This window comes from Phacochoerus africanus, chromosome 3 (genome assembly GCF_016906955.1).
Source record: "Phacochoerus africanus isolate WHEZ1 chromosome 3, ROS_Pafr_v1, whole genome shotgun sequence".
Classification (NCBI taxonomy): Eukaryota; Metazoa; Chordata; class Mammalia; order Artiodactyla; family Suidae; genus Phacochoerus; species Phacochoerus africanus.
The window spans coordinates 14842862-14983714 of NC_062546.1; the positions used below are offsets into that span (position 1 = coordinate 14842862).

The window sequence follows — 140853 nt, forward strand, 5'->3', positions numbered from 1 at the left end:
TTGCTAACACTTGTTATTGTCTTTTTCATTTTAGCCATCCTCGTAGCTAAATCTAATGGGCTTGAAATGGAACCTCGTTGTGGTTTGGATTTGCATTTCCGTAACGGCGAGTGATGTCGAGCATCTATTCATGTGCTTATGGGCCCTCTGTATGTGACCTTTGGAGAAATAGCTAGTCAAATCCTTTGCCCGTTTTTAATTGTGTTATTTGTCCTTTTATTCTTGAGTTGTAAGAGTTCTTTATAGAGCCTGGATATGAGTCTCTTAAAAGATCTTTTGTTTGTTTGTTTTGCTTTATTCTTCAAAGGAAAGCTTTTTTAATTGAAGTATATTTGATTTACAATGCTGTGTTAGTTTCCAGTGTACAGCAAAGTGATTCAGCACATATATACATTCTTTTCCATTATGGTTCATTGCGGGATATTGACTGTAGTTAACTCTGTTATGTAAAAGGATCTTGGGTTTTTGCTGTTTCCATTTTTAGGGCCATAGTTGTGGCATATGGAATTTCCCAGGCTAGGGGTCAAATTAGAGCTGTAGCTGCCAGCCTACGCTACAGCCATAGCAACACAGGATCTGAGCTATGTCTGCAACCTGTGCCACACACAGCTCACGGCAACACCGGATCCTTAACCCACTGAGTGAAGCCAGAGATCGAACCCCATCCTCATGGATACTAGTTGGGTTCACAACCTGCTGATCCACAACAGAAACTCCCTGTTTATTTATTCTATCTAGAATAGTTTGTATCTGCTAATCCCAAACTCCTAATTTATCCCACTCTCACCCCGGTTCCCCTTTGGTAACCATAGGTTTGTTTTCTAGGTCTGTGAGTCTGTTTTGTACATATGTTTATTTGGGTCATATTTTAGATTCCATGAATAGGTGATTTCATATATTTATCTTTCTCTTTTTGACTTACTTCATTTAGTATGATAATCTCGTTGCTGCAAATGGCATTATTTCTTTCTTTTTAATGGCTAATGTTCCATTATTATATATATCTCTCTCTCACGTCTTCTTTATCCATTCATCTGTTGATAGACATTTAGTATTTAGTTTACTTCCATGTCTTGGCTACTGTGAATAGTGTTGCTATGAACATTGGGATGCATGTATCCTTTCAAAGTAGAGTTTCCTCTGGATACAAGCCTAGGAGTGGGATTGCTGGATCATATGGCAATTCTATTTCTAGTGTTTTGAGGAACCTCCATACTATTTTCCATAGTGCCTGCACCAATTCACATTCCCACCAACAGTGTAGGAGGCTTCCCTTTAAAAGGAAAGTTTATATCACTATCTCAAGCGGACAAAACAGTAACAGCTGTCATCAATCAAAGGTGATTATAAAAATAAGGACAAGTCATTAATCCAAGAAACAAATACTTAATAATCATCTCCAATGACCCAGGTACCATTCTTGGTCCCGGGGCTATGGCAATGATCCAGACAGCCTCCCACTAATGCTCCTACCAAACATTTTAGTAACCAAAGTTCTTGGTTTATGATTTCCATGGGGAAAAGCAAAAGCCAAACAAAGGAAAATTAAAATGTCGTGCTCTGCTGTGCTTGAGGCAGATGCAGCCTTGACTTGGCTGTTGGATGGTCAGGGAGGGTCTCTCTGAGGAGGGGCCCCCCAAAGGGACAGTTAAAAGGAAGATATTGAACATGCCAAGGTCAAGGAGGAGAAGACCTTGAACAGAGAGAATAAGGTGGAACAGAGCTGGGTGTGACTGGAACGGAGTGGGCAAGGGGGAGAGTCATATGGGAATGAAGTAAGAGAAACAGACAGAAAAAGCCCCTGGTTTCACAGGGCCTTGTAAACCGGAGCGAAGGGCTTGGATCTTTACAAGTATACGAGAATTTTCTTTGAGACCTTTTGCAGTGGAGTGACATCATCTGATTAATATTTTTTAAAGCCCTTCTGAGAGTCCCCTGGTGGCTCAGCGGGTTAAGGATCCAGTGTTGTCATTGCTGTGGCTCTGGTTATAGCTGTGGCATGGGTTCGATCCCTGGCCCAGGAACTTCTGCATGCCTGGGAGTGGCCAAAAGAACCCCTTCTGCTGCTGTGCAGTGGATAGTGGGGGTGCAGGGAAGAGGCAGCAAGACCAGGGCAGAGGCTACTGTAACATGCAGGCGAGAGATCATGATACTTTGCACCCGAATAAGAAGGAACAAGAAGTGATGGAGGGAAGTAGCAGTTTCAGAATATGTTTTGCAGGGAAAGATGACAGGCGTGGCTGATGGATTGGACAGGGCAGGCAAGGAAGACAGAGGAACCAAGAATAACTCCTAGATGTTTAAGCATCTCCTGCAACAAGGCAGGCAAGAGGGGAGGCAGAGGTGTGGGGTGACTCAAGCTCCATTTTGGACTTTTAGGTGGAGACCCCTGTTGGACATCCAAGTGGGGATGTCAAGAGGCAGCTGGAGGAGTGCCCACAGTGGCTCAGCGGTAAGGAACCGGACTAGCATCCGTAAGGATGTGGGTTTGATCCCTGGCCTCGCTCAGTGGGTTAAGGATCTGGCATTGCCATGCAGATGAGGCACGCATCCTACATTGCTGTGACTGTGGCATAGGCCGGCAGCTGCAGCTCTGATTTGACCCCTAGCCTGGGAACTTCCATATGCCACAGATGTGGCCCTAAAAATATCCAAAAAAAAAAAAGAGGCAGGACTTTTCTCTCTGGAGAAAATGGAGAGAGGTCTTTGGGGATCACTGATGGTGTTGAAGTCCATGGACTGGTTAGAGTCCCAGATAGGAAGGGATCTGATGGCAAGGCAGCTTTAAAGGAGAATCCAAAACTAGCCTGGGCAGAAACAGCCAGTGAAGATGATACAGAGAAGAAAGCATGCAGTTGAGGAGCTAAGAGGAAAGGTGTTTTGAGAATAAGGAAATGGTTGGGGAAAGCCAGTTTGAAAACAACGCCGGTGGTATCAAGTTCTAACAGAGGCAGTTGCTTGCTGATGGCTCTGAGCTTGATCTCCCTTTGGTAAAACGTGTGAAAGACAAACCACCACCAAACCAGAAACTAGAAAGTCCCCAAGGAACCCAAGATCACATACTGCCTAAGGTCTTCCCCCAGCTCCCTGGGTTCTCCTGGTGCACATGGAGAACCACTTCCATGGGCAGAGGAGAGTCATCAAGTGCTGTGGATGAGGGGGTGATGTGATCAAATTAACGAGGATGGAACATGTCAACATCCCTGCTTATTAGAGAAATGCAAATCAAAACTACCACGAGATACCACCTCACACCAGTCAGAATGGCCATCATTAGTAAGTCCACAAATAACAAATGCTGGAGAGCGTGTGGAGAAAAGGGAACCCTCCTGTGCTTCTGGTGGGAATGTAAGCTGGTATGACCACTATGGAGAACAGTATGGAGGTACCTTAGAAATCTATACCTAGAACTACCATATGACCCAGCAGTCCCACTCTTGGGCATATATCCAGACAAAGCTTTCCTTAAAAATGACACATGCTCCCACATATTCATTGCAGCACTATTCACAGAAGCCAAGACATGGAAACAACCCAAATGTCTATTAACAGATGATTGGATTAGGAAGATGTGGTGTATATATATATATATGTATATATAATGGAATACTACTCAGCCATAAAAAAGAATGACAATGCCATTTGCAGCAACATGGATGGAACTAGAGACTCATACTGAGTGAACTAAGAAAGAGAAAGACAAATACCATATGATATCACTCATATCTGGAATCTAATATACAGCACAAATGAACCTTTTCACAAAAAAGAAAATCATGGTCTTGGAGAATAGACTTGTGGTTTCCAAGGGGGAGGAGGAGGGAGCAGGGTGGATTGGGAGCTTGGGGTTAATAAATGCAAACTATTGCCTTAGGAATGGATAAGCAATGAGATCCTGCTGTGTAGCACTGGGAACTATGTCTAGTCACTTATGATGGAGCATGATAATGTGAGAAAATAGAATGTTTGTATGTGTGTGTAACTGGGTCACCATGCTGTACAGTAGAAGAAAAAATTGTATTGGGGAAATAATTTTAAATAAATAAAATTGAAAAAAAAGAATTCAACAGGGGAAAAAAAAAAAAAAAACCAAGGATGGAGCATGGACTAGAGAAAGAGAGAATGTGCAAGAAAAACAGGGAGAGAGGGAGGAGTAACAGCCCTGAAAAGAGATGCTGAAGTCTGGACTGAAGCAGAGGAGCCTAGGTGTTTTCAAGTCCTCACCTGAACCCCTGCTTACCTCTTGAGTCTCAGAACCAACCCCTGAATTTCCACCTTCCTTTCCGTCCAGCCCAAATCCCTCCTCCTCCCCAGCTTTCTCTCTGACCGCCCCCTCCCCGCCATCCATTCCCATTCTGCCCCACACCTAAGGTGCAATGTTAGGATTTATTGGGTGCTTACTATGTGCCATTCAGTCCTCCATCCCCTTCATTTCACAGATGAGAAAACTGAAGCACAGAGAGAGCTAGCAAGTTGCCCAAGACCACACAGTGAGGATTCCACCTCAGGGGCTATGACTCAAGTCCACAGTACAGTGATGGAGAAAATGGAACCCAACCTCCTGGTCCTCAAGGAAGCCCTTCATCAGTGAGCTGCCTCTTGCATACCTTCCAGTGACGGGCATTTCACTACCTCCAAGGTCAGTCTGCTTTCTTTGCTGATCAAGTTGATTCGTAAATTCCTCTTTTTCTGTCCCTACCATCTGTCTCCCTATAACTTCTCTCCATGGGTGATGCAGCAGGGGGCTGGGGACTGGCATGGATTGTGACATGAAGGTAAAAGGCATGCACTGAGGTCAGGCCAACCTGGATTGGTGGCTGTGCTGGGGGCCTGTTTCCTCATTTGGGGCCTGGCTGATGACAGAACTGCCACTGTGGTGTGAGAACTGCATGGCAGATGCCTTGCCATCACCAGGCCCTCCAAGAGCTCTGGGTAGGTGTGAGCTGCTAGGGTCACAGCGACATCTGTTCTTTAGAGTCTATCCCCACCATCCCCAGGGATTTGGGTTCATCAGTCCAGGTCCTCAGCCTGCACAGTTTGTCCCTGGCTCATCCCCGGGGTCCCCACTCTGCCCTGGGCTGCCTCCCTGCAGCTCAGGTGAACCTGGCTGCACCTGCTCTCTCATCAGGATCCCAGGGCCTCCTGCCCCTGCCGGACCCCTGGGGGCTCCCTGCTCATTCCTCTTCCTCAATCAGCCAGGGCCCTCATGGCCTCTCAACTGATTGTACCCTTGTTCCCTGCCAGGCCAGTGGCACCTCCAGGGCCCAGCTCTTCCCAGACCACCCTCTGGGGCCCCCCACTCCACCCACCACCACCCCTTAGGCTGTTTCTGGGTCCACAGGCTGCTGAGGGGGCTGGGGCCTGTACAGACAAAACCACCAGGAGTGTGTGATTGTGAGCACGCACGCGCACACACACACACACACACACACACGAGAAATATCAACACATGAGCGGGAATCAGAACATTTCCACACACATCCTCTTAAAGGACACCCCATTAAGCAGGAAGATACACACACATACTCTGGGAGACAAAAAGGCACAAATACAAATCCCCCCAGGGACACAACACACACACACACACACACACTCCTGCAGGTGCTCCAGCCACTCCCCCCAGGGTTTCTGTTCCCACCACCCCTTTGCTTCCAGGACCCTCTCCACTTCTTAACTCCGTGGATAGATTAGTTAATGCCCAAGGCCCTCGGCCTGAGCGAGCACAGATAACACCACAAATCTCATTTCCAGAGCCGTCTAGCCGGCCGTGTCTGGCTCCCACCCCCGCCCAGCTCCCCGGAACTGTGCTCACACACCAGGCCCTCCACCCAGCCTGAAACACCGATAGGTGTGCCGATGGTCTATCTGGCTGGCTTTTATCATCCCCCAAAGGCACCGAGCGCCTTCCTGGAAAGAGGGGAATCCCAGGGGGGGTCAGGGGAGGGCCCATCCTGCCCAGTGACCCCCACAGAGCCTCGTCTCACCCATTTCCAATGGTGAGAGCTGGCCTTGCTCAGAAGGCCGGATGACCGCTTCCCCCTGCCAGCTGGCTGCGTCCACTTCGGGCTCACTGCTCAGGGTGTGCAGGGTCCCCTGAGAGCGGGCTGAGGTCAGTGGGGGAGGCAGGAAGGCTCTGGCACTCTGGGCTTGGCTAGTCCCTTCAGCCCTTGGCTCATCCTGCGACTCAGTGTCCTAAAGGCCAGTGGCCACACAGGGTCTTTGGGAAGGGGACCCAGACACCCCTAGCCAGAGCAGGGAGAGAGGGGGCTCAGGGCTTTGGGGACCTGCTGACTCAAACCCTTGCCCTGCTCCAAGACGCATTCAGCTGGAACACACCATCCTGCTCTAGGGGATGTGAAAACACTGAACTGCACTTGACCCTTGAACAACAGGGGTTTGAACTGCATGGCTCCAATTACACAAGTTTTGTTCAATAAATGTGTACTACGGTACTACACAGTCCACAGCTGGTTGAATCTTTGAAGGCAGAACCACACTTGCGGAGGGTCAGCTGGAGTTATATGTGGATTTTCCACTGCCTAGAGTGTGGGCTCACCAATGCCTACGTTGTTCAAGGGTCAACTATACTTCTAAACATGTTGGTAACGAGGTGCTGACCAAAACTCTCCAAGTAGCTCTGCCCACACAGTCCCTTCCCTGGTGCTCTCCTCCCAGAAATTAGAGTTAACATCTGGCACAGTAGGGGCCCTCCATGGGCCCTGCCCCCTCATGGGCCCCGCCCCTCCAAGGCCCCTCCCCTCCAAGGGCCCTTCTGATTGGTCCCTTCCCATGATTAACAGGTGCGCAGCCAAAGATGTGGAGCATCACCCAGGACCCTGGTCCTGATTCTGTTGCCCCCACCCTCCACCTCTCCCTGGACCAGATCCCCCCCATCCAGCTGCCCCCCAGAGTTTGCCCTGCCCCCCCTCTGGGATTGGACCACAGGTGCCTCAGGACCTCATCACAGCAGCAGGGCCCTGCATCCAGCCCTGTGGGTAAGAGTCTTATTGGGCAGAGGGCTTCAAAGGAGAGTTGGAGGCAGAGGTGGAACAGAGCTGCTCCACCCTGACCAAAGACCTCCAAGTCAGCAGAGTCCTCTCCCCGGGTCTTAGCCAAGGAGGAGTGGCAATGGCCCTCCCACCTGAGTCTCAGCTGCTTCTGCCACTCTCACCCTTGCTGCCCACCCCCCAGACCTGCTGGTCCCTCCATCATCTGTAGATTTATTTCATGATAATTTCACTTCATCCCCAACTCCAAAAAGATGGACTGGCAAGCCAAGTGATTGGGGAATCTGTGTTGGGCTCATAAATTTACTGCCCCAGTCCGAAGCCCCGATGAAGTCCTGTGCACTTGAGGAGGATGGATGGAGGGGGGCTGAGTGTGTGCCAGACTGTCATCTGTCTCTCCCTGCCATCCTCGCTGGGGGCAGGCGAGGGGGCAGCACTTTCATGGCAAAGGGGGAATTGACCTACCCTGAAACTACAGAAGCTTCTCCCTCCACATTTGTTACAAATGAGGCTGATTGTCACTTGGCTGGCAGGATGACTGGCCTTCACCTGCCCCCCAGGCACAAGGGGAAGCCATCTCCTGAGTGGGGACAGGAGATGGCTGGGGGGAAAGGGGACAAGAAGCGGGGCCGGTGCCCCCTCCTCTTTCCTCCCACTGGTCAGGAGGAGGCTTTGTGTCGGGCAGGAGTGGGAGGCTTGTGAAGAGCTAGCCCCTTTCAGGAGGGAGAAGTACACACACACACACACACACACACACACACACACACACACACACGCACACACGTAGTCCGCCCACACTAACACCTGCTAGGAAAGAGATCGCAAACACAATAGCAGAATCAAAGCCACAAAGGAGAAAGGAGCATGGAATTTGGGATCCAGGAGAGCCAGAAATAGCATACTGGCTATGCTGTGTTTCCTTGGGCCACTTATTCAACTTCTCTGAGCCTTACCTTGTTCACTTGCAAGAATGACTGTCTCCCCTCAAAGGGATATTGTCAGGATCAAATGAGATTGTGTGTGAGAAGTGCCTGGCACATACATGGCAGAGTCATGATTACTGCGTGTGCACACACACCCCCACACACCCATTCACTCTCCTTTCTGCATCTCCCGTAGCCTCACCTCTGGCCTCCAGGAGCTGCCCAGAATGATGCAACTCAGAGCCCCCTGGGGCTAATTCAGGTCTTCTTCCTTCACCTCCTGCCCCCTTGAACCAGCCCACCTCCCCACCCCCAACCCCGCCAGTCCACCTCCCCAGATCAGAGACTCATAGGGAACTAGTCTAAACCAGTGGTATTCAGATAGCTGTTCACAGGAGAAAGGAGCCTGGAATTTGGGAAGACAGGTTCCTTGGGGGTGGGAGGGGAGGCGCGTTCCCTCTGGGGGGCACTGCCTGCCCTCCTGCCTCTCCCTGTGTTAAACCTTACCCCCTGATTTCCTCAGGCCGAAGCCTCCGAGGTTCATTTCCCCTGCCCCATCCCCCATATCAACCCTTCTCAGGGTCCAGGGCCTGCAATTAGCTTCCCACCAGGTTTCATTTCTCCTCCGGACCCTGGCTTCTCTGATGGGAGGGGCCCACGAGCGGAGGCTCTGTTCCTGGTTTTATCCAGGCACTCCGACCTAATTAGTATTCCAAGGAGAGCTGGCTCCACAGGCCCCAGGATTTGTTTGCCAGCCGGCCAGTTCCCTGTCTCCCCAGTTCAGAGTGAGTAATTCTGTCCCTCCCAGGCCCATTTAAGGGAGTGAATAATTAGTTACATTCAATTAGGCCTCTTGCTGCCACTGTGGCTCCTGCCTGCCTCACTTGGGGGGACAGGCACACTAATGAGATGGCACACGTCTGACACGGGGCGGGGGGGGGGGAGCTGATGTTAAATACCAGCCACCACCACCCCCCAGCCCTCCACAGGGGGCCGAAGGCTTGGAGGGAATGGGGGGGGGCGGGGTGCTGGACACTAGGGATGAAGGCGGGAGAGGAGAGGGAAAGACGAAGGGGGGAGAGGCGCCGTGGAAGCAGGAAGGGACCCAAGAGGACAAGGAGAGAGAAGCCACCTAAACATCCATCCATATGGAGCCCTCACCTGAATCAGGCTCCAGCTGGGCAGTGGAATCCTATGCGGCAATTAAAAAGCGTGTGGTCCATCTATATTTATTGGCATGGAGAGATGTCTGCTGTATATACGGCTAAGCAAAGAAGGCTGCTTACCAAACAGTGTGTGTAATAATAGCCCAAGTTTAAAAAATATTTTTGGCACAGAAAACAAGCCTGGAAGGACCCGTAACTTGTGGCTGGTGGGGATGGTGGGGAGGCTTACAGGTGGCCTGATTTTCCTGTTTCTTGCTTGGATGGTGGAGGGGGCATGCACCGCACAGGTAGGACTGATTAGCCAAAACAAGAACTCACTTGCTCAGAAGAGAACTAGGCTGAGATGGAAGGGCTGGGAGAAGGTGGTTGGTCGGTGCACGCGCGCGGCAGGATGCAGGCATGGGGGAGGGGCAGAGACCGCAGAGGGTGGGAGGGAGTCGTGGAGGAAGGAGGAAGCAGGGAACTGGGAACTAGCTGGGCGCCAAGGCCCAGCGGGAGGTGCCAGTCGTCAAGGAGGGAGGCGGAGAGCCCCAGGGACTGGGGGGGGGGCCGGTTTGCAATAGAGAGGCAGGGGCCCCCTTCACCACCACCCACTGGCCCAGTCTGTCTGGGTGAAAGCTGCTCATTGACTTTACTGAACCCCCCCAGGAGCTCCCCCCCCACCCCCGGCAGCAATGCTGCCACCTCCCAGAGGAGCCCCCCATGAGTTTCCCCCACCCCCCCAGACTCCAAGACCACAGCGTGGGTTTTTTTTTTTCTTTTTTTACAAATTAAAACTGTATCTCCCCACCCCTGCAGGTGGGTTTGTAATTTTCTGTGCCAGAATCACTCTAGGGGAGAGAAATCCTTCAGGACAGAGTCTTTAATAACTTCTGCTGCCCAAGGAATCGACTCCAGGGCCCTGAAGGCTTAAGAGGGGAGTGCGGGAGAGCATAACTTGGGGGTGTGTCATAGAATTAAGAGGCCATCTACATCCAGCTCAGCCCCAGCCCCTCAGTCCTAGAGCTTCAGCAGTTTCAACCCTCTTACCCAGGGTTGCAGGGTGGAGCCCCCACCTGTCCCAGGCAGGCTGTCTCCTTTCTCTGCACCCCCACTCTCTCTAGCCTCGGCATGGGGTGCAGAGAAAGGAGACAGCCTGCCTGAGACATGTCGCCTAACTTGGCTCAGGAGCCTCCCTGGGCTTCAGTTTCCCCACATAGGAAAAAAAAAAATGTCAGACATAATGAAATTCCCACCTCTTTCAATTCCAGCCCTCTGTGACATGCTTTCTTGGACTCCCGCATCGGTTTTGAGCTCTAGGGACTGGTAACATTTAAACATTGGGAGATTTGGGGGAGTTCCTGTTGTGGCTCAGCCTTAACAAACACAACTAGTATCCATGAGGATGCAGGTTCAGTTCCTGGCCTCGCTCAGTGGGTTAAGAGTCTGGCGTTACCGTGAACTATGGTATAGGTTGCAGACGTGGCTTGGATCTGGTGCGGCTGTGGCATAGGCTGGCAGCTACAGCTCCGATATGACCCCTAGCCTGGGAACCTCCATGTGCCGCAGGCGTGGCCCTAAAAAGACAAAGAAATAAAAAAATAAACATTGGGGGATTTCACATAGATACCTGGATCCCCAACAATATTTCACTCTCATTCCTGGAGGGCAACCATGGTGAGGAATCCACAGGTGCTGCCGCCCCCCCCCCCAGCTGGGCGGAGTCTGTGACATCCTGACCCCTCCTGAGCCAGCCTGCCTTGCTTTCCAGCTCAAGTGCCTGCCCATGGGTTTGCAATCCCTGCCCTTGCAGTTAGCTGCTCCCATCTGGGCTTGCCCTCCATCCTGAGCAGTCACACTGTCTTTTAACAGCCAGATAACATGTGCCTCTTTTTTTTTTTTCTGAAACTCTCCGAGTGGGTAAGAACTACAGGCTCTTGGATCAACCTATGTAGGGTCCAGATCCCAGCTCTAATTCTTTAGACCTTGGCAAGTCATTCAGCCTCTGAGCCCCATCTGTAAAATGGGTGTTGAAAGAAAGACACTGTGTCTTATGCAGGTTGTCCTATCGACTTAAGACAATGCAGTTTTTTGGTTTTGTTTTTTTGTTTGTTTTTTGTTTTGCTTTTTTTAGGACCACACCTGTGGCATGTGAGATTCCCAGGCTAGGGGACAAATCTGAGCAGCAGCCACCAGCATCCAAGCTGGGTCTGTGACCTACACCACAGCTCACGGCAACACCAGATCCTTAACCCACTGAGTAAGACCAGGAATCAAACCCACATCTTCATGGATACTGGTTGGGTTCATTACTGCTGAGCCACAGTGGGAACTCCGTCAATGCCCTTCTTAGCACTATGCCTAGCAGGTGCTGAGCACTCAGTCCGTGTGTATTCTTAATGGTATCTTGCACAACCCGAGCTCAGGGAGAGGCCACAGCACAAATGCAGCTGATGTTTGTTAAATGAAAAAGCAATGGAGAGGGAGACCTGGGGAAACAAATGGAGTTGTAGAGTAAAGGTTGCAGGTGGCTGAGGGAGGAAATGCAAGTCCCTAAAAGCCAACCGCGAGGGTCTTCAGACATTGCCTTGGCGCCACCTTCTGGCTAATGTGAGCCTCACACCCACCCATTGATCCACAGGCTAGAGCAGACGCTACAGAGGGCTGATGCTTTTCAGAATTGGCAAGACCCTTAGAACTCATAGAACCCTATCCCTTCATCACATGGGGTGGGGGGAGCCCAGAACCAGAGAGAAGCTTTCACAAGGTCACACAGAAAGTTCCTTGCTGAGCTCTATTTAGAACTCAGAACTTCCTACAGCTGCCAAGAATAACAACGCCTTCCCTTTGTCAGGGATGCTAAGATGTACAAAATTGGACCTTATCATGCCTGACCTCTGCTGACTCTTGGGTGGTGGCGGGGGCGGGAGGAGGAGACCTTCTCCAAAAGCAGACTCTGCAACAAGGAATTTAAGCAGGTAGTTTACTTTAGAATTAAACCCAGAAAGCACCAGTGGAGGGGGCAGGCAGTGGGGAGTGAGACAGAGAAGGGGAAGAAGCTCATGCAGAGAATGTCTGTGACTTGACCATTCTCAGGGACCTAGGAGGCGGTATAGAACACACTATTTGTCCCTCCCAAGGGCAAGGAAGCAGGGGCGTTTATCTTCCAACTTCCACTCCTACTTGGATGGGTATTCTGGGGCTCTAGCTCTCTCAGGTGTGTCTCACCTGCCCCACACCTACACCAAGTGCATCTTCAAAACCAAGGAAGGCCCCAAGGTAAGGGATTCAAAGTGCTTGCAATAGGAAACCAACTATATATCTAGAAATGCCAGTGCCAAGGGCAGTAGTTCTCAAAGTGCGATCCCTGGACCAGCAGCACCACCTGCGACTCTTGTAGAAATGCAAAGTCTTAGGCTCCATCCCAGACCTGCTAAATCCTTCTGGAGGGGGGGCCCCAGCAATCTGTCTTTTAACAAGTCTCAGGTGCTTCTGATACACGCTCAACATCGAGAACCAGTGACCTAGGAGGGAACAGAGGAAGCATCCAGAGCATCTGCTACGGGGATTGTCTCCATTTGCCGGATGAGCACACTGAGATGCTAAAAGGTCAACATGACCTACCCCAGGTCACACAGATAAGAGGTGGCAGAGGTGGGTCTTTTGTCTCTCTCCACCACACTGTCTTGTACAGAAGTCACGCTAGCATTTAGACTCTAGGTAGGGGGCAAAAGCGAGCTCCCCTCCCCCCACCTCTCCTCCACCTGTTTGCCCTGCTTTCTAAATCAAACATCTCCCTCTGGTGCATCCAAATGGTTCTTGAAGCTCTTCTGGGAAGCCTGCCAAGCCAGGTGCCCCTCTTGTGGCTCCCAGCTGCCCTCATAGCCACCACTGGGGACAAGCCCTCTCCTCCTCCACCCTCTAGGCAGCAGGAGACACTGGGAAATCCAAAGCAACTTGGCACAGGCAGAAAGGGTGAGATCCCTGGGTTCAATCAGCCCGGCTTCCTCCTCCCCATGCATCTTCGTGCTGGGGCTTTGCACTGCTCTTCCTTCCCCTCCTTGTCCTACAACCTTCCTCGCCTCCCCTCTCCCCCCCTCCCCTCTGCTCCCACTCCATCTGCTGCTCCTCCTGGCTAGGCTCCCCCTCAGTTGGCACAGCAGGAAAAGAGAACAGGACGGTTTATTTTTATCCTGAGATACTGCTTGGGAGGAAGGGGGCACCATCTGACTGAGAAGCAGCAGCTCCTGGAGCAGTTGGGAGGTCAAAAGGAGGTGGGACGCCCAGGGGCTCCCCAGGACAGCAGGGGCTGCAGATAGAGGCTCCAGAGAACAAGCAGGGCTGGGAAAAGTAGCAAAGGACCAGGAGTAAGGAGCTTGTGTGACACCATTCTGAACTGCTGTGTGACCATAAGTTAGTGACTTCACCTCTCTGGGCCTCCATTTCCACCTCCGTTAAACAAGGAGGGAGGGGCAGAGGGAGGGCAGGATGCTGGCCCAGCCTGCTCCAAAGGCTGCTGTTATTACTGTGAATCAAATAGGGAGAACCCTTTGCAAACACGATGCAAATGTGAGTGCATACGGAAACTGCCCTGGAGGGGCAGCCGCCTGGGGACATTCTTATTCACCCTCAGAGAGTGCCCTAATTCTGTGAGCCTGACAGCATGCGAAACAGCTCATGTCACCCAGCATGTCCACCCCCATTTTTCTTTTTACATGTTTGATGACTTTTTAATTACATAAGCAGTGTGTGAATTCACCCTCCTTTTAGGGGAAAAAAAATGAAGCATTATGGGAAAGTCAGATCTTTCTTTAACCAACCCTCCCCCGGACCCGTCTTCCTCATCCAAGATGTTACAATTCTTTGAGCTGTGCGTGTTCTGTGCATTCTCCCAGAAACCCCGCCAGCACCCCATCATACCTACATCTATAAATGTACTATGTTTATACACACATCCGTAAAGGATGTATTATTTGGGGTTACGTGTTTTAAAAGAAAGTTTCTGTGCCCACCATTCCGAAACCTGCTTTTTCCCCCATGACAGTGTTATTGAGATCCTGTTGCATAAACATGTTACAATTTTATTTAGCCAGTCCCCCTGCTGATGGACAGTTAAGCAGTTTCCAGTCACTCACTGTCACGAACAATGCAGTAGTGGACAGTCATATATATGCCTCCTGGGCTCCTAGACGCCATCCACTGCATCTGCAGGTACTGAACCTCTGGGTTGGAAGCTCTGGTGGTTATTACTGTGGCTGTGACTCCCCAAAGTTTTGTCTCCATCTTTAAAAGCAAACTGAGATTGAATGGGCTCCAGGGCTGGGGTGAGAAGCTCCTCGAGGTGGACTGTATCTGGACTGCAGGGGTGCAGGCAGAGGGGGCTGTGCCCAGCACCACCCTCTCACCACCGCCACAGCAGCAGCAGCTGCCCCGGGCTCTCCAGTCACATGCCCCTGTGCCCGTGCCTCCACGCTCCTGGCCATGCACAGCCTCACTCTCGCTCCTGCACGGAGATGCGGCTCTCTTTGCCATCCTCCTGGGTGACGGGCTGGCACCAATGTAAGGTCTCCTGCACCGGAGCGGTGGAGTCGGGAAAATCTTCCAGATCAATCGTCTCCACGGGATCCTGCCTTTCAGTCTTAGGGTGCAGGGCCTGGGGAGACAAGGCTGGGGGTTACCTCTAGCAACATCTCTGAGCCCTTCCCTGGAAGCGATCCCACCCCTGGCCCCAAGCCCCTTCCCCTTTCACAAAAGGAGGGTCAGTGCCAGTCGATTAAACGGGTACCTCCTGCCCCCTGCTGGCCATACCGAGGGTGTCAGGAAGCTTTGGTAGCCAGAGCCAGTGGGTTCAAGGAGCTGTCCGTCCAGCACCCACCTATGGACCCCACAGCAAGGCCCCAAAGATGAGGTTCTCACATGTATCGAATGGGGGAACAGCACATGTCAGACTTTGCCAGTGGGGCAGGGACAGCCCCGTGGGAAGGTGAGCTGGGGAGATGACAAAGCTGGTGCTGAGGGAGTGCAAGGGAGGAGCCCTGGAGCAGCGGGGAGGGGATGAGTAGTCAATTCTGCTGCCACCCGACTGGCTGCAGGAACAGACCCTGAATCAGTTTCGCTGCCATACAGACAACAAGGAGTCAGTCTTTCTTTCCGGTGTGCCCAAACCAAGCCCGTTCCCTGGGGTGACTTACCTTAGTCTCCTGCTCCTTGGTCACCTTTCCTAGAGAGAAGGGGGTGGGGAGAGAGAAAGTGGAGTGGGGAGTCTGTGAGGCCAGATCAGGAAACAGGTGGCCGGTTCTACGGTACCTTCTGCTCCCTCCTCCCCCAGCACCTGCCCGCCTGGGGACTCACTGATACAGAGAAATACCAACAGGACGGCAAACAGGATCCCCAGCGTGATGGGGATAACCACCAGGGCTCTCATCCGATTCTGGAAACCTGGAGAAATGGAGACTTCAGCAATGGCTCCCCACCCCCTGCCCAAAGCCGCTGCGCCCTGCTGGACTCTCAAGTCCTTCCGTGTCTAAGCTCATCTATATCACAGGGTTCAAACAGGTGGCCCCTGGCAAAACGTAGACAGTAGATGTCTTTAGTGTGACTGGCATGCTGTTTTTTCTTAATATTTGCCAACATTTTTTTTGTCTTTTTTTTTTGTCTTTTTGTTGTTGTTGTTGTTGTTGCTATTTCTTGGGCCGCTCCCGCGGCATATGGAGGTTCCCAGGCCAGGGGTTGAATCGGAGCTGTAGCCACCGGCCTACGCCAGAGCCACAGCAACGCGGGATCCGAGCCGCATCTGCAACCTACACCACAGCTCACGGCAACGCCGGATCGTTAACCCACTGAGCAAGGGCAGGGACCGAACCCGCAACCTCATGGTTCCTAGTCGGATTCGTTAACCACTGCGCCACGACAGGAACTCCTTTTTTTTGTCTTTTTAGGGCCACACCCGTGGCATATGGAGGTTTCCAGGCTAGGGGTTGAATCAGAGCTATAGCCTCCGGCCTACGCCAGAGCCACAGCAATGTGAGAGCCGAGCCGCGTCTGCAACCTACACCACAGCTTATGGCAATGCCGGATTCTTAACCCACTGAGCGAGGCCAGGGATCGAACCCGCGTCTTCCTGGATGCTAGTCGGATTTGTTAACCATGAAGCCACGACAGGAACTCCTGCCAACATTTTTTCATTGGGAGACTGCATATTTAAAACCTGGATATCTGATTTCTCTTAGAAATTTGGAAGATGCAGCCCCAGGGGGCACCCCTGGCACCCACTGGCCAGACCTGAGTGAGAGCACACTCCCCACCCCCCACCCCAGCTCTTTTCCTAACACCGAGGTGCAGCATCACTTAGGTCCGCACCATTGCCTTGATAGAGAAGAATGCAGGGAAATGGAAAGCATTTCTTGTACCCGACCTCTATTCTAAATGGGAAAATGAAAGAACGACCAAGAGGCAGGGTGGGGACTAGGACTAAGGCAAGTGATGTACTCGTATTGGGACAAAATTTAAGGGGACACTAAACAAACTCAGTAATTATGATAATGATTTGGGGGGCCACACTTGCAGCATGTGGAAGTTCCTGGGCCAGGGAGTGAACCTGCATCACAGCAGCGAGCCGAGCCACTGCAGTGACAATGCTGGATCCTTAACCTGCTGAGCCACAAGAGAACTAGATAATACTTTAGTGTCGTGTTTCGAAAAATCATGTCCATGAACTCTGGCCCACAGGTCAGCTGCCTGTTTTTTAAATAAAGTTTTATTGGAACCAGGGCCAGGATTAGGGTGAGGCAGGTGAGGCAAGGTTGAACAAGTGTAGAGTTGCATGTTGTCTTTATTTACAGTGTTGCTACTTTGTTCATTATGGATTTTGCATTAACTTTGATTTTTTAAAAAATATTGAAGCGTTCCCTTGTGGTGCAGTGGTTTAAGGATCTGGCATTGTCAATGCCGCAGCTCAGGCCACTGCTAATGGCACAGGTTTGGTCCCTGGCCTGGGAACTTTCACATGTCACAGGCATGGCCAAAAGAGTATATATTGCATTTTGTCTTAATTACTGCATTTTTCTGGCAAGCCCCTAAATACTGTGACCAAGGTGAGTGCCTCTCTTCACTCTAGTCCCAGGCCCATGGAGAGAAAAGCGAATTTTACGAAAAAGCGCAGAGGGTGTATTCTTTCTGCCCTGACCTTTTTCACTCATGAACATGATCCTGACTAATCCCTGTAGTTTTTTTTTTCCCCCTGTAGTGCTTTGAGTCTGCGATCAGTGCTACAGGCCAGCTTCCTCACTCAAAAATCAAAACAGAGGCCCCGAGGAATTCCCGTCATGGTGCAGCCAAAATGAATCCAACTAGTATCTATGAGGTTGCAGGTTTGATCCCTGGCCTCACTCAGTGGGTCAGGGACCGGGCATTGCCAGGAGCTGTGGTGTAGGTCGCAGATGCGTCTCAGATCCCTCGTTGATGTGGCTGTGGCTGTGGCATAGGTGGGCAGCTGCAGCTCCGATTAGACCTCTAGCCTAGGAACCTCCATATGCCACGGGTGCGGCCCTAAAAAACAAAACAAAACAAACAAAAAAAGGCCCCAAGAGGGAACAGTGTTATACCATACTGGTCCTCACTATGCAGGGCGGCAGAAGAGTGATGAGAGGGCAAGAACCCACGCTAGACTGTTGCACCAACCCTTAAGGGAGGTGGTAGTATCCCATTTTACAGATGAAGAAACTGAGGTGCAGAGAGGGAAGGTGACTTGCCCAGGCTCCACAGATAAAGTGGCAGAGCTGGGCCACCACAATTCCAAACCGCCTCCTCCACTCGCTTCACCTCCCCTCCCTCTTTCCCTACCAGTGCTTCCAGGGGACCCCCCCCTCATCACCCCCTCAGTTCCCCATCCTCCTAGCCTGCTGCTAGGGCCCATTCTCTGGGACTTACCACAGACAACATCGGTCTTGTTAGTCCCCGCACGTTGTTCCACCAGGCCTTTGCTCTCGCAGCTGTGTACAGACACGGGCACACACACACAGAAAGGGAGATTAAGTTTCCCCAGTCATGAGATTTCCATCCCCAGAGGGAGACAGTCAGCAACCAGCAAGTCCAGGCCCACTGAGCACATATTATGCATACCCTCCCGGGCTAGTTATTACAGGAAAGACACCGACTCTGTTCTTAGGGACTTGAGAGTGCAGAGAAGAGATTATTGCACATCTTAAAGGCGTAATCATAGGCGAATCTCTGGTGTGTGCCAAGCTTTGTGATATAGGCTAACGTGAACTGGGAAGCATTCAGAGGAATCAGAATCCATAGTGACTGGAATAGAGAGATGGTGGGGGTGTCTCGAGCTCGGCGCTTCTGACATTTTGAGGCCACATGATTCTTCTCCTCTGGTGGGGAAATGCCCTGAATGCTGTAGGATGTTTAGCAGCTCCCCTGGCCTCTACCCACTAGATGCTAGTAGCATTCCCCCTCCCCCTTCCCCCCCCACCCCCCGCCGCCGCAAGTCGTGACAACCCAGATGTCTCCAGATATTGTCAAATGTCCCTGGGGGAACAAAACTACTTGGTTGAGAATTTCTGGTTTAAGGGTCATCCAGAAAGACTCCCCTGCAGAAGTATGGCCTGAGGGATATACAGTTTAGAGCATCAGTATATTCTGTTTAAGCAGGACAACACAACACAAAGGATGGGTAGGTGGCGTGCCAGATGGCATAAGGAAACTATGGGAAACTGGGTCTTTGGAGCCAGATCACTGATCATCAGCCATGAAGATTTCAACTGGATTCAGCTGGTGGGTCACAGCAGCATCCAATCGGATGACTTAAGTTGGGAGGGGACTCAGTTGGTCAAAGAGCTACCAGGAGCTCTTTGATGAGTCTCTGATGTGTGCCAAGCTTTATAATAGAGGCTAATATGAATTAGCCTATATTAAAAAATCACAGGAAAATCGATCAGCTAGGAGGCCATGACTGGAGTCCAAACATGAGACGAAGACTAGGGTCAGGGTGGTCCCAGGAGGAATGGGAAGGGATGGACAGAGAAGGACATTGCAAAGAAAGAAACATCGAAAGCAGGAAAAAGAGAAAGAAGCTGCAGAGAAAGCACATACACAAGAAGCGTGCTTAAGAGTTTGCAAAGCATGTTTCCATATCTTCCTCGAGCCTTGTGACATGAAGGTCATTCCCATTTTCCAAATGAGGACACTAAGGCTCCAATGAGGGCCACATACTTCCACGGGGTTGCCCCCTTTCTAAGCTGAGTGAGTTTGGAACCCAGTGCTCTGAGTGCCCCGAGGTACCGCCCTGTCTCATTCAACATTCATCAGCGAAGATTTATTAAGCACCGACTATGCATCAGGCACTATTCGAGGCATAAGGGATACCTCCACGGAAGAAAAAAAGGTCAAGTCTCTATATTAAAGGAGTTTGCAATCTACTGGAGAAAGGCAGACAGTAAAGAAATAGCAAAGTATAATGGGAGGCTACCACTTGTGTGAAAAATATATTTGCATGTGTGAGCATTTATTTGTGCATAGAATTTCTGGAAGGATACACATGGTCCAGTGGCTGCTAGATGGCTGATGGACAGGGTGAAAGGGACCATATTACTATAGGCCCTTTTGTGCCTTCTGCCCTCACATCTGTCTTATTCATTTTTTTCAAATTAAATGCAAAAAGTTAATCAGGCATGTGTTGAAGAGTATGCCAGGCAGAAGAGTATGATAGAACAGAACAGACAGTGTGTTGAGGGGGTTGCCGGCATGATGTGGGAAGAGGTCAGGAAACGGAGCTGGAAGGTCAGAGGCCATGCACAGGAGTCTGAGTTTCACCCTAAAAGGCACAGGGAGCCATGAAGCATATTATATAGGGAGTGCCATGACCCGAACTTGGCACAAGGATGGGGGAGCAGCTGAGGAAGAGAGAGCAGAGGCAGGGAGGCAGGTAAGGAGGCATGCCAGCATGTTACACAGGGGGGAGGGGAGCTGGCACGTGCCTGTGGGTCACCTGCGTGGAGGTGTACCCTTGGCAGTTAGATACAACAGTCTGGGACCCAGGAGACAAACCTAGATGGACGTTGACTGGGAACCACCTGAGGGAGATGGTGGCTGAAGCCATGGATGTTGATGAGATGGCCCAGGGGAGGCGGGCAAAGGGATGGGCTGAAAGAGCCTAAAACAAAAGCCTAGAAAACCAGCTGAGGAGGAGGGATGGGGAGCAGAGGAGGGGGTACAAGGAAAGAGGAGGGATGTCACATGCCCCCAAGAAGGGAGCCTTTCACTGAAGATCAGCGATCTGCAGTATCTCTTCCCACCAAGAGAGAACAGGCAAGACCTGCTGAAAAGTGTTGGAGTTGCCGTTGTGGCTCAGTGGAAACAAATCTGACTAGTATCCATGAGAACACAGGTTCGATCCCTGACCTCACTTAGTGGGCTAAGGATTCAGCGTTGCCATCAGCTGTAGTGTAGGTCGCAGACATGGCTCGAATCTGGCATTGCTGTGGTATAGGGCAGCAGCTGCCGCTCCGATTTGACCCCAAGCCTAGGAACCTCCGTATACTGCAGGTGCAGCCCTAAAAAGACAGGGGGAAAAAAATAAATGCTGGAAAGGTGTCCGTTTGCTAGGCCAGGAGGTCACTCTAGAAGTTCTACAGGTGTATGAGTGTGCATGGCCATGGGGAGCAGAAAGGTGGCCAGATAGAATGGAGGTCCCTGGTGCCCCTTGGGGCAGGAAATACAAGGGATGTGTCCTTATACCTTGTCCAAGGCTGACACTTTTCTGAAGCAGATGATACATTGGAGAAGAAGCCAACTGGGCAGGGTTCACAGATAGTATCAGAAACCTCTGTCGCTGGGAGGGAAGAGGAAGCATTAAGCATCATGGTGGACCACCTGTCTGGCTCTCAAGGGAACCAATGGACAGGCAGGATAGGAAGAGCAGCCTGCTTGAAGCACCTTTCCCCCCATCAGGCAGTCCCCAGGAAGGCTTCTCCCACTGCCCTCCCGAGGCAGATCGCCATGGCAGGAGGTGGAAGGAAAAGGTTGCCGTTCCCACCCACTCTAGTGAAGCTACCCATGGGGACAGGTCCCTCCACCTCCAGGGCTGAGTGCCCACTGCCAAGCCCCTCTCCTTTGGCCCTTGCCTCCTCTCTGAGCCTGCCTCTACAGCTGATTCCCAGACAGGACACTTACCCATCTGCTTGACCCCGAGGCCAGGGAAGCACAAGCTGTGCAAGGTGCAACTTTCACAGGCGCTGTTGGTACAGTGATGGCCTTCACTGCACACACAAGTGGTGTCTGTTTTCGAGGTGCCCTCCCTCTGGACCTGGAGACCTAGGTCTGTGCAGAGATGGGCAGAAAGGATGGGAACCCCTTGCTGGCCATGCTTGGGGTGGCAGGGGGTCCCTGTTCCTCACACTTCCTGTTTGTTTTTCCTCTTAGACCCTTGCCAAGGGATGGCAATCAAATTAGGTACCAACCAGGACAACGCAGACTCCAACCCAATCAGAACAGACCCTGGCTATTCAAAACAAAACAAAACAGAAAGGCTGTGCTGTCAGGAATGAGCTGGAATATCAACCTGGCTCCCAAGTGCCCCTTCCCCAGCAGCCCACGCACTGGGGTCGCAGTATTTGTGCTGATGACAGTGTTTCTCTCTATTCCAGGTGGCTAGGAATTCGCTGGAACTGCAAGGAAGGCATTCTGTGTCGGTGACCTCTGTGCAGTGGTTCACCAGTTTCTGTCCTGGAAAAGAGCAGGAAGTGAGGTACCTCCACCCAACTCTATAAGTCAGACACTTATCGAAAAACAGTGAGGCTGGGCTTTAGGAAGGGGGACTCAAAGATGACAGTCTTGGACCCCTCCAGCCTTCGTAGTCTGGTGGGGGACATAAAAGAGACAGGAACCCTGGTGCTGGGTCTGAAAGAGAGGGCCCCAGAACATCCCATCCAGGGGTCATCGAGGACGCAAGTTGACAGTTGACACAGGGGGTCTGCATCTGCCAGCAGACCAAGGGGGGGGTCGCACTATGGGGCTAGAGGGTTAGCATCTCTCTCACCTGGCGGGCACAAATTACAGCACCGGCTGTTTGTTGGGTATTGGTTTTCTTTGCATGAAGTGGGTGGTTCTGGGTGGACCTAAAAGCAGAATCAGGGGCAATTTGAAGGGGTCTTGAGATCTCTGCAGTAGCCTCCTTGGCAGGAAGAGGCAAGAGGTTAGAACTGAAGTCCAAGTCACAGCAGGCAAGGGAGGCCTGCATATTATTTGGTGAGTTTTGTTTTTAACCACTCTGCCAACTGGTGTGATGGCAAAGGCACCCAGAGAGTCATTCTGGTATTTTACAAGGTAATTGCGCTGGAACCTCACACTATTCACTGAACTAAACAGATCTTCCTTTTGGCTTGACTCCTGGGTCTTTCCTCTACCCAAAGAGCCAAAAGCACATGAGGACTCCAGCCCCTCCCCTGGAGCTTGGCTGGCTCCAGCTGGTCCTAGTCCCGATTGGGGCTATATTTAGCACCTGGCCTCTTCCTTCTATTCTTTTGTTCCCCATCCCCTCCCCGTCTCCAAGCCACACCATGTTTTCTCCCTCCAACCCCTCATCATCTGATCATCTAACCCCTCCCTCATGAAGTACCAGGGCTGTGAAGGCAGAAGGACAAAATCCAACTCTCCCACTTTACTTAAGAGGAGAGGGAGTTCCCTGGTGGCCTCACAGTTAAGGATTCGGTGTTGTCACTGCTGTAGCTCTGGGTCGATCCCTGGCCCAGGAACTTCCCCATACTGTGGGCACGACCAGTAATAGTAATACTAGTAGTGGTAGTGGTAACGAAGGAGTTCCCGTCGTGGCACAGCAGAAACGAATCCGACTCGCCTCCACAAGGACGCAAGTTTGATCCCTGGCCTCACTCAGTGGGTTAAGGATCTGGTATTGCCGCGAGCTGTGGTGTAGGTCGAAGATGTGGCTCGGATCTGGTGTTGCTGTGGCTGTGGTGTAGGCAGCAGCTATAGCTCCAATTTGACCCCTAGCCTGGGAGCCTCCATGTGCCGCAGGTGCGGCCCTAAAAAGACCAAAATAATAATAATAATAATAATAATAAAGATGAGAATAAGGACCAGGGAGGCTGGGTCATTTGCCTGAGGTCGCACAGTGATAGAATCTGAATGAGAACTTGGGTCTCAATACTCCCTCTCTCCATCAACTCGGGTCTCACCTGCACTAATGTTTTTTACTATACCCTGGTACCACCCATGCTATTAATTACTTCTTGTTAAATTAAACACATTCCTTTTCTTTTTGTTTTTTGTCTTTTTAGGGCCACACCTGCGGCACATGGGGGTTCCAAGGCTAGGGGTCCAATCGGAGCTACAGCTGCCGGCCTACACCACAGCCACAGCAATGCGGGATCCGAGCTGCATCTGCGACCTACACCACAGCTGATGGCAACGCCGGATCCTTAACCCACTGAGTGAGGACAAGGATCAAACCTGCAACCTCATGGTTCCTAGTTGGATATGTTTCCACTGTGCCATGACAGGAACTCCCTAAATACATTTATTTTTAATGTAAACCTCATATCATTGCCACAAGAGAAAAACCAGTATCACTTCTCATAAGTAAAAGGCAACCCTAAAAATAAATTCAACAGAAACGAAACAATGCCATTAAACCCCCACTAGTTCCTTTGCCTGCTGACACCCTTCCACCTAGGCCTGCTCCTGATTTTTGTTTAAGAAGGAAGATTAGTAGGCATTTGAAAGGTATTAACCATATTCTAGCTCCAAAGACTTCCTCCTTGAAAAACTGAAAAGGATTTTAAACAGAACTGTAAAGTGAATCTGTGTTGTCAGTTCTCTGTCCACGTGCTCCCTAAAATCAGCCCAGGCTTTGGGAATAGCCAGTGAAAAGAGCAGTTGTAACAGTTAAGCAGCTTAAGGCTCCAATCATGACTTTGCAACATTTATTTTGCCTCTCTTGGCTTCAGTTTCTACATCTCTCAAATGGGAATAACACTACTCGCCCCAAAGATTGGTTTGTGAAAATGAGAAAGAATTGATATATATGGCCTGGCATAGGATCTGGAACACGATAATAGGTGTTCATTAAATGGCAGGTGTTTTTATTTTTTGTTTTTGTTTTTTACGGCCGACCCACAGCATGTGGAAGTTCCTGGGCAAGGGATTGAATCTGCCTCGCAGCTGCGACCTACTGCGCAGGACAGGGGATGGAACCCCCACCTCCCCAGTGACCTGAGCTGCTGCAGCTGGATCTCTAACCCACTGCACCACAGTGGGAACTCCTAAATGGCAGTTTTAATTAGCATACATATACCAGTATTCGCTTGGATGCCTAGCACCCTGGCTAACTGGCTGGTTGTACAGGATCCTGCCTCCTGGGTGGATGTCATTCAGCTGGGTGGGCAAATGACTTGAGGAAATACATCTTACCCCAAATGAGGAAGGAAACAGAAAAGGCTACTGCCCCCACCATCGCATCACAGCACGCTAGCCTATATATATTCTCTGTGCAACTCTGTGGACCTTCCCACCACGCTCCCAGAACCATGAAAGCCCTTTATGCCATGTTCAAACACATGAGAAATTTAGCTCCTCCTCTGAAAATCCGTCAATCCCCAGTTCCCACTTCACAGCTTCAGTCCTTCTGACACCAAGTAGCTCAGGACCAAGGTTTGGAGACTCTCACCATCTGAGAGGCAGGCTCAGGAATCAGGCAGATGAAGATTTACATGCAGGTTCCACCTAGCTATAAGAATTTGGGCAAGACACTGTCTCTCTCTGAGCCTCAGTGTACCCATCTGTATAATGGGGGAGTTGAAAGAAGTCAGACAGAGAGTAAAGCATTTTGCTCAGAGCCTGACACCCAGGAAACGCTCCATAAATAGCTCCAGCTATTGCTGAGCTTCATCTCAACCTGGAGCTATAACTGGGAGTTTGCTCTTGAGAAGCCCAGACCACGCTTCATCCTATCTCCCCCGGCGTTTCCTCCGCTTCTTCTCCATGAGCCCTCTTCCTGCCTCCTTTCTCCCTGAGAGCCATTGCTTAGAGTGAACATGAAAGCACTGAGACCAAAGCAGCCTCCCCTCTCTTCCCTGGCTGCCAACCCCCTACTTCATGGGTCATTCCTGTTCTGCCTTCATGCCAGAAACTACAGCCCTTGAAAGTTAGGGGGAGACCGAAGGGGCTGGAATGAGAGTGTCAGGTACTGGGGGGATTCCCGGCCTCCAGAATGAGGAACTACAAAAATACATTTAAACTAAAAGCGAGTCAAGTGTGGGCCTCTGAAAATTCCGGAGACATGCTTGGTTGGGCATATCCGAGCCTTTCTGGTGCATAGAGAAACCCCCACTGGGCTTCTAACCCTTCCGTGTTCCCATAAACTGTTCATTTCCCCCAGAGAGTGCCCTATTGCATCTTAAACTCAGGAGGCAGAAACACAGCCTTAGATATCCCTCCTAAGTCAGATCACTCAGGATTTGGGGCTGGAGGTGGGAGTGTTAAAAGCTCCTAGGCTTCTCAAAGAAGCACCTGGGCCTCTGCATTCATCCCTTGTTCCCACAAGATGTCCTAAAAGAAGGCAGCCCCAGCTGGCCAGGAGGTGATAACCACTCACAGAGGCTGGCATCTGTCCACAATGGGAAAGAGACAGGAAACTGGCCAGACCAATCCCTTCCCTTGGCTGGGCTCCCTCCCCACTTCGGAAACCCGTCCTGTGTCTCGTGTGGCGGTGTCGTGTCTCGTTGTGGCCAGCCCCCGGCAGACCCCTACTCCAGGACTCTAGTCTGACCAGATAAAGCTTCAGGTTCCCCAAACCGCAGCCCCATCGCCGCCGGCTAAGCAAGTTTCCTACAGTGACCCCACCATGCGCCCTCTGTGGGCTACCTGAGACCCCTCTGCCTGGGAGGAGAGAGAGGCAGCCCACCCCATTCAGCCAGGACCCCGTGTACCTTACCCAGCTTCCACCCAGCTGCCCCGCACGCCCCAAATCAGCTAGGAAGTTCCCCTCCGCAAAGTCTCGCTTCTCTTCCCATTCCCTACTCTCAAACCTCAAATTCCCGCCTCTGGTTGGAACAGAAATTCAACTTACGGCGGTCAAAAAGCAGCCCCAGAGGAGACACTTCAGAGGCAGACGAACCATGGCGAGGCGTAAACCAGGCAGCCGGAGCAGAGGCCGCGGGGACTGGGCCTCTACCAGTTCCCCCGTCCCAGCCCACGGACCTCCCAGGAAAGGGGCGGGGTCTCCGGGGACCAATCGCGGCCAGCCTCCCTGGCGGGGGGGCGGAGTTCCCGGCCTTGCCCCTCCCCGGGATTTCCCCTAGGACATTCCCAAGTGGTCTAATTCCCTTGGGAGTTTAGGGACGCGCTTTGGCGGGAGTTGAGGGGGAGAAGGGGGACGTATGGTCCAGGAAAAGCCCCTTCTTGGGGCTCCTCGCCCCCCTGGGACTACGAAGGCCAAGCTTAGATGAGCTAGGAGGCAGCCTGCTTCCTGGGCGGAGCTGGGGGGGGGGGGGTGCCGAGGGGAGGGAAGAGAGATCCCTCCGGGTGTTGGGAAAACTCCCCGCGGTTCTTCCCCGCCGCCTCTGGCAATCCCGACAGAACCGAAAAACGTCCCCCACGGCGTGGATGGAGAGGCCTGAGGAAGTTCCCAGAAAACGGGAAGGCCACAGCTGGGGCGTGGGAGGAGGACTGGGGAGGCATTTCAAGGAAAAGAGTTTCCCAGCTTACAGTTTCACTGTCTTTCAAAGGAAATTCCCTCGCGTGGGCTCAGCGTCCCAGCCTCCCCATCCATCCATCCATCCATCCATGCAATCCCTATCAGAGTCTATTCCCTCCCAGTTCCCATCTGCCGTCTGGAGACAGTCTCTTAGAGTAGACCAGCCTTCTGTAGGATGGTAGGACCCTTTGAGAATCTTAGAAGACTGAGGATCCCCTAGTTCTGCAGAAACACGTACACCCTTGTACCTGTTATTTCCCTGGTTCAGGCTTTCCAAGCCGTTTCTTGAACCAGTGTTAACTCACTCTGCTCTGCAGCAGGAAACACCTGGGTTCTGGTCTAGGCTCTGCCTCTGATGGGATGCAGTTCCTTGAGCCTCAGCTTTCTTCAATGAAACCTGAGGAGTTTGAACGAGATAGCATTTGGGGTGGTGGCCGTCCAAGCTTTGAATTTCTGGGCCGGGCCAAAAGAACACACTACACAGGACCAGAGAGGATGGAAGAGGAGAGGGCTGCTACTGCAAAGGGCACATTTGCAGATGTGTAGATTCTACCTCTGGAATCCATCCCTTCTTTTCTATCCCCTTTGCTATTACCAGAATTCTGAGGCAGCATCTTTCACCCCTGCTGTCCCAGCAGCCTCATTCATTCAGTAAGCATTTGTTCAGCTTCTACTATGTTCCAGACAGCTCTCCTCCCTCTCTTTCTACCTCTCCCTCCCTCTTCCCCCTTCTTGCCTGCCCCTCTCCCTCTCTCTCTCTCTCTCTCTCTCTCTCTCTCTCTCTCTCTCTCTCTCTCTCTCTCTCTCTCTCTGGTAGCACCGTTGCAGCCCTATTTGTAAGATCTGGTCTGATGAGGCACTTCAAACCTTAGAAACCTCTTTGCATTCTCCTATGCCCTCAGGATACTCCAAACTCCTCCTGACACAGTGTGGCCAGTCTCCACTCAGCCTCACCCTCTCTCCCCACACTCACACCCTGCCATGTCCTCCCATGCACACTGGCTTCAGCCATACTCTCCTTCTCCCCATTTTCCAAACACACAATTTTTTTTCTTACTGTGTCTTGCTGTTGCCTTCTTTCCTTCTCCCTTCCTGGAACCCCTTTAAATTTCACCTCCTCTTAACTCCCTGCCTGAGACAGAGGTAGATATTCTACCCCCGCTTAGCCCCTGCCCCCTACTGTGCACTCACAGCATTAGCCTGCTGGACTGTCACCCCATCTGCCTGGCCCCATTTGACTTCGAGCTCTTTGAGGGCAGGACAAAATCTATCCCAGTCCTGGGCACCAATACACATCTGCTGAATGAATAAATGAGTAGGTTCAGTAACTTCTCATTCTAGGCACAGACTCCATTGGGAAGCAGGTACAAAGCTAGTAGCCTCAACACAGACCTCACGTGGGTGATCAGACACCAGTAGTCTAGGAACACTTGAAATTAGGGACCAGGGGGCTTCGTGAAAGCCACATAAGCATGCCTGGGATGAAGAGAACCTTAAAATATCTTTTCCTTTTTTAACCCACTTTGAAAACACAAGCAGAGTTTTAATTCCTAGGGGGGAAGTGGGGGGCGTTACTCTCATAAATTCAGCCATTACTTATTCTTTATTTGCTTGATTCTAAAATTGGGCCCTTCACAAAACTGCCTTGGGAAGCAAGTACACAGAATTAAAACATTAATTATATTATATAAAACATATCATAGCAGCAATTAAAGCAGCTTAAATTAATGTGTGAAAGAATAAATAGTAGCCTTCGGGTTGCCCCATGGGGCGAAGACTGGATGAGATAAAGGGAAGATATTTTAGTATGTGAATATCCCGAGGAGACACACGGGCTGGCGGGCATAGGCCCAGAGAAGGCATTGCATCTCTTTGGGCCGGGGAGAGGATGCTGGAGGAGGAAAGGGAGGAGATGCTTATGGGGAGGGTGGCAACATGTCAGATACCATCAAAGGGTGGAACTGTGAACGGCTTAATCATGGGAATAGGGCAAAGGACATTCCAAAGAATGGGGACCCAGGATTTTGGAGTCACAGAAGAAAAGCCCTTTGGAGGAAGGTCACAGGGCCAGGTGAATGGGTGAGAAGTGTGCCTTGCAGGTCAAGTCTGCAGCACTGCCGGCATCCGGCTACCAGATGGTTCTAATATGCCAACCTGATTGTGCCACTCTCAGGTTTGAAGCAACTCCCCAGATCCCTCACTTCTTAAGCCCACAGGTCCTCTAACTGTCCTTCCTGCCTTCAACTTACTGCTCCAGATTGTGCTGTCATCTCTGCCTTTCCCAGCGTCCTTTCACTGAATCAACTCTTTCTCATCCTTCAAGGCTCAACTCAGCTGCCCCTTCTCTGGAAAGCCCTCGCCATCGGCCAACCTGGGACGTGCACAGCTACCTCCCCATGCCCTCTCAGGACCCAGGAGCTGCTTGCCTAAGCAAGCCTCCAGCCCTATCACACCACATTTCAATTATTCTGTTTACTCACACAACCAGTGTATTGAGGCGACTCAACTCAGTGAAACATAATAATGAAGCTCTTTTCCTCTAATCTCTGCCTTCAGCCCTGCTGTGTTGCATCTCCGTTTTCCATCTCTTAATGACATCTTGGGCAGATTGCATTACTTTTGGATCATTTTCTGTTGTTAAGCCTCCATTCTTGAAAGCTTTATTCTCAAACTCAATTTAAATCTCATTTTCTCTTCTCCCTTACTTATTCAAGGGTCGACTCAAGCCAGGACCCCACCTGTTTGGATAAGAAAGCGAAGTGGGAGCATGGTCTGGTTAGGAGACATAGCCTAGCACCCTCCCCCTTATTGAAATTGGGGGAAGGGAGTGGGAACAGCCCTCTGCAATGGCCCTCTCCCTGTTGGCTGACCCTGCTTCCCTGGCTAACCTAGGGAGGCAGGAGTCCATACGTGGTTTCTCATGAGGCACATGAGTAAGTTTTGTAGGGGCTTCTCCACTGTGTTGAGATGACTGACAGGGGGATCATCCAGCTCAGACTTCAGCTCTCCTCCACCAGGGCTGCTGCCGCTGTGGGACCCTCTTGCTCAGCAGTCAGCATGCTTGGGGGAGGCACCAAAAAGCCTGGCTAACTACTGCAGCCTCCACTTGACCCAGAGAAACTCACACATCTGGGTCAGCTCTTCCACCACCACCCCTACCTTTTTTCTCCTCTGCTCCGATAAGCATCAGCAGGAAGACATCGGCAGGTGCACTCCTTGACCCCCACTGGGGAACAGCATCCTGGCATCCCCTTCTTGACATCACCCCTTAACATCCCAATTCAAGGTCTGGGAGGTGGGAAGTGTCTTCTGCCATGAACACTATACTCCTCAATAAAATCAAGGGACCCCCTAGGTCCCCAGATTATTATATAGGCAAGTAAAGGGAAAGTGATGTTTTGGCCAGGGGATATAGGACCAGTTCTGTCCCTTTAGTAAACCTTGGAGGGAAAGTATCTGGCCCCTTTGGAATGCAGATTACACGCAGGGCCCGTGACTTTGGTACCAACTCCTAAGGAACAAGGAACTCCCACTCAATAATGTTTGCATTGGGCCATCCCTCACACCTAACTTGATTCTCCGAAAAGAGAATCTTCATAGCCTGAGGCCCACACAGAGCCCAGGGACATGCTGGATGTGGATGTTTGTTGAGTGCAAAGTAAGGAGAGAGAAGGAATCCATCAGAATCCACCTGCTCATTCCCACACTGTCCAGGGGAACTGCCCGTCTCCACCAGGTGGCCGGGCTCTCTAGCTGGGACTCCCAGACCCAACTGTAGACGAAAATCTTCCTGCTCAGCAGAGTTGGGTTGAGATTTATTGGAGGTAACTAAGAAATTCAGGAAAGAAACCAACCAGAAATTAAGGAAACTCAAGAGCCAGTAAAACAGACAGGGGGCTGACAAAGTATAGTTATTTATCATGACCTGATTAAAGCCATTCATTGACTTGACCGATCCTCAGGGAGATCTCAGGTCCTGTCCTCAGCCTTCTCGACTCTGATGTTTGGAATAAGAGATGGCTTTGGTTGGGGGAAGGATCCAAATTCTTTTATTTATTTATTTATCTATTTATTTATTTTTGGTCTTTTTAGGGCTGCACCCCTGGCATATGGAAGTTCCCAGGCTAGGGTCGAATTGCGGCTATAGCCACTGGCCTACACCACAGCCACAGCAACACCAGATCCGAGCTGCGTCTGTGACCACAGCCACAGCAACATGGATCCAAGCCACATCTGTGACCTACACCGCAGCTCATGGCAATGCCGGATCCTTAACCCACTGAGCGAGGCCAGGGATTGAACCGGCATCCTCATGGATACTAGTCAGATTCATTTCTGCTGAGCCACGACGGGAACTCCGGATCCAAATTCTTTACTATGGTTTCAAGAGCCTGTGTGATCTTATTTCTGACATCTCTGCCCACTCACCCACTTGCTTGCCACACCCCAACCATCCTGGCCTCTCAGGAGGGACCTCAGAGCCTTTGTTGTGCTGCTCCCTCTGCTTAAAATGCCTCTCCTCCCACTCTTGCTCTGCCAATTATCTTACCATTCAGCTCTCCAGATAAATGGCACCTCCTCGGAGAAGCCTTCCCTGATCACCTTATCTAAAGCGAGTTCCTCCACTACCAACCCGCTTTCCCCACTGCTGTCCTCTCTTAGAGTACATGTTCTAGTCAGAGTTGCCATTGCAAGCAAGAGAAGCAGAGATGGTGAGCTTAAATCAAAGGGAGTGTTTTTGGAAGGGTGTCAGGTGACTCGTGGAATGGACAGGAAGGCTGAACAACCAAACTCAGGCAGGAACTGCAGGAGGCAGGACATCATTAAGACTCTGCCACAGAACAGGTCTTACAAACCAGTTCTGTGCCAGCCAGGCTCCGAGAGCCCACAATGATCCTGCCTCCAGTTTTTCCCACCCCTGGCTTGTCCCTCCCACATTGCACCAGGGTTGGTCTGTGTGATGGATAGAAACCAGGAAAAGTGATGATATGTCACTTTCAAGGTTAGTTTATAAAACTACTGATGCTTCTGTTATATGCGCTCTGTTGCACGTCCTCCCTCTGCCTTTCCTCCCTCCCTCTCTTTCCTCTCTCCTCTTTCTATCTCTCGCTCTCTTTCCCATCAAGCCCCTGGGGAAGCCAGATGCCATGTCATGAGGATACTCAGGCAGTCTATGGAGAAACCCATGTGGATGGCGAGGAACTGAAGCGCCTGGTCACCAGCCACATAAGAGAGTTTAGATGTGGATCCTCCAGCCTCCGGCAAGCCTCAGATGACTGTAGCCCCAGCTGACACTTTGACTACAGTCTTGTGAGAGATCCTCTAATCAGAACCTCCTGCTAATAAGCCGCTCCTGATTTCCTGACCCTCAGAAACGGTGAGCTAATGAATGTTTGTTAAGTCACTTATTTTCTTCATATATATATATATATATATACACATACACATTTCTTTTTTCGATTTTTTTTAGGGCCACACCCACAGCATATGGAAGTTCCTAGGCTAAGGGTCGAATCAGAACTACACCTTTCAGCTTACACCACAGCTCACAGCAATGCCAGGTCCTTAACCCATTGAGCAAGGCCAGGGATCAAACCCGCGTCCTCATAGATGCTAGTCAGGTAGGTCACCGCTGAGCCCCGAAAGGAACTCCTTAAGTCACTCACTTTAGGGTAATTTCTAACACAGCGTAGATAACTCACACCATCTCAAAATGACCCTGAACTTGAGCATCATTTCCTCAGGGGCTCAAAGTCTTGGGAAGGGATATCGAGCGGCCGTCATGGTTTATACTCCATATTCTGGCCACTGGGAGGTAGGAGGGGCTATCTATGTCCTCTTGGCCTCCTTGGGGGGGTCCTGCCCACACCCCATTGTCCTCAAATAAAAAACATATTTAGATGCTGAGCCGCCAAAACCATCCATTTGCACTGCCATGATCCTTTAGAACACTTACCACAAGTTGTAGTTGTCCATGCAAATAGGCAACTTCTCCTTTCCCCTTCTTCCTTCTAAGTTTGGGCACACACCAGACCCCCCAAAAACAAAGGGATCAGATACTCTCTTGGCCCAATAACGTGGGGGAAATATCCTCAAAAGTCAAATGTCTGATTGCCTTCAAAAGCGCCAAACTGGAGTTCCCTTCATGGCTCAGCGGTTAACGAATCCAACTAGGATCTATGAGGATGTGGGTTCGATCCCTGGCCTCGCTCAGTGGGTTAAGGATCCAGCATTGCCACGAGCTGTGGTGTGGGTCACAGATGTGGCTTGAATCCTGCTTCTCTGTGGCTGTGGTGTACACCAGAAGCTACAGCCCCGATTCCACCCCTAGCCTGGGGACCTCTATATGCTGTGGGTGGGGCCCTAAAATAGCAAAAAAAAAAAAAAAGCAAACTAACTAACTGTATATATCCTTCACCCACTTTTCTACCAAATTATTTTTTCTTATCAATTTCATTCATGCATTTAGTCATTCAGCAAATATTCATTGAGTCCTTACTGTGTGTCACATGTTGGAGTTATACTACTGACTAGACAAACTCTCAGCCCTTCGATCCCTAATGAAGAGATCTTTGTATATCAATATTGATTCTTTTTTCTGTTGTTCATGTTGAAAATCAATTCAGATGTCTAATTGCACCTCCAGGCTTTCCCTGTAAACATTTTCTGGAAGACTGTTAATCATTATGGTTTCATATTTTATCATGTAAAATTACCTAATGCAAGAGTTCCCGTGGTGGTACTGTGGTAACGGAACTGGCTGATATCCTTGAGGACGTGGGTTCAATCTCTGGCCTCACTCAGTGGGTTAAGGATCCGGCGTTGCCATGAGCTGCAGTGTAGGTCACAGATGTGGCTTGGATCCATGTTGTTGTGGCTGTGGTGTAAGCCAATAGCTGCAGCTCCGATTTGACCCCTAGCCTGGGAACTTCCATATATCGCAGATGTGGCCCTAAAAAGACAAAAAAAGAAAAACAAAATAAAAAACCTAATGCCAAGCTCAACTAGCCATTCGTTTGAGTAGAAAGAGCTCTCCATCCAGTCTCCTCCGTAGCATCTTGTTGGTACCCTACTCACATGCCCTCCACGTACATGTACCTGTTCCTAGTTCAGGCACCTGTGGCCTCTACTTGGGAGGGCTATTATGGCTATAGAAACTCGTTTAGCCCTTGAGGAGGATGGAAGGGCCAGTTAATGCCCCTGGGAAGAGAAGTCTACCAATAACCAGGAGTTGGTGGATGAATACCCAAGCTCCCTCGTTCCTTAGGAGGGATAACTCCAAGACGGCTGTTCTACACCATCAAGATTAAGCTCCATTGCCCACAGTATAACCTGGTCTTTAACCCACCCTGTAGTGCCTTCCTTCCTGTCCCTGTTTCACTTCCCCATTCCCCTGTGGGTGCTTCCTGGGGCCACCTTCCAAATAAACTAGTTGCACCCAAGTCCTTATATCAGTTTCTGTTTCCGGGAGAATCCAACCAAGTCACCTTCATTTGCATATGAGGAAGGAGCAGCCGAAAGCGAAAGCAAGGTAGCTTGGTGTGTAGGAATGTGGACCTTGAAGTCAGAGGCCTGAGTCCAGAGACTGGTTCTGCCCCTAACTGTGGCTTTGAGCACATTTTTTTTTTTCAGGGCTGCATCTGTGGCATATGGAAGTTCAGTTCTCAGGCTAGGGATCAAATCAGAGCTGCAGCTGATGGCCACAGCCACAGCCACAGCAATGAGCCGCATCTGCGAACTACATCACAGCTCATGGCAACACCAGATCCTTAACCCACCGAACAAGGCTGGGGATCGATCCTGCATCCTCATGGATACTAGTTGGGTTTGTAACCTGCTGAGCCACAATGAGAACTCCCGAGCACATCCTTAATCTCTGGTTTTTCCTCTGTTAAAATGAGCCTAATAGCTCACATGGTTATCATAAGAATTAATTGTGTAATTTTCTCATAATATCCAGTATAAATTATATTAATCATTAATATCAGAAAACTGAGTCCTAGAGAGTATGTGTACCAGGTCACATAGGAACCTTCAGAAGTGGGACATACTCATCCGTCTTCCCAAGAACTGGGGACATTAAAGTCAGGGGTTCTGCTTGTCCTGGACTTTGAATCCTCCTAGACTTCTAGGTGGAATTGGGTGTTTCATCAGGGCTGTCCGATAGACCTTCCAATATGGTAGCCACTAACTACATGTGCCTATTAAATCCCCCTGGGGGTCCACCGAGGAAGTGGACTTTTTATTTCCTCATAACAAATGTAAATAGTCATGTATAGCTAGGAGCTACTGTATTAGCTCAGGTCTAGAAAATGAGGGTTGGGCGATGGCAGGAAGAATCTCTGAGTTTTTCTTCCCCTATTTTCTCTTTTTTCTTGTCACCTTTCCTAGCCCCAGCTATTCAGCCTCATCTTCATAGCACTCTCCGCCTTTGCCTCCTTTGTACATGCGTATGTTCCATGGAAGGAAGCAGTGGGGACTGTGACAACCATTATATTGTCATACACCCAGCAAGGTGAAACAAACTCCTTTGTGATCCCCGTGTTGAAAGACAAGACGAATACTTGCTATAAATAAAGCTGAATGAAGATTCTTTTCTAGATGGCTTCCATTGTTCCCTGTTCCCATACAGTATTCACACAGAGATAATTTCCAGCTTCTCAGATCTTCAATAGTTATAAAACATACCATTACCTCATTTTCATTTCATTAAATTTACAGGTCACAAGACAACTTTGATCTTTACCAAGTTCATCATTAATGGTTTCAAAACAATGGTTCTTTCCGTTTCAGCATGAGCCCAATACAGAACTTCCTCCTGGTGGATTCTTTTATCTCCTGCTTCCTACTTTTAACTCTGTCTGTCTAGACCACAGGGGCTGATGGAATTTTCCAAATGCCAGTGTGTATTTCACATCCATGAAGATGTTCTCCACATCTCCATAGCAAAGGCAGTAAAAGAAGTCATTTTTCCCCCAAACTATCTGATTGTGATGGATGGCCTGCAAAGGTCTGCCTGAGTCATTTATTTGATAAACCATTGGCGCCCCAAGGCTACATGTCCATGGTACCATTAATTGACTCTGCAGGGCACAGTGGGACACATGAGCTTTGGAGCCAGACAGACATGGGTTTGAATCCTGCATGTGTTGTTTAACTCTGAGAAAAAAAGAACTTATCCTCTTTTAGTCTCAGTTTCCTCATCTGTAAAATGGAGGAAGAAGTTACTTTGGGGAGTTCCCTCTGTGGCTTCTCAGGTTAAGAACCTGACATAGTGTCCATGTGGATGCAGGTTCAATCCCTAGACTTGCTCGGGGGTTAAGGATCTGATGTAGGCTGCAGGTGCAGCTTGAATCCAACATCACTGTGGCTGTGGTGTAGGCCAGCAGCTGCAGCTCCAATTTGACCCTTAGCCCCTGAATTTCCATATGCCGCAGATGCAGCCCTAAAAAAAGAAGGGAAAAAAAAGATACTTTGCAGCACAGTGGAAGGACTAAGAGAATTTATATGGGAAGCAAGATGTGGAAGTCATTAAAAACCTATACTTCAGGAGTTCCCGTCATGGTGCAGTGGAAATGAATCTGGCCAGGAACCATGAGGGTGCAGGTTCAATCCCTGGCCTCGCTCAGTGGGTTAAGGATCCAGCGTTGCTGTGAGCTGTGGTGTAGGTTGCAGACGAAGCTCAGATTTGGTGTTGCTGTGGCTGTGGCATAGGCCAGCAGCTACAGCTCTGATTGGACCCCTAGCCTGGGAACCTCTAGTATACTGTCCTATGACCTTGGATAATGTACTCATCTATATGAGCCTCAACTTTCCCATCTATAAAATAGGGATAGTAATATCTACCTAGCTATTCGGGTGCTGCAAGGATTAAATAAGGATATACGTGTGTATATATATAAAGTCCTCAGTGACTGACTCACCTTTAGTGTGCCCTGAGGAGCACTCCCCATCCTAGCTATTGACCCCTTTCTTTTTTTAAATGAAGTATAGTTGATGTACAATATTATATGTAACAGGTGTTCAACAGTGATTCATAATGTTTAAAGGTTATATTCCATTTCTAGTTATTATAAAATATTGGCTATATCCCCTGTGTTGTACAATGTATTCTTGTAGCTTGTTCTATACATAATGGTTTGTACCTCTTAATCTACCCCTGTAGTTCCCCTCCCCACTTCTCTCTCCCCATCAGTAACCACTCATTGGTTCTCTATATCTGCGAGTCTGCTTCTCTTGTGTTATATTCACTAGTTTGTTGAATCCCAAAGAGGAATTTTTTTTAGATTCCACATATAGGTAACATCATACAGTATTTGTCTTTCTCTCTGATTTATTTCACTTAGCATAATACCCTTCAAGTCCATCTATGTTGTTGCAAATGGTAAAATTTCATCCTTTTTAATGGCTGTGTAGTATTCCATTACATATGTAAATCACATCATCTTTATCCATTCATCTGTTGATGCACACTTAGCTTGCTTCTGTATCTTGGCAGTTGTAAATAATGCTGCTGTGAACATTGGAGTGCATGTATCTTAGAATTAGTGGTTTTGTTTTTTCAGATATATATCCAGGAGTGGAGTTGCTGGATCATATGGTAGTTCTAGTTTCAGTTTTTTAAGAAATCTCCCTACTGTTTTCCACAGTGGCTGTACCAGTTTACAATTCCCACCAACAGTCTACAAGGGTTCTCTTTTCTCCAGATCCTCGCCAACATTTATTGTGTTCTTTTTGATGGTGGCCATTCTGACAGGTGTGAGGTGATATCTCAACATGGTTTTGATTTGCATTTCCCTGATGATTAGCTGTGTTGAATACCTTTTCATGTGTTTATTGGCCATCTGTGGTTCCTCTTTGGAAAAATGTCCACTCAGGTTTTCTGCCCATTTTTAAATCAGGTTGTTTGTTTTTTAATGTTGAGTTGTATAAGCTGTGTATATATTTTGGATATTAACTCCTTATTGGTCATGACATGTGCAAATATCTTCTCCTATTCAGTAGGTTGTCTTTTCATTTTCTTGATGGTTTCCTTTGCCAAGCAAAAGCTTTCAAGTTTAATTAGGTCCCATTTGTTTATTTTTGCTTCTATTTCCTTTGTATTAGGAGACAGATTTGAAAAAGTATTGCTACTATGTATGTTGAAGGGTAATTGACTACTTTCTTTAGAGCAGGATTCTTAAGGTTTTGTTGTTGTTTTGGACCCCTCTGACCATCTGGAGAAACCTATGGCCCCTTCTCAGAAAAATGTTTGTAAATGCATAAAATTATGGAGTTACAAAGAAAACCAATTATACTGAAACACAGTCATCAAAATATTAAAAAGACAAATATGTGATATAGGACTGTATGTGCTTCTTTATTAATGGGTTAAATAATAAGAGTTAATGGCACATCTAAAATTTACATAATTTCAAAGTAATGAGTGCAATAATGCTGATAATTCTCAACATCTCTAATAACTGTAATGCAATGTGAAATATCTATGATTTCTATTGGAGACATCAGAGCAGGCTCTGCTAATACTATTGTTGACTGCCTTCCTAATTGAATGAAATGCTTACTTTCAGTTAGAGATAGATGAACACAAAGAAGTAGATTTTTCCCAGTTTGTGACCTCCAGGTTAAGGTCCTCTACTTTATAATATATTTAGCACCCCTTTACCCTCAGCTGTGTGATTAGAAGGTAACCCAGAATTTTTCCTCACATCCCATCACAGCCTCTGATGGGAAAAGTCATTTCAAAACAGAAGTGTGCAGTCCTATAAGAGTGTGCCATAGGCTGGCCAACTACGACCAGTTAAAGCTTATTGAGCAGGACCTAGCCGCAACATTCACGGTTTTCCTTTGAGATAGGTCTTATTACTATCTCTGTTTTATAAAAGGGGAAACTGAAGCACAGAGAGAGGTTAGGTAACACGCACAAGCTCGCACAGCTAGCAAATGGTAAAGCCAGATTTGGACTTAAGTAGTCTGAATCCGTAGTCTGCGCTCCTGCCTACCAGCTATACTATTCCTCTCCTCTGAATGGGGAGGGGGAGTGAGATTTAAACTAAAGCCCTCAGGATGAATAGGAGTTAATTAAAGAGGTGGCAGAGAAAGGAGGAGGGAGGATGAAGATGTAGGAAATGGGCTGGGGGAGTGTTTTAGGCAGAGGGAATGGAAGGTTCACATGTCCCCAGGGAGAAACAATGCAGTTCATCCAGAGCCTGAAAGAATACCACTGGGGCTGCAGGTTGGAAAGCAAGGGCAACAGTGGCATAAAATAAGGCTGGATGGCAGAAAGTTTCCAGGTCTTATAGGCCCTTGAAGGCAATTTTAACATTATCCTAAGGACAGGGGAGGAGTGACAGTCAGATGTGTTATGTATATATGTGCTCTAGTTGTAGAAGAGAAAGAATTGGGAGAAAAAGCAGAAGCAAGGAGCCTAGTTTGGAGGTAAGCGAGGAGTGAGGATAGTTTGGACTGGGTGGTGGCCAGAGGTACCTAGAGAAGTGGATAGATTTTAGAAAGTCTTGGGGTCTGATGCACTGGATGTGGGAACACAGGATAACTCTGGGGCAGACTGTATTTCTCAGAGATGGCCTCAGCTATAGCTCCCCTGCACACACTCTTCTTCCAGTGGGACCATACTCTCCTCTCATTGAGAGGTGGGCCTGTGTCTCCCCGCCCCCCGAATCTGGTCAACTGTATGAGGCTATATGACTCCCAAGGTTATGTCATAGAAGGCAATACAGCCCCTGCCTGGCTCTTGCAGCTGCTCTCTCCAAGCCCTGAGCGCTATTTAAGCAGCACAAGTGCTCTGAGACCGCCACGCTGTGAGGAAGCCCAGACTGGCCCGCGTGGAGAGACCAGGTGGAGGGGCCCTGAAACCATATGAAGAGAGGTGTCCAGCCAGGCAGCGTCTGCTCCCTCCCCCTGCTCTTCTAGCTGCAGCCATTGGCTGACTAACTCTGAGCCAGACTTCTCAACCAAGGCCTTCCCAAGTTTCTGATTCCCAGAAATTATGAACAAGAATAAAATGGTTGTTTTAAATCACTAAGTTTGAATCAGGAATCCTCATCCTCAGATGCTCTTTCTACTGACCTGGACAGTTAGCCAGGTCTAACCCTCATAAGAGAGACTTAACATTCTCATTTGGAGTTATTTGTGATGGACTCTGAAACATGGTAAATAGTTTTTAAGTATGTTATCTCTGAAATTTTAATTACCCAGCCCAGTGGTTTGCAAACCTGGGAGAGCTTTTTAAATAAAGATACGGATTCTCAAGTTCTGCCCTAGACTCACTGAATTATAATCTCCAGGAAAGAGTAAGCCTTTGGCTCAGCTGAACTGTCCTACTCTCTGACCCTATCCTTCAACTTTTTTTGTTATAATTATTATACTTATATTCTTTTTCTACACCCCAACCTAGTGGTAGGGAAATTAGGCAAATAAGGAGATGGATCCTTTTAGAATTTCAAGGGAAGGAGGCATTAACTAGATTCCCTGTTCACCTGAGCAGCACAAACAAGATTCACTTACCTACATCAAAGATAATTCTCTTTAAAGGTTTTTACAAGTATATTTCACAGGGCTCTGGAAATAAGATAACTAAATCTATTCTCTCTAGAGTGACAATAATTGAAATGGTATGGATTTCCCCCAAAAGGAACAGAGATATGATGGAAACAATGATTAGTCTTTAAGTTAATCCTCCTGTAGAAAAGAATGATATATAATAAAGAAGAGAGACAAAAATGGTATCTATTTATGACATCATACATCAAAATCATTCTCAACTGAAGTAAAGATTTAGCTACTAAAAAGGGAAAGTAGGAGTTCCCGTCGTGGCATAGTGGTTAATGAATCTGACTAGGAACCATGAGGTTGTGGGTTCGATCCCTGGCCTTGCTCAGTGGGTTAAGGATCCAGCATTGCTGTGAGCCGTGGTGTAGGTCACAGATGCGGCTCAGGATCCCGCGTTGCTGTGGCTCTGGCGTAGGCCGGCGGCTACAGCTCCGATTTGATCCCTAGCCTGGGAACCTCCATATGCCATGGGAGCGGCCCAAGAAAATGGCAAAAAGACAAAAAATAAATAAATAAAAATAAATAAAATAAAATAAAAGGGGAAAGTAAATCATGGTAAAATTAGCAAAGGAAAAAACATATATGTTAAGTTTCTAGAGAGAGGAAAGTCAAAAGTCAAAAATAAGTCAGCAAGGCTGTGTTCCTTCTGGAAGCTCTGGGGAAAAATCTGTCTTCTCACCTTTTCCAGATTCTAGAGGCCTCTTGCTTTCCTTGGCTTTTGGCTCCATCCTCCATCTTCAAAGCCAGCAGTGCCATAACATCTTCCAATCCCTCCTTGCTTCCCTCCCTCGTGCTATCTGTATCCATCTCCATCTCTCTCTCTCTCCCCTGCTCCTGCTTTTGTCATCACATCTCTTTCTCTGACTCTGGCCTTCCTACGTCTCTCTTATAAGGACTCTTCTCATGACATCGAGGATCGTCTCCCCACCTGAAGATCTTTAATCGAATGACCTCCGCAAATTCCTGTGCCACCTAAGCTGACGTATCCACAGGCTCCAGAGATTAGGATGTGGACATCTTTTGGAGGATGTTATTCTGGCCACCACAGTCGTATAGAGCTATCCTGACATGAATGGGTATATCACGGAGGCTGGGCTGGGAGGGACCTTAGGGTAACCGTTCTGCAGTTCTGGAGCCACCTCTTTCAATGTACAACAGCACTTTTCCAAGTGCGGGGGAGGGCAGACCCATTCCGACAAACTCTGCTGCCAGAATCTTGCTTTGAGGAGCTATTAGCTCCCTGGGGGCCCACCAGGAATTCAGAATCATCACAACAAAGTCCCCTCCACGCCCAGTCCAATGTCCTGGGGAACATGGGCTCCTTGATCAGTTTCCAGTTACATTTATTTCATTTTTCCACCTGTGAATGGAGTGGTCCGTGGAAATCCAAGGGCCTCTGTTTCTAGAGATGGTTTAACAACTGTTAGCACAAGCAAATCTATAAAAAGGCACATGGTGTCACAAAGTGCACCCAGATGAGAGCTGTGAGCTGGTGAGCCTGCACAGTGAGCCAGGCATGATTTTAAGAGCTTTTTGTATGATGTGTGCTACTGCACTGAACGTAATTTACTTCATACTAACCTTATGAGGTCGGTCCTATTATCATCTCCATTTTACAGATGAAGAAAATGAGACATAGGAGGTTAAAGAACAAGCTCAAATTTGCCCAGCTAGGAAGTGGTGAAGCAGAGTTGTAGACGTCAGATGTGGGATTCCACAGCCTGGGTTCTGATCCACCAAGTCTTCATAAATGGTAAATTCCACTAATAGGCAGGCAGGTCCATGGTGGGCTGGGGAGAGGGGTGTTGTGAAGCCTGTGACAGTAAGCTGCAGTCCTATCTGTCCCCACTCTCAATGCCTCTCTCCTCACCTGTCACAGCAGGTTTCACTGGCCAGGGGCTCCCACCAAGACTGACTTAGAGGAATGAAGAATTCCTTGGCCTTTATTAGTCATGTGAACCCTTTGAGATTTTGGAAATAGGAGATATTAATCCTTTTGCCTGAAAAAATGCATTTATGCACAGAATATTTTAGAGGGTTCTAGTCAAAAGAAAATCACTAGCCGAGAAGGACACAGCATCACTTCTGTGTATTCCTGTCAAAAGTGTATAACTAGAATCTAACAATGAAAAACCATAAGACAGGGTCTAATGAGGGATGGTCTACAAAATAAATGGCCTGCGAGCTCCCATTGGGGCTCAGTGGGTTAAGGACCCAACTAGTGTCCACGAGGATGCAGGTTTGATCCCTGGCCTTGCTCAGTGGCTTAAGAATCTGACATTGTTGCAAGCTGCAGCATAGGACACAGATGTGGCTTAGATCCATCATTGCCATGGCTGTGGCATAGGCCAGCAGCTGCAGCTCCAATTCGACCCCTAGCCTGGGAACGTCCATATGCCATGGGTGCGGCCCTAAAAAAATAAAATAAAATAAATAGCCTGGACTCTTAAAAAATGTCAAGGTCTCAAAAGACAAAGAAAGACTGAAGAAATGTTGCAAATTAAAGGAGATGGCAGAGACTTGAAAACCAAAGGCAGCATGTAACCCTAGACTGGATCCCAGACCAGAAAAAAGTTATTTTGCTCTAATGAACAGTAGTGGGACAATTGATGAAATCCAAATCATAAGTTTGATAAGGCAATGGAGTTCCCGTCGTGGCACAGTGGTTAACGAATCCGACTAGGAACCATGAGGTTGCGGGTTCGGTCCCTGCCCTTGCTCAGTGGGTTAACGATCCAATCCGGCGTTGCCGTGAGCTGTGGTGTAGGTTGCAGACGCGGCTCGGATCCCGAATTGCTGTGGCTCTGGTGTAGGCCGGTGGCTACAGCTCCGATTAGACCCCTAGCCTGGGAACCTCCATATGCCGCAGGAGCAGCCCAAGAAATAGCAAAAAGACAAAAAAAAAAATAATAAGTTTGATAAGGCAAAGATACTGCAGAAGTAATATAGAGATACTAATTATTGAATCAAACTGGATTAGATAATACGGAGATATTACAGACAAACAGCTGTATATGAAACAAGGCAAAATGCTCAGCATGTGGGGAATCTGGGTGAAGAACATTCAGGACTTCTTCATCCTACTTTTTGCCACTCCACTGTAAATCTGAAATCATTTGAAAAATTTCAAAATACTTTTAAGAATCATCAAGTCTAGAGCCAGAGGGTTTCACGATGTAGTAAATGAGAATTGCACTTAACCTGCCAGCCATCTGAGCTCTGCACATCTTCCAAGTCTACAGAAAAAAGCTTAGAAGCGCTTTCACGAGACAGCTAGTGGAACGAGGTGGCAAGAAGTTCCTCATCTGTGGAGTGGAGTGCAACCCAGGGGCACGAGCCCGTCACTCACCTCCAGTGCTCTGTGACTTTGGGCAAGTCACATAGGCTTCTCAGTGCCTCAACGGACTCATCTGAAAAACTGACATACTTTAGTATTTACCAAGGAGAATATCTATATGACATCAAGAGAGGGAAGGAATCTTTACACAAGACACAGAACGCCGCAAACCATAAAGGGAAAGATTGAAACATATGACTACATTAAAATTTTAAACTTTTGCATGATGAGACACCATGAACAAAGTAAATCGATGGTGTTCCCTTATGGTGCAGTGGGTTAAGGATCTGACATTGTCACTGCAGTGGCTCAGGATGCTACTGTGGCACAGGTTTGATTCCTGGCCCAGGAACATCCACAGGCCTTGGGTGCAGCCAAACAAACAAACAAACAAACAAAGTAAATCCATAAATCACAGACAAAAGACCTAACTAACACAAGATAAGAATCAATCAATAAATCAGAAAAACAAATAAACCCACCAGGAAAATGGTCAGGAAATATCAATAGGCAGATCAATAAGGAAGAAACCTGGATAGCCTGTGAGAAATGATGCTCAATATCACTAAATTTAGGAAAATTAAAATTAAAACAAAGATATCACTTCACACCTATTGTCATAAGAAAAGATAAATAGATGAATAAAGTCAAAATACTAAAAAGTTGGCAAGGATGTCTAGAAATGGTAGTTATTCATTGCTGGCAGGTGTATATATTAATGCTTCTTTGGAGAGAAATCTGGCTATAAACCTCCTAAAGTTTAAGATGTGATATACTACAAAGTCATCAATTCCACTCCTAAGTGTGTAGCCTAGAAAAGTCTGACATGTGTACATAAGGAGATACGTGCCAATGTGTTCAATGCAGCACCCCCTATAATAGAAATCTAACTATTCCTTGGAACGGATACATAAAATGTGACTGATTCATACAATAAAACACTATGCAGCAAATAAAACAAATAATTTAGAGAAGTAGTCCTCAAACTTTAGGATGTATCAGCATCACCAGAAGGGCTTGACAAAGAAGTTGCTGGATCCCATTCCTAGTGTTTCTGATTCAATAGATCTGGGTATGGCCAAGTTTTTGCCTTTCTGACAAGTTCTTAAAATTACTACTGCTGCAGGAGTTCCCATTGTGACTCAGCAGGTTAAGAACCCAAATAATACCCATGAGGATGCAGGTTCGATCCTTAGCCTTGTTCAGTGGGTTAAGGATCCAGTGTTGCTGTGAGCTGTGGTGTAGGTCGCAGACGTAGCTCGGATCCCATGTTGCTATGGCTGCGGTGTAGGCTGGCACCTGTAGTTCCAATTCGACCCCTAGCCTAGGAATTTCCATATGAGGTGGGTGTGACCCCCAAAAAAGCAAAAAAAAAAAAATTTACTACTGCTGATTGCTGGTTTAGGGACCACACGTTAAGAACCAGGAGTTCCCATTGTGGTGCAGCAGTTAATGAATCGACTAGGAACCATGAGGTTGCGGGTTCGATCCCTGCCCTTGCTCAGTGGGTTAAAGGATCCAGCGTTGCCGTGAGCTGTGGTGTAGGTCGAAGACAAGGCTCGGATCCGGTGTTGCTGTGGCTGTGGTGTAGGCCGGTGGCCACAGCTCCGATTAGACCCCTAGCCTGGGAACCTCCATATGCTGCAGGAGCGGCCCTAGAAAAGGCAAAAAGAAAAAACAAAAACAAACAAACAAACAAAAAAACAAAAAAAAGAACTACTATACCAGCTATATGTTTCAACACAATTATATCTTGAAAACTTAGTAGAGTTAAAAAAAAAAAAGCAAGTTGTGTAAGGATGCATAATATGTATCTAAACACATTAAACAATAGAATACAGATGATGGGTATATATATATTAAAATATACATATGCACCCCTTTATACTAAATGTACACAATATACGTGAAAATATATGTCATCAGGGTGATTATCTCTGGAAGAGAGGGGAAGAAAAGAGGAGGGTCTTAGTGGTGAGTAGAAAGATAGGTAGTATTGCATGTAGTTTAATGTGTTTGAAATGTTAAAGAATTTTTAAAGCTTAAGTTATATAGTGTCAGAACAGAATAGAGGGCCCAGAAATAAAGTTTAAAAAAATTATATAGTGGGGGGTGGGGGGGTGTGCTTGGGTTGTGGGATGGAAATCCTGTGAAATTGGATTGTGATGATCATTATACAACTACAGATGTGATAAATTCACTGAGTAATTAAAAAATAATTAAAAAATTATATAGTATCTATCACATAGGGCTGTTGCGAAGAATAAATGAAATAATGTGAAACTTCTGGATGGGTAAAGATAGCAAGTTGAATTGAGTCACAGAATCTCTGTCCCTGTATATCTAACCAAAAAGTAATAACATAAAATTAAAAGGTACCTCTCCAAAATTGAGAATTAATTCAACCAAACAATGAAAGCATACGTCTTTATGGTATAAGCCCCAAAAAGGAGTAACCAAGGAAAGAAACATGAGTCTGAACTGAATCAAGTGTAGCAGTTGTCTTTGCTTTTTTTATTGAAGTATAGTTGATTTACAATGTTGTGTTGGTTACTGGCATCTTTTTAGGGCTGCACCCACAGCATGTGGAGGTTCCCAGGCTGGGGGTCGAATCAGAGCTACAGCTGCCAGCTTGCACCACAGCCACAGCAACACAGAATCCGAGCCATGTCTGCAACCTACAACCACAGCTCACCCCAAGGCCAGATCCTTAACCCACTGAGAGAGGCCAGGGATCAAATTCACAACCTCATGGTTACTAGTCAGATTTGTTTCCACTGTGCCACAATGGGAACTCCTACAATGTTGTGTTGGATTGAGGGGTAGTGGAAAGTGATTCAGTTATACACACATGCATGCATGTATGTATATATATATTTTAAGATTCTTTTCTCATATAGGTTATTAAAAAATATTGAATATAGTTCCCTGTGCTATACAGTAGGTCTTTGTTGTTTGTCTATTTCATACATCAAGTGTGGTTTTTTGTTTGTTTGTTTTTTGTTTTTGTCTTTTCTAGGGCCACACACGCAGCATATGGAGGTTCCCAGGCTAGGGGTGGAATCGGAGCCATAGCCACTGGCCTACACCACAGCCACAGCAACATGGGATCCGAGCCATGTCTGCGACCTACACCACACATCATGGCAACACCAGATCCTTAATCCACTGAGTGAGGCCAGGGATCGAACCCGCAAACTGATGGTTCCTAGTTGGATTCGTTACCCACCGAGCCACGACGGGAACTCCTCAAGTGTGGTTTTTTAACCTGACCCACAAAAGGATATCAGGAAAGCAAGTGAATCCACAAAATCATGAGACTTCTCACCTAGAGCGAGCTAACAACTGGGATAAAGTAAAGGGAAAATCTCTGGGAGTAGGAATCCCTCTCTGCCTTCAGAACCTCTCAGCAGAGGTGGGAAACCAGACAGCTTCCATTTTCCCAGGTGCCGTGATGAATTATGAGGATCCGAAGGTCAAGCATATCTGCTGATAGGATCAGACACATCCTGCACTATTCACAAGGAGAAAAATTAGACAATAGAGTGCCTCCCAATTTCTCTCCCTCAGCTATTTTTGTTTGTACTCGAGTGTGATTATCCGCCTAACTCTATCTTTCTGCTAGACAGTAATCTCCAAGATAGCAGGGATGGGTCTGTATTTGCTCATGCTATTGCCTAGCAAATAGGTGTATAATAAATCATAGAGCCACCTAGGAGGTGTATAATAAACATTCAGATTGGAAATCAGTGAAGGAAAGAGCATATGAGTTAGTGTCAAAGAAATCTTATTTCTCATAGTGTTCATATTCCACAGCCACCATTTTTATTTTGCATGCACTCCTCACAAGGAGAAAAATGAAACCCCATGGGGTCTGGGACATTTCCTAACTAATAAAAATAAGTCTACCTGATTCATATAGCCATCACTGTGATTAATAGAGTGCATTTACAATTGGGTGAGCAAACTCCATTCCCTGTGACACATATATTCTACAGATTAAATAAACAATACAACATTTTATGTGCTTCACAGTCAACAACTACATTCTGGTAAATTTATTTTGACATTGAATGAATATTCCAGAAGGAAGTCAAGAAGAATATCACCAGAAGCTTTTTGCCTCATGTCAGTGAAACTAACAGGAAACACAGCCTACTTAAACGTTAACTTAAAACATTTTCTCTACCTTTCTGCTCCTTGTGATCCAGAAGTTACAGGAATGTATAAACTAGTCCCCAATACAAACATCTGTAGGTATTGAGGTTTATGTGAGACGACTCCAAAGTATTCTAGGATTCAAAGGATCTGTTTCTACAGTTAGGAAAGGCGGCACCCTGAATATAAAAGAAAGGCGAAGCCCTTTTGGATATAGGGAACCGGGCCTGGGACCCAGCGTCAGCCGGGGACGCCGTTACTAAGCAACCCCACGCTTCTCCAACTGCCGCCCAACCCACTTCCCCGCCCTCATTGCTAAGGAGATCGATGCTCCAGCCTTGCCGCAAACCCGAGCGCTCTTGCGACATTGCCGCGCCTGCCGCTGCGTGCGCGCCCTCTGCCCCCACTCTCCGCCCCGGCCGCCATTGCCTCGTGCCCGCGCCGGTCGGTTGGTGGCGCCTTTGTCCTACGGCGGGCAGGTGGGCTGAAGCGGAGGCGGCAGCGGCGGGCCTGAGGCGAAGGAGCGGCCGGGAGCCCGCCGCGCTGGTAGCGGTGAGTGCGGGGAAGCAGTAGCCGTCCGCCGAGGCGTGGGGCTGACGGGCAGGCGGTTGAGGGGGTCGGGGCCGGATGGGGACGCTGAGGCGGGAGGGCCCGCTCGACGCGCGGCCACGGTCTCGGCTCCTCTCCGGGTGCGCGCGGGGCTGCGCATGCCCTGTACGGGGCGCGGCCTCCTTTGGCTCCGGTCCGGCGCAGGCCCGGCCTGCCAGGGCGGCCGGTGGTGGACTCTGGGCCGTGGCGCCGCACCGCTGCCGCCAGTTTGTGCGCGACCCGCCGGTAATAGTCGTCCAGGCTCTTCTGTAGGCTAGGGCTGCACACTCCGCGCCACCTTCTCGAAATGCGAAGTCGTTCGCCTGCGGGTCGTCGGCGAGTCGGTGGCGCAGTCGGGATTCGAACCCGGGCCGAGGCGCCGGCCTCACCGGGCGTTCTCCGGGGCGCGCGGCGCGGGGCGGCGAACCGAGTGCTCCGTCCCCCATCGCCGCCGCCTCGCGGCCCCTTGACAGCATCCTCGACACGTCTCGTTGTTATGTGACCCCACCCACCCATTTTATAATACGGACCTGCGCCCAGAAAACGGGGAAAGAAATCGGGCCCGAGGTTACCCTGGCAACTAGCGACTGAGCCAGTGTCCCAGCTTGCTGACTCTCCGTCTCCGGACCCCGAGCACTTTCCGCACCCAGGCAACCCGCCGGGGGCTTTTTTTTTTTTTTTTTTTTTTTTTTATAGGACGGCGTTACCCCGATTTCAGTCTCTCGCGTTGCACTTTTATGTCCGTGTATTCATCTGTACTGCTATTTATTTACCAAATGTTACTTTTTTTCTTTAAGCTGACTTTTTTTTCCCCCTCCGTTTTAATGTGTTTGTTTAAGGTGGAAACGTAAATCACCAACCGTACAATGGTCATTGAAAAATAAATACTTATCTGTTAAAAATAAACGGTGCGTCCTTGTTCCTCCTGAAATTATTCTGCGTTCCACGCTTTGGGAAACGCTGTTCTAGGAGTATGGGGTTAATTATGAGCCTTCTGTCTAGCTTTGTGCACAGAATTTCTCCCTGAGGCATAGCAGATTTCATGAAATGTCTCAGGATCTGGGGGGGTAGTAATTAATATTCTAAGCCTTGTCGTTGTAAACTCTTCTCATTATTGACTTAAGGCGGGATAGTCCCAGAGAACTGCAGGAACTGTGCGCTCAAGGGCACCCTGATGTGCTTCCTCTGTTCTTGCAGCCTTGTGGTGTCATAGTTACCTGACAGTTGAAAAAGATGTGTCTGCAAACGCCGATGGAGCAGTTTGGGTTTTTGACAACTCTCGATTTAATGTTTTCTGTATGAGTCAGTCTGGGTGTGAAAACTAACTTTCACGTTGACTTTCTGAAACAGTAAAGCCCAAGCTTTGCGTTGGAGTGCTGGAGATCACTTGGTTATATGTTGACATCTGTTCCATCGTTCTGGTTTCTTTGCCTTTCTTTTAGTTCATCTGTCACCTTCCAGATAGTCTTTGAAACCTCTGACACAATCTTTTGACCTAAAGCATAGAAACAGTGATTTTTCCTTGTAGAATGTGTTGGAGAAGACCCAGTGGAAGACCCAGTGGTGCATGCCTGTGAACATCACACTTTGAAAAAGGCATTGACAGGTTATTCATCAGTTAACAGTCTGTTGTATTTAAGCTCTGTTGTATTTAAGCTCTGTTTTTGTGTGTGAGAGAGCAGATTTATGGCCGTGCCCACGGCAGATAGAACTTCCCCAGCCAGGGATAGAACCTGCACTACAGCAGCAACCCAGGCTACTTCAGTGACAACGACAGATCCTTAACCCTCTTCACCACAAGAGAACTCTTCCCCCCCCCCCCAGATTTACTTTAATTCATCGAGAGAAAAGTCAGAAGTCAGCTCAGGCCATTCAAGGGGTTTTTTTCTCCCCTCCAAGGCTGAGTAAAAAATCCCCTATTCCTTGGAGTTACTTTGTATGAACACAATGTAGAACTTAAAAAAGACTAAGGTAATTTTCCTCACAATTCTAAGCAGCAGGCCTGTGCAGAGAGTGAGAATTTTATTTTGCTCCAGTCAGTTTCAGAACTTTAGCAAATGGAGCCTTATCACCAGTGCTCAAAAGCTAAGGATAGGGAGTTCCCGTCGTGGCGCAGTGGTTAACGAATCCGACTAGAAACCATGAGGTTGCAGGTTCGATCCCTGCCCTTGCTCAGTGGGTTAACGATCCAGCATTGCTGTGAGCTGTGGCGTAGGTCACAGACGCGGCTCGGATCCCACGTTGCTGTGGCTCTGGTGTAGGCTGATGGCTACAGCTCCGATTCGACCCCTAGCCTGGGAACCTCCATGTGCTGCGGGAGCGGCCCAAGAAATGGCAAAAAGACAAAAAAAAAAAAATAGCTAAGAATAAACATTTTTTTGGAAAAATGTTGAGAAGGAGCACCTGATGGTTTGCAACTTAATTTTAAATAGTCATGGCAAGCATTCAGTCTCTCTGGCCTGCAGATGGCAGTGCCTTTGTACAGCTTATTACTATTGTGCACATTGTTGGAATTCACTGTGTTTAAGAATGGAAAACCTTTGAAGGAAGTATATTTAATATTTGATTCCATTCAGTTTACATTGTTTCTTTGTTTTTGTCTCTCCTGCTGAGGAATGAAACATCTATTCTTAAACTCACTTCCTTGCTCTCCTTCCAGGCTGGTAATGATAACATAAAACCAGCAGTGCCTCTGGTTCACAAATACCAAAGCGGGTTTACAAATACCAACTCATTTTCTCCCACTAATCATCTTGTTAGCTAAACCAGTCTTATTATATATTTTTTCATATGAGGGAGCAGTGGCTTAGAGGGGCTAGATTTCTTGCCCAAATCACGTATTAGTAGAACATATTCAAGATATTATTGAAAATAAAAGATTTTGTGGTCAAGCAAGATTGGGAAATGTTGAGGTAAAGCATTGTCCTTACTCCAGAACTTCTTAGAGGCTTTGTTGAACATGTGCGATATAGATGTCCAAGAGCGGAGGGTATCACAGTGCCTTCCTCTTGCTCTCCTCTGTGACACCTTAAGGTCGCGGTGTTCTTCCAAACTAACTGCTCTTCCTGCCACACTCGGTTTGCTCTCTGTACTTTGGGGTTAACTAATGATTACCATGTATCATAAGACAAGCGCTTTTAAAGCTCCATCAACTTTCTTGTGCCAAAAGAGTTGTGAGCAGCATACACACGTGTCTAGGCTATTCAGCTAAAGCAGAATTAAAAGTAAACTATGAAGAAGTTAAAAGGGCAGTGACCAACAGAAGATTACCCTCTATGTTATTCTCATTAATGGGAAGGGTTAATGAAAGGATTAGAGTAAGGCCACTGTCTGAAGCAGCAGCACATTAGGGAAATATGAAGTATACTGACAGCTAAATATGTAATACCAGCATGCCTGCTGCTTTTTAAATGGTGGTTTCATTACCACCAGATATGAATATTTATAGTGATAGTCATTTTCATTCTTTATCCTAGCACTAAAAAATAAAAGATAACGGGTCAACTGGACTAATTACTTTTATGTTCAGAAAATAATTCCCCTCAAAGAATCAAAACTGCTCTGGACCATAAGACTCTTTTCCTTTTATTTCACATTCAAACCCACATTATTGTTGACCTATGTAAAAACCAACAACTTTAGGCAAGGATCAGGAAAACTTAAGTTGCATTGGTGAACAGTTATAAAGCAGAATGTCTTATAACTTTCTTTAGCTATAAAACATATCTTGAGTGGTCCCCTGGTTTGGATCTGGAATGATTGAATTACTCAAGATTAGGTTGATCCTTCAGCTAGTGGGCAAGCTTTGAAGAACCTTGAATTATAAGTGATTTTGCTTTAAGTGAGTATACTTAATTATGCAATTGGAAATTGAGTTAGTAATAACAGATACTTAGGGTCAAAGAGGATACAAGAAATTTATTTTTAATCTTCAGAAATTCTGATAGTCAAGAGAAAAAATAGGAAAAACATGATTTTCATTCCATTTTAAAAATTAGGCTTATAGGAGTTCCCGTTGTGGCGCAGTGGTTAACGAATCCGACTAGGAACCGTGAGGTTGCGGGTTCGATCCCTGCCCTTGCTCAGTGGGTTAACGATCCAATCCGGCGTTGCCGTGAGCTGTGGTGTAGGTTGCAGACGCGGCTCGGATCCCGCGTTGCTGTGGCTCTGGCGTAGGCCAGTGGCTACAGCTCCGATTCAACCCCTAGCCTGGGAACCTCCATATGCCACGGGAGCGGCCCAAAGAAATGGCAAAAAGACAAAAAAAAAAAAAAATTAGGCTTATAAACATATGACTGAACTCTCTGCAGCCTTTGGGAAATTTATATTAGGACAGCGTCAGAGTCACTAGAACAGCTTGTTGGAAATACAGATCCTTGAATGGAGCTCCCTACCCCTATTCCCCTGACCAATCTTTGGAGGTGGGGACTAGAAAATCTGCCTCTCAAAAGCCATCCATGTAGTTCTTATGTACATTAAAGTTTTGAGAATCCGATTTAGGGCTTTAAGAAATGAGTTTTCAGTGGAAATGGAGGGTGGAAGCAGATTCTAGTACTAATCTATTTGTATACAGATTACTGATGGAAATTGACAGCTCTGGTTTATGGTTGGATTTACCTTAATGGATTTGTTTCGGGCAAGACCTTATTATTATTATTATTTTTGCAAGACCTTAATTTTAACTATGAAATGTTTTTTGACTTCATAGTTTGAACTAAATGTAATAGGAATAGTTAGAATGTCTGGAGTTTTTGATATTTTAATTCCTTCCATTCACATCAGTCACATGCTTTCACCTTATGAGAAGGAAGCAAACCTACTACAGTTCATGGTCTGCTTAACTTCAGGTTTGTTCCACTTTGCTTGTAGCGATGTGGATGTGAAATTCTATGTATGTGTGGCCATTTCTTTCTTTTTGTCAAGAGTTGCATTTAGATATGAAAACAAAATGCCTCAGAAGTTGTAGCCCCTACCAGCAAAACAATACTGACAGCTCTGGTTTACAGAATTTAGAGAGAACTTTAGTGGGTAGCTTGCCCTTTATTAGCCAAAAAAGTGGATAACATGCTATTAAAAAATTGGCAAGCTCGGTGGTTAATATTTTTCCTGCTAGTTTATAACTATATGGTTGGGAAAAGAAATTTTAACCTTTGGGGATTTAAGTGATCAGATGAAATTGAAGGGAAGTGGTGGACTGCCCACTCCTCCTTTTGGGGCAGGGGGCACTGACCTAATAATTGGATATTATTATTACCTTTAGCTCTACAGAAACTTAGGTTAATGATCCCATTTCCTTTGGAGATTGCTGTGTGAGTATACTTTCTAAACTGTTTTCAGGGACTATATACATATTTACAGATTTTAACCATTGTGATATATTCTCTGTAACAGGTTATGTTTCTGAGTTATTTCCTCTTATACAAGAGTTTAGAGGGATTTCTAAATAGACGACCTAAGCATATGCTATGTATACTCTAGAGAGATAAATAGCTAATAGAGTAGTACTGTAGTTCCTGAATACCTGCCCAGAATCACCGGAGAAACTTGTTAAAATATGGATTCCTAGGCTTCATCCTCAGATTCTAAAAGTTTAAGGTGGTGTCTGGGAATCTTGTTTTTAAACATCTTCTCAGGTGGTGCTGATGTATCTTCACTAAAGAAATGTGATATGAAGAATGAAAAGAAAATTGGGAGTTGTTTAATGGGTATAAGAGAGTTAGTTTTGCAAGATGATAAAGTTCTGGAGACCTGTTGCACAACAGCGTGAATATGCATAACACTACTAAACTGTAAGGTTATAAATGATTAAGATGGTAAGTGTATGTTACATGTTTTTTTATCACAATTAGTTTTTTAAAGATATTAGGGAAAAAAATAAGGAAAGGTAAGTTTGTTGTCTCTTTCTTCCCAAGCTGTGGATTGTTGGTTATTAAATACTGATTCTTCTGGCCATTAGTTCATTTTATCTCCCTTTATTGAAGGTAAAATCATAGTCTTTTTTGTCTTTTTTTTTATTGTTGTTGTTGTTGTTGCTATTTCTTGGGCCACTCCCGTGGCATATGGAGGTTCCCAGGCTAGGGGTCTAATCGGAGCCGCAGCCACCGGCCTACACCAGAGCCACAGCAACGCTGGATCCGAGCCGCGTCTGCAACCTACACCACAGCTCACGGCAACGCCGGATCGTTAACCCACTGAGCAAGGCCAGGGACCGAACCTGCAACCTCATGGTTCCTAGTCGGATTCGTTAACGACTGTGCCACGACGGGAACTCCTCATAGCCTTTTAAATATTTTTCTCCCACCTGTTCCCTTCAGTGTCAAACCAGTGATCCTTGAAGACCATTATTATAATGGGCAATAATTTTGAATGTCTTAGGTTTAAATACCTCCCTCCTTTTTTTGGATAATATACATGTAGTAAGCCTTCCTTAATTTAGCTTCACTGAAACTCTATGGTAGCTCAGTTCATAGCCTCCTGCAAGGCCCTCTTGACACTAGCTTCTTCCTTTTCCGTAGCAGTTTTTCATTTTCTGGCTTGCGTCTGCTAATTCCTCTCTTTTTCTCCCCTTATCCTCCCATTCCCTACATTAATCCTCCTATGGTATTTCTTATTATGTCCTTCATGCCATTCCTTTCCCGTTGCATGTTTTGGAATGATGTCTGTGTCTCTCTTTTCTGGTAAACTTCTGCATATTCTTCAGAACTCAGTTTAAATGTTACTTTTTAGGCCTTCCCCATCTTCTCACCTGTCCCTTCCCAGTCTTCTCTCTGCCCTGCTTCTCTCTCCTGCTCCACACAGACACAAAGTTAGGCCTTTATCTCTGCCATAATCCCACTTTAAATTATATTGTGACTATCTATATACATGTGCGTCTCTCTGTTATTAAACGGTGAACTTTAAGGCAGAGACTTTAGCCTTGATATTTCTGTATATCTAAGACCAAGTACAGAGTGTGACAGATAGTAGGTATGGAAGCTTTTGGTATACTGATTATAACTATACTTTTCAAGTTCATTAATTTAGTTCTCTAAGGATCTCTCTTGTGCAATTGAGTTGAAATTTTACCTGATTTAAATAAACCTGTATTTTGAATTTTTTTGTAGATCCAGCTTTTTTACTGGTTTATATTAGATCAGCCTTTGTCAGTCCAAATTCGTGAGCTTTTTCTCTTAGCTGATATTCTCCTTGAATCTCCATAACTAATATCACTTTATCAGGTTCAGAAAAATCAAATGACTTGACTAAATCCCACCCCCTCACTCCTGCACACAAAAGTAGGGCTAGAACTCAGATTTGCTGATCCTAGCCAAGTGTTCTTTCCTCAAAAGAAATAAAAAGGGCCGGAAATTAAATGTTGATGTCTGAGGGGTTGAAATGAATAGAATGTCAGTAGCAAAAGCCAGCAACATTGTGGTTTGAGGTGATAGAAATCAAAAGTGGTAATTGAATAAGTAGATCCTACTCTATTGGGTGTCTGGGGCACTTAAACATTGGAGCAACCAGCATACACTGGGCCTTTTCCAGGTCCCATCAACATTTGATCAGGGAGTCCTCACACAAGTGTTCAAAATGGTCTTTCCACTCCCTGTTAGAGGCAGCACAGCGTGTTAAGCACTTTGGTGTCAAGACAGACTTGGTTTTGACTTCTAGCGCTGCTTTCTGATCATCTTGTGACCTCCGATAAATCATTTAATTTCTCTAAATTTCAAATTTTCTCATTTGCAAAATAGAGATCATCATAGTACTTAACTCTGAGAGTTGTAGAAAGGATTGCATGAGATAAGGCACATAATGTTCTCAGTACAGGCTCTGGGGCAGAGTAAGCATTTTTCTGTAAGTATAAGTCACCGTTTCCCCCTTTCCTGTTCTCTGGAATAGTATTCTAATACAGTTAAAGATATAATAATTTTAATTAGAGAAAGAAGGAATGCATAGTTTGCAAAGTGAGCTTGGGGTTCATTTAGAAACAGCAGGCAGAACATTCTCTTATCCCTGACTCGTTACAGTATAACTTGTTATAATATCCCTGATGTATTAATATATCATCAGATATATTTAAATGAGAAATCCTGTCCTTTCCCTTCCCAATTTTGGGAGTTCTGTGTGACATCCACTATATTGTCAGTATGGTTTTCCAAGTAGCATTATCTTTCATCATGTATTTCCAATTTAATAATCCCTGATTGTCAGTTGGTTTTCAACTAGGCCTGTTGGCAAGCTTTATTTCATTTGTAATCACTTATTGCAATTGTATAGGCTTCTGGATTATTTCAGCAGCCAGTGGTGATACTGTCAAATATTACGGTTCATACTGCATTTGTTTAGAATAGTTCTTGTTTTGCATTGCTATAGCCCTTAAAGTGTAGAAATTGGTTTTAAGGTGGAAAGAGTTGTTTTATGATGGTACAATTAAAAATAGAGCAAAGCAGTTCTTAATAGTATGAATGAAACATACATTTTTATTTATAGCATTATCAAAGGACCATTGTGTTAACCCTGTCTGGCATGTTAGTCTAAAATAAAATTGTAGGAGTTCCCATCGTGGCGCGGTGGTTAACAAATCCGACTAGGAACCATGAGGGTGCAGGTTCAATCCCTGGCCTCGATCAGTGGGTTAAGGATCCGGCGTTGCTGTGAGCTGTGGTGTAGGTCACAGGCGCAGCTCGGATCCTGCGATGCTGTGGCTCTGGCGTAGGCCAGTGGCTACAGCTCTGATTAGACCCCCAGCCTGGGAATCTCCATATGCCTCGGGAAGCAGCCCTAGAAAAGGCAAAAAAAAAATAAAATAAAATTGTAGATTAAGCATTGTGTTTTCCTTTGGAAGTTTCTTTACCCCATTCTTTTGTGATTAAAACAGCTCTGCCACTTCCTGTATAACATCATGTTTTCTAGATTATTTTTCCCACTTTTTTTCCTTTTATGTAAATCCCTTCAGTTGGTGCTGGTTTTTTTTTTGTTTTTTTTTTTAATTTATTTTTTGTCTGAGAGGTACTTTTAACTGCTTTCACCACTTGGAAATTATATTCAGGCCAGGGTTATAGTGATGCAGATTTTGAATGGCATCCCCATTGCTAATATAATTGATAAAATATAGAACTACCAAGCTGAGGTAGAAGAGAAACTAAGAGGCTGACTTGGCCAGTATAAAGTATAGCAGGAGACTCCTAAGTTGCCACTGCCCTCTTGATTAAATTCGCTCCAATTTTGGTTCCTATCTAATATACAGATAGGTCCCCAAATAGTTCTTTCCATCTGTTTTCATTTCTTTATATTAACATCATTTCTATTTCCTTGGTTTAGGTTATGTTATCTCTGTAAGGATTTAAATACAGAGAAAATAATCTGGAAGAAAAATAATCTGATTCAACTAATTAATCCAAAAGCCCCCTTTACCAGTCCAAATGAACCTCCACTTGATTTACATTGTTCTGCCATTGTGTGACTATATGTATATGTGTGTGTGTGCGTGTATATATATATATATATATATACATATATATACGCACACACCCGCATGTTCTTTTTCTCACATTATCCTCTATCATGTTTCATCACAAGTGACTAAATATAATTCTCTGAAGGTTTTTTTTTTCCTGATTCTTTAAATCTTTGCTGTACCATGAACAGCTCCCTGAAGTTCATTTGTACTTTTGGTAGCTTCTTGGTTCTTCTTGTATTTCTGAACTCAGGTTTTCCAAAAGTTCTATGTGTATGTTTTTTGTGTATAGGAATTGGTGGTGATGGTAGTTTCTCCTAACTCACTGCAAACCCCTCTACTCTTACCCTAGCCTTAGCAGTCCTCTTAGGCAGCAATGAAACTATCAAAATTTTCTAAACAAACGCTTGACATACCACACTAAATGTTTGCTAACCCCTAAAATTAAGAAAATGGTCCAAGAGTTCTCTTTTTTTGTAGGAAAAAAATAGGCACCCCATTCAAATATAATTGATTTGGACTACTCCATGAAAATAGATATTAGGAAGGAAATTACAGTCAGAATGATTTAAAGATATAATCTGGAATTTTTAAATAATCTTTCAAGTGACTACAAAAAATTTCACCAGGGATTTCCTGTTTTGGCTCAGCGAGCTACAAACCCGACTGGTATCCATGAGGATACAGGCTCAATCCCTGCAGTGGGTTAAGGATCCTGTGTTGCTGTGAGCTGTGGTGTAGATGGCAGACCCAGTTCGGTTCCCAAGTGGCTGTGGCTGTGGCTGTGGCCAGCAGCTACAGCTCTGATTCCACCCTTAGCCTGGGAACTCCATGTACTGCAGGTATGGCACTAAAAAAAAAAAAAAAAGAAAATTTCACCTACTTCAAAGGAAAATATTTCTCTTTTTCATTCTAACTGGAACCAGTTTTGCCCCAGAGGTATATATAGTATATAACTACTTAGGTCTCCCCACTCCTATATGTAGGCACTCACAGAATTGGATATAATTATACAGTGTAGTAGTCCTTTTCATATGATATGGGCACATAATGTAGTATTTATAGACATAATTAGACCATAATATAGACCAATTAAAGTAGTACCATATATTCCACATAATCCATTCTCATCTAAATGTTTGCCAGGTCACGTCATTGTTTAGATAGGTTTTCTTTATTCACAGGACCATTTAATAATACATGGAATCTGCTGAGAAATGTGATACTTATTTAAAAGAAATCTGCACACCACTACCACCCCACCTCACCCCCATGTATTTCAGAGATACTTTACTTTGAAAACTTACTTAAATAATCAAAGACAGGAGTTCCCATTGTGGCAGCAGCTACAACTCCAATTCAGTCCCTAGCCTGGGAACTTCCATATGCTGCAAGTGCAGCCCTCAAAAGCAAAAAAAATAAGTAAATAAATAAAGACATTACATTTCATAGTCACCCTGTATTAGAAAACAGTACAGGAGTTCCCATTGTGGCTCAGTGGAAACAGATCTGACTAGCATCCATGAGAACACAGGTTTGATCCCTGGCCTTGCTCAATGTGTTAAGGATTTGGTGTTGCTGTGAGCTGTGGTGTAGGTTGCAGACGTGGCTCGGATCCCCCACGTGGCTGTGGCCGGCGGCTACAGCTCCAGTTGGACCCCTAGCCTAGGAACCTCCATATGCCGCAGGTACAGCCCTAAAAAGACCAAAAAAGGGGGGGGGCAGTACAAAGTGAGCAGACTAGGTCAGTAGACCCTTCTAAACCTGAACTGATACTCTTCATAATTACATACAAAAGAACTAGATATTCCCTGTAAGGCCTGTCATATACTATGTAATTCAGGCCTTAATAAACTTTAAGGGTTGGAAATTGTGACATGCAGTACCACAGCCGTGGTCAGATATTACTGGCCAGGCCCTGCGTAGAACAGATTTCCTGATTCTTTAAAAATAGAGGTATTAGGTGTTCCCATTGTGGCTCCACAGTTAACGAACCCGACTGGTATCCGTGAGGACATGGGTTCGATTCCTGGCCTCACTCAGTGGGTTAAGTATCCAGTGTTGCCATGAGCTGTGGTATAGGTCACAGTCGCAGCTTGGATCTCACATTGCTGTGGCTGTGGCGTAGGCCAGTGGCTAGAGTTCTGATTGGACCTTTAGCCTGAGAACCTCCATATGCCACTGATGCGGCCCTAAAAAGACCCTACCCCACCCCTCCGAAAAAAACAGAGGGGTTATAGCTTGTGTCTGCTCAATTAAAAAGGTAAGAGACATGTTAGGTGGAATATGCTTCTCTAACTGTTTAGATATGTTACCCTCAGTTTTGTCAGAAGCCATTCTCCTAAAGATAATAATAGACTTCTGACTTAAAATGAAGTAAGATCATTCTTACTTGAACAGGAACTCAAAGTTGACAACATAGCAAGGTAAAGAAACATAGCAAGTTTTGTTATTACTGTGGTCTTTCTTGTGATAGGACTCTGGTTAGAATTTTTCAAATACATAATTTACTATTTTAAAGCACTCTAATTATGTAAGTGCTTAATACCACTTACTGTCATTAGATACACTGTTAATTGTTTAATATGGAACAAGGGAAATAAAATTACAGTGGAAAGCAGTTTTGGTTCTCCACCTAAGTATGAAAATTTTAATGTACTTAAGTCATAAAAATTGTCAGGTGTGATCTTTCGGCATAGATTAGTGTATTTCTTTAGATATTTTATCAGTTCTTATACATAGTGTTTTTATTATTTACTACAGTTTTTGCAAAACAGGTTTGTTTTTATTTAGCAGGCTTGGCTTTCTCTAAGTTTGTATATTTCCACTGTTCTTATCTAGTTGTATATGCCAGGCTTCTGCAGTGAGAACTTATGAGGAGTGCTTTATTACCTAACCTCACTATACCGAATGCCAGTTCTTATCCTTAGGTACTTACCTATGAGGATTATAGATGTTAGCATGTCGTATACTTCGTTTAGAAAAAAATTAAAGTTTCTTTCCTACATCTCATTCTGGAAGATTCTATCCAATGGAATGCAATACAAGCCAAACTAAAAGGAGACATCATGGAATATTAGAAGTTTTAAGACAGTGGATTCCAGCCATTACTATTTTGTAACATAAAATGGAAGTATTTGCCTTTGCTCTGTTTTTTGTTTTTTAATTCTCTCCCTTTCTCCTCCTTTCAAAAAAGAATCTTATAGCTGGCTCTCCAAGAGTTTAGAGAACAACCTTTTCCCCTTTTGGAGGGGGTAGTTACTAGGTTTAGGTTTGGCAGAATATTAAGGCATTGACACAATCAGTTTTACACAAATTATATGTTAGCTGGAAAACCGAGGGACATTCCCTACCAGGCCCTAACAATGTACTGCCATAACTTAATAAAAATTGCCCAAGTGACAGAGTGTCTGCTGAATGGATTTTCTTACACCATCTGGTTGTCATTGTAGTTTTTTTTTGTTGTTGCTTTCATTTGAAATGTGCTGATGATCTTGTTTTTATTCCGTAGCATTGAACAGATGGGTTGATTATTCTTTTCAGATATTAATAAGGCAGCGGAAAGAAGAAATATGAATACGGCTCCATCAAGACCCAGCCCCACACGAAGGTAAAGTACCCTGAAGCAGTGAGTTACCTTGGGAGAGTTGGGCTCTGGGGAGTTAAGCCCAACTTCGTACATCAAGGGTCTTTTCTTCCCCCCCCAACAAATCAGAAACGCTCAAGCAAACAATAAGAACATGAACCTTGTGTGAAGGGCCTTGCTGCTTTTTTAAAAACATACATCAGGAGATGCAGAGGAAGCTTGGTGTTTTCGGTGACAAACCCAGCAAGTTCAGCTTGTAACATGAGTTGCAGGCGATTGGAAGAGGATAAACCTCTATCTGTCCCCAGCTCACGTGTCACTGGGAGCCTCCACAGCAGGAGGAGTGCCCCAGGGTCATTGGTGTGTATCATGCTGCACTGCAGCAGGCAGCAGAGATTCGACTCTTCATTCCAAATGGTTGCCGGTCCAGATGTTAACCCAGGTTTACAGAAAGTGCTGCCTGAGAGACTGCTGCTGTGCCTGTGCTGCAGATCCTGTTTGCTCGCATGCTTGGGTTACCTATTGAGGGGAAATAAAAAGGGCCAAAACCCTCCAACTCTCAGAAGTCTCCCTTTTTCTTAGCTTTCCCAGAAATAAAAGGCATTTCCCCAAATATTCTTCAAGTATTTACAAAAGACATAACCTGATGTGTACCCTCAAGATATGCACTAAACTGGCCCCTTCTCTCAAAGAAGAGCCTTATTAATGTTACCATTTAGGCCAAACATGAGTATGTTGTATTCAAACTGTCTAGCCCCATAAATAGCACACAAGTGTGCAGTTTTGTGTGGAATGTAGACACATGTGGTATATTTTATATCTGGTGTCTCTTTGTGGCCCAAGTGGATACTTGGCATGGATTTTGCCTTTGCCCCTAAGTAAAATGCCAATTTTCCACAGTAACTATGTACCTCAACTGTATTACACAGTAGACTACATTTCATGTGATGAGCTAAACACGGCTGAGTGCAGTGAATCCTACTCTCCTATCTCCACAGGTCACTTGGGGATATACCCAGCTAGCTGAGCGCTTACATATAAAGCTGTCCTGCTTTGGGGCAAAAACACCTATATTTTGTTACCTACTTACAGGAAAGAGTGGCTTCCATGTGTTTGGTGTATGTGCCCCCACTTGAATGTGAAGGGTATTTTCTAAGCTACCAGGAATATATTGCACATGTCTGTTCTGCAGAGTTCTTTGCCTAGGGGCAAAGTAATGCTGCTGATTTCACTTAGATTCTTTGAGCACTCTGCCTGCACAAAGAGTTGAATCTGACACCACAACTGTAGCTATACTACAGCTGTTAGGTGGGTGCCCTGGTCATCCATTGGTTTCACTGCAGAATTGAGCGTATACATTGGTACTGTTTGTTCTAACACCATAAGGAATGCGTGCAGCTTGCAGGTAAATACTGTCTTCATTGATCTTATGTGTATGTTTGAGTATCCTGAAGAACATAAATGAATCCTGTAGAACTTCAGCAATTCCGTATATTGTCTGCTTCCATTGTGCTGAATCTAACTGTGCTGCAGATGTTGAGCAGTCCTTTCTGTGTTGCTCCTCATTGCCCCAGTAATAAACATGGAATACAGGTGACTAAAAGTTCGTATCTAATGGTCAGAAATACAGGGTTCCATTGGAAGTTGTGGTTGCTAAATGTTTTGAAAGAAGATATGTATATCCAATTTCTAAGGAGCTCTAATATATGTATTTGAAATGGGTAGCTTACCAGGAGTATGGAATTGGTCACTATGAAGATACTGATTCCACTGATAAAATTCTGCCCTCTTGTCCCCATGATGCTTATGGTCTCTGGATAATGTCGACTGTGTGTTTCTGCAGATGAAAAAGTGGGAGGATACACATCACAGAATATAGAGTAGTTCCCATTTGTGCTATGAATCGAGAAGAGTATTTTATGTCATCCCATTAATAATATACTTAACCAGATGCTTTTAACCTTTCCAGTTGACTGTAAGTATTCAGCAGACATTGGCAGTGTTGGGGAAATAATTGACACCCCTGGTAAAATCCAATATAGACATTGCCAGAGCATTAAATTTAAAGATTAATTTCATCCCAGCTTAAAATGCAACTCCATAGTTTCATCTATAGTGGAATGAATATCTTTATGCTTTTTTTCTTTATTAAATACCCTCCACCAAAGAAAAAGATGTAAGCAGCATTGGAGGGGGCCTTTTAAAATCTTCTCTGTACCAGGTACATAAATATGTCTCACTTTGTATACCTTTTAGTATATCTTCTTCAGAAATAAATTCTAAAATGAGGTTGTCTAGAATATGCATAGGGCATTGTCTTCCCGCTTTATTTATACAGTCAGTAGGAGGGATAAGCTATGCTGATTTAAATTCCCCTTGGTGATATGTTCCTAAGTTCCTCAACATGTTATTTACCATAATGAAGTTTCATATGGTCATGCTTAATAGAGTTCAGGGAAGAAGGATGTTCACGTTTAGTAAAATCTGCTCTGAGTCCCCTCTAAAATCTGAGCAAAGAGTCCCAGTTTTTGTGTGGTTTTTTTTTGTTTTGTTTTGTTTTGCTTTGTTTTACATTTGAAAATAAAAATTTCAAACTCTAGAGCCAGAGGAATTGAGCAAAACAGAACACTAACATTTTAATCATTGCCCTTATCATGTATTATCTCTTAAAATATACCAATAGGACAGAAGTAAAATACAATAAGTAGGCAGGGTGGGTGGTTAACCTGGAAAGGGCTAATTCTTTCTCTGAATATGAGCATTGCTTATCACTCTCTTTGGGTACATGCATCCAGTCAAAAGCCTTGAGATAATTCCAGATGTACTGATAGGTTGACAGCAAGCCAACTGCCTTCATTTGGCAACCCTAATCATATTATGGGCCCCCAGCCATGGGGGAATGCGATATGCACAGGAAAAACAAACAAACAAACAAATAAAAACACTACCTATAGCAAACATTTCCCTTAAGTTGTAACTCTGTGTCTTCAGTGTTGCTACTTTAATAAGAAAATTGTTTTTAAGCATGCTGGCAGGACCTTTGTAACACCTTGTTTTGCTGGACTTTAACCTTGGGTGTCAAAACACCTAGGTATCTTTGGGAATTTTCAGAATTATCACCTCTTCAAATGTCTCTGTAAGCCCCAGTTCTGCTGTTCAGTAATATGCCTCTCCAATGACTCTAGCTGTCAGAATGTGGTTCTGACAGTATTGGCCCAGCCAAGCACAGAATTCTGCCTCAGGGATTCCTATTCTGGATCAGATTTCAACCTGAATTCTCATCATTTAACCTGTAGGCCACTTCATCGGACTCCTTTGAGTACATCACATAGTTACCACTGCAAGTTGTCTACCATTGCATCAGGCCTTACCTTCCTCAAAGACTGGACCATGATTCTAGTTGTACCTCGGTTCTCATTTTCCATGTTCAGCTCAACACCTTGGCCATCCAGGTCTTGGAACAAGCCCTTATGCGGATGTGGCTCCCAAGTGAGACTGTATTTCCCACCTTCCTGCATGACCTAAAGAAAAGCAAATAGAATTAACTTGTCTACAGCAAGAACTCTACAAAGAATTTACCCTATGGATTCATGAAGGATGTTAGGCCTGGTGCCGCTTTCGTGAAAATTAATCAAGGATTGGCTTCATCGAAATAACCTAGACATCGTCAACATTTCAGTTAAAAAAAGAAAGAAAAAGATAACCCCGCTCTAGACAAGCTTCTTACATGGCCCGAGGTGATTTCTATGTATCCAAGGTGTTAATTCCTTTGATAACTGCTTGCTTCTTGGGTACAAGACAGCTGTAGCTCTAGGTGGGCCTCACAATTAAAGATTCCAGGCTGTGATTACCTCTCTCCCAACACCTAAAGAACTGTCAGTTCTCAGTAAGTGCCACCTCTCTCTCCACAGAAAAGTTGTATTTGTGTTTGAGAAAATCATCCTCGTACTTCCTAGGGAAGAATGGGCACTTATAAAACTTGGATCTGTGAGGCATGTGATGTTTCATCGCACCCCATATCCTACCTGCACCTAATGGCAAAATTCTGCACAAGTCTGTTGTCTGTTTCTAGCAGTAGCATGGAGCCATCCATCATGGTCAGGGATCAACATCACATAGCAGCCAGCCATTTAGAGAAAAGGATTTGCGAACAGTATCCGTGACAGAACAGAAGTATGAAGAGCTGATGATTTTTTTCCGAAGCAAAACAACAACAACAACAACAAAAGACAAAAAAAAAAAAAAAGGCTGGCCTCCCATGGAAAATACCCCAGTAAACAGAAAGAAAGGAGATGCTGACAAAGTAAAGGACAGAGGCCTTCCTCCCTGACCTTCTGTACGGCCAAGACCAAAGAACACCATCCTGGGCTTGAGGTCTCAGTCTGTCCAGAGAGAAGCTCAGAGTCTGTCAGTCTTCCAAGATAATCACCTCCTCAGGGCTTGCCTTGTAAGCTCTCAGATGCTTAGTGCTCTGCATCCCCCTGTAGTCCCCAGGAGGAGCACTTCTACCAGAAGCACATTACTTGCCATCTGAGCCGTGGTTTTTCCCTTCCCCCATCCCTCCTTAACCTCTCAAATATTTGTAAATGGTGTGACTATATTTATCTCAAAGCAAAGAATATTTGACTTTTTTCCCTCCTGCTGAGTAGATGAGGAATTTGCAACAGGATTTTAGTGATATTTGTAAACTGCCTTCAGTGTGTTAACTCTGGTACTGAAATTTATTTAACTACTGTTCAGTTTCTTTTTAGCCTCTAGTGACCTGGTATCTGAGGGTGCAATGCATTGGTCTCCATTTAAACACCTTTGGTGCCATAGGATGATACGGTGAACTTTATTCTCTGGAAACTTGCTTCAGGTCCACTTGTTAGCCGAGATGAGGCATCTCATTCAGCAGGCTTCATCCTGGCAGCACTTTAAATCCTGCACACTGTACCACGCTTTTGTTATCGGGTTCTTGTTTTGCGAAAGATGTTGGGGCCAGCAGCAGAAGCCCTTTTGTTCTGAGGAGTTCTTTGTTTGGGTTCGAAAATGACCTTAAAGGGGTTTTTGCTGTGTTTTTGTCTCCAGAACAGCAGTCTGCCATACTGCTCATCTTTTGGAGAAAAGGGAAATGCTTTGCCTTTTCTTTTTAGAGAATTACTATCTGTCCCTGCTTCTGCCCTTCTTTTGGTTCTTCTTTCCCTTGTGAATATTATCTCTTCTACATTTTTACCCAGAAGGCACTTTGAGGGGGAATTCAGAGCTTCGTTGAACGGTCTTTAGATTAAGGGGAGGGGAGTGCTTGCCCTCTCAAACTGGAACCATGAACTTAGACCTTGGGAATCTGGGGTGTTATGATTGATCAACCTCCAGGGATAGACTCTTGACAGGTGAGTAAGGTATTTCAGTGGATTCACAAGAATGAGAACCAAATATGGCATTTATAATTATCCTAAGGCTCTGAAAAATGTGACATGGTGTTCTTATCCATGTCCCCACCCCCATTTTCACCAGCCCACAGCTTTGTGTGTGGTCTGTGGTCTGTCAGGTTCATAATCTCTCTCAACCTTGATTGCCAAGAACACTTGAAATCTGACCACCTCTAATGACTATGTCTAACTATTCCCCAAGCCAGATTTATCTGCCGATCATTAATCCAAAAATGCTTTACAATTGTCCCTTCCCATTGGATCCTGGGTGTTTGCCCACATTATACACTGTAGCAGATGTTATACATGTTAGGAGGATTATGTGACATAATGAAAGTTGAAGTAATAATCTTGGTTGGTCTGCACTGTGTTCTAATAGGAAAAATATTTAGGTGTCCTCATTTAAATTCACTGATCTCCCATATATTTGCTCCCACAAATCAGGGGTACTTGTGAGCCTTAAGATATATGACAAGGACTTTTAAGAGAAGCAAAATTGGCATTACAATTTTTTTTTCTGTGACCATGTGAATAAAGTGAAATTGAGGTTTTCTTCCAAGCTGAGGACATTGAATGCCTATATGTGTAATCACAGTAGATGACAAAAGTATAAATAAAACATGATGCCTACTCTTGAGAGGCTTACAATTCAGGTGAATAATTTGATTCAATTCATTAAACATTACTGAATTCTGCTGTGTTCTAGAGATACAAAGCCTTCAAGAGAGCTTACTGTTTGGTAGGGAAGCTATGTAAACAAATAACTACAGAAAGGTGTGATAAGTGTAGTAATAGAAATATGTGCAGAGCAAGATTCACTTCACGTATTCATGGAGCATCTGCTATAGTATAAACCTATATAGTGCTGTACAGTGAAGAGGCAAACTGACAGCCCTTATCCTCATGGACTTAGAGTCTAGTAGGGCAGACAGACATTAAACAAGTAAATTGATATGTGGTATCAGATTGCGATAAATGACATAAGTGAAAACACAGTGCTATGAGAAAATGTGGCCAGGATTTAGGGACAGAAGATAGCCTTTTAAAACCCACAGAATCAGGGAGTAAGGGATCCTTAAGCCCAAAACCTGGAAAATGAGTATGGATTCGTTCCTGCTGCTCAAGTGGAGGTATCAGGGAAAGTCTTGATTAGTTACAGCTAAAAGGCCAATATGGTAAGAAAGCGGTGAACTGGGGAGAGGGTAAGATGAGATTGGACATTGTAAATCAACTGTAATAAAAAAAATAAAAGACGAGGTTGGAGACAACCTTAAGAGCCAAGACTGCAGAACCTTACTAGCCTTAGTAGAGGTTTCGGACTGAATTCTGAGTACTGTGGGAAACCAGTGAAGAGTTTTACATATTTGTTTATTTGCTTTTTTATTTTATTGCTACACCTGCAGCATATGGAAGTTCTGGTCCAGAGATTGAATCCCAGCCACAGATATGACCTACACCACAGCTATGGTGACACCAGATACTTTTAACCAACTGCACCTTGTCAGGGATCAAACCTGTGCCTCCTCAGTGACCCCAGCCACTGTAGTCAGATTCTTTTTTTTTTTTAAGCTTTTTAGGGCCACACTTACAGCATATGGAGGTTGCAGGCTAGGGGTTGAATCTGAGCTGCAGCTGCCAGCCTACACCACAGCTACAGCAGCTCAGGATCCTTAGCCCACTGAGCAAGGCCAGGGATCAAACCCGCAACCTCATGGTTCCTAGTCGGATTCATTTCCGCTACACCATGATGGGAACTCCATGTATTTGGATTCTTAACCCATTGCAGGAACTCCGAGTTTTACATTTTTAAAAGATCACTCTAATCTTAAGATTAAGGAAAAGGCAAGAACAGAAATGGGGAGATTACTTTAGAAGACTCTTGCTGTGGTTTTGGGAGAGATGATTATGGGTTGGCCTTCAGAGGTACCAATGGAAGTAAAGAAGCATGGGCAGAATTGGAATTCCTGTCGTGGCTCAGCAGAAACGAATCTGCCTAGCATCTATGAGTACTCAGGCTCGATCCCTGGCCTTGCTCAGTGAGTCGGTTAAGAATCCGTCATTGCCGTGAGCTGTGGTGTAGGTCGCAGATGCAGCTCAGATCTGGCGTGGCTGTGGCTGTGGCATAGGCCTGGGCTACAACTCCAATTCGACCCCTAGCCCAGGAACCTCCATATGCCATGGGTGTGGCCCTAAGGGGGGGGAAAAAAAAAGACAAGAAACATGGACAGAATGGGTATCAATTTCAGAGAAAGTGTGAATAGAATTTGGAAATTTGATTGGAAGAATGGATGAGGCCTTAAGGAAAGGACAGCATCCAATTTCCTGGCTTGAACAACTGAGTAGGTAGATGTATATATCATTTATTGAAAAGGAAAGGACTGGAGGAGGAGCATATTTGTGGGGAAAGATCAAGAGTTCAGGGCAGGTTTTGCAGAGAAGGTGATCTTTAAAGTGGGTCAAACAAGAAACTGTTATAAAAAGGTAAACCAGATCAAGATAATAATAGAAATAGTACATACTCTAAAAGAGTTGAGCAGGAGGAGAGATCAGCAGTTACCAGAGAGATTCAGGAAGATTTCTTGGAGGACAGGGGACATGAACTTGCCTTTGAGGATTGGGTGATACTTGAATTAGTGTTTGAATTTTCCATGTTGAAAAGCCATACGAACAAAAATATTGAGACAGATTGTGTGAGTTAAGTCATAAGACCAGCCTAAGTAGAGCTCAGGAGGTTGAATCAGGAAATGGGGAATAGATAAGCCTTGGAAAGGGGCCAGATTTGTTAGGGAGGGGTGTCCAGAAGTGTAATAGCCAAGTTGCAGTTGGTAACAGGTAGAAATTTGGATAGTTGATCTGGTATTTGCTGAATGAATTGAAATCTGAAAGATTGGGTTCTGGTTTTCTATTTTGGAACCTCTTATTGGTGCCAGTGTAGAGATGAGGGCTTGTGTTGGAACTTAGGAATCCAGTGAGAATGAACAAGAAAGACAGGATTCAAGTGACTTAATGGGGGATAGGGAAGAAGAATTACTTTCAGTAACTTAAACTTTGGAAACTGGGAGGATGAATTTTGGCAGAAGTGAAGTCAGATTGGGCCTGAGTGGGTTGAATAAGAAGTTTAATTTTAGATATGTTGGGAATGAGTTTCCGATGGGTGGAATGTCTCATGAAGAATGTTGAATCAGAGCAAGCCAGACATACCTGTGACTTCAAACACTTTTTTCTTTAAACAAAAACACTCTGGCAAAAAGGAACCAGGTTCGACATAAACCCCACACTGAGAGCGAGCACTTCTTAATAACTATCTTGAGAAGACAGAGAAACTGAATGTTCCTGTGCTTGACTATATGTATCATATTGTACTGCTCTTTCTTTTTTTTCCCCCTTAATTTGATTAATCCTGCTGGGTTTTTTTGTTTTGTTTTTTTTCCCATGATTTTTTGAGTTTTTTTTTTAAAGTTTATTGAAACACAGTAGATTTACAATACTGTGATAATTTCTCCTGTAAAAAAAAGTGATTCAGTTTGCTAAATGTTTTGTTTTTCTTTTTCTGCCTTTTTTAGGGCCGCACCTGCGGCACATGGAAGTTCCCAGGCTAGGGGTCAAATTGGAATTGCCAGCCTACACAATGCCAGATCTGAGCCACGTCTATAACCTACACCACAGCTCATGGCAAGGCCAGATCCTTAACCCACTGGGCGAGGCCAGGGATCAAACCCGAATCCTCTTGGATCCGAGTCGGGTTCATTAATTGCTGAGCTATGAAGGGAACTCCTGCTAGATGTTTTAAGTGAAGTTTTTTGTACTTTCAGGACAACTCCTTTGATCGTCATTACTTTGTATGAGATTATAATATTTACTCTTTTTTCCTCATGAGTCTTGCCCCTTACTGTCACCCCTAGACTCCCCCCTCCTTTTAAAGTCTCTTTCAGACAAGTCTGGTGGGAGGAAATAAGTTCTAGGGGAAGACACTTCACTTGGAAAACCTGTTGAGATGGTGATGATAGTTTGACATGTGTACGGAATACTGAATTACTCCCTGAAACCTGATAAATACTGGACCCCAGTCAAAACCTTGGCTCTAAATCATATATTCTTCCTTCGATATCCTGATCTTGAAATTCTACAACCTTCTAGTCTTTATTTGCTGACCAGATGGGTGACTGTCCTTAAAATTTTGTGTTCTCACTGTTTGTGACTGCCATGTTTTAGAGAAAAATGTTTGGAGGGTGGGGCTTCCTCTTGTAACGAGCTGAAGGATTGGCTCCTTCAATTTCTTTCTCTTAGCATCTTCTTGCTACCTCCCACAGAGATCCATATGGTTTTGGAGACAGTCGAGATACAAGACGTGATCGATCCCCAATTCGAGGAAGTCCAAGGAGAGAACCCAGGGATGGCAGAAATGGCCGAGATGCTCGGGATAGCAGAGACATGCGAGACATGCGAGACATGCGAGATCCCCGAGATTTGCGGGACCACAGAGATAGCAGAGACATGCGGGATCACAGAGACAGCAGAAGTATGCGTGATGCTCGGGACCTGAGGGATCTTAGAGACTTTCGTGACCTAAGAGACTCTAGGGATTTTCGAGATCACCGGGACCCCATGTATGACAGATACAGAGATATGAGAGACTCCCGAGATCCTATGTACAGGTACATGTACCGCTATTTTGTTCGTCTTTTGTATGTGTGTTCTGACCTAGTCGAAAGCTCTACAGCACTGACTTCATTAGCCCTATGTGTTTCCAGTGTCTTATCAGATAGTAGATGTGCTCCTCAAATATTTGCTGTGTGTGTGAATGATTGATAGATTATGCTTAGTGAATGAACCTAGGTCTCTTCTTGTGGCTTATGAAAGGCAGCATTGTGCAAATGGAAAAAAAGATGGAGTACAAATGGCTTTGGTCGTGTAAAACCATAGGAAAGATACACAAATGGCCAATAAATACCTAAAAAGATGCTTGACGTCCTTCGTTATAAAAAAAATGCAAATCAAAGCCACAATGAAATACCACTTCATACCTACCAGGATGGCTACAATAATTTTTTTTTTTTTTTTTTAAAGCAAAGTAAATGGAGTTCCCACTGTGGTGCAGTGGAACCAAATCTGACTGGGAACCATGAGGTTGCAGGTTCGATCCCTGGCCTCACTCAGTGGATTAAGGATCTGGCATTGACATGAGCTGTGGTATAGGTTGCAGACGTGGCTCGGATCTGGCATGGCTGTGGCATAGGCCAGCAGCTGTAGCTCCTATTGGACCCCTAGCCTGGGAACCTCCGTATGCTGCCAGTGCAGCCCTAAAAAGCCAAAAAAAATTAAAAAAAGAAAAGTAAATGTTGGCAAGGGGTGGAGAAATTGGAACTCTCATACATTGCTGGTGAGACTGTGAAGTAGTATAACCACTGTGAAAAACAGTTTGGTGGTTCCTCAAAATGTTAAATATAGTAGAGTTAATGACCCATCAGTTCTCTTCCTGAGTATATCTCCAAAAGAATTGAAAAGAGGAACTCACAGATGTATGTGAATATACATAGAAACACTCTTCACAGAAGCTGGAAAGTAGACACAGCCTAAATGTCCACCAGTAGATGGATTTAAGCAGTGATATATCGATACAGTAGAATGTTATTCAGCCATAAAATAGGCAGTTGTAACACCTGCTGAAATCTTGATGGACCTTAAAAACATTACGCAAAGTGAAATAGGCCAGACAGATGCAAAAGACAAATATCATATGATTTCACTTTTATGAAGTATTTAGAAAAGGCAAATTCATATCAGACACAACTTAGTTTACAAGGAGATCCTGCTGAGTAGCATTGAGAACTTTGTCTAGATACTCATGTTGCAACAGAACAAAGGGTAGGGGAAAAAAAGGTAATTGTAATGTATACATGTAAGGATAACTTGATCCCCTTGCTGTACAGTGCGAAAATAAAAAAAAAATTTTTTTAAAAGGCAAATTCAGAGACAAAGTAGATTAGAGGTTACAGAGATGAGTGAATTTCTGTTTAGAGTGATAAAAAGTTTTTGTCTTTTTTTAACTATAATTTTAAAAAAAACAGGGAAGGAGGTGGGGGCATGGAATGAGTCCTCAAAACTAAAATATCGATAATTGCTACCAGTTATTTTGTATTTACTTTAGGCCAGGGATCTTACTTTATGCTGAGAGCTTTCTGTACATCCTCCCAGTCATTTTGGAAGGTAGGTTAACTCAGTCACAGCCACAGAGCTGATAAGCAGTGAATTGCAGATACTAATCCCAAAGTCCTGCGCTTTACTATGCTTACTACCTCACAGACAACCGGGGCTTAAAGAATTCTCTGTATTTATTTTTGCAGGATAGGGCTAATCTTGTGCAAATTTCTTTTAACTTCAGGAGAGAAGGCTCATACGACCGATACCTGCGAATGGATGACTATTGCAGGAGGAAGGATGACTCTTACTTTGACCGTTACAGAGATAGCTTTGATGGACGAGGCCCTCCAGGCCCAGAAAATCAGTCTCGTGCAAAAGGTAAAGTAGCAGAAACAGTTTATTCTTATTACTAATAGAACACTTTACAAAAGAAAGAAGAAACTAATAACCAACTGGAAGGAAGCTAATGACTTGGCTAAGCAATTTACAAAAAAAGAAATACAAAGGGCCTATTCATATATAGAGAGTACTCATCTTTAAAAATATTTGTAAGGAGTTCCCATTGTGGCTTAGTGGTAAAGAACCTGACTAGTATCCATGAGGACACAGGTTCAATCCCTGGCCTGGTTCATTGGGTTAAGGATCCAGCATTGCAGTGAGCTGTGGTGTAGGTCACAGACACGGCTCTGATCCCGCATTGCTATGGCTGTGGCATAGGCTGGTGGCTGCAGCTCCATTTCAACTCCTAGCCTGAGAACTTCCATACTCCATAGTTGCAGCCCTAAAAAGGCAAATTAGGAGTTCCCATCGTGGCGCAGTGGTTAATGAATCCGACTAGGAACCATGAGGTTGCAGTTTCGGTCCCTGCCCTTGCTCAGTGGGTTAACGATCCAATCCGGCGTTGCCGTGAGCTGTGGTGTAGGTTGCAGACGCAGCTCGTATCCCGCGTTGCTGTGGCTCTGGTATAGGCCGGTGGCTACAGCTCCGATTCGACCCCTAGCCTGGGAACCTCCATATGCCGCGGGAGTGGCCCAAGAAATAGCAAAAAGCCAAAAAAAAAAAAAAAAGGCAAATTAGTACCATCATCTGGCTTAGTCATCTAACAAGAAGAAATAAATATGAAATTCCAGCATAAGAAAAGAAATAAAAACAGAAGATTGGAGCTGAAGAGGTTAGGTGCATGCTTTTTCCCCATTGATCAAATAACTACAAGTATCTGCATTATCTATGTAGCGTGTAGGATTTTTTGTTTTAGTTACAGTTTTTACCCAACAGCATCTACTTTTTGAGTAAAGACAAACATTTTTTTAAGAGCTTTGTTTTTCTCAATACATCTTTAAAGATTTTTAAGTTGTTTCATACTTGGTCAAGAACTTCTTTTGTTTTTTCATCTTTTTGTCTTTTCTGGGCCACACCCACAGTACATGGAGGTTCCCAGGCTAGGGGTCTAATCAGAGCTGTACAGCACAGCTCTGTACAGCACAGCTCACAGCAACGCGGGATCCTTAACCCACTGAGCGAGGCCAGGGATAGAACCTACAACCTCGTGGTTGCTAGTCGGATTCATTAACCACTGAGCCACGATGGTAACTCCAAGAACTTCATTTTTAATTTGTTATAAAACATATACTTTACTGCCTCATTTTTTAAAAACAAATTACAAGTACCTGTCTTAAATAGTTATCCCAAAAATGAAAATTAGAATAATAATGAAATACCATTTTTTACCTATCAAGTTGGCAGGAGTGGCTTTTTTTTTTTTTTTTTTTAATGACAGTACTCAGGGTTGACTAATATGTGGAGAAACAGCACTAGGTGATCCACCCCTGTGAAGGGATAAATTAGTTACAGCCTTTCTGGAGGGCATTTTGATAGCATGTTTCAGATTAAAATAGTACCTTCAATCCAGATTAAACCATACCTTTTAGTCCAGTCATTCTATTTCAGTGAATTTGTAGTAAAATAATAATAATAATGGTTAATTTTAGGAAATAGTCTAGAGTATTAATTCAGAGAGAGAAAGTGTATGTGCTCAGACCTTCGCCTACAAGTAGTTCGGGATTCAAAATGAGGCTTGTGACTTACTTTTATAGAAAGGTACAGTCCATGTTTCAGTTTTCCTTGGTATTATCTTGCAGAGCGTTTGAAACGTGAGGAACGGCGTAGAGAAGAGCTTTATCGTCAATATTTTGAGGAAATCCAGAGACGATTTGATGCCGAGAGGCCTGTTGATTGTTCTGTGATTGTGGTCAACAAGCAGACTAAGTAAGAACCCTTTGGATGTTTCTCCTCTGTAAGAAGGGTCAAAAGAGAAATTCAGGCTCCTTCTTGGCAGCCATACACCGGACTTGGGCTGTGTATTCTGGCATTGCTGCACTGTGTTAGTCAGAGTTCTGTCAGTTTAGGTAACAGAAAAGGCATTGCAAACTGGCTCAGGTCCCAAAGGGAAATTTTTAGTTTGTTTGACTGGGAAGTTCATCCAGAGTCAAACTGTCATAAAGACTTGGTATCTATATTGCCTTCATTCTCACAGTCTTTTTTTTTTTTTGGCTCTTTTTTAGGGCCACACCATCGACATATGGAGGTTCCCAGGCTAGGGGTCAAATCGGAGCTACAGCTGCCGGCCTACGCCACAGCCACAGCAACACAGGGTCTGAGCCACATCTCCAACCTACACCACAGTTCACAGCAATGCCAGATCCTTAACCCTCTGAGGGAGGCCAGGGATCAAACCTGCAACCTCATAGTTCCTAGTCAGATTCGTTTCTGCTGCACTACGACGGGAACTCTCTCACACAGGCTTTCTACTTGAAAAGGCAAAAAGACACTGGCGCTAGGTGTGTATCTTCTTAGCTTTGCAAACCCATGGAAAGAGAGCGGGTCTTTCCCATTGCTTCCACCTGAAGTCCTGGAATTGATTCTCATTGCATTGTCCTGTGACTTATTTCCTCATCCCTTAACTAATCACTTTGGCCAGCAGTACTGGGGTGCCTAATTGGCCAGGGCTAGGTCATGTTCCCACCCCCAGGGCTAAAGGTGGGATTAACCCTGTGGAACCATGTGGACTGAGTGCGAAAGAGGTGCCTTCCCAAAGGAGAATTGAAGAGGGAATATATGCTGATCAGGGAAACAGTAGACGTCCCCTTGATGGGACAATCCCAAATCCCCAAGCCATATATCTCTGCGTTGTCAGCCAAGAGCCAGGTCTTCTTTGTGAAGTGCCATGGTCTTGCAGAGCTGGTAGGTGACCATGGTAGTCAAGCCAAAGTTCACAGCACCGTTTTACTCCATCTCCCTTTCGTATTCTTTCCTTGAAGAAGCAGCACGGAGGTGCAGAAGGGAGTATAGCAGCTTGTAAGCTTGGCAGTGGCTGTGTTCCCTTTCCCCAGGTGGTTAGTAAATAACTTCGTGTGTTTTCTAGCACTTGGGGGTTAAAGAGCTGATTTCAAGGAAGAGATTAGGGAAATAGGTGTTGAGACACCAAGCAGCAGGCAGAGTTCACAGACTCTGGGCTGCCTTGTTTAGAAATAGATGCTGCTTTAACTTATAGATAGCTTTTGTTTTTTCTTTTTTCTTTCTTTTTTTTTTTTTTTTTGACATACGATAATAGCTATCATTTTCTGAGCACCTACTGTGTACTGCCCCATGCTAGGCACTTTAAATTATTTTTTTGATCTTCACAATCATCACGTTTACCTGTGTATTCATTCAGCACATTTTTTCTATGTATGGCAGGTGCTAGGTCCTGGAGCTGTAATGCTAAGCAAACACACATGGGCCCTTCCTCTTGTGGAGCTTATACCCTAGCTGGACAGATGACAAAAATAAATGTATTGGTGATGAGTCCTATAAGAAGACATATATCAAGGATCTGATTTAGATTGGAGAGAAAGTCAAGGAAGTGACATATGAGCTGAGCCATATTATTCCTGTCTTATTGGTAAAGAAACTGAGGTTTGTAAGAGGTAAAGGGACTTGCTTAAAGCTTCAACTTTGCAAGTAAATATTAGTGCTAGGATCCAAACCTATCCTCCCAGCGTTTAAAACCCATACTTTTCCCACAGTGTTGTACAGCTGCTGCAAAGACAGACATGTGCCACAGGTCAGTAGGATGGTGTTGAGGAACTGTCATTAGACTAGAGAAGAGAAGGACCTGGGTATTAAATACTGCAGCAATGACAACTTCATGTATGAATATTCTGGGCCAATATGAAGAGAAGGAATCGGTCTAGATCTTTGGAACCTGAAGAGAGCTCGAGGGAGCACGGGGAGGGCACACAGCTGACTGAGGTGCCTTAGTTTGCACGTTAGGAGTTGGTCAGGGAGTGCTCACTAAGATCCTCTTTGTTTCTCCAGAGATTATGCTGAATCTGTGGGGCGGAAGGTTCGAGACCTAGGCATGGTAGTGGACTTGATCTTCCTTAACACAGAGGTGTCACTGTCACAAGCCTTGGAGGATGTTAGCAGGGGAGGGTCTCCCTTTGCTATTGTTATCACCCAGCAACACCAGATTCACCGCTCCTGTACAGTCAACATCATGTTTGGAACCCCACAAGGTATGGAGGCCCAAGTGGGTCAGAATTCCAGAGGTGGTCACTGGTCCATTTTATGCCTTCCTCAGAAGCAGCAGGTTTTAAGTAAATGTATTTCAGCTTAAATACATTAAGTGGTAGGGCCCTTTTATAAGGGCACTGGCAGAGACTAGTGTAGTCATTTATTCATCTTATATTCTGTCATTTGGTGTAGTTCTGGGCCTGCTGTATTTGACATTATATTTAGCCCTTAGGTATATACAGTGATGTGCTGGAAAACGTTTAACCACCAGTTCTGGGGTAGGGGACGGTGTGGTTTATAACATTTGCTGATTGCCATGGTGTAAATACTCCCACTGTGTTCTATTTCAAGCCACCAACATGAAGTCACTTCAGGGCGAGTTGGGAAGAGATGCACACAGTCTGCTCTCTCCAGTGAGAGCCAGCTCCAGCACAGCTCTGGCACGTACTATGCTGTGTGCTATACAGTCCTCGCTTTCACCAGACTTTGTAATGAGGGACAAAGAATACAGCAGGCAGTTAGGATACTCTTTGTAAGTGTGCTAGGGAGGTGGGCAGAGGGACTGTGAGAACAGGAAGGAGGCCTGGGGTAGGTTCTTTGAATTCCTTCCCTGAAGTAGCTTTTAGTCCTTTGCTCTCAGATTGGTGAGACTTAGCCAACTAATGCTCTGTTCACTGCTCTCCCAGTAGACTTTTCCCTTTTCCCACCACCCTCAGGCTGTGTTTGCCTGACCAGTTACACCCATATGGAACTATAGGGTGTAGAAGACTCTCCGGTGGGTCCTTTTTCTCTCTGAGGAACAGTCCTCAAGGTGTGTGAAGACATTTATATTAAGTGCTGAGAAGTCTTCTCACCACGCTCTAGATCATGCTGCCCAGGGGTGAGGAGAAGAGGTTATTTAGGGTCGCAGTTTGATCTCAGTCTGTGACCTTTGAACTGATTGAATTCAGAAATAGCTCTGTCCTGAGGAGCATAGTGGAGAGACTGACTTTACAGAAGGGCTTTTGGGACCCCTGCGGCCTGCCTCCTGTGGTTATTCTCCACATGGTCTTTTTGAATCTGAGAGACACTGTCAATGTTTCTTTGGTTTTTACTACGTGTCTGTGATCTAAGAATTCCCCCAAAGAACCAGCTCTGTACAAAGATGTTTGTTCCCCACCAAAGAAATCTGTTCACCTAGCTTCCCACCCTTCATCCCCCTCCCCTCCCAGCCTCTCCCCGTCCCTCATCCCGAGGCTTTTTGTCACTTGAATGGGTTTCTTGCTGGTGGGAGGTTAGGAAAGGCTTAGTAGAGTCCAGCAGGAGGCACTCAGATCTGTCATGGGAGAAAATAACTCATGTTATGTTCCCTCCTACAGAGCATCGCAACATGCCCCAGGCAGACGCCATGGTACTGGTGGCCAGAAATTATGAGCGCTACAAGAACGAGTGCCGGGAGAAGGAGCGTGAGGAGATTGCCAGGCAGGCCGCCAAGATGGCGGACGAAGCCATCCTCCAGGAAAGAGAGCGAGGAGGCCCTGAGGAAGGCATGCGCGGGGGGCACCCTCCAGCCATCCAGAGCCTCATCAACCTGCTGGCAGATAATAGGTACCTCACTGCCGAAGAGACTGACAAGATCATCAACTACCTGCGAGAGCGGAAGGAGCGGCTTATGAGGAGCAGCACCGACTCTCTGCCTGGTGAGCTACGTGGCAGGGCCGAGGTGAAGTTCTGACTCTGCATTTCTCTAATCCCCAGGCTCTGTTGGGAGGGTGTCAGGCCCAGGGCTCTTTGGGGTGGGTAAGGGAAAAGAGCCCGTCTCTTGGGTTCTCCCATGGGCCATCCATGCTCATGTAATGATACCTTAAGATTTGGGTACTGAATTCTGATCCCTGTAATTAAGGTGGTAGTGGGTGGGCCAATATTGCTGGTTCCCTAGTAACCAAGATGGATGCCCTTTTTTCTTTTAAGTAACTGTCTGGGGGAACTGAGCTGTTTTCTGGAAACAGCACGTACTATGAAGTGGCCCCTTTGGGAAATTGATGTCATAGTCTGTGATTGATGTGATCAGTGATTGTTGTTCTTCCCTGGGCTGCTAAGCCTCCTGCCCGTGGAGGGTACTTTTCAACCAGATACCTCCTCCTTCTGTCTACTAGGCCCGATTTCCCGTCAACCACTCGGGGCGTCCTCGGGTGCCTCGCTGAAGACGCAGCCAAGCTCCCAACCGCTCCAGAGCGGTCAAGTGCTCCCCTCCGCTACACCCACTCCAGCTGCAGCCCCCACCTCCCAGCAAGAGCTTCAGGCCAAAATCCTCAGCCTCTTCAATAGTGGCACAGTTGCGGCCAATAGCAGCTCTGCATCACCCTCAGTTGCTGCCGGAAACACCCAGAACCAGAATTTCTCCACAGCAGCCAACAGCCAGCCTCAGCAAAGATCACAGGCCTCTGGCAATCAGCCTCCAAACATTTTGGGACAGGCAGGATCTGCTCGGAACATGGGCCCCAGGCCTGGGGCTCCGTCCCAAGGGCTCTTTGGCCAGCCTTCCACGCGCCTGGCACCCGCCAGCAACTTGGCTAGCCAGAGGCCTGTGTCTTCCACCGCTATCAACTTTGACAATCCAAGTGTACAGAAGGCTCTGGACACCCTGATCCAGAGTGGCCCTGCTCTCTCCCATCTGGTTAGCCAGACCACAGCACAGGTGGGGCGGCCCCAGGCTCCCATGGGATCATACCAGAGGCATTACTGAGGCTAAATATCACCTACCCCTGGTCCCTCATCCCCTGGCCTCCCACCTGTTGCGTTCCAAATAGAATCGTTTGGAGGATGTTCTCTGCACCTCTCCAGGTCCACGTCGAATGTCATGGGTTTCTACCACCTGCTCTCTTCTGCCCAAGGCTGTGTTGCTTATTCCTCCCAGAGTCAAGAGTTTATACTGCATTGGGGGTGTATTTTTTGTTGTTGTGGGGGGGGAGCTGTTTTGTTTTGTTGGGGAGTGGGTTTTGTTAGAAAATAAATATCTCTGGGGTCATGGGCAGTGTAGGTGTCTGGGCTCCGTTGCTATTTCATGAGTCTCTGTCAGCTGGATGTGGGGGCGGGGAAGGAAGAAGCAGCCAAGCCCCAACTGACTGAGTTTGGGATGGCGTTTTCACGTCATGAGCCACCGCCTTTGTTCATTTGGAACTTACCAAGGTTTTCCAGCCTCACACAGGCCCACCGCAGCTCAAGCTCCTGTCTGCAGCTCCTGCCCAGTGTTGCAGAGCCCAGTCTGGGCTGAGTGGGCATAACGTCTTCATGCCCCATCCCCGAGACATGGGGTCTGCTTGAGGATTCCTAAATCGGCTACTCTGGAGTTATTGAGGAGTGGCAGCCACAGAGCAGGCACTTTTCTGCCTGACCCAGGGTTGTTGGGTTTTGGTTTTCTCTTTTTTTCTTCTTTGCTTTCACTTTGATAGAGGATCTCCCATGGACTGAACAGCTCCAGTCACCAGACGTTTAACACAAACTGTGAATCTGGGCCCCAGCCACTCGTACCCCTAACAGTTCTGTCAGCCTCTCCCTCACCAGAGATAGTTTTGTGGAGTTGGTTCTGAGAAGGCAACTCTAGACTCTGGCAGTAAACACCCACCTTTTCAGTAATCGTTTTGAGCGTTTGGCTCAAAAATCAGGCTCTTGTTTTCTGAGCAGCAGGAGGTAGGGACCATTTTGATGTCAGACTTTTGGTAGCTGGACATGTTCTTGATGCAGGCGACTGTTCATAACTTCTGAGCCGGAGTGAAGTTACTGCAGGGAGGACTTCTGGCTGCTGCTCTAAATGGAGTCAAGGGAAGCTGCCCTCTCCCTAGAGATGGTGCTTGTCAGAGCCTTGTGGATCAGTCTCAAGGGGCCCCTGGCAGAGATGAGGGAGAGCAGTGACTTTAGCTGAGTCCCTGCCAGTGGCTGAGTAAACAATGATTTCAAAAACTCAAGGTCCCCAAATGGCAGCATTTTATGTTCTGACCTGTTTGTGTTATATAGTGTTTTTTTTTGTTTGTTTTTATTTTTTTCCTCTTTGGAACTCTCGTGTTAATAAGATGAGATGATTACTTTTTAATTAAAATGAAAAAGTGAAAGCTGTGTTGTCTTTTGGGGGTGTGACTTATCCTCAGGGCCTCTTTGTGGACATTCCTTCCCAGAGTCAGGACGTGAGGTTCTCTGCCAGAGAGCCGGCTAGTTTCAGTCTGCCATGAGGTCTGCCCCTTCTTGTGCTCAACCTGCAGTCAGGCCTCAGAACCTCCTGTAACCCTAGCTTCTCATCTTATGCAGCTCACCTAGTTAGAAGCTTCACTATAACAGTTCAGAGTAAAAGCCTGCTGGTTAATTATGCTGTGTAAACATCCTTGTTTGTGGCAGACTTTCAGTGTGTCAGGAGTTTGTCCTTTTATCCTAGGAAAGGGAAACAGGACTGTGAGGAGGCCATTTCTGCCCAAAAGCCCTGAAGAGCAGGGCACTCTCCTGTTTTGGTTTTGTCTCTGTTAGCACCCTCTTGTTCAACCCCTGACGCAGAGACTTGACAGAACCAGAGTCATAGGTAGGAGACCTGGAGAGCATTTAATAGCCCCACCAGGAAACTTGGGGTGACTGGTACGGGGCCTCCAGTGGATTAGGGGCCAAAATACTGGTGGTGCTGGGCCTGACCTAGTTAGTGCCCTCAGGAGATGTTAGTACAGTGCCCCTGCTGCTAGTTCCTTTGTCCCTCCAGGACAGGGCCCCAGAACAACCGGTACACAAACTATGGAGCCAGACCTGGATGATCAGCCCAACTGGCTGTCTTGTCAGTGTTTCTGATCGAGAGTCTAGGGCCCACCTGGAGGGCTAACTTGAACACCCCCCTTCCCACCTACTAATTCTTTCCCCTGGAGTGTCCAAACAGCACACCTCAGGCTGTGAAGGGTATAATAAAATTATTTTTATTGCATTTTGTGCAGACAGGAGTCTAAAAAATTAATACAGTAAAAGCTATAAAGCAGTAAATGGGAGCATTCAACAAAAAGGAAAGAACCAACCCTCTCCTTTTCATATTGGCACAAAGAACACAAGATAATACTGAGGCAGAATGCGGAATACTGAAACACACTGAAAATTAAAGGCAGGCCTAGTAATAGTAATAAATACTCTTGATTTGGTTTGCAATCTCCTATTTACAAGGGTTTTCAACTTCATTGCATTGCCCTGCACATGGATCGTCTAAAACAAAAGCAACACTAGTTATCACTACAAGGCTATTGAAATATTGCACTCAGAATAAAAGTCACTTGAATGGACATGAAACATCTAGCTGCATGGTTATAAAGATAATTTGATGAATGACGTGTGATAACATTCATAACAAATATTGCACATGTAGCACAGAAAACTTGGGGTTTTGTTGTGGGATGTCTGTTTTCATCAACGGAAACTTTGCTCTTGCCAACCAGACAGTCTGGGCCCAAATAGTGCAACTTTGGTTCCCTAATTGATGTTGATCCAGCCCCCTTACCCTTCTGCCTAGCCCACCACTTAAGCCCGGGAGTGCTCCAGCCCCCAGAAGGCTAGACCCAGCTGTGGTTCTCAGAGGGAGGTCTTTTGGAGGATGGGGGTGGGGGGTGCTGGTGTCTAATACCTCCAACTTCTGATTACTACCTGGAAGAGTCTATCCGGCCCCATTAAAATTTCAGAGGGGCCTTGGCCTCACTGGCAGATGTGCAAACCTACCTCCAGCCACACCTGGCCCAGTCTAGATGGCACCAGCTCCAGCTCTCTGCCTTGGGCTCGAAGGAAAAGAGGTGGTGAGGTCAGGAGTACACTAGCCTCAGCTCTAGGAGGTGGGCAGAATGTGTAACTAGGTGCAGAAGTCAGGGCCCTGGGGCTGGAGGTACTGTACCCAGTCCCAGAGGGCGCTGGAACGAGCATGCAGTGCCTGTGCCCCTTCGTAAGGTGCCCTGGGGGAAGGGAACTCGGCCAATGGGCGTTCTCTAGGGATGGACAGCGCCTCCGCCCGGGCTGCTGGAGCAGAAAGCGCCAAGGACTGGGGTTGGAGAAGCCAAAGGCCTTAGGTCCTAGTTGGAGGAGGGCAGAGAGGCGCTAAGAACAAAGCACATGGCGACTCCAGCCCTCCCCCAGGCCCAGGTGCCTGGGAGACGGAGCTAGAGGCCGCTGCTAGGCAGCGAGGCCCCGCCCTGGGACTCGAAGAAGGCGGCTGGGTCCCCGAGGCCGGAGCTGCCAGATGCGACAGGGGAGGGAACATCAGGGGCAGCGCTGGGGCCTCCCCAGTGGGTCTGGCCCCTAACCCAGAACCGCCCCCTCCTCCCTCACCTGTCCCAGAGAGGAAACTCCGGGACAGGGGCTACCCTCCAGCTCCCCGACTTCAGTCTTTGGCGAAGAGCCCATGGGATCAGGGGAGCAGGCGACAAGCCGATTGAGGAGAGACACCTGCTCCCCCAGCGAAGGCACCGGGGCGGGGCTTCCTCGGTGGGGCGAGGGCCTCTCTCGGTTTCTCCCCCTGAAGAGCGCCCCTCCCCTATCCTGGCCCCAGCTTGCATAAGAGCCGATGAGAAGAGGCTGCGCGCGTCTCTGCAGCCGCAGTGGAAGCTCACATCCGCTGGGAGGCGAATCCAGAAAAAGTCGGACACTTGTCTCACTTCGTCTCCCAAGGAACTAGAAGGAAGGGTCGGAAGCCAAGGGCGCGTGGAAAGGGCAAGGAGGCGTCGAGGGGCTGTCGAGGGGCCAGGACGCCCGCCTGGGCCTAAAGCACTTCTGCTCTCAAACTCTCAGACGTCAAGGAAAACCCAGCCTCCCAAGGCCTCCGCCTTCCCTGGGCGCCCCCAGCGGGAGAGCTCGACAGTGGCGAGAAGAGAAGTCCGTTGCGCTTCTAGTCACAGATATATGGGGACGTTAAAAATACACGCGATGTCTCCTGTACACTATGTATAGGCTCCGCCAGCCCGCGGCCGCGGCCGCGCGAGGAAGAAGGACGGAGACGGCGGAGCGCGGCCGCCCCACCCCACGCCCTCCCGGCCGCCGCGGGAGGGACGCAGAGTGAGGACGGGCGGGGCGCGGGAAGCGTGGGGAGGGGCCGCGCGGACAACCCGGGGTCCACAAGGCCCCAGCTCTGCTCCTCTCCGCGCCTCCTCCGACCTTTATTGCAGCGTCTCCTCCGGCGAGGCGAGACCAGGCTTTGAAAAAGGGCAGCGACAGGGCGACGTGCCACCGGGAGCTCGGGGCTCTGGTCTCCGCGCCGGGTGGTCCTCTCCGAGTCAGCCCCGACGGACGTGTCCTCCGGGCTTCAGGCAGCGGGGAAAGGGGCCAGGGCGCGGGCACAGGGTCTTTATGTAAACGGTGAGAGCGGCGGGGGGCGCGGCGAGGGCTCCGGGGCCGCGGGCCGGGCGCGCTCGGGCCCGGGTGGCAGGTCCTGGCTCTCAGGAGTAGATGGTGATGACCTCGCGGCCCCCGCCGCGGACCAGCATCACTCGGTCCAGGTGCTCGGTGAGGACCTCGAGGAACTCCATGTCTGAGCGCCCGTCAAGGAGAAAAGCTGTCCCCTTCCCTTCCGATGGAATTAGGGTCGTGCGTTGGGGGCCAGGGGAACGCTGGGCTTGCGTCCCTGTCTGACATGCTGAAGGAGAACCGGCTCAGCTCTTCCTTCCCAAGGCTTGGTCCCCTGTCGTCCACCTCCCCCTCCCTCCCAATTTTAAGTCCAGGATACAATTTTCGTCACCGTTGCGGTTGCGGGGAGGCCCGGGCATGTTGAGCAAAACAAGCTTGGCATCCCGGGATTTCTTGACGATGACCTCGTTCAGCCTCACTGCCGTGTGCATGCGCCGCACGTTGGACTGGTTCCTGCGGGAGGGAGGGAGCGAGGAGGGCGCGTGAAGCTGGGGGAGGGGAGAGATGGAACCAGTCGCCCTCCCGGCCCCCGGACCACTGGGCTGCTGGGACCTGGTCCTTGCAAACCAGGGACGCCCAACCCCAGACCTCTCCAAGCTGAGCTATTCAGAGACCCGAGGTCAGGGGCACGAATGGAGAGTTCGTGATAGAGTGAGGAGAGTAGGGTCCCTGGCGGACCTAGGAAAGAGAATTTTTAAATTCTGAGGCACTTACAAGTTCTCCCACTCCCTTCGGGAAACACAAGAGAAGCAAAGAGAGGAAGAAAAAGAGAGGGGTCAGAAAAAGCGGCAGAAGCTGAGGACTTGAGCCACCATCAACCCCCTGAGTGTAAACAGGTCCTGCTCTCCCAGCCCCCAAGCCATCACCTTTCCACCACCTGCACATGGCAGTTCTGGTGCTCGGCAGTCAGGTCCAACCTGAGTCCTCAGATGGGGAAGCTAAAACAAGGTCGGGGCGGGTCTTCCAACTACCAGACCAGGACCCCTTCTGCTTGTTTGCTCTGCCACTGGGGCGAAGACCCTGCAGGCTCACCCCAACCCCCAGCCCTCAGCCCTCCGCCCCCAGGCCCGTACGGCTTCATGCTGAAGAAGTCCTTGATGCCCTCGGAGGAGACCGGACTGGGGCCCTTGTTCTTCTCTGCCACCGATTTGTCCTTGGTCCAGGTAAGATGCACTTTCTCTGGGTCTGCCTCCCCCTCCCCCTCAGGCTCCTCCCCCGGAGATGGGGAGCTGCTCGGGCAGCTGGGAGCACTCTGGTCATGGATCAGCTGCACCTGAGGGATGCAAGAAGCGACAGCATGTGATTCCTTTGGAAGCCCAAGGTTCTCTTCCCACTGGCTAGGGCCAAACCACGCCAACTACTCACCTCCTCTTCTGGCTTCTCCTCACTGTCACCAGCCGTCTCTTCTGGGACGTTGAGGCGGAGCCGGGTGTTGGCTGGATTCTTTCTTCGGATTGAGCCTCGAGATTCATCTGTGATACTCTGGATCTAGGGAGTGACACAGGTTGGTGCTGGTTCTCCTGGAAATCACTCCCCGTGCCCTGCAAGGAGCTACCCCCAGAGCTGATGTTCAGCAGAACGTGCGCCAGTTGTTAAAATACTGCAATGATTTCACACCAAATAGCTATTGCCTCACTGACCTGGCCTTCCAACTCCTCCCCAGAACCCCTGACCTCCCTACTATCCAGCAACTAAAGGGTTAACACCTGATCCAGCTGAGCTCCGCCTTAGCGCTAAGGTCCAGTGCTGGTTTGTTTTGGTTTTTAGTGCCAGTTTGGGTTTTTTGGAGGGGTTGGGTTTTCTTTTCTTTCTTTCTTTTTTTTTTTTTTTTTCCTTCTAGGACCACACCCGGAGCATATGGAAGTTCACCCGGCTTGGGGTGGAATCCGAGCTATAGCTGCCAGCCTACACCACAGCAGCACAGGATCCAAGCCATGTCTGCGACCTACACCATAGGTCACGGCAATGCTGGATCCTTAAGCCAATGAGTGAGGCCAGGGATTGAACCCACATCCTTGTGGATACTGGTTGGATTCTTAACCCACTGAGCCACAACAGAAACTCCTCAGTGCCAGTTCTGATTGGTCAGGGCACATGCCACTTCTTACAATTTTACTGTCACCTAGTTTCAAGAGCTCTCCTGTCCTCAGTCCCAGAGCACCATCACCCATTTCCCCAAAGATGCCACTCCCTGAGATGGGGTTTTCACTGAAACTCAGGGGGCTAGTGGTCCCACAGTACCCACACTAGGGAGCTCTTACACCCCCTCCCCATGGGTGCACATCATCCTTACCCCTGAGAACCCACCATCCAAACCCTGGAGGTTTGCCCACAATTCTCACCATCAGCTATATCCTGACATATCCATCTGTTGCCCCTTCTCCAAGCATCCATCACATGATCTGATCCCTTGTTCCCTACACTGGCAGCCCACACCCCTGAAGTATCGTCACCCATACGTATTTAGAATCCACCATTCTCCCTTGGGTCCCAGAAGTCACAGAGAAAAGAGCTGTGACCCACACCAAAGCCCCTCTGCATCCCAGCTGGGAGGCTTGATAGATGCACCTGCAGTGTGGACCCTGCTGCTGGAGAGCCCAGTGCCAGGAGGTGGCAGTGGAACCTGTGCAGACCCAGAACTGCAGAGCTTGAGACTCTCTGAAGCCAGCCAGGGCAACCTCACCTCCCGCTCCCGTTCATTCTTGGTTAAATGCATCTGCTTGAGGATCTGGGAACGCTGCTCCATCACCAAGGTCTTCTCGTACGTGTAAGCCGAGATGTCACTCTCATGCTATGGGCAGGCAAGGGTGGGGATGGGGCGAGGGGGGCAAAGGAGGAAAGTATGAGCTCTGAGCTCAGGTGCAAGGCCAAGGGAAGGGAGGCAGGCCCCCTTCCTTCTGCCAGCCTTAGGGCATCCCTATCCAATGACCTAGTTTAATCGACAGTTGTGGAAGGCAAGGACAAAGCAGAGGGTGATGCTCTTTGAAAGCAAAGCAGCTCATTCCCTCCTCAGCCAAACACAGGCCTAGGTGAATGAATGGGTGAATTAATGAATGGGTGGATTAATTAATTACCTGGGTGAATGGAGAGGGGGAAGAAATTTAAAGGAACACGGAGATGAATGAATACATACCTGGATGAATGGGTGGGTGAATGAATGAAAACATTAATGAATATACGGGTAGATTAATGAATACACAGAGGGATGGGTAAGTGGCTAAGCTTAGGGAATGGATAGATGAGAGGAGGCTATAGTGTGTAACTGCTAGGAGCACGGACTCCAGAGCAAGTCGGCCTGGGTTGGACTCCATTTAGTGTGTCTTGGGGGCAAATTACTTAACCTTTCTGTGCCTCAGCTTCCTCATCTGTTAAATGGAAATGCTGATCATTGCACCTATTTCATTGATTGCTGTGAGAATTAATATATATATATATATATATATATATATATATATATATAAAGTGCATAGAACAGTGCCTCACATGTAACAAGCACTGCTAGACATGGCTATTCTTATAAAGGAGAGGAGAGGATGGATGGATGGATGGATGGATAGACAGACGGGCTCTTGGGAGAATATGTGAGAGGCTGAAAAATGGATGCGGAGGGAGGGATCCAGCATCATAAGCTGATGGGTGTTGGGGTTGCCCTATTTGGTGCTGGGGCCAAGGGGAAAGAGGGCCAGGTGGGATTCCAAAACTTCAGAGGTGGCTCCTGGGGACCCACCATCTCCACCACCTCGACCTCCGCAGTGATACGTAAGTGGTACAGAAATGTGGTCAGGTCTTTCTTCATCTGGATGCTATTGTCGTCCATCTGGGCCACAGTGAAGATTCGCATCTTGCACTTCCGCCAAACCTGGAAGGGTGAAGGCGAACTAGAAAGGTCCAGCCTAGATGCAGCAGAGACCCAGGGCCAGAACCTAGAGAAAACCCTGTCCCTCACCCTTCCCACCCACCTTCCCACACAAACATGCAACCCCGCAGTCCTCTATCTCTATGGCCACTGCCTGCAAAACTGTCCCTGCTTGGGAGAGGGTTCCCCCATTAAAGCATCCCTTGCTTGGGTTAAACACTGCTCCTCTTTATAATTCAAGGATACCTGCAAAGGGGGACCCAGTCAGTTCCCAACATCTCAGAATAAAGGAGGTGATTGGAGCCCTCTCCCAGCTGCCCTCATGGAGGTGGGCCCAGAGGGAGTCCAGAAGCCCCGCCCACGGACGTGGGCGCGTCTGCACGCGCACGCACGCGCACCTTGTGGTGCCGCAGCAGGAAGGGCAGCAGCATAAGCATGCCCCCGTCGTGCACGATCCACCAGACGTCGATGCTGCCCTCGGAGAAGCGCTCCGGGTTCCCGGGAAACATGGAAACGTTCTTGGTGACCAGCAGGGCCAGGTGACCGGCTGTGGTTTCCCGGACCAGCTCTGGAGGAGACCACGGAAACGGCCAGACGGTAAAACAGTGACCCTTGTCACCACCCTTCTGGCACCCAGCACCCCACCCCACCCACCCCACCCCACCCCACCCCACTGCGCCCTGGCCTTGAACTGAGGAGTCAGAAAACCCCCGTCTACCTGGGCCTTATCCCTTGTTGTCTGAATTTGGGAAAGCCTCTCTGGGCCTCAGTTTCCCCACCTGCCGAGTGGTAATAAGAACACCTGCTCTTTCTGACTAAGCGCTCCACCATGCAAGGCTGGCTTAACTATCTAGGATCCGCTGCTAAGGAAGTCTCAGGGTTTACCAGCTGTGTGCCCTTAATCCCGCTTTGCTTCAGTTTCACACCAATAAAATGGAGACGGGGAGTTCTCGTCGTGGCACAGCCGTAATGATTCCGACTAGTATCCATGAGGAGGAGCGTTGGACCCCTGGCCTTGCTCAGTGGGTTAAGGATCCGACTCACTCAGATCCTCCATGACTGTGGCTGTGGCTGGCAGCTGCAGCTCCAATTCAACCCCTAGCCTGGAATTCCATATGCCTTGGGTACGGCCCTAAACAAACAAACAAACCAACAAACAAAAATGGAGACAGCAATGCCAAGCCCTCCAGGGCCTGCTGTGAGAATTAGAGACCTAGAGAAAGCCTTAGCTTGTCAGGCACACAGAGCGCAGTCTATAAATGTTATTACATTGTTTGTTACCAGCCACCACCAAGGAGTCTGATGCTCAGAGAGGCTGAGGCACTTGTGAACAATCACACAGCGAGGGTGGGCCAGAGGGGGAGATTTAGACCCAGGCCTCTGAGGTTTCAAAGCTGTAGCTCTTTCCACTGCCCTGCACTGTCTTCCTCCCAGGGTCCTGAGCCCTGCAGGAGTCAAAACCATCTCCTTCACACCTGAGTCCTCAGCACAGTGCCTGGCACATGGCTGGCTTTGAACCCTATCCCCTGCATATGCCGAATGCATGTGTGTCATGCCTGGGACATGGTCCCCAGGCTCAAAGAAGGGGAACACGCCCCCGCCCCCGCCCAGCCCTCCTCAGCCCCCAGCCCCATCCAGCTTTACCAATGAAGTTCCGCCACGTTTGATGATCTTCCTTCTGCCGCCAGTTGCGGGGCCAGCCAACAAGCACGGTGTTGTGCTGCAGCCCCCCGAGGCCCCCAGACTGAATCAGATGGGACACACCATCTCGAAGGTTGGAGGAAATCACCACCTGGCAGAAGCCTTTCACTTTCTCTGCCTCCATCAGGCGCCGGATGGACTGGCAGGAGTGGGAGTATGGTCAGAAAAGGACCAGCCTCAGGCTTCCCTGGCCCTGCCCAGCCCCTTGCAGCCTCCCTGCTCGAATCTCTCCCCTCCATCACCCCCATCTTCCTGAAGCTCAGCTCTGATCATGTCAGCCTCCCGCACCCCATCACCTGTGGCCCTCATTTTCTCACTGCTCAATCAAAGCTCTTCACGCTCAGACCCTACACCTTCCACCACCCTCATAGGTCACACAGACCCCCTGCAGGCTCTCCACCACCACCCAGATCCCCTCCCGTCATCAGCCATTGCACCCGCCTGGCCCAACTCAACCATCACCTTCTGCAGCCACCACCCCACCCCCAGGTCAGAATGAAACTGGGCTCCTCTGCATAGCCAGACAAATTGTTTTTAACAGGTTTTTTTTTTTTAAGTTAGCATAACGGTAAGTATTTTAAATGCACATTCCATCTGCACCATGAGGGAAGTGTTCTTTATTACTCTCATTTTATAGATAAGGAAATTGAGGCTTAGAGAAATTAAGACTTGCTTCGGGGGAGTTCCCGTCATGGTGCAGTGGTTAACGAATCCAACTAGGAACCATGAGGTTGCAGGTTCGATCCCTGGCCTTGCTCAGTGGGTTAAGGATCCGGCGTTGCCGTGAGCTGTGGTGTGGGTTGCAGACGTGGCTCGGATCCCGAGTTGCTGTGGCTCTGGCGTAAGCCAGTGACTACAGCTCCGATTCAACCCCTAGTCTGGGAACCTCCATATGCCATGGGAAGCGGCCCTAGAAAAGGCAAAAAGACAAAAAAAAAAAAAAAAGGCTTGCTTCGGGCCATACAGCTAATGGATGTTATTGTAAAGGTTCAAGTCCAGGGGTCCATCTCCATCCTTCACTCTCTTCACCAATTCCCTGATGTCAAACAGAAAGGGCCTTAATTTCAACCTCTACTGCCTCCCGTTTAATTCGGCAGGCAGAGGCTGAGAATATGCTGGGCCCCCAGGGACACGGAGAAGTAGGAAACCAAGCCTCAGCCCTCAAAGTGGTCACCGGCTGGTGGGGAAGGTGGAACATGCGCAGAAGGCTCTCAGAGCCGGCGGAGGTTGACAGGTGCTGTTAGAGTTAGTGACTGCAGAGTAACCTTGGACTAATCGCTTCCCTGGATGAGCCTCAGTTTTCTCATCTGTCAAGTGGGCATCGTGACAGCTGTCTCATTTAGGAAGAGGGAGGATTACATAACACGGTGTGAGTAGAGTTTAGTATACAGCCTCACGGATCGTAAACACGCAACTCATTCTGTTACTCGGAAGTTATTAACTCTGACGTAGCTCCTGTCAACCTCATACGGGTTCGAGAGCCTTCTGTGTAAGTTCTGTCTTCCCCACTAGCCTCCAACCTTGAGAACTGGGATCTGGTCTTCTCCTTCTCTGCATCCCTCAGGGCCTCGCCCAGTGCCTGGTACACAGCATATTTGCAGCCACTGCATGTTGAATTAAACTGACCAGTGGAGGCCTCCAGCCCTGGGCCCTGACGGATTGGTGTGAACAGCCCAGTGAGGCAGAAACTAGCAACTGCCACAAGCCATTAGGGGGTGCCCTGCCCCATCTCACTGCCCCTCCCTCTGGCCCCCTTTCCTTTCTCCACTTCTAGCCATAGCCCCGAGGGCAGAGGCCTGAATCACAGAAGCCACTGCCCCCGCCACCCACCAGACACCTGTTAGTGCCACTTCACGCAGACCCCGGCTGCCCCAGCCCACACTGGCTCCGTACACTGCTCCATGGGCAGGACTAGTGGGTGGGAACAAGAGCAGGTGACCCCGGTTCAAATCCAGACTGCGCTTCCAGCCAGCTTTGTGACTTTCAGAGAGCTGCTTTCCCTCTCTGGTCCTCTGTTTATTCCTGTGCCAAATAGGGCTGCTCACCCTGCCGTCTCCACACGGTGTGGGGATTGAAAGAATCCACCCATGTGAAAACGCTTTGAAAGATTTATGCTGTGGCAGGAAGAGGTCAGAATCTCGCAGTTCTAATATGCATCTCTGTTTTCTGTCCTTAAATGACCTGAATTCTCTAAGCCTCAGTTTTCTTATCCATAAGATGGGCCCTTCCAGCTCTGATGGTCTTTGGTTCTGCAAGTTGGATTCTGAGGAACTCACTCACTGAGCCCTTGACTCCTCTTCTAAGGAACAGGACAGAAAAGCCTGAGCCCCAGCTGGTGGCAAAGATGGTAGGGAAGCAAAGTGGCAAGGAACCAGGACTGTCTTCCTGAGTGCCCTGTGCTTCCCCCTCCCCACCAGGGCCTCTGCTCACCTCCTCCGCCCGCTGGGCCTGGGGATGGTTGTCCAGAAAGGTGCCCTCAAGGACAGAGCCCACAATGGTCAGGCCCTTCCCTGCCTTGAGCTGGGAGGTCAACGAGAGCAGCTGTGGGTGTACCACATTCTGGTCTTGGTCCACACGCACCAGCACCAGCAGCTGTGGCCTGAAGAGGGTGCAAGGTTGCGTGATCCGTCCACCATCCACTCACATGCCCACACACCATACCTGGTGAGTGCGCTAAGCACTCATCCTCCGTACTCCATCCACCTGTATCTCCCCACCTGCTGCCCCGAATATCAACCATCCAACCACCTCCCACACATCATCCACCTCTCTCTCCATCTACCTCACTCACTCATTCATCTGCCCATCACCCACCCATCCATCCATCTATCCTTCAAACTCACATCCGTGATGATTTACCTACCCGAGCATTATTCACTCAATTATCGACACATCCACCTACCACAGCCATTCACACGTTACCGATTCAGCCAACCACCCCCCATATATATATGTACTTAGCTATCTATCCATCTTTCTATCTGGTCATTTCCTTACTCATTTAGCCATCCCATCCATCCAACCCCCCACTGATTTAGTAGCATTCTCCAAGCACCCATTCTAGGCTCAACCCTGTGCTAAGCATTTGAGGATTCGCAGGCAAATTATGCAAAGCATAGGTCTCTGGAAGCCCAGTTTGGTAAACACAAGCATGGACCTGCCTGCAATGTCCTAGGCCTAGTTCAGCAGTCCAGGCCTCAGCAAAGTGAACCTGAGGGAGGAGAATGAGGGGTTGGGCTTGCAGAGCAATCGATTAGAAAGCATCCTAGGCCGAGAGGCAGAAGGTGAAGATTCTGGGTCCAGTTCCACCTTCTGTGGCCTCCGAGATCCTCTCTAGGCCCTGACTTGCCCGTGAATAAAATGGAGGGATTGCTGCTAATCTAGAGATTTCTAAGAGGCCCTGTAACTCTCAGAGTGGATGCTTCCACTTCTCCCAGAGCAAATGCTCCGTGATAGCAGCTTCACCTGTCTCTCCGTGTGCCTTCTCCACAGACCTGTGTGCTCACCACGACCCCAGAGACCAGAAGGGGTCTGGGTACATACATGCATTGCTCTGTCGTTTTTTAAACAAATGATGGTGTGACTGGTGGGATGGCTAGACGGTCAGGAGACCAGCCTGGCAGGTGGGGTGTTGGAGAACAAATGTCTGGACTCGGCTCAAGCTCAGAGGAGGCTGAGGAGGGCAGGGTAAGGACACCCTTACCTGAGTGGCAGGCCCACCCCTCAGCAAAACAAAGCACGCAGGGTGGGTCAGGCCCTACTCCTCGCCGACCCCACCCCCGCCCTCACACCTGAGCCCCCACCACTTACCTCCAGTTCTTGGTGTGCGGGGGCCCTTCCTCCAGCCGTAACAGGGCGTAGCGAGCGGCGCTGAGGGACAGGCCTCGGATCCCATCACCCCACTCCTTCTCCGCCCTGGGGGCAGGGAAGGGGGATCACAAGAGGCAGGAAGCCAAGGAGCGTCAGGGAGAAGCGGCCACACTGAAGTGGCTGCCCCAGTGCAGAGCCACGCTCCATCTCAGTCTCAGGAGCTCATCACTCCTGCCACCTCCATTTCTCAAAGCTTCAGCCTCTTCCTCTGCAGCCCCCGCCCCGTCTCCCAATCCCACTCAGTCACCCTTTCCCCTCCATGTCATTCCGTCTTCTCCCACTTCTGGCCTCATTCCCACCCGAGAAGCCCCCATCATCCCTCTCCCCTCCTCACCCCTCCCATGCCTCAGCCTCCGCCAGCCCTCCCCCACTTCCCACGCTTACCCGCGGTACTCGATATACTTGTAGATGAGCCCAGCAATGAGCATGGCCACCAGGGCGTAATACCAGGAGCAGATGAACATGAGGGCCAGGCAGAGGCTCATGCCCAGGAAGGAGAGTGTCCTGGACAGGGGGAGGGAGACACCGCCTCTGAGTCCTGGCAGGGCTGTCACTGGTGCCCCTGCTCAGACAGCAAGGGTTAGATGGGGTGGGGCCTGGACAAGACCCGGGAGGCTAGAGCCAGGTCTAGGGGCAGTCACAGCATCGTCTGCATGAGCACCACAGGGACAGGGGGCCTTCTGGATGAATGAGAGCCACAGACAGGGCACCACCCCATGCCCCAGCCAACTCCCAAGTCAGCGCACTTCCCTGCCCCAGGGCCTTAGACCCTGCTGGACGGGCTGAGGCAGGGGTCTCCAGGGAGAGTTGGAGACAAGGTTTCCTGGGAAGCATGTGCCCCCAGGAAGCACTGAGATGGGAGGCAGGCAGCCTGAGTTCCGGGCCAGGTGTGCCATCGTCTTGCTGGGTGGCCTTGGGCGAGTCCCTTCCCCTAGTGGCGCTGCCATTCCCTTTTGGTGGAACAAGCATGATCATTCCTGCCCTGTCTGCCCCCAGGCCCATTGTGAGGATGAAGAGCCATCAAGTAAAATGATCTGAAGTCCAGCCCCACGTAAGGAGCATCTTCGTGCACCAGGCGCTGGAATGTTCCCAAGGGCCTATGAGGTAGGTGCCCTTATTGTCCCCTGAGGTTTCCTTATCTAGGCTGTACACGTCGAGCACTATGAATGGGGAGGGATTATAGCTGAGACTGTTTATACTGTGTTACGTTATTGTGATTAGAAGGTGGCCTTCTCCAGGGTTTTGCTCATGCTAGTTGGGCTATAAAAACCAGAGGTGGCGGGAATCCTTCGAGCTGGAAGGGAGGGGCTGGGGTGAGGTGGAGATGGGAGGACGGGCCTGCGGAGCGGGGACAGGGCACGGGCACCCACCAGTGGTAATATCGAAAGCGCGGCCGCCAGTTGGGTGTCCTCAGCAGCGTCTGTACTGCACAGGCCAGGTTCACAAACATGTAGCACATCAGGAAGAACCTAGAACACAGAAAGGCCCCAGGAGAGAAAGAGATGCAAGGGGAGGCAGAGACAGAAACAGAGGAGAGAAAGGAGAGGGGGAGAGACACTGGGGAGAGGCCCGGGGCATGTTCTGGCGTTTAGGTAGGGGTTCAAAGGCCGTCTCCCCTTCCAGCACACCCCGGTGCCTTGTGGGGATGAACCTCTGCAGAACAAAGGACCGTCTCGATGACAGTGGGGTTGTTAAAGTGTTGGGCGTGCTGTCTGGGGTCACAGCTGGAGGCTCCAAGTAGAGAGACCCCCAGAGCTGAGGCACAGGGCAAGAGGCCAGCACGCACATAGAGAGGATGGGGGCGACCTCGTCGAGGGACGCGATGAGGATGCCAATCTCGCAGATGCAGGCGGTGAGGAGCAGGGCCCATGTTGGCTCTCCGTTGGCTTTGCCGTGGCCAAAAACCTGAGGACAGAGCAACCATCACAGGGGCCCGAGACCTTAAGGGCCTCCTGCCTCCCTCCTCCTGTCTTGGGGACCAGTACAGTCGAGCAGGGCTCCCCTGACCAATGAGGAGGCAGGGAGAGGGTGCTGTAGTTCTCACCCTTTAACGGTTTATGCTGTATCTTGCCCACCCAGCCATTGGTACCCCAGTGCAATGAAGTTCCAGTGATTCCCTGAAGGGGAAAAGGAGGGGGCAGATGGAAGAGGCGCTACAGGGGGCCCATGAGCAGTCATAATCGAATTTGCCATAAATCTTTTTTTTTAAAGCACCACAGAGAGAGCCGCCCTTCTCGCTCACCCTTTGGCTGCCTCCCTGAGCCCCTGAGGCCAAAGAAGGACCATTTATTTTTCTCCTAAGAGCAGACAACCTTGCTCCAAGAGATGGCACTGATCATGGGCCAAAAATAAGACACACCCATTCTTCTTAGCGGCAGCACCGAGGGGCAGGGGAAGGAGTTCAGGGCTTGCCGTGGCCCCAGCTCCCCATGTCGCCTCTCTGGGCAGGGGCCTGGCAGGCTGGTAGAGGAGGCAGCCCGTTGTCCTCACACTCCGCCCCCCACTGACCTGCAGGAAGGGCACTATGCCATCACGGGAGATGGCCTGCAGCAGGCGTGGGGCCCCCGTGAGGCTCTGCAGCCCAGCCCCACAGGTAGAGAAGAAGGATCCAATGACAATAACCCAGGGGGACGGCCAGGCCAGGGTGCCCACTACCAGGTTGCCGTTCACAGCTTCGCCAAACCTGGAATAAAGCAGCAAAGGGACAGGAGATGCTGGGTGAGCAACGCCACCTGGATCTCCCATCCCAGGACCAGGCAGGTCTCCCATGCCAACCTCAGGACCAACTATATGTCCAGCAGGGGGCCGGGCTGTGCTGGGGGGAAGGGACAAAACCCCTAATGTCCTGGGCACTTTCTGTCTCTGTGACCTTGGGCAAGTCATCCAACATCCTTGTGCCTCAGTTTTCTCAGCTGTAAAATGAGGATCATTATAAACTGACCTCGTATGATTGGTGGGAGGATAAGGAGATAACATATGCAAGACACTTAGCACAGTGCCTGGAACATGGTACTAGTAGTGAGTCTTTTTTTTTTTTTTTTTTGCGGTATGGTTGATGTACGATATTATACAAGTCTCAGGTGTGCAACACAGTGATTCACAGTTTTTAAAGGTTGCACTCCATTTATAGTTAGAAAATATTGGCTCTATCCCTGTGCTGAACACCGTATCCCGGTAGCTTATTTATTTGGAACATAGTAGTTTGTGCCTCTTGATCCCCTACCCCCATCCTGCCCCTCCACCCAGTAGTGAGTCTAGTACTCGGTTGGTTAAGTAATACTGCGTTATCTGGGGCAGATCTCTGCAACTGCTAGAATCTCAGTGTCTCCAACTGGAAAAGGGCGGCTCTGGCCTCATCATGTGGTGATGGTACGTGGTGTGAGAATGAAGAAAAGCATTTTCTGACTATGACCGTGTCTTAAAGCCAAAGACACTGCCTCAACAGATAGTTAAGCCCTGGCCCTGGAGCTGGCCAGCCCAGGTGTGCTCAAATGGGCTTTGAGAATCAGGTGAAGGGTTATTCTGGATGACCTGCCAAATCCCGTGCATGCTTATGGGAGGTCTACCATGAAATGAAATGAGATAAATGGAGGCTAAGTTGCCCTAAAAGCTAACAGGTGCAGTATATACAAATTATCCATTTGGCCAGGTCACCTCCCTGCTTAAAACCCTTCAAGATGTTATTATAAAATAAAGCTCCAACTTCTGGTGCCAAAAATCAGGCCTCCCGGACCAGCTCCAAGCCTAGGTCTCCAGCTTCGTGCCCCCACTTCCCAGGAGCCAGAATGACACCATAAAAGCTGCCCTCTGTGATAGGATGCCCTATTTCACCCTACTGTGTGTGTATGCACACACCCTCCAGAAGTGTGTGCCCTAGAGGCTCTGAATTGCTTATAGCTACAGGCACTGGCATGCACACACAACACACACACACACATCCACCCCACATGGTTCTTTGTCTCCTCTGCCTTTGTTTATGTTGTTCCCACTGCCTGGAATGCCCTTGCCCTTCTAGTCACCTGAGAATCTCCACCACTCAACATGTAAAGTGGGACGGGAAGATGAGAAAGTGTATATAAGGCACTTCCAGCAGCACCTCCCCTTCCCCGACCCTCTGAGGACTGGATCGCAGCCTCTTGGGCATGTCCACAGCCCCCAGGCGTGGCTTTATCACCTCCCCACTGCTCTGCACCTCACAGCCTTTTGACAAGCATGATGGCCATCCCCAAAGAGCTCCTCCCGAACAAAGACCGTGTGTTATTTATCTCTGTTCCCCAGAACCCTGGACAGCAACCAACACCTAGACATCCAAGAAATAATAAATGAATTAGTCAATTTTAAAGAAAAAGTATCATTATCCTAAAGCAAATAAGACCTAATTCATGCTTCTTGAGCTGGAGTGTCATAAATCAAAAAGATGAATTATAACGTTAGAAAATGGGGAATTCCCGTCGTGGCACAGCAGAAACAAATGCAACAGGACTCGTGAGTCCATTATCCATCCCTGGCCTTGCTCAGTGGGTTAAGTATCTGGTGTTGCCGTGAGCTGTGGTGTAGGTCACAGATGTGGCTCTGGTCCCGTGTGGCTGTAGCTCTGGTGTAGGCTGGCAGCTGTAGCCCCGATTGGACCCCTAGCCTGGGAACCTCCATATGCTGCAGGTGCAACCCTAAAAAGCAAAAAAAAAAAAAAAAAAAAAAGAGGCCCGACAAGCACTCCCTGTGGCTTCCCTCCCGCAGGGCACCTTGCACAGGTTTCAGTGCCCCTGCCAGGCCTGTTTCCCAGAACTCAGTCCCCATGCCCACCTCGCCCTCCCCCAGAGCAGGATCATCCCCAATCCCCTGACTTACTTGTCCCGAAGGACGACCCCCTCAATGCAGGCCCCAAACAGAACAACGGAGCTGATGTCTGCAGCAGAGGATGAAGGCCAATCCGCAGGGTGGTGGCCCGCTTCCTCCCCACCCCTCCAGAGCCAGCCAGCCTGAGGCTGCAGCTTCAGAGACCCTCCATCTAGCCCTCCCCAAGCCACAGCGGTCCCAGCCCAGCAGTGTAGGATACAGACAGCAGAGGTGGTGGCGATGGCCAGGATGGTGCCAGTGGGAATTGACTTCTGGGCATCCCGCAGGTCCCCAGAGCGGTTAGAACCTGCCATGATCCCTGTGAACAGAGGAGCAGCTAGGATAGGAGCCACAGGAGACCAGACAGACGGAGCAGAAAGCACAGCAGCCTCAGAGTCAGGAAGCCAGGGCTCTCGTCCTGGTATACGGACTTGCGTGAGAACTGGGGCATGTTTCTCGGCTCCTCCGGGCCTTAATTCCCTCACCTGTCCAATGGGAACTGAAGTGGTGGCTCCCACCCTGTGATGGGGCTGCTGGACTAAGAAACTCCCCCCATCATGACTGCCTCGCTCCTGCCCACCCACTCCCAGGCAGAGTCCTCCCTCTTGAGCTCCCCTTCACCTGTGACTGAGGGGAAGTAGATGCCAACCAGCAGGGTGAAGTAGGAGGTCATATCGCTGAAGACATAGGGATGGTCCATGTCGACAGGAGTACCATCTGCCAGGCCCACCGAGGGCATCCCACGCCTCTCCACAATCACCCCCTTGGTCAGATAGGAGCTCCAGAGGTTCTCTGTGGGGGAGGCAGGATGCTCAGGGGGAAGCCCCGACCTGGGGGTGTCAGAGCTCTGGGGTCAGGAGGTGGGGTGGGCAAAAAAGAAGGGTCAGGTCAACCACCTCCCACTCCCCCTGGGCCTTGGCTCCATTTTGTTTCCAGGAACATTTCCTCAGCTCCTGCTTTGAGCCAGGCTTTGCACATGAATCAGGTCTCGTCCTTGTCCTCAAATGGTCCAGTCTACTGGGGGTGCACTGGCACACAAAGACCTAACTCAGACTGCTTTCAGTGTGCCCCAAACCGATCGCATCACCCACTCACCCCAAACCAGCTCCTTTCCTGAATCTCTTATCTTAGTCACTGGCACCACCATCAACGCAGACAGCTCGACACAGCCCTCAACTGCTCCCTTTCCCCATCTCTGTGTCAAAACCATCTCCAACTCCTGTCCTTTAGTCCTCCTAAATATTTCTCAAATACGCCCCTTCTCTCCTTTCCAGGGCTCCTCCACTTTGGCACTGTTGGCATTTAGTGGTAATTGTGATAAGAACAGATAATCCTTTGCGGGGGGGGGAACGGTCCTATAGCTGTTGTGGGATGTTGAGCAACATCCTGGGCTCTGCACACCAAATGCCAGACTAACCCCCCAGTTGTGAGGACTAAAACATGTCTCTAGCCATTGCCGCATGTCTCCTGGGGTACAAAACAGCCCTGATGGAGAACCACTGCTCCATTCCCACTTCCGTCACTCCATCCGTGTAGGTCAGAAAACCATCATCTCTTGTCTGGACTCAGCATCAGCCTCCTCCTAGGCTGCCTACCTCTTTCTCGCCCCCTTTTTTTAACTGCATTAGCAGCCAGAGTGAACCTTCAGAAACAACAAGCTGACCATGTCCGTTCCTTACTGAGGCTCCTAAGGCTCCTTTGGTGGCTCCTTCTGACCCTGAGAACACAGTCCGAACTCTTCACGTGGCTTCCAGGGCTCACCACAGTCTGGCTCATGCCAGCCTCTTCCACAACATCTCTTGCCCCTCCTTCCTTTGCACTTTATGCCCCAGTCATACTAAATTACTTGTGGTTGGCAGGACACAATATGCTCTTCTGTCTGCTTGCTTTTAGGCAAGCTGTTCTTTTGCCTGTAATTCTCTTCCTCCCCCTTGTATAACTGAGAATCTCTTATTTGTCCTTCAAAACCCTGCTCAGATGAATCCAGGGCGCCTTATCTTACCCCCTTAGACACATGACCACTCCCTCCCTTGGGAAGTCTCTGTTCATTGAGTGCACATCTACACATGTCATACTGCATTTGCTATTACATCTGTCAGTGCTATGGGACTCCTTGAGGCCAAGAATTGTGACTTATCTGTGTTGTATTTCTGGTGCTCAGCACAGTGCTAGGGGTTTAGCAGGTGCTTAGTGAACACCTGTTACAACTGATGACTTTCTTTCCCACGAAGTCGTAAGATACTCAAAAGCTCCCTTGTCTCTCTACCCCTCAACGATCAACATGGCCCAGAGTAGGTGCTTAATTAAAACTGACGAATTGAACTGAATCCCAGGGAGAGTCCCTTAATCCTAACTGTTTAACCAGCACTCCCTGCAGTGTTCTCTGGACGCCAGACCTCTCCCCTCCCTCAGACCTTTGATGAGGCCACTGGCAGCACCAGGAATGCCCTGGATCTCCGTGACATTGTTTCGGGTGAAGTACTCATCACAGGTGGCATTGAGGAGTCGGGAGGAGCAGAAGAGGCCCCAGAGCCGTGTGGTCACTGTCTCATTTCCTTCCCAAGCCAGCTTGGCACAGACATCAAAGCCATGGCGAGACAGTGTGCGGTTCCCCAGGAGGCAGATCCTAGGGAGAGAAGCAAGGGAGGAGAGTGGGGAGGGATGTAACCTTGCCCTGGCTTCACAGTAGAACCACCAGGGGAGTGCGAAAAAAACACAGATGCCAGGGCCCCATATCCAGAGATCCCGATTTAGTTGGAATGGAGCCCAGGATCAGTGTTTTTTCCCAGCTCCTCCCCAAGTGCTTCTAAATGCAGCGGCAGCAGAGACCACAACTCTAGTGCCAAGCTGTGCTTCAGCACCACGGGCAGCAGTCTCCGTGAGCCATTCTTCTCGGCCCGTGGGATATAGGGGAGTCTGTCCTAGGGAGAGAGGCAGAACCCACAGGGACCTGAGCCCCTAGACCCTCTCTTCTGTGTCCTTTCCTATGATAGAGAAGGTGCTTAATTCTAAGAGATCGTCTCATCCCAAGAAGGTGGTCCCCAGCTAAGAACAATTTCCCTAACACGGACTTGTCATCCCTTCAGAAATCATTCCATCTTCTTAAGCCCACACCACCAGCAAGCAGTGGACCCTCACAAGGGAAATTATGCCCACCTCCAGAAATGTTATCCCCCCCTAAAGAGATTGTCCCTAAACCAGGAGAGATGTTCCTTCCCAAGGGAGGTTACTCTGAATCCACAACCACTCTGATTCTGAGAGCTGAGAGCAGAGGGGTTGGCAGAGACTAGTGAAGACCCTGAAACCAGGCCAGGGAGGAGGAGGATGCCCTAAGCTCAGAGCAGTGGCACTTACGGGAAGTTGGGTGGGTCGAAGGCAGATTTGATGACCCCAGCATAGATGGCCAGGATGGAGAGGATGACACAACCCAAGAAGACAAGGGCAAACTTGTTGACATACTTAACGCCCACAAATACCACAGTGGCCATGCAGGTGAGCACGCAGGTGCCATACACACGCATATTATTCAGCATGGCTGCTGCCTCCCCGCTGGCGTCTTCTGCCTTAAAAATGGCCATAGCTGGGAAAAGGTAAGCCTGTAGGAAAGGGGTGAGGAGGTCAGGCGAGTAACCCAGTGAGAACCAACTAAGAACCCCCCAAGGAAATAGCCTGATGTGCAGGCAGGAAAAATACTACTTGTCACAGCATATTTAGAGTAGTACAAGACTAGAAATGACATCCAATGATAGGCGAATGTTTAAGGAAATCATGAGCCTTCCTGCAAGGACTATTCTAGTCATTAAAAGATGATATTGCAGGGTTGTTGTGGCTCAGCAGGTTACGAACCCAACTGGTATCCATGAGGATGCAGGTTCAATCCCTGGCCTTGCTCAGGGGGTTAAGGGTCCTGTGTTGACACAAGCTGTGTGTAGGTCGCAGACATGGCTCAGATCTGGCATTGCTATGGCTGTGGTGTAGGGCAGCAGCTGCAGTTCTGATTCAACCTGTAGCCTGGGAACTTCCATATGCCACAGGTGCAGCCCTAAAAGGCAAAAAAAGAGAGAGAGAGGATATTGCAAAAGAGGTTTGCAGGAATTATTAACTTCTTTTACTTTTGTTATCAACTATGATTCTTAATGATTATTTACTGTTTTTATTATTTCAGTTAGAAATAAACATTAGTCCCCAGAGGATTGGGCGAAGAAATCATGATATTTCCAAATATGCTATGAAGCTGTTAAAAAAAGACAGCACAGGAGCTCCTGCTATGGAGAAACAGGATTGGTGGCATTTTAGGAGCACTGGGACGCGGGTTTGATCCCTGGCCCAGCACAGCAGGTTGAGGAGCTGGTGTTACCGCAACTGAGGCTTAAGTGGCAACTGTGGCTCGGATCTGACCCCTGGCCCGGAGAACTCCATGTGCCACAGGGCAGCCAAAAATGAAAAAACAAACAAAAAAGACAACACAGATTTGTATGAACATACTCAAAAAGCTATCCATATTAGGTGAAAACAATTTTTTAAAAAAATATGTCCTATGATCTCATTTTGTAAATATATTTGTGTATATGTTCGTCTGTGTGTAGATACATCAAAATATTAAGTCGTTTCCCCTGAATGGTGAAAAATGTGAATAATTTTTATTCTTTTGCACATCAGCATTTTCTATAATTTCTATACTAAATATTAATATGTTTACATTCTTACAAGTTATTTTCCCTTGTAAGTGATATTTGTGAAGAATTTTACTTTTTTTTTTTTTGTCTTTTCTAGGGCCGCACCCACAGCATACAGAGGTTCTCAGGCTGGGGTCCAATAGGAGCTGTAGCCACCAGCCTACACCACAGCCACAGCAACTTGGGATCCCAGCTGCATCTGCAACCTACACCACAGCCCACAGCAATGCCAGATCCCCAACCCACTGAGCGAGGCCAGGGATCGAATCCGAAACCTCATGGTTCCTAGTCGAATTCGTTAGCCACTGAGCCATGACGGGAACTCCGAGTTTTACCTTACTTAAGGAAATCTATGGCGTCATATTTTATAAAGACAGAATCCAGTATCACGGAGAGAAGCAAACTAGGATACACCAAAATCTTAATGGTGATTTTCTTCAGGTGATTGTTATCTCCTTTGTTACACTCTTTGATATTTTTCCAATGTTATTCAATCGATATAATTGCTGTTATAATAATTTTTTTAATTTTTGTAAAAGCTACAGAGCTCTATTGTTATTCTCTTGTAATTTGGCTTCTCGGCTCCTTTATTACCCATCCATCCTTCTTGTCCCTGGATTCCTCCATTCTGTCCCCAGACCAGAAGCTGAGACAGCTTTTTTGTTGTTGTTGTTGTTGTTGTTGTTGTTGTTGGCTGAAGCCTCCGCCTGTGGAAGTTCCCAGGCCAGGGATCCAACCTGTGTCACAGCAGCAACCCAAGCTGGTGCAGTGACAGAGGCAGATCGTTAACCCGCTGCGTCACGGGAGAACTCCCGCAACAGCTTCTAGGGCTGGTTCTCCAAAGCAGTGTGGTAGGGTGGACAAGCACCAGCCTCAGGGTCAGAAAGACACAGATTCTTGTCCCTCCCACACATTCCTTAAACTCTCTGAACCTCGCCTTCCTCATCTGTAAAATGGGCACATCTCTACCTCGAGAGAGAATCACACGGATAAAACGAAGTGATGCATTGCAGGCCGAGGGGTCTGGGTAGAGGAGCGGCTTGAGAAATGTCAGCCCCACTTTCTATGTACGAGGGAACCCTCTTCACGCCCCTCTCATCCTGCAGGGGCAGGAAGAACCAAGACCAAAGTCAGCTGCCGTTTCTCTCAAACACTGCCCAGGGACCTGCCTTCTCCTCATCACCACTCCCGAGAGACCTCTTCCTCAGCTCCCTCTTCTCCTTTGCGATCTGCCAGCGCTCAGCCCTCTAGAGGGAACACTCACAGAGCCCTCAGCACTGTCCCTGGCACGTAGGCAGCAATCATTGTGTGCCATGACTGTTGTTATTTCTATCATATTTTGCTCTTCCCAGCCCACCCTTGCCCCTTGGTAGCTGAGTGACCTTGAGCAAGTCATTCCACCTCTCTGAGCTTCTCATTTGTAAAATGGGCATAATAACACTTAAACCTCATGAGGATTCAAGCTAATGACTATAAAGCACTTGGAACTCTGCTGAGAGCACAGTGGGTGCCTGATCAACGACAGCTGTTCATGTTACATAATTAGTGTATCCTGTCTCCCCAACTAGACTGTGAACTCTTTAAAGACAGAACCACATCTGATTTCCCTTCGGCTTGACTCAGTGGCCCGGCCCACAGGAGGTGTCCAGGGAGCATTGGTTAACGGACTGACACCCTGGGGCCCACACCTCCTCCTCAGCCCCTCTCACCAGCAGGATTTCAATGGTGCCCAGGATGTACATGGCCCCAGCAAACGTAGTACCCAGGTAGAAGCAGAGGCCCACGGCGCCCCCAAACTCTGGACCCAGAGACCTGGAAATCATGTAGTAGGAGCCGCCAGCTGCAGAAAGAACCCAGTATCAGCAAGAGGTTCGAGCAGCACTGGGCTGCCCTGGAGGCAAGGGGGTGATCAGAGACAGTGGTGGGAAGGGGGGTTGCTCTGGCCCTTGCAAGCCTTACAGCTGTAGCCCTAGGACCAGTGGGAGACCCAGCTAGACACCCTTCGTGAACTGTACAGCTCTGATGACCATGTTGCTAATTACCCCTCCGAGGAGGTCACGGCTTAGAGAACAGGATGATGGGCGGAGGGTCTCAGGCAAAGGGAGGAGATCACATCACCCGGTTCAACACCATCAGCCGCTCCCTGCCCTCCCCTGCTAAGGCTGCCCCCACCTACCCCACCAACATCATAGCCCAGCCCCCAGGGGAGCAAGACGGCCCCTCTGGGCTCCTGATGGCACCCCAGGCCTAGGGCCCTGCCCCTCCTTCCCACACTCCAGGCCTCCCTCCCACTCTCCAGGCCCCCTTCCCCTCCAAGAAGCCCCAGTCACATACCAGGCACAACACCGTTGGTTGCAATTGCGCTCATGGAAATGGCCGTGAGCATCGTCTGTGAGGAGAGAGATCATCAGAGTGGCAACTGGGGTGGGGGCCAAACCTTATACCCCATAAACACCCGCCAAACCCACAAGTCCTCATCCACTGAGCTTCTCCTTGGTCGTATTCCAACTTCTACTCCTGCCAAGTCCTTCTTGTCAAGAAAACCTCTTATTCACCATGCACATGGAAGAAATACAAGCTGCAGCATCAGAGAGCTCTGGAAATCCCAGCCTGGCCTCTGACCAGCTGTCGGAATGAAGACAAGTCACTTCACTTCCCTAAGCCTCAGTTTCTTCACTGTTGAAATAGGCGGGTGTACCAGCTTCAGGACTGGCTACCTCATATGCAGAGGTGGCTCAAGGGTCATGTGCGAGGAGGTGGAAATGTCATAAGTGTTTAGCGAACATTCTTTTTTTTTTTTTTTTTAAGAGAGGGTGGGAATAATTCAATTACAAAGCTGTTTGTGACACATGATCTCATTTTTTTGTGTGTGTGAGCCTAGACCTACCAAAATGTTAACTATTGTAGGTGAATTTTATTTATTCATGTACACCTATCTTTTTCATCGTGAGTCTGCGTTACCTGTGTCATTCCACACACACACACAGGTTCGGGTAAAACCTGGTTAACAGCCATCAGGGACTCGCCTGTGAGATGCTGGGAGGACCAGTCAGACCTAATTGACTCTCAAAGATTATACGCAGCCCTTCCTGTAAAAAGCTCAGGTCTCATGCCTTCTCCCCCCTCCTCCCCACCCCCAGGTCCCTGCCCAGCCCCAGCTGTCAGGGAACCAGAGAGGAGCGTGTCACTCACACAGGAGCAGCAGATGAAGACCATGCAGAAGGCCTCCATGATGCCCGCGATGCCCACCACCCAGGTGAGTCGCAGGAAGAGGATGACACCGAAGATGTTCTGCAGGCACGGTAGGTACACGCCCATGAAGGTGCCCATGCGTGGGGCCTGCCAGGGAGGCCAGCGTCAGTTCCTGCAGCCCCGAGTCACTGCCGACACTCCAGGCCTGCTCCTCCTCCCCAGCTCATCCACCCCAGCTTCCCTCTTCTCTCCATCCCGTCCCCCCCTCCCTCTTCCCTCTGATTCTCACCCCCTCCCCTCCTCCCCTCCTGCTCCCATCTCCCTGCAGGCCTCCAGCACCTGTCCTTAGACCACTCCCCTCCGCTCCCCTCCAGCTCCATCCCTCACCTCCCACCTCTTGCCTTCATCCCTCGGCCTCCAGCTCTGAAGCTCTGATGCCTCTGCCACCATCAGCCATCCCTTCGTCTGAACCGACTTCTCCTCCTCCACCCTCTCTCCCCTCCAGCCCTCCTTCCTCCCTCACCCCTTCTTCCCCAAGGCCCTCACCTGCACCGGCTTCTTTTTTCCGCCCTCATTGTTTTCTGCCTCTTCGTGTTCCCTGCTGCCCTGGGGCAGGTTGGTGTAGTTGGCCAGGCCACTAAGCAGGGAGGACACCATGGGGCTGGTGTCCATCTCCTCCTGTGGAGGGAGGTGGTCGGTGTTAGAGCACAAGGGCCTCAGGAGGGGGCGGGGCGGGCTAGATGGTAGGAGGTGGGAGAGATGGGGGCCAGGAGGGCAGACCATGGAGGGGGCGCTGAGATGGGGGAGGAGGAGGCAAAATGCGGAGGGGGGTAGCAGGGGGGAAGGGGGAGAGAAGAAGGGATGGGGAGGTTTGTGGAAGGAGGTGGATCTGGGGAGAGGTGGCGAGGAGGTGACCGCTCCCCACGGAAGGCGGCAGGGAGCGGCTGACACGTGGGGAGCTGAACTGTGGGCAGAGGCCGACACCCCTAGCAACCCACCTCAAACAGGGCCATGTTCTTGCCATCATACTCCTTGCCCTTCTCTGTGTCGGTGCTGTTGATGAAGGGGCTGCTCTCCTTGGGGTTGCCATCACCTGAGAAGGCAGAGGCGTCAGCAACCTGCCACCAACTGGTTGTTGCCCATCTGCCTGGGCACTCAGCTGTGTGGCCACTTTAACTCTCTGAACCCCCATCTGCACATAGAAACTTGGAGCGAATACTACCTTCTGGCAGAATTTTAGTTGATAGTGTAAAGTGCCTCATGCACTCCTTGGCACATGAGGGGTATTTAACGAGGGTGGAAGGGCTTCCTTGCCCTTGGGGGTCTTCCTTCATTTGTTGGGTCACCCTAGACTCTCCAGGGGCCCCTCCTGGATCATAAGTGGCCCATGGTGGTGTTGAGAGGTGGATGCATGCTCCTTCCTGGCGGGGGGGGCGGGTGGGAGGCAGTGAACACAGCAGCCCACGGCCCCGAGGGTGTGCCACCTCCTGAAGAAGGAGAAGATCCCCCTTTGGCATCTCCTGTGACCCTCACTCATCTTCATTCAACACGTATTTGTAGATGTCTGTCATGTGTCTACATGGGCATGGGGGTAAAACACAGACTAAGACCTCATCCCTGCTCTCGGCAAAACCAGAGGCCGGAGAGGGAAACTAGTAGCCAGCCCAGAGTGGTAAAGTCTGTGGCAGAACATGAACGAAGGACTGTGGGAACACAGGAGAAGCATTCGGCACAGCCCGGGAGGTCACGGAAGGCTTCCCAGAGGAAGTGACGAGTCGCTGAGAACTGAAGGATGAGTAAGAGCTAGACTGGAAGGGAGGCGGGAGGGTGTTCCAGGCAGATAGAACAGCATGTCCGATGGCCCAGAGGTGAGAGTGAGCCCAGGGGGGTTGGAAGAGCTGAACGAAGTGTGATCTGCAGGACTCTGAGGAAGGGGCACGGAGGGGCGAGGCCCTGGAGGATGGGGAGCGGCATGTGAGGAGATGAGGCCCAGAGGGTTGAGAGTGGGCTGCGTCCTTAAACCACTGGCCGGCCAAGTGAAGGATGTTGGACTTCACGCAGAGGCCACTGGGAAGTCATTGAGAGGTCTCGGGCAGAAGAGTACCATGAACAGATTTGTGTTTCAGAGCAGTTGCTCCGGCCTTTAGATGAAGAATACAGAGGCTAGTTAGGGACTTTGAGAAAATCTGGGCAAGGGCTGATGATGTCCCAGACCAGAGCAAAGTGGAACAGTGAACAGACTCCAGAACCATTGGCACATATTTCTATGCCAGGTACTTGAGGGCGTGGGAAGGAGAAATCTAGGATAGTGCCTGGGTTTCTAGCCTGGGTAAATGTGTGGATGAGGGTGCTGTTTAACAAGTGGGGGGAAGGAGAGGACTGGGGGTGGGGAAGAGGCTGGCTTTGTCTGAGGGTGAGGTGCTGTTGCGCACCCAAGTGAAAGTGTCCTGAAGCACTTGGATGCTCGGCTCAGTCTGGGGCCCAGGAGAGAGGCTGGGCAGCAGAAAGAGATGAGGGTCACCGTGAAAAGGTGTGTCGGAAGAGCGTGAAACAGGGTGCCTGGACAGGACGCCCCGAGGAGCAAGCCTCTTGAGCATTAGGAGAGGGTCCTTTCAGGGAGATACAAGGATCTCCCACAGGCACACTCCCTTGACTCCAGCCTCACACTTTCTCGATTTCAGGGTTGAAACCCAGGAGTAGACATCTCTTTGGACTCTGGAGAAACTCTCCAATAACCAAAACATAAGTGAAGTTGAGGCCCTTCGCATTCTGAACTTCCTGCCCCCTCCTCTCCTGTATCTCTCTCTCCATCTCCATCTGCCCAAATCCTCCCCATCCCCTCCTCCTAGAAGCCTTCCTCCTTTGGCTCCCAGTCCAGGTCCCTCCCCAGAGCATAACTTGCTATAAATCCAAGCTCATCCTGCTTCAAAATTGTGGAAGGAGGAGGTGATGCCGCACATACACAAGGGAAACCCACCACACGCTGTCTCCTGACAACACCTCTACCTCACCCATCAAGCCAGGAACTCCTGAGCCCCAGAGGCCACCGCCAGCTCGCTCTTCTCCTCACATATGTGAGTTCCTGGGGCTAGCAGACCCCTGTCCTCCCAGTGGGAGCCTGGCACAGTAATAGGTGATCAGAAAAGTCCAGTGGAGGTAAATTCCCCCAGGCTCCCTTCCTGACCCCTGGAAGAGCTGTTTGGGGCCAGAGAGCAGAAGAAATAAAAGTCAGGTGGGTCCCTCCGCCTTTTAAAATGCTGACAAGATGCCTCATGTTCTCACCACCCTAGGGTGGGAACTAGAGGGGCTGAAGGGGGATGAAGTGAGAAGAAATTTCTTAATAGTTAAGAAAACGGCCTGGAGCCAGGGAGACTTAGGTTCCAGTCCCAGCTTCACTGTGTGGACACGTTGGGCAAGTCACTTGAACTAAGCCTCAGTTTCCTACTTTGCAAAGGGATAGTAATGGTGTTTAATTTATAGGGCTGTTATGAGGATGAAGTAAAATTTGGCATGCTTGGCACATAAGTGTAACTATTGCTGTTACTATTACAATTATTATTAATATACGTGGTATCCCACCCAGTCTGGGCTCGCCATCCCACACCCTCCCCCAGCAGCAAGATATAGAGGCCCTGTCTCCTGTGGGGCTGGGTGCCTCTCCCACAGCATCCGCTTTTACGGGCAGGACGGCCAGGCAAGAGAGCCCCATCCCCCGCCCTGCTTCCTTTCACACCCCCTCCCCTCCTCCTTCGTTGGGGAGCAAGCGCAGGCAGGGCCGGAAGGGGGGCGTCCTGGCCCGAGACCCGGCATCTTAGCCGCCCCGCGCCGGTCTCCATGGCGACCGCGCGGGCAGAGAGCGCAGCGCGGAGCAGAGCCGGCCACGAGCCCGCAGCGGCTTATGTAACGCGGCGCGCAGCGCGGAGCCAGACTCCGGGTCGGATCCCAGCCAGGAGATGAGGGCAGGGGAGGGGGCGGCTCTCAGGCTCTTCCCAGGTCCTGCCTTTTCCACTCGCCGTCTGGGATGGGACGCCAGGCTCCCGGCCTCGTCTGCGAGGGCTGATTTCGTCCCCTCCCTCGAACACCGGCGGAGGGGGAGGGGTGAGCTTCATGAGTTCTCGGAGGAGCAGGACGGCGAAGGGGGAACTCGCCCTGATTCCCCAGAGCCAGAAGTCAGGAGGATGGGAGAGAGCCGTGCAGCCGCGCGCGGGAGAGGCAGAGCCAGACTGAGGCTGAGCCCTCTCCGCCCCCGCCCCCGCCCCCTGGGAGCTCTCAGCCCGAATCGGCTTTCAATTAAGCTGCGGCGGCCAGAGCTCCCGGGGAGGAAACAGGCGAGCGGCGCGGGCTGAGGAGCGTCCCCTGGGGGCCTGGGGCCAGGCCTGGGGGAATCCCTGAGCCAGATTTGGGGACTAGGGGAGGCGTCAGACCCCAAGAGAAAAAGGAGACCTGGGGTCCGGAGACAATATTTTGTGCTCTTTAGTTAAAAGGAGCTTCTTACTCTGGTCATTCCTTCCACCCGAGGTCAGCACCCAAGTCCTCACCTACATTTCCAAGAACCTAAGTTCAGAGATGCCAGTGGGTTTTGGTCTGATGGTCCCCGTCCCTCAAGCCCAGTAGGTACTTGGAGCCCCCTACCACCATCTCCAGGCACCACTGGGAGGCCTTCTTTCTTTCTCTGGAACCTAAAACACCTGACCCAGGTCCTGGAGCCTTATGTATAGAGAGAAAGTCTCTAGATGAGCCTGCTACCCGCAGAGTCTAGAAAACTTATGGGGAGGGGGTAGACTGAAGGGAGTTCCTAAGTTTGACTCATGCTCCACACGCATAGATGCCTGTTATCTAGGCCACCTGAGACCCCGTGGAAACCCCATGGCCTAGTAAGGCCCCATTGTCCCGGTAGAGAAAGCAGAGGCTGGGGGATTGAACCATCCCCTGTGTCTGGGGGAGCAGAGCTCCCCTCCTCAGAGTGGAGACATCCGGAGGGGTTCCTGGGTGAAAACGACCCCCCTTCATTCCCTGAGAACCGCGTCGGGATGCCTGGCCCTGCTGCAGACTCGACTTTGCCAAACCCCCTCCCTCCCGCAGCCTAAGCCTGCTGTGGAGGGTGGCGGCTGCAGAGTGAGGTAACCCCAGGGTCATTGGGGAGATGGACGCGCTAGCCAGCCAGTAGTTTTCTACCCCTTTTCAGCCTCGGGGAGGAAGAAGGGGCATCAGACAAAAGATCGGAGACCCTGGTGTCCACCGCCTTCCCAAGCAGCCTCTTTGCTCTTACTTGGACCTAGGATCTGGAGGACTTCAAGTCGAGGCCGCCAGTCCCTGGAAGGCCCTACTCTTTCAGCCTTTAGGGCCCTTGGGCCATCCCTAGGGGGAGGTCTGCAGGAGTCTCGGCCCAGAGGGTCAAGCAGTGCCCAGGGGAGCGTTTGAAGGCACTGAGCGCAGACAGAGCAGGAGGCGCGCTAGTGCGCAAGGGACGCAGCGCCGTTGGAGGGTGGGGGGTGGGGGCGGCTGACAGCCGTGATGGATGGCTGAGACCGCTGGGGGGCGGCGGGGGGCCTGGGAGCCCGAGGGGGTGGCTGGCCCCAAAGACCTCGGAGCCGTGATACCGCGGAGGAGGGCGGGGGAGAGCGGGAGCAGCGAAAAGACTCGCTCCAAGCCCCTCTGCTCCTGGTGAATCTCCGCACCCACCGCAGCGCGTCTGCAGTGTCCGCGCCACGGCGCTGAGGATTCTTTCGCTGGGACCCCATTCCTGAGGCCTCACTCGGGAAGCTAGCAGAGCCGACTAGAAAGACTCCCCTCTGCCCCGCCCTGGAAACCTCACTGCTATCCCAGGGTACCCAGAGGAAGGGGAAAGAGGGAAGAAAGGAGGGTGCTCTTGTCTCCCCGTCCTGAATAGGAACCCACGGGCACGCGAGAGGGAGAGGGGGATTCCGGAAAGTAGTGCTGAAAAATCCTTGGAGGAGGTACGCTTCAGTCTGGGGTCGGATCTCGGGCAGCTTTAGGGAAGGAGGCCTGGACTGCACCAAGTGACCCCTTAAGGAGACACCGCAGCTCGGACGGGGGCTGTCATGTGGCTCCAACCCCCATAAGCACCTTCCCCCCACCTTTCAGCTTGAAGTCTCAAAGCGAGGGGACTGCAGCAGACTGTGCCCCCACCCCCCCGCAACCCCCGCGCCGGCGGTCCGCGCTCTGCGCCAGGACGCCGGGGTCCCTTTTCGGGGAAAGGAGTCATCCCGCCCGTCGAGCTCCACGTCAGCCCATTCTCGCTCTTCCAACCTCTTCCCATCGCCTCCCCTGCTTAGCTAACCCTGTCTGCCTCCAGGTGGTGGGCAACGGCAGCCCCTAGCCCTGTCCCCCCAGCGCGGCGCGCATTCCAGCACCTCGGACAGCGCCTGGCGCATTCCAATGGAGCTGGGCTCCAGGCCGCCCTGAGCGCCCACCGCCACCGTCAATCCCGGCCTCTTCTCTGAAGGAGGCGGCCCCCGCTCTGTCTCTAACCCCGGAGCTGCCTCCTCTCCTCGTCTCCCCGGGACAGCTGCTTACCAGGGTTGGCTCCCCCATCGCCGTCCTCGCAGTCCGTCAGGTTGTTTAGCATGGTGGCGGCGCGGCGCCGGGCCCGGGGATGGCTGCGCCGCCTCGCCCGCGCCCCTCTGCCCGCCTGCGCCGCTCTCTCGCTCGCTCTAGCTCTCTCTCGCTCTCCGCTCCACGGAGGAAGAAGCTGCAGTGCCCGCCCGCCCGGCGCACACACACTCGCACACGGACACACGCTCACACCCGCGCGCGCCCCCTCTCAGCGGCGGCGCTGCTCACCTCATCCCGTATGCAGGAGGCGTGAGCCACTGGCGGGGTTGCGGGGGGGGGAAGCGCGGGAGGGAGGAAGAAGAGGGGACGACGCGGGGCGGGCAGAGCGCGCCTGGAGGCCCCTTGCACGCAAACCGGGGGCTTGCATGGGTGGGATGGTGAGGGTGCTGCGGGGGACGGGGGCCTCGCCTCCTTGAGCAGACGCAGCTCCGCCCGCCCCCCCCACCCCACTCTCCGGCGCAGGCGGGGCCGGCACGTGGGCAGGTGCCATCCCGCGCCCTAAAAATAACGGCAGGGAACTAGGTCGCGGCCGCGGGGAGGCGGCCCCGCAGCGGCTGCCTGGCCGGGGGTCTGGGGTGACCCCTAGAGGGAAGATGAGAGGAACTGAGGCGGCAGGGGTAGGGCGCCATGGAATATGGGTCCCTGGAGAGCCTGTCTGCAAAGCTGGAGAGGCCAGCCCTGAAGAACCGTGGAGAACCAGACCCTCTCTCATAATCGCCGTTCAGAAGGTTGGAGCTAGGGATGTGTGGAGGCCAGAAGCTTTAACTGAAGCGCTGTGCTGCCCCCAGGGGGTTCAGGGTCACTGGGCTGAACTGTCTGGCTCATCCCGTCTTAAAATGGGAGGCATGAATCTGAGGAGTTGCAGTCAACCCTTTCCTTTCATTGTGCTTAGACTGTTAAAAGTCTTAGCATCTCACCCCTGAGCCAAATCACTGGAGGCCAAAGGCAAGGACCCTATGACTGTAGAATGACCCTGGAAAGAAGAGGTGGTGAGGAAGAGAGAAGGCAGCAGTGAGGTTCCAGGGAATGCTGACGCCCCGCGGGGGATGGTGCAGCCTCAAGGGAGGGCAGGCCAGTGGGAGGCTGGCCAGGAGCAGGGTGGGGGAGGGGGGAATGAGGCCGCCTGTCGGTTTGGGACCAGATTTTCTCCTGGGGCGGGAGTGTCTAATCCTCTAATCCAGGATTGCTGAGGATTCCAGAGCTGACATGCTCTCTGTGTCGCCCCCACCACCACCACCACCCAACACCGGTCCCCTAGAAGCTTGATTGTTCCAGGACTCCTCAGCACCTCTAGAATCCAGGCTTGGGCCAGTGGTAGAGAGATCTCAGAAAGTGGCATCAGAGGTTTGGACCCTTTGAGTCCCTGGAAGATCTTAACCTCCAAGGGGGGGGGGCGGGGGCGCAGATTAAGGGGGAATGATTTTCAGACTCACCCTAGCTCCCAGCTCTAGCCCGCTAAGTTCCAGGAGAGTTCCAGGGCTGGAGAGGGTCATGCCATTCATCTTAGCTAGTGTGCAGCTTTCATTTTACAGGTAAGAATGGCTAAGGCCCAAAGAGGACACAGCCTATGCACACAGTGCCAGTGAATGGCAGGACTTGGTCTAGAATCATTTCCTTTATTCCAGTTTAGGATTCTTTTGCTAAACTGGAATAAACTATAACCTCTTTTTAAATGGACCCTGTCTCCAATAAATGGGGCAGAGATGCAGTCGTATCCAAACTGCTCAGCAGCCTCTGATCCTTGGCTACTAAGAACAGAACAAGGATGGGGTGGGAGATGACCTTTCTCCTGTTCCTTGTGCCCAGGCTTGAGAAGTGCAGGACTGGGATGGCCCCTCAGCTTGCATTTGGAGGTGGGCCCAGAAGACCTTCAAGGGTCCTTACAAAAAAAAAAAAAAAAAAAAGAGCCCCTCCTAGGACTTAAATTTTCAGGACCATAGACAGGGCCTGCTGCTCAGATTCAGACTGGGTCAACCAGGGAGTCTTCAGCAGCTGACCGAAAGGGGCTTCTGAAGGATCCACCGGTAAAATACCCCTGCATGCTGGCTTTTGTGGACGCTGGAAAGACTCTTTAGAGTGGAGAGCTATTCAGACAAGGTGTGGGAATTGGTCTTCTTAGCTTTCCCAGAGAGAAAACCATTTAAAAAAAAAAATGTGTGTGATGAGTTTGGGTTGGTGACACGGGTTAAAAGGGTTGCAGGTGAGTAGGCCAGTGTTCAAGAATTTTCTAAGCACTCCACTCCACACACTACCAGCAGCAGCAGCAACATTATGTTTCCTGCCACTCTATAGAGCCAGGTAACATAGTAAAACGTATAGAGTGTTTGAGAAGTGCTGTGAAATAAATGCAGAGCTTTTTCAGCAACCCCAGGCCTGGGATGATTGCCTAGAGGTATTTCCCTCCATTGGTGGTCCAGAGCCCTGGCCACTCTGGGACTAAGCCCACCCAAAAGAAACACCTAGATCCTAAGGGAATACAGGTGAAGGCAGGAGTGATCCCTCAGCAGACCTCCTCTCTCCCAAGGCACCTGGGATTCAGGAGAAAGTGGTGCTGTCCCATCCTCTGCCCCCAGACTCTGTGTATTCCTGGGCAAAACTGAGCTCCTCTCGGGGCCTCAGTGTCTCTATCTGTAAAAGGGAAGCGTTAGACTGCATAGTCCATGGGCCTGCTTCCCACGCTGAAGTCTCTCAGTCTTCTCCCCATTTATCTCAGACTATAGCCAGGGATCTCTGTCTGAGAAGCTAGGACCAGGCGAGGAGACAGCCCCAAGGGGAGACCTCAGCCTTTGACTCACAGCCCCCACCTCTCAAGCATACTGATCCCCATTCTGGCCTTGGGCCAACCCTCTGCAGTGAGGCACTCAGAAAACACATTGCAGGCACCTCCTGCCCTGCCAGCCTGGCCTTGGCCAGTAAGGTGACTCCTAGCTCTGAGCCCCAGGAACATGGCTGCCATCTTAGCACCCCATCCCCACCCAGAGCCCTAGAAGGATCTAGGGCCGGGGGAATCCTCTCATTAAAGCATCATGAGATGCAGAGCTGGGAGGGTCTTATTTCCAAACTCTGAGTCTCTAAATTTCAGCTCCCCTCCCACCTTATGCTTCTTGGAGAGAGAAAAAGGTCAGGGAAGCTGCCTCTTAAGTATCAGGATTTGGGAACTAGATGGATCTTAATAAGTTATCTTTTACCACTCATTTATGGGGAAATTGGAGTCTAGAAATGGAAAGATACACATTTTCTTCATACGGTGAACTTGTGGTGACCGGGGACTAGAGTCTAACTCCCTGACCTCCAGCCCAGGGCCCCAGCCACTGAATCAGGACAAGGAGCTGTTTGGAAGAAAGTGCAGCCACCTGACTGGGTCCTCTTTCCATGAAAGACAGGCATAGTGTTCCTCCTATGGCTCAATCCCTATCCATCCTTGTCTCTGTATCATTACCCCCATGGCCTAACTGCCCCCCCCCCTCCAGCTCTGGTCTCTGAGACCAAGGCCCTGAAGTCCCTTCTTGACTCTTTCCTCCCCAACCCCCAGGCCCTGTCCTCCAGACCCAAAACCGCTGCAGTGAATTGATGAGTCCAGCACACAGCACACCCCCCACACACAGGGCTCAACACAGAGCTTGTCAACCACCATCGTCTCCGTGGTAACTGGGGGCTTAATTAACAGGCTGCAGCCCTATCACCATGGCACTGGCACCCCAACAGCCCCCCATTCCTCTATAGATTCAGCCCATCTTCCTTCTTTCTCAATCTGGACCCCCTTCTTACTGTAACCACCCCCATCCCCACCCCACCTGGAGAGCTGATGCCCACAGATCGCTCTGGTTCATTGAGAAAAAGGGAGGGGAGATGAGGAGGATGAGAGGGAGAAGGAGAGGGAGCAGCCAGTCACCATGGCAACTACAGCCCCGTTCATAACCAGTTTGTTGCCATGGAGATTCCCAGGGCTCACCTTGGGCTGAGGTTCTGGGCAGTGAGGTTCTGAGTCCTGGCGTGACGAGTGGGCGACTGGAGAACTCTTTGGATAGGCTGGAGATCTCCAGATCAGATATTTATACCAATAATTCAGGGTCCATCTTCCCAATTTACAGACACAGAGACTGAAACATGAGGCTTGGGTATGGGGGAGGTAGGGGACATCCCCCTTCTAGATCATCAAAGAAACTGAGCATTTTTATGTCTAGAAAGACCCTCTGGTAGCTTCCTGTTGAATTTCTTTATACTATAGACGGGGAAATTGAGGCCCAGAGAGGGAAAGCAGTGTGCCTACCACAGAGCCGGAGTTAGAGTGTGGATAGGCTGCATCGTGGTCTTGCTCCAACCCTTAGCGTAAGCTGGCTCCCTCTCACTCATGGGGACACATACCAACTCCTCTTAGTCTTAACCAGGCCCAGCACTCTTCCCAGTGCCCTGTCTTCCTCCATGAGAAACTGAGGCAGAGCAGGGAGTGGTACAGAGGGATGGGGGAGTAGCTCAGAGTTGTAACAGTGGGTGCCAGGCCCGCCTCTGTCCAGCCAAGTCACCATCGATTTCCCCGTGGTACAGATGAGGCAGTTGAGGCATGTGGACTGCAGCCAGGGTTAGTGGCAGATTTAAAGATAAGCTTCTGATTTGCTGCTTTTCCTCTCCCCTGTAAGTTGTATTCCCACCTAGAGCTGATCTCTGGCAGTGGGAAGCACCACCACGGGCAAATTCCACTCCCTGGGTCTAGGATGAAAGACAACACTCTTGACATACAAAACCTCCCCCCAACCCTTCCCCTACCTTCCACATCCTTCCACCTCTCCCCAAGGGCCTGAGTGAGGACAAGAGGTGGGAGAGCATCCCCCTGGGCCAGAACACCGGTACAAGAACGGCTGTGGGAAAGACACCACCAGACCTTGTGTCCCCCTAGAGAGCCCTCGTCCATGTCCCATTTAGTGATCTACCAAAGAGGGGGTGCTAGAGGCTGTCTCAGGGCCTAAGAGGTTAAAAATCCCAAATTACCCTCAAGGGAGAACTTAAATTCATGGCACACAGGTACCCACCCCACAGACAGACACTGAAATATACACATCAACATGCCAATCAGCACACTGGCATACAGTGACACATAAGCACTGACTCACTGGCTGGCCCACAGGTCAACAGAGCTAGCGTGGGATGCTCCTCCTTCAAGACACTCAAAGACACACATACACACACACACACACCGCCTCTGCCAGAAGCCCACAGCAGATTCACATCCAACTTGTACACACACCTGCACACCCGACAGTGGGAGCTGGATTGTACTTCACTCTGCAGGAGCTTGGATATGGGAATGGGAAGACCTTGAGATGAGAGAGAGCCATCTTATTCCCAGGCCAGGGGATGGGTAATGGCAGGAGAGGAGGCAGGGGTGGGGGAAGTAGGACCCCACAGCCAGGAGATGGGAACCTACCCCTCTGACCTAATGATCAGTAAGCACCTAGTAAGTGCTAGGCTGTGGGCCTGGAACTCAGAAAACAAAGATAAAAAGATATGGCCCTTGCCCTTGAGATGTAGGAGACACACAAGTAAATAACTTCCATCCACTGGGACATGTGCTGTAATGGTGCAGTGGGCAGGCAGAAGAGGGATGTCTGCCTCTGCCTGGGAGCAAGAGAAAGCGAAAAAGGTTTTTTTCAGAAGAGGTTAAATGAGCTATAACACACAGCATGAGGACTTTCTCCGATGGATGGAGGTGGGCGGAAGAATGTGGACAGGTACATGAGAAGCAGATGACGGGAGAGTTTGAGTGACAGACTAAAGGGTTTGGCAGTTTATCTTACAAGTGATGAGGGCTGGGGGTGGCTTGCAAACAGGATTGGAGGCAGGCAGACCAGTGAGGAGGCTGTGGTCACAGCTGCGTGAGAGATGATGGAAGTTTGGACCAGGGTGATGGTGACAGGAGGAGAGATGTGGGCAGATTCAGGATAAGGTTTGAAGGTGGAGTGGCTGAGACATGAGGAACAATCAGATCTGGTGGTAGGAGGAAAGAAGGGGTTGAGGATGGCTCCTAGAGTTCTGACTTTTAAATCTGTAAGGCTGTAAGGCCATTCCTGAAAGTGATTAAAGGGCAGATAGATTATGGGAAAGATGAAGAAAGAAAAGAGCCCTAAAATTCCTAGTGACCACGTCCAGGAGGTGGCTGGTTCACGGGACTGGAGCCTTCCAGAAATCTAGGCCTCAGTTCAGTCATCTGCCCAAAGAGGAGGTTTGCCAAAGTTTGAAACCCCTAAAGGGTTTTTGGTGCTCAGTTTTGCTGGAATCGGGGTGAGCTCACCTGCGGCTCAGCAGCGACCCCTGGAGGCCTGGGGAGGCTCTTCCTCCTCCCCGCTCTGGGGCCATTTGGAGCCGATTCTCCACGTTCCTTCCAGACCTGAGGGGCCCAGAGTCAGGGAGGGGAACCCCTGACAGGTGGCCCCTGCGGAGAAAACTGTGTGTGCATCCAGGATGCTAATTCTTCACCGAAGGCTAGAAGGATCCTTTCCCTCCTCTCTCTTCTGTACCATGTATGTAATTTCCATGTCGTGACCACTGCCCTGGGCCCTCCAGGAAGACGCCCCTAATCCATTACTCTAGTGCTGGCACCACCCACTGCTTGTGGAGCAGGAGTAGAGGGCGCTGAGTCCCAAAAGGTCGGGACTGGAGTCGCCAAAGGAGCCTCCCAGGATCTAGCTGTCTGGGGTCCAAACTTCTCTTTTCTCCCGTCTCCTTCCCGGGATTCCCCAGGCGCTGGCAGCAACGCCTCCCGAGTGGCTGAGGACTGAAGGATCCGCCAGGCACCAATGACCCGGCGACCCAGCGGAACTCATTTTTCCTGCTGCCCGCCACTCTACCCCTATACTGCTGGCCCAACCCCTTCTTCTGTGGTCCCGCCCTTTTCTACCCCCAAACCCAAGCTGGTCCTGCCTCGTCCCATTGGCTCTGGACCCACCCTTTAATCACACGGTCCTCCCTTTTCCTGGTTCCACCTTCTCCCTCTCTGGTCCCGCCTCCTATCCGATGTGACCCCGCCCCTTTACTGCCCTCCGGCCCAGCCCCCTAGGTCTTAGCCCCTACATCACAAGATCCTCCCCTTCAACTCTAGCCCCACCCTCTTCTCTGTGTCCCCGCCCACCTCTATTCTGGCCCCTCCCTTCATCATTTCCCCTCCACCAGCCTTACCCCACTTTCCTAGGTCCCAACTCGCTCTCCTTTCTCCGGCCCTCGGCTGGGACCCTACCCCACCCCGCCATGGCCCCGCCCCTCCCTACAAGACCTGCCCACCAAGGGGGGCCCCCCCCACTCCCCTCCATAGCCCCGCCCCCATATCGGTAGGCCCCGCCCCCTGCGGCCTCTACCTTTGGCGTCTTCCCCAGAGAGGTGGCGGAGACCGGCTGCTGGATGCCGTTGGGACTCCGGGTCAGAGGTCCCGGCAGGGCCCGCGGGTGGCAGCGAAGTGACAGTGAACCTGCGGCTCATGGTGCGAAAAGGGGCCGGGCGGCCGCGGAACGGGCCCAGATTGCACAAGTGGCCGCAGCCCGGCTCCAGGAGGCTGAAAGAGCGGATTCCCCCTCCACGCCGGCCGCCCCCCGCCGGCCGCGGCGCCGCGCAGGGTCCTAGTGCCCGCAGTGCTGAGGCTCTGTATCTCATCACTTAGCTCTGAGGCCCTGGGCTCTCAATTCCACTGGAACCCCTTGAGGATCCCCCTCGCTGCTGAGAGCTTTCCCTGTACCAGGGACCCCAGCATGTGGCTCCTGGAACCGGCTCTCCTCTGCTGGGGTCTCCTAAACATCTGGGTTTCATTCACACTCATTCATTCAGCACATCTTGACAGCTCACCTGTGTTTCAGGCATTGGTGCTAGGCTCTGGGGATACAGCACTGGATGAGACCCACTGGCTTCTTTCCCTCATGTGGCTTAAATCCTAATGTGTGAGAGGAGAGAGATGATAAGTGAGCAAACGCATAAACAAGATAATTTGAGATTGTTGTATATGTTAAGAAGAAAAGGTGAGGAGTTCCCATCGTGGCGCAGTGGTTAACGAATCCGACTAAGAACCATGAGGTTGCGGGTTCGGTCCCTGCCCTTGCTCAGTGGGTTAACGATCTGGCGTTGCCGTGAGCTGTGGTGTAGGTTGCAAACGCGGCTCAGATCCCACATTGCTGTGGCTCTGGTGTAGGCCTGTGGCTACAGCTCCGATTAGACCCCTAGCCTGGGAACCTCCATATGCTGCGAGAGCAGCCCAAGAAATGGCAAAAAGAAGAAGAAGAAGAGGAAGAGGAAGGAGAAGGAGGAGGGGAAGGAGGGGAGGAAGAGGAGGAAGAGGAGGAAGAAGAGGAGGCCCAGGGATAATGAGTAGAGGGAAGGACTGCTTTAGGGCATGGTCTGAGAAGACCTCTTCTCAGAAGATGGAATATTTAACCTGAGACTTCACTAATGAGAAGGAGCCAATTAAGCAAAGATGTGGGGGAAGAGCTCTCTTGAAGAGAAAATAGCAAGTGCAAAGGCCCCCGGGGTGAAAAGAGGCCTGGATGGTTTAGGGAGCAGCAAGAAGGCCAGTGTGTCTGGAATGGTGAGCAAAAAGAGTGGTGGTGAGGAGATGAGGGAGGAGAAGAAGGCAGATCATAAGGCTTCAGGGAGGCATCTGGATTCTTTCCTAATCTACCAGGGAACCCGTGGGAAGTTTTTGAGTCGGGAAAATGAAGTAATCTGACTTATATGTTAACGGGGTCACTCTGGCTGCTGAGTGAAAACTCAACTAAGGGCAGGCGTAGAGGCTGAGAGTCTGATGAGGAGGTTTCTGCAGACCCCCAGGTAAGAGGTGCTGTTAGGTGGGCTAGGATGGTGGCAGTCATCTAATTCCAGATACATTTTGGAAGTAGAACCTACAGGGCCTGCTGCTGGATTGGACGTTGCATGTAATGGAAAGAGGCCTCAAGGAGCAATGGAAACTCTCATGCATTGCTGCTGGGAGTATAGATGGGCAGAACCGCTTTGGAAAACTGTTTGGTCACATCTGCTAAAGTTGAACTTACACATACCTGTCTAGCCAGCAATTCCACTCCAAGGTATATGCCTGTAAAATACTGTTTAACGTGAAAATAGTCACAGTCTATCTTTAAGGAGTTCCAGTTGTGGCTCAGTGGTAACAAACCCAACTAGTGTCCATGAGGATGAGGGTTCCATCCCTGGCCTTGCTGTCTGGGTTAAGGATCCAGCGTTGCTGTGGCCATGGTGTAGGCCAGCAGCTGCAACTCCAATTCGACCCCTAGCCTGGGAACGTCTGTATGCTTCTGGGGTAGCCCTTAAAAAAGCAAAAAAAAAAAAATCTATCTTTAAGCTGTTATAAATGATGATGGTAACTCTTGGGATGAAGAGGCAGTGATTACAAGAGGGCATGCGGGGGTTTTTAGGATGCCGATGATGTTTTGTTTCTTGATCTGGATGCTGGTTACAGTTGTGTTCAGTTTGTGAAACTATATTGAAATGTACACTTGTGATGGGCTGACCTGTCTGTATGTTTGTCACATTAGAGCAATGGTTCTCAAGTGGGGGGCAGTGTGGCCCATCAGGGAACATTTGGCAATACTCAGAGACATTTTAGTTTGTCACAACTGGAAGGAGGATGATACTGGCATCTGGTGGGTAGAGGCCACTTGTGCCATCTGCCTTCTGCACCAAGACCAAAACTGCCTGGCTCTAAGCCACAGATTCACCATCACCTCCCTGCACTCCCCACTTCCAGTTAGGATCCATGATCAATAGACCCTGAATGGGTCTCGCATCTGTCCATGGACCCCACTACCTCCTGGAGGAAGACATCAAACATTCTACAATGGGAGTTCCCTTGGTGGCACAGCGGGTTAAAGATCTGGCATTATCACTGCTGGGACTCAGGTTGGAGCTGTGGCACAGGTTTGATCCCTGGCCCCAGAACTTCCCAGTGCCACAAGTGCAACCAAAAACTAAATCCTAAATAATATGGAGAGTCCCCCCCCCCTGCCCAGTGAAGAATTATCTGGTCAAGATTGCCAAGAGTGCTCAGGTTGAGAAACCCTGTACCAGAATAAGGCATTTAACAGATCCCTAGATTTGAGGACTGGTCAGGTTTTAAGCTTGATTGAGGGCAGATGATGTCCTTTAGTAAAGGTGGTGACAACCGACAGCAGAGGGTGTTTAGAAGGTGGAGTGGCACCTAAGGACCGTGCGGAGTCGGCAGTTGAACCCCTGAGTCTGGAGCTCAGGGGAGAGGTGAAGGCTGAGGATATAAATTTCTGAGTCTTTAGCAGAGAGAGAGGCTATTTAAAGCTGCGGGGCGAGACGAGATCACAGGGAATGAGTGGACACAGAGAAGACGTCCAAGGATCGAGCACAAGGGCACGCCATCATTTGAGGGTTGGAAAGTGGGGGATCCAGCCGGGGAGACTGGAGGAAACCCAGGAGGAAGGGGTGACCCAGAGACCAAGCGAAGACAAATTTCAGGAAGAAGGGCATTATTGATTGTATCAAACAAGCCAAGAAATGGTATAGAATGAGCACCAAGAAGTACCCATTTTTGTCCGGCCACAGGAGGATCCCGGGTGGCTTTGAAGGGATGGTTTCAGGGGAGGAGTGGCGAGGGAGCCCAGCTGGGAGTAACTGAGGAGCGGATGGAAATTGAGGACGTGGAGACAGTGAGCAGAGACCATACTTTGGGGAAGTTCTCCTGTGGGTGGGAGTGGGAAGTAAAGAAATGGAACAGAATCTAGAGACTGGGGCCCAGAGGGGTTTTATTTTTTTCACTGTTTTTAATTTTTTGGCCGCCCCTCGACAGATGGAGTTCCTGGGCCAGGGATCAGATTTGAGCCATAGTCGTGACCTAAGCCGCAGCTGCAGCAACACAGGATCCTTAAACCACTGTGCCAGCAGGGGATCAAACCTGGGTCCCAGGGCCCAAGAGGCTGCCAATACTGCTGCACCACAGCGGGAACTCCCCCACAGGGTGGTGGTGGTGGTGGTGGTTGTATTTTTAGGGCCGCACCTGCAGCATATGGAAGTTCCCAGGCTAGGGGTCTAATTGGAGCTGCAGTTGCCAGCCTACACCACAGCCGTAGCAATGTGGGATCCAGGCCGTGTCTGCAGCCTACACCACAGCTCAAGGCCACACCAGATCCCCAACCCACTGAGCGGGGTCAAGAATCAAACCAGCATCCCCATGGATACTCGTCGGATCCGTTTGCACTGAGCCGCAATGGGAACTCCCTAAACAAGCCATATTAAGGAGCGTTTGTATGCCAGTGGGAGTGGGTCGCTCCTGATGGAGAACTGGGTTAGGGGAGGGGGCACCGCCCACAGGAAGCTCAGGAGGACGTTCTCTGAACACCCTCCCTCTTGGCCCCAGGTGTGCAAGATGATCAAAGCTGACCAAGCCCATCCCCTCCACTCACCTGCCCCAACACTTCAGTCAAGTCCCTCTGCCCTCCACTTCCACCTTCGCTCATCTAGCCCAGGCCACCAATCCTACCTCCGCCATTCCTGAATCCTCTCTGCTAAAACGCTAGAGTTCTGAGCCCTTTCTGGTTCCCCCAAATACCCCCTCACTTTTTCTCTTCTCCCAGCATTTGTCCAAAGAGCTCCCACTCCACCCCTGCTGTCACCACTCGCCAGCTAGGGGACTTCAGGTGGGCTGTGTAATTCTGTGCTGTAGTTCCCTGCTTTGTAAAAGGCAGGGGGTGGCGTCCTTATAATAGTAATAGTACCTCTAAGGTAAAAGCAGAACCTGTCTCATAGGGTCGCTTTAACGACTGGCTGGGTTAACATGCATCAGGTCCATGCCCGGCATACAGCTGGTGCTGTACTAGTGACAGTTCCTCTCATCATGTATCTAATCCATATTTTATTTTATTTTATTTTATTTTGTTTTGTTTTGTTTTGTTTTGTTTTATTTTATTATTTTTTGGGCTCACCCTTGGAAGTTCCAGGGCCAGGGATCAAAACTACGCCACAGCCGTGACCCAAGCCACTGCAGTGATAACGCCAGATTCCTAACCCACTGAGCCACCAGGGAACGTCTATAATCCATATTTTATTTATCCACTGCCTTACTTCTGTGCACTTAGGTTGCTGCCAGTTGCTCGCTCTATGAACAATGCTGCAATCCACATCCTTCTGGGTGTTGTTTTGTGCACACGTGGGTGAGGGTTAGGGAGTAGGAACATTTTTAGGTTTAATGGTTCTTGGTAAATTACTCTCTAGGAAGCGAGTCCTCCTTGCACAGGAAGAAACTTGCTCATCCTCTCAGATTCAGTTCAAGTTCAGATGTCATCTTGGCTGGGAAATGTTTCCTGATTTCAACCACAACATGCAGAAAATCTCTCTCTCTTTCACTCTCTCTCTCTCTCTGACACACATACACACACTCACACACACCATTATTCTAGAACAAAGGGTCACACACTGTACACTCTCCGAGTGGGACCCCACCCCACCAGCCACAGAATCAGCACCCATGTAACTAAGCTGGACTCTCTGGGGATGGAGCCCTGAGTCTGTACTTTAAGCAAGCTTTGTGGGCTCTCTCATACCCCCGAAAGTTTGAGGCCCACTGAGAGGTCCTTAAGGACAGAAACATGGTCCAAGTCATGTCTCTATCCCCAGTGCCCAGCAAAGGGCCTGGATCCATGTAAGGGCGCAATGAATGTTTGATGAATAATAAGCTGGCCACTTCCTCAGCTAGAAAATAGGAATAATTGAAGACAGGAATATTTCCTAATTGAAAACAGGAATAATAGAAAGGATTGAATGTCACTGCTCATGAAGTGCCGAGAACACCACCTGGCACATGGCGCGCACTCGGCTGGTCATGTGCACGCGTGATGTATGCGTACATACATATATCTGCTCCTTGAGGTTAAAGAATCCAAGTTTATTCCAAAAGTTCCAGCAAAAAGGAAGGTGGGAAGAGAGGACGCAGCCCACTTCCCCTTCTCCTTGTCCTCCAGTTTGGATCCGGCAGGCCGGCTCATTCCTTATCAGGATGGCCCCCTTGAGGACCCCCCACTGCAGTGCTGAAGCAGGATGAGGAGCCCTAGTCCTCGGGGCACTTCAGGAGGTCGAAGGTCACGTAGCCCACATAGTCCACCTGATTCACCTCGTTCCGGGAACTCACACGCCAGAAGAAGCGGGCCTGGCAGAAGTAAGCTTTCTCTGCAGGGGAGAGGCAGGCCCAAGAGAGGTGAATCCACCCCTCCCACATACGCGTGCAGAAACAGGAGCGGGATCTCTGCAGTGATCCCTTCTGCCCTTCTGAGATCTTTCCCAGGTTTTCATCGGACACCTCTTCCCTCCTCCCCTCCCCCCCATCCCCGGAGATGCTGGAGGGCACAGACCTCCAGGTCCAAAGCAGTGACACAGAGCCTGGCACACAGGCGATGCTCAGAAAAGTCATTCAACAAGTCCATGCATTCACCCGACAAATACTTATCATGCCAAACACTGTCAGAGGCACTGGGGGTACAGCCGAGGAAAAATGCAGGCATGATCTCAGTCCTTTTGGTGCTTACACTCGAGTGAGGTAAGACAGATGGTCAACAAGCAAATGCGGAAATAAATGAGATTCAATAGAGAAAGCTATACGGGAAATAAAAGTGAGCGAATAGATCAATGAGGGTTAGAGAAAGCCTCTCTGAAGAGGTGGCCTTAGTGCTGAGACCTGAAGGATGAGCAGGAGGCAGCCCAGTGACAATCTGGAGGAAAAAACGTTCCAGGCAGAGGGAACAACTGGCACAAAGGCCCTAAGCTGGGAATGACCTTGATGTGTTCAAAGAGCAGCCAGAGGCTGGTGTGAGTGGAGCAGAGCGAAAGGAATGACAAAAGTAGTGGGAGGGGACGGGGAGGAGGGGTTAGATCAGGTCATGTTAGTTTCTTTGACCTTGGCATGGGTCTAGAGTCACCCCCAAAACCATTGCCCTCCACTCCCAGCCCCTCCCTACTCCCAGAGAATATAGTAGACGTATCAGACAACCAGGATGGCTTAGAGGAGGGTGTTTGCAAAGGAGGTGATGAAAAGTGCCTGTTTTGGGGGTAGAGTCAACAAAACTTGTCAGCTGATTGGATGTGAGCCGTGAGGAGAAAGAGGAGAAAGCAAGCGTAACTCCAGCTCCCACCCCCATTCTACAGGTGGGGAAACTGGCTCCATGAGGAGCAGGGACTTGCCCAAAGACACACAGCTATGAATTGTCTTATTTATCACTGTATCCCCAGTGGCAGCACAGTGCCTGGTACATTATAGTCACCTGATAAATATTGCCTAATAAAAGAAAAACGTCTCCATGCGAACCAGGTGTCCTGTACTGTAGGGTGAAAGTGCTTCCAGCTGGGGAGACAGGAATCTGGGTCCTAGTTCTGGTTGTGCCCCTGTGTCCCCGGATGATCTGATAAGATCCCTGCCTCATAGGGAACTCGTCTGTGCTGGGGTATTGGCCTCAACCTCCGCTGGCTTTTTTCTTTCTCAAGCCTGCCCTGGGAGGTGTCTCGGGAGCGATCCTGCCCTGACCCTTGTACTCAGCCCTCACCTTGGTACTGGAAGATGTCGTGTGCGTTCAAGGGCACCCCGGGGAACATCTGGTCCACACGGGTGGCGCTCCGGGAATCCACCTTCTGCGTCTTCACGTCGAACCTGCAGGACCCCAGGGAGGAGACAGGTGCTGAGCCGGCGGGCAGGGGATGGCGCCTGGGCTCCCCCTGCCGGCGGTCCCCGGGACTCTCACCTCCAGAAGTTCTGCTGGCTGAACAGCAGCACCTTACCCGCCTCGCGCGGGAGGGCCCCCGTGACGCGGGCCACCTCCGGGCCCAGGCCCAACTTATCCAGACGCCTCGGGCCTAGTACTGACGCGCCTGTGTACACCCACACTTGGCGTCCTGCAGGAGAGAAGGGTCACATCGGTCCCGGGGGCAGGGAGTGGGCATACATTTTTCTTGAATGTCAAGAGAGACAACCCAACGAGGCCTTTCCGCGCCCGGCGTGCCCTCAGTCTCTGTGCCCAAGAAGCAGCGCCGCTCGGTGGGTGAAACTGTGCAAGGGTGCGGTGAGGAAAGCTGAAATTCAGCCCCTGCTAGATTTGCTAAACTGTATCTACCAGAAGGGGGCGCCTTTTTCTAATTCGCAAGACAAGTGTTATGGATTATCCTCGGTCTCTCGGTCCTCCTAGGTTGGGGGCCGGGGAGGGGATGGACCAGCGGGGGAGAATGAGGAAACTAACCAGAGAAGAAGAAAATCTTCTTGCTGAGCGGCTCCTCAAAGGCAGAGTCCAGCTTGTGGGGAAGTGCAGGCCACCTGTCCTTGATAAGGAAGGGGCCCTGCACCCGATGTTCCTTGCCCTCAGAGAGTCGCCAGTACTTCCTGGGGACATGAAAAGGGAATGGCGGGGCGCTGAACCTTTAACAGAAGACCAGGGGGCCGGGAGACACAGGCAGGTCCCACCTCCAAGCCCAGCCTTGCCCCCTCACCCATCCTTGAAGAAATGTAGGCGATTCCGGATCTCCACGATGGCATCGAAGATGTCCACATTGCAGATGTCCTCCCCTGGCCCCAAGGACACCGTAGGGGCTGCAGAAGGGCCAGCAGTGGGAGGACCCGTGGGGCCAGCTGAAGGAGGGCCTGTGGGGCCAGCAGTGGAGCGCTCAGAGGGGCGGGTAGTGGGAGGCCCGGTGACGCAGACCGTGGGGGGAACGGTGGACTGGGGTTCAGCTGTGGTGGTGGTTGGAGGCCGGGGTTCAGGTTTAGGGCGAGAACCTAAAAAGAGACGAGACATGAGACACCCCCTGTTCCCACACATCCCGGTGTCTCTGGAATAGCTGCTCCCCCAAAGCCTCCCAAGCACTCACATTTTATTTTATTTTACTTTTCACTCATTTTAGATGCTGGAGCCTGCCTTCCCCCAGTCCCGGACAGGCAGCTTCCTTTCACACACTCACCCCCACCCCCAGGCTGGTGGGAGAGAAGTCTTTTTTGAGCTCTCAAATGGAGTGCCAAACCTAGTGCCAGGAGTTTTATAAACTCACATTAGCTTGTTTGATCTTCAGGGGGAAAAAAAAACCCTGTGAAGATTATTATCTCCATTTTTTTAAATACTAATGATAAATTATGATTTAAAAAATCATCAAACATATGATGCTTACTATATGCCAGGCATTATTCTAACTTAGGGAAACGTCCTAACAACCCCATGAGGCAGGTATTAGCCCCGCTTTACAGATGAGGAAGTTAAGGGGTGAAGTAACATGTCCAAGGTCATCTAGCCAGGAAGCGGCTGCACTGGCTTTTTTTTTTTTTTTTTTTCCCCCTCCCCTGGGCAGATGGAGTGCCTGGGCCAGGGATCAGATCCAAGCTGTAGCTGTGACCTAAGCTGCAGTTGTGACAACACCAGATCCTTAACCCACTGTGCCAAGGTGGGGATTGAACCTGAGTCCCAGCACTCCCAAGATGCCTCAGATCCCATAGCACCACTGCAGAAACTCCACGGACTGGCTTTTGAACCTATGTCCATCACACTCTAGAGCCTGGGCTCTTATCACCATCTCCAAGCACTGACCTGACAGCAGTTGTACCCATTGGCACTGGGGTCTCTTGAAGATAGATGTTGGGGTCGTAACTTTTTCCTCCTCCCTGTTCTCAGGGTACTGGGAGCTGACAGAACCCAGCCTTTCCCTCTGCTCCCTCCATCCCTGCCCCACACTCTCACCATACAGATACTGGATGCCCCGCACATCGTCCTCATGCAGGGGGTGCTCCTCAGTGAAGCTGTACATGGGGTACATGAGCGCCTCTGGCACGGTTGAGTGATCTAAGCCCAATGCGTGGCCGAACTCGTGCGCCGCCACAAGGAAAAGGCTGTAGCCTGGACGAAAGAGGGAGCCTGAGAGGTAAGCCCTGGGCCAAGCCCCCATCCCCGGCCATCCCTCCTGGACGCCTCTGCCCTGGCCGAGGCTTCAGCCTCGGAACCCTGCCCACCTTGGTCCGGGCAGAAACCCCACTTCTTGTCCTTGTCGAAGTTCGAGGTGGTGGCACACCAGAGGTGCCCATCACTGCGGCCCTCTCTGGTGCAGGCCGAGTACTCCTTGCCCAGGAAGGTGAAGGGGAAGACGCACAGGTCCCCCGCCGAGTTGCCTCCCGTCACCGTCGAGTCAGCTGGAGAGACCCAGAGCCCCCCAGGTTAAGCCAAAGGGACGGGTCCAAAAAGGAGCCAGAGTTGGGCCAATCGAGGAGCAAGAGAATCTTGGAGGCCCATTTTAAAAGCCTAGGGGGCGTTGTGGGGCACAGCTGAGACCGGGCTAGGCTGATGGGCGGGGCCTGGGGCTGGAGACCCATGGAGAGGCTGCCAGCTGGGCTAAAAGGCCAAGCTTCCGCGGACGCGGCGGCAGCAATTGGAAGGCAGAGGGAGGAGCTGTGGCGATGGCGGCAGAGTCAAGGTGATCCCGAGGGCCGATGAGGAGTGGAACAACAAACCGATGGGTGGAAGAGCCATGCTCGGGGACCAACGCGAAAATAGGGAGCGGGGCTGAATCAGGTAGGCGGGGCAGAGGTACCTCGGGTAGGGCAGAAGCCATAAAGCTTGTCCTGGTCGTAGTTGGCGGTGGTGCCGCACCAGCGGTAGCCGTCTGAGCGGCCGTCGGTGGTGCAGGCGGAGTAGGAGCGGCCCTCGAAGGTGAATGGAAACACGCAGGGCTTGCCGTCCGCGTTACCGTCCCGAGTGAAGAGTCCTGGGAGGCCCACACGATTACCCCGAAGTGCCCCGAGTTTATCGACCCACAAACCACCTGCGTACTGCGCCCCTCCTCGCCTCCGTTCACAAATGCGGAAACTGGGCCCAGAGAACGGGATGGTGATTTGCAAGCCACACAGCACTAGTGGCCTAGCTGGGATTAAAACCCAGCGTCCTGGGTCCGCGAGAGGGGTAGGCACTCACTCTCGCTAGGGCAGAAGCCAAACTGGCGGTCGGTGTCATAGTCGGCCGTGGTGCTGCACCAGAGCATGTCGTCGGAGCGGCCGTCCGTGGTGCAGGCGGAATAGGAGCGGCCCTCGAAGGTGAAGGGGAAGTGGCAGGCTGCGCCATTTGCGTTTCCGAAGTAGGTCGGAACCACTACAGGAAAGAGGGAGAGGGGTCAGGGAGACTGGTGGTGCGCCTGAAAGAAGAAGGGAATGGGGGCTAGGCCTGCTCGGGAACTCACCGACGCCTTTGCCCAGAGACCACAACTCTTCATCGTCGAAGTGGGCGTCTCCTTGAATGCCCGGGCCAGGAGGGAAGGCGTGTGCCAGGAGCCCGTCCTTCCCATCGAAGGGATACCCATCTCCGTGCTCTGAAGACGCAGGTGGAGAAGAGAGTTAGCCGCGTGTAGTTGCGCAGGTTGTGCGCTCCCCAAGGCCGCTGGGCCGAGTGCGGGCTGAAATCCCGACCACGGGCCGCGGAGACTTGCGTCCCAGGGCTGCGCGGTGTTAGGCGGGAGGGGGTGCCATAGAGCGAGAGGCAGCCAGGGCTGCGGAGACAGGCACGGGAAATCCAGTTCAGGGCCCTCTCTACTCTTTCCGTGGTCCGCCGTCCCCTGTCCCCGTCGCAGACCCTCCTGGCTTTCCCTTTCTCGCGATCTCACCCTTAACACCAAACTGGATAACGATGTCGGCGTTGGGGCCGTATACGCGAGTGAAATTGAGCGGCGTCACCTCGCTCCAGAGCGCGAAGGCGCGGGCGAAGGCGTCGTCAATCACATCGCGCGGCAAGTCTTCCGAGTAGTTTTGGATCCTGCGGGGGAAAGGCACGTTAGAGGTCAGAAGTGAGGGGCGGGAGCCGGGGCACCGCAGACACCCCAGGTCTCAGCCACTTAAGATAGGCAACGATCCCTACGCTCCACGCTTTCGTCTGTAAAGGACTTTCAGACGTATTTTTCTCCTTGTACATTCACAGCGGCCCTGGCAGGAGGACTCACAATGCGGGGTCCATTTCCCCGACGAGGAAACGGAGGCTCAGAGGTGGAGCCGCTTGCCCCAGGCGGCGCATTTAGGGAAACCTAGGTATCGGCCTAGGACCGGACGTGTTCACCGCCGGGCGGCGCGCGGGACCGGCCTCTCCCTGCCAAGCCCTGTTCTCCCGCAGCGGGCCGGGTTGCGCACCAGTAGGTGATGTCGTGGTGGTGCCACTTGAGGTCGCCCTCAAAGGTCTGGAATTTGCCCAGGTCCGGGACGCCGCAGCGCGGGGCACGCATGGCATTCAGGGTGGTGGTGTCCAGCTCGCCAGTCTGCGGCAGGGCCAGGCGCTGCTGGAGAAGCTTTAGAGCCCGTTCCTGGGACCTCTCTCCTTCGATTATCTCGGCCACTTGAGTGTAGCCATAGCGGTACAGATATTCCTGTGGATGGAGGGGCGGAGACATCCCAGAGCCCTGAGCCCTTTCTCTGCTCCCTGGGCCAGGACTCTATCCCTCCAGGCTCTCGGGGACCAGAAACACAGGCACTGTATCCAGGACTTGGTACCCGGGGTACCAGTGCCTGTGCCCACTGGGGACCCTCGCCTCCCTGTAGACATTCTCAGCACCTTTCTACCTCCATGCCCCTGGCCATGCCTACTTCAGGGCCCCCTAGGATTTACCCCTGTTCACCCCTAGCCCATGCCCATCCCAAACTCCTCCAGTGCCCCGTCACCACTGCCTATCTGGGAAACCCTCATTAGCCCATTCCTGGGAATCACTGCCTAGAGGCTCCCTGTGCCCAATCCTGGACACCTCTGTTCTCTGGACATGCCCATTACCCACCAACATGCCCTAAAGTGTCTCCTCAGAGACACCAAGCCCTTGCTGGGTCTCTTGGCCAGTCCTTCCCAACCCTAGCCTGGGGCGGGTGCATACCTCTGCCAGCTGCCTGTCGCTGAGATTGGTTCGTAGGTCTCCCGGGAAGACCACAAAGGTGGGCTGGCGTGGTTTGGGGGCGGCAGAGCAGCCCAGCACCAGGAGCGCCAGGACCAAGGGCTGCCAGGGGCTCATCGTGAGGGTAGCAGTGTCTGACTGCAGCTGCCCTTGTGGGGGCTTTAAAGAGGCACTGTCAACTGAATCAGTGACCCCGCCCCTCCCCGCCAGGCTAAGGGGAGAGCTGACTCAGGGGATGCGGAGTGAGTGTGTGTGTGTGTGTTGGGCAGTCCGAGCATGAGAAGGCAAAGAAAGGGCTTACACCACCTCCTTTCCCCCCCACCCTGCCCACAGTCCCCATTGCCGAGTCAGGCAGGACCCCAGACCCACAGGAAACCACAGGCCCATAGGGGAAGGATTGGGTTTTGCAAACTGCAGAGCTTGTAAGAACTGCATGAAAGGGAAGGCGGGGAGGCAAGGCTGGAGGGCTTGAGCTTCATCTGACGGCCCCAGGTGGTCAGCCCAAGGGAGAGGGATGGAAGAGTCCCTGTGGGCCTCTTTCTGAACCTAATGATCCCCCTTCCTGATCAGACCCCCTCCATCTGAGGGCCCCTCCCCACACTCCCAGGCTCTGTCCTCTCTACTCCCAGGAAGCCATCCTTGACTCAGCTTCCTCTCCCTGCGCCACCTGGGGCAGAAGGACTGGGCTCTGCTGGGCAGGACCTGGGGAATTTCATGGGGACAACCCCCGTTCATCAACAGGCTGAGCCCTTCAGGATAGTAAAGGGGGAGTTTGTGGCATCTGGAAGCCAATAGACATGGCTCCAGTGTCTTGGGCAAATGTCACCACTTAGAGTTTGTTTCCTCAGCTGGGGAGAAAAGAAAAGGGCCCTTTGTCCTTAAATTGATGTGAAGATAAAATGAGATCAGACACATCAAATACTTAGTACCATGTATGTTGCAAGTATTCTAGAAATGGCTGTGATCGCTTTTAATTGTCTGGGCCAAGGTCATGATTCTGACTTGGAATCAGGAGACCGGAGTCTTGGATTCTAATATGCTGTGTGACCTAGAGTAAATGCCTTAACCTCTCTGGGCTTTGGACTCTTGAACTGCAAAATAGCGGGGGGCCTTGCAGAATGATCTATGGAAGCCCTTTCACTTCTCCAGAACTTCTCTCTCCAGAACAGCACAAACTCCAGCTCCGATAATCACCTCTTATGCCAATAACCAGCATTCTCCCTCCCTTCTTTCCAGTGTGAGGCAGGATCTGTATTTGCCTTGTTCAAAGCCCGTTGTTTGGGAAGGACAACAGCAGCAATTCAACAAGCTGTATTTAAAGGGCTAGTATGTGCTAGGCACTTTTTATGCTTATCTAATAAATGAGTCTGTGAGACAGAGACAGTTAACTTCCTTTACAAGAAAATTGAAGCTCTAGGGGTTCTTCCGTGGCATGTCAGGTTAAGGATCAGGCAATGTCACTGCAGCAGCTTCGGTCACTGCTATGGTGCTGGTTCAATCACTAATCCAGGAGCTTCTGCATGTTATGGGTGTGGCCAAAAAAATTTAAAAAAAAGAAAAAGGCAAAACAAAACCCTGAAGCTCTAGAGCTCACGAATTAATGAGCATCAGCTTTGGAGTCACACAGTTCTGGTTATTGGTCCCAGCTCCGTGACCCTGGGTAAGTCACTTCATCTCTGAACCATAATAATAATAACGGATTTTTTGAGACGGACTGTGTTGAGGGCTGTGATAAGTTCCCTATAAGCATCTCATTTCATTCCCCCCCCCAACCCCGCTCTGTGAGGTAGGTTCAGTGAGTACCCCCTCCCATTTTCAGAGGCAAAAACTGAGGCTCAGAGTAGTTAAGGAACTTGGCTGTGATCACACAGTGAGTGAATACTCAGGATTAGGCCTCAAACCTAGGGCTACCTGGTTCACAAGCTTTTCATCTTTATCACCATTTACAGGGAACTGAAATGACCAGGGATTGGAGGGGAGCAGGAGGGATGGGTGGGGGAGGGGAAACGTAAACCTGAAACCCTTCTCCCTTAATCCTCTGCACCCACTGAGGATCAGAGAGGAAGTTCAGGTCTTGGGGAAATCAGAGGTTAGGACAGAGGACCCAAGGGAACCATACTCCAGACTTGAGAGTCTGGGCTCATAGAGCGATATGATTTTAGCAATGGAAACAAAGAGACCCTCCAATCCAAGGGAGGGTTATCTGGTAGCAGACATGGGCTTTAGGAGAATCCATGAACCCCCCCCCCCCCCTTGCCATCAGTTGTCCAAAATGCCCTATCTCTGTATATATATATATGTTGCATTTCTCAAGGTCAATGGTATTGATGTTTGGGGCCAGATAATTCTGTTTTGAGCAGCTGTCCTTTGCCTATTGGAGGCCTAGGAGAATCCCCAGCCTCTACCCCATGCCAGTAGCACCTCCCCCTGCCAGTTGTGACAACCAGAAACGTTGCCAAACCTTACTAAATGTTCCCTGGGCAGGCAGGAGAGGGAGAGTCACCCCCAGCTGAGAACCATTGATATCTGTCGACTTTTCTATGAAAAGGGTCCAAACTTTATATCACATACGCCTACCATTGACGATGATCCTCAAACCTTTAAAGACCATCTCCTCAGGGGATTTCCCTTGTGGCACAGAAGGTTAAGGATCCGGCATTATCACTGCAGCAGCTCCGCTTGCTGCTGTGGCTCGGGTTCGATCCCTGGCCCAGGAACTTCCATGTGCTGTGGGTGCAGCCAAAAAAAATACCATATGTTCAAGAAATACTTGTTGAGTCTTATGGGCCAGGCATCATGCTAAAAGAACTGAGTGGCCAAGATGGGCTTTGTCCCAGTACCCCTGGAGCTGAAAGTCCAATGGGGGAGAAATGGAATGAGTAATTAAGAACAGAGAGACAGATATCACAAGAAGGAGACATTTATTTATTGCAGTTATCCCCACCATGTAGATGAGGCAACCGAGGCCCAGATGGAATTTCCCATAGACCACAGAGTGTTGGGGGGCAGAAAGGAGTGGTAGTGAAGAGCCTGTGCTTTGGAAATTGGCTGAGAATTTCAAGTCTCAGCTCTGGCACAGACCCACTGTGGATCTGAATAGTTGACATAACCTGTTAGCGCCTCCATTTCCCCATCTTAAAAGGGGCAATAATAGTGGGACTGTGACAATCAAATGGGCTAATAAAGTGTCTGGCACATGGTCATAAGTGCCTGCTGCTCCTCTAGTCATGACTACCTCTGGGTCAGCTGGCTCTTTTGATCAAGTGGGGAACAGGGAGAGCGCACCCCCCCAGGAACCCCAGAGCTTGATCCCTGGAGTCAATCCAAGCAAGAACCCTCCTTTCCTCCCTCCCTCCCAACTTCCTTCTTTACCTCTGGGCTCCCCAACCCCCCTCGAGGGGAACTTTCAACACAGCAGTGGCAGGAAGTGGTTCTGTCACCACATCCCTTCCTCAGTCCCCCAGCCCCTCCTTTCAGTACTGAAACCGAGGTTAGCCAAGGCACTGGGAGAGCCGGACCTACCCCGAGGTGGGCGCCCTCTAACCCTGTCCCGTGTCAGAGCTTGGACTCTAAGCCCCTCACTCAGGTGGAGGCCGCATCAGGATGGGGAGGGGGCTGATCTTGGAGCCCTGAGTCACCTGCTGGATGACACAGGCCCGCAGGCTGCTATTAGTAACTCCAGGCCCCCAGACCGATGTCAGCCTCACGAGGTGAGGACTCTCTCTCCCTGTGTAGGATGGGGGAACTCCAAGCCTGTTTCTCCCAAATCTGCCCCAGAGGGGAGGGGCATCCAGCCTGAGGGCCCTGGCAGGATGTGACTGGTGTCTGGGATGAAGCAGGAAGGCCTGCGCACTGCAAGACGTTGCCCAAGGGGAGAGCATCATTCCAGTGCCCACACCCCACCCACAAACACACCTGCCACCCCAGCCCCAGGTGCTGGCATTTCCCATGCTGACTCGCAGAGGCCCTCATAATTATTATTATTTGTCATGCCCACACCTATCTGCATTGTGCTCCTTCTATAGGAAGATGTAGAGTGTAGACTTTGTAAGCAGACTCCTCGGGTTCAAGTTCCAGTTTCTGCTCCTTCTGGCAGTGTGACCTGAAGCAAGTCGCTTTTCCTCTCTCTGCCTCCATGTCCTCCTCTGTAAAACGGGGGCGAGAACTGTCCTTGCTTCCAAGTGGTGTGGAGGGATAGAATGAAATTCGACATTGCAAATCTTTAGCACGTAGTAGGTTCGAGGGGCAAATGTTAGCTATTATGTTTTTGTGACTGTAGTGCGCTCACATTTACAAGTTAGGACTCAGGAGTGCATTTTACAGGTGAGGAATCTTTGAGGCTCAGAGAGTTGCCCACACAGTTAGCAAGGAGCACACCTGGGACTCAGCCCACACCTGACACCAGCCCCCTGTTCTTTCCACAGCATTGCGCATGTGCCGCCAGCCACCCCAATCCGTGATCATTCTGATAGTCAACGCCTGGGGGTGGGCTTGGGGGCACTTGACAGCTTCTCCGGCGCTGTCAAGTACCTCATCACCTCTGGTTTGTACCTAACGGTGGATCTTCTTGGTAGCCTACCTGAATCTGAGCTTTCAGAATCCCTTGGACTTCATGAGAGGCTGAGATCATAAGCCGTTTTCAAGGTGACAGACCCAAGGCCCAGAGAAGCACTTCACGCTGCTCACTGTCACACAGCTGGTGAGTGACAGAGCTCTTGCCTAGGTCTCTGACTCCAAATCTCGTGCTAAGATCAGGTCACTGGATCTGGCAAGAAGGAAGTCAGTGGGGGAAGCAGCCCGGGGCATGGAGGGTGCCCAGAAGTCAGGCTGGAGGGGATTAAAGCCTAGGAACCAACAGCGAGAACAGGTGTCAGGTATTTGACTAGGGGAAGAATGGAGGGGGTGAATAATAGAGGGAAAAGAAAAGATGAAGGTAGCTAGAAGAGGCAGAGGAACAGTCAAGCGGAATTTCCTTTTTTTTTTTGTCTTTTTGTCTTTTCTAGGGCCACACCCATGGCATATGGAGATTCCCAGGCTAGGGGTCCAATCAATCGGAGCTGTAGCTGCCAGCCTACGCCAGAGCCACAGCAATGCAGGATCCGAGCCGCCAGACCTTAACCCACAGAGCGAGGCCAGGGATCGAACCTGCAACCTCATGGTTCTTAGATTCGCTAACCACCAAATCACGACGGGAAGGCAGAGTTTCCTTTAAGTCAAGAGGTTCATGTCCACAAGAAGTGGTGGTGCCATGGAGGGAGAGGTAAAGGGATCGAGGGGAAGAGGGTGCACTGGGACCAGTTCCTCTGGCATCAGACTGCCCACTGGCAGGTGAGCCTATGCTTGGGATCCCAGCAAAGCAGATGTAGCCCCCAAATACACATATAAAAGTTGGTGGGTTTTTTTTTTTTATTACGACTTTATTTTTAGAGAGTTTGGGGTTAGTAGATGCAAACTATTATGTTTAGAATGGCTAAACAATGAGGTCCTGCTGTACAGCACAGGGAACTCTATCCAATCTCCTGGGATAGACCACAATGGAAAATAATACTAAAAAAAGAATACACACACACACACACACACACATTTGACTGTGTCACTTTGCTGTACAGCAGAAATTGGCACAACATAGTAAATCAACTATACTTTAAAAAAGACTCTTTTTGGAGCAGTTTAGGGTTCACAGCGAAATTGAGGGGGGAATACAGAGATTCCCCCTGTACCCCTACCCCCCACCCATGCGCAGCCTCCCCATTATCAGCCTCCCCCACCAGATTGGTACCTTTGCTCCCTTCAGTGAAACTCCATTGACCATCACAGTCACCGTGGTTTCCGGCTCACTCTTGGTGGAGCACATTCTCGGTTTGGTCAAGTGTGTCATGACACGCATCCGCCATCAGGCCATCCTATAGACTAGTTTCACTACCGCAGCAATCCTCTGCGCTCCACTTATTCATCCCTTCCTGCCACAAAGATCGTTTTTGATATTTGGAAAAAAAAAAAAAAGGCCTCAAGGAACCAACATGGGGAAAGGCAGATCTTTGGTGGATTTCCTTATATAGTCACTTCAGGGTTTAGTGTTGTTTTACCCTGGATGACATATGGGGATATGGGGGGGGGAGGCACCATACGCTCAGCGATTGCAGCCTCTCAAAGTCTAAATCTGAGCCTGTTCACAGTGGGAGGTCTGGGGGGACCTAACCCTCAGGAAATCCCACGTTAAACATTCAGTGGTCACTCGGCCCTGCTGGCCAGATACGTGGAGAACCCTGGGGAATGGCGCAGAGGCGAGAAGAGCACACAGGGCAGCTGGCAGCTTCTGTGCCTCTTTTACCATCCTGGATTGCACCCCTACTCTTGGCCGGGGCCCCGCTTTCTCCAGCATCTTCTGGTTCCACGGTTCTCCAAGTGTAGTCTCAGGACCAGCAACATCAGCAGCGCCTGGGAACTGGGCAGACAAGCAGCCCCTCGCCTGCCCCCACCCCAGAACTCTGCAGGGGGCCCAGCCATCTCTGTTTTAACAAGTCTGCCGAGTGATTCTGAGGCCTGCTCAAATCTGAGCCCTCTGCTTTAGTCCAGCTTCATCCCAGCGTTGAGAAGGAGGGCTTTTGACCTCATTTGCAGTTGAGGAAACTGAGGCTCAGCGGGGTGAGGCCACGTGCCCAAGGTCGCACAGCTAGTACCGCAATTAGCTGGGAATCTAGGCCTGTAAAGCTGATATTTCTCACCGCAGCATTATAACTAGGACTGAGGTTCAAATATTTAACAACGACCAGGACCACCCTGCCCCTAGCCAGAAGTAATTCCACCTAAGGAACTCCAGGAGGCCTTTGGGGGTAGGGGGCATTATTAACCCTATAATTCCTGGACCAGCAGTCTTAGGGGTCTGGAGCACTTAAAGTTTCAAAGCAGCATCTGCTGCCAGCAGATAGGGCAATATTTCAGTATTTTCACCACAGTTCTTACCAGCTGAACATCAGCCCTGACTATCAGTACCCTTCCTAGGAGAGGCTTTTTCTATACCACCAATGGAAGGCCTGGAGCTGCATTAGCCCCAAAGAGAAAAAGGTCTAACAAATATGAGAAATTCCTGTTGTGGCTCAGCGGTAACAAACCCAACCAGGGAGTTCCCGTCGTGGCGCAGTGGTTAACGAATCCAACTAGGAACCATGGGGTTGCAGGTTCGGTCCCTGCCCTTGCTCAGCGGGTTGATGATCCGGCGTTGCCGTGAGCTGTGGTGTAGGTTGCAGACGCGGCTCGGATCCCGCGTGGCTGTGGCTCTGGCGTAGGCCGGTGGCTACAGCTCCGATTGGACCCTTA

The 140853-nt window shown here is 49.6% G+C and overlaps 4 protein-coding genes across 7 annotated transcripts; 1 reads left to right on the top strand and 3 right to left on the bottom strand.

The window, feature by feature from the left end:
* Positions 1-14135: 14135 nt before the first annotated feature.
* Positions 14136-26296, bottom strand: CD40 (CD40 molecule). The gene is made up of 9 exons (XM_047770969.1): positions 26165-26296; positions 22118-22196; positions 21679-21804; positions 21253-21399; positions 20818-20911; positions 18004-18065; positions 15427-15513; positions 15267-15295; positions 14136-14728 (listed from the first exon to the last, which is right to left on the bottom strand). Exons 1-9 carry the CDS (start codon positions 26213-26215, stop codon positions 14567-14569), a joined length of 837 nt encoding a protein of 278 aa, XP_047626925.1. The 5' UTR covers positions 26216-26296; the 3' UTR covers positions 14136-14566.
* Positions 26297-48259: 21963 nt separating this feature from the next.
* NCOA5 (nuclear receptor coactivator 5) lies at positions 48260-80584 on the top strand. Of its 3 annotated transcripts, none has more exons than XM_047770972.1 (8): positions 48260-48407; positions 61423-61489; positions 71187-71531; positions 73259-73395; positions 75156-75282; positions 77374-77573; positions 78930-79273; positions 79707-80584. In XM_047770972.1, the coding sequence occupies exons 2-8, from the start codon at positions 61452-61454 to the stop codon at positions 79752-79754; spliced, it is 1239 nt and encodes a 412-aa protein (XP_047626928.1). In that variant the 5' UTR covers positions 48260-48407; positions 61423-61451; the 3' UTR covers positions 79755-80584. The 3 variants fall into 3 exon arrangements, with proteins under 3 accessions (XP_047626928.1, XP_047626926.1, XP_047626927.1); XM_047770970.1 differs by having other exon boundaries at positions 78930-79250; XM_047770971.1 differs by lacking the exon at positions 61423-61489 and having other exon boundaries at positions 78930-79250.
* Positions 80585-82475: 1891 nt separating this feature from the next.
* SLC12A5 (solute carrier family 12 member 5) lies at positions 82476-121181 on the bottom strand. 2 transcript variants are annotated; one of them, XM_047770976.1, is made up of 26 exons: positions 121005-121181; positions 108081-108175; positions 107629-107760; positions 107083-107229; positions 106225-106279; positions 105600-105730; positions 102569-102810; positions 101629-101840; positions 99836-100006; positions 99435-99533; positions 99227-99284; positions 96887-97061; positions 96165-96283; positions 95749-95847; positions 94763-94882; positions 94319-94423; positions 92939-93107; positions 90452-90647; positions 89206-89375; positions 88679-88810; positions 87635-87742; positions 86317-86439; positions 86025-86224; positions 85666-85680; positions 85271-85404; positions 82476-85075 (listed from the first exon to the last, which is right to left on the bottom strand). In XM_047770976.1, the coding sequence occupies exons 1-26, from the start codon at positions 121123-121125 to the stop codon at positions 84984-84986; spliced, it is 3420 nt and encodes a 1139-aa protein (XP_047626932.1). In that variant the 5' UTR covers positions 121126-121181; the 3' UTR covers positions 82476-84983. The 2 variants fall into 2 exon arrangements, with proteins under 2 accessions (XP_047626932.1, XP_047626929.1); XM_047770973.1 differs by lacking the exon at positions 121005-121181 and adding an exon at positions 113620-113729.
* Positions 121182-126529: 5348 nt separating this feature from the next.
* On the bottom strand, positions 126530-133772 carry MMP9 (matrix metallopeptidase 9). The gene is made up of 13 exons (XM_047770977.1): positions 133519-133772; positions 132791-133023; positions 132274-132422; positions 131854-131982; positions 131592-131765; positions 131212-131385; positions 130637-130813; positions 130368-130523; positions 129133-129418; positions 128886-129025; positions 128394-128544; positions 128199-128302; positions 126530-126831 (listed from the first exon to the last, which is right to left on the bottom strand). The coding sequence occupies exons 1-13, from the start codon at positions 133651-133653 to the stop codon at positions 126713-126715; spliced, it is 2127 nt and encodes a 708-aa protein (XP_047626933.1). The 5' UTR covers positions 133654-133772; the 3' UTR covers positions 126530-126712.
* Between the last annotated feature and the right edge of the window lie 7081 nt (positions 133773-140853).

What these genes read in the sequence shown, in the direction of transcription:
- CD40 (XM_047770969.1), bottom strand. Translation starts at nt 26,215, where the DNA reads ATGGTTCGTCTGCCTCTGAAGTGTCTCCTCTGGGGCTGCTTTTTGACC. An exon ending in CAAGACCGATGTTGTCTGTG is followed by an intron (nt 15,514 to 18,003) that starts GTAAGTCCCAGA and finishes CCATTTCTCCAG; the next exon opens with GTTTCCAGAATCGGATGAGA. An exon ending in GTTGGTATTTCTCTGTATCA is followed by an intron (nt 15,296 to 15,426) that starts GTGAGTCCCCAG and finishes CCTTCTCTCTAG; the next exon opens with GAAAGGTGACCAAGGAGCAG.
- NCOA5 (XM_047770970.1), top strand. Translation starts at nt 61,452, where the DNA reads ATGAATACGGCTCCATCAAGACCCAGCCCCACACGAAG. An exon ending in TCCCGAGATCCTATGTACAG is followed by an intron (nt 71,532 to 73,258) that starts GTACATGTACCG and finishes TTTTAACTTCAG; the next exon opens with GAGAGAAGGCTCATACGACC. An exon ending in CAGCACCGACTCTCTGCCTG is followed by an intron (nt 79,251 to 79,706) that starts GTGAGCTACGTG and finishes TCTGTCTACTAG; the next exon opens with GCCCGATTTCCCGTCAACCA.
- SLC12A5 (XM_047770976.1), bottom strand. Translation starts at nt 121,125, where the DNA reads ATGAGCCGCAGGTTCACTGTCACTTCGCTGCCACCCGCGGGCCCTGCC. An exon ending in TCTTCATCTGCTGCTCCTGT is followed by an intron (nt 106,280 to 107,082) that starts GTGAGTGACACG and finishes CTCTCCTCACAG; the next exon opens with ACGATGCTCACGGCCATTTC. An exon ending in CGCCACCACCTCTGCTGTCT is followed by an intron (nt 99,285 to 99,434) that starts GTATCCTACACT and finishes CCTCTGCTGCAG; the next exon opens with ACATCAGCTCCGTTGTTCTG.
- MMP9 (XM_047770977.1), bottom strand. Translation starts at nt 133,653, where the DNA reads ATGAGCCCCTGGCAGCCCTTGGTCCTGGCGCTCCTGGTGCTGGGCTGC. An exon ending in TATCCAGTTTGGTGTTAAGG is followed by an intron (nt 131,983 to 132,273) that starts GTGAGATCGCGA and finishes CTGCGTCTTCAG; the next exon opens with AGCACGGAGATGGGTATCCC. An exon ending in TGGCTTCTGCCCTAGCGAGA is followed by an intron (nt 131,386 to 131,591) that starts GTGAGTGCCTAC and finishes TGGGCCTCCCAG; the next exon opens with GACTCTTCACTCGGGACGGT.